The 144,179-nt window shown below is 37.5% G+C and overlaps 2 protein-coding genes and 1 non-coding gene across 8 annotated transcripts in view; 2 read left to right on the top strand and 1 right to left on the bottom strand.

Moving 5' to 3' along the window:
- LOC123599015 (sodium channel protein type 1 subunit alpha) overlaps positions 1-7,659 on the top strand; it is a 157,042-nt gene extending 149,383 nt beyond the window's left edge. For all 6 annotated transcript variants that reach the window (XM_045480070.1, XM_045480068.1, XM_045480074.1 and 3 more), the window contains exons 26-27: positions 1,772-2,042; positions 4,379-7,659. In XM_045480070.1, coding sequence (XP_045336026.1) covers positions 1,772-2,042; positions 4,379-5,556 — 1,449 coding nt within the window. In that variant the 3' untranslated portion in view covers positions 5,557-7,659. The remainder of the gene's footprint in view (positions 1-1,771; positions 2,043-4,378) is intronic.
- Positions 7,660-25,001: 17,342 nt separating this feature from the next.
- TTC21B (tetratricopeptide repeat domain 21B) lies at positions 25,002-108,308 on the top strand. Its single transcript, XM_045480067.1, has 29 exons — positions 25,002-25,150; positions 29,175-29,304; positions 29,393-29,503; positions 32,991-33,157; positions 35,527-35,649; positions 39,169-39,326; positions 43,487-43,571; positions 45,117-45,215; positions 48,060-48,252; positions 49,319-49,416; positions 50,215-50,415; positions 54,813-54,942; positions 58,448-58,605; positions 60,351-60,575; positions 62,098-62,336; positions 63,646-63,718; positions 64,176-64,286; positions 64,981-65,119; positions 70,825-70,931; positions 77,786-77,974; positions 79,614-79,724; positions 80,953-81,034; positions 88,817-88,967; positions 89,439-89,600; positions 91,472-91,667; positions 95,715-95,939; positions 101,709-101,829; positions 105,790-105,857; positions 107,284-108,308. Exons 1-29 carry the CDS (start codon positions 25,130-25,132, stop codon positions 107,359-107,361), a joined length of 3,951 nt encoding a protein of 1,316 aa, XP_045336023.1. The 5' UTR covers positions 25,002-25,129; the 3' UTR covers positions 107,362-108,308.
- Positions 108,309-127,538: 19,230 nt separating this feature from the next.
- LOC123600185 lies at positions 127,539-127,640 on the bottom strand. The gene has a single exon (XR_006713558.1). It is a non-coding gene; the product is annotated as a U6 spliceosomal RNA (small nuclear RNA).
- Between the last annotated feature and the right edge of the window lie 16,539 nt (positions 127,641-144,179).

The raw sequence follows: 144,179 nt of genomic DNA, 5'->3' as shown, positions 1-144,179 counted from the left end.
AATTGCATGTGTTTTCTTACAGAAGAGATAGCAGCTAACATTTCCAGCAGCAAAGATTTCTTCCATTTTTAGAATATCATTAATTCATACCTTTTATGGTAATGGTAAAAATTACTTAAAAAAAAAAAAAAAGACCTTGGGGCGCCTGGGTGGCGCAGTCGGTTAAGCGTCCGACTTCAGCCAGGTCACGATCTCGCGGTCCGGGAGTTCGAGCCCCGCGTCGGGCTCTGGGCTGATGGCTCAGAGCCTGGAGCCTGTTTCCGATTCTGTGTCTCCCTCTCTCTCTGCCCCTCCCCCGTTCATGCTCTGTCTCTCTCTGTCCCAAAAATAAATAAACGTTCAAAAAAAAAATTAAAAAAAAAAAAAAAAAAAAAAAAAAAAAAAAAGACCAGAAAGAAAAAGAAGAAGCAGAAAAATGCATCCTTGTTTTCAGGGGACTTCTAATTACACAACTAGAATCCAACCTAAATGGCGAAGGCACATAAACAATGTGTTACGCACAAGAAAAAGCTGTTCAGAACTCAAAAGTAGTTGCTGAGTCATCTTAAGAAGAGGGATAAAATTTGGATGGGATTAAAAAGCATGCAATTTTCTGCTAGGTTAACAAAGTGATGAAGTGCTGAGTGAAATAACATCTTACTTCCCTTGTATTGTCCGTTAGATGTACTGAGTGGAGAAAAAAAGAATTCTAGTATCTGCTGTTTGTATAGATGGCTATATAGTTAGAAGTTACTAATGTCTTCAGCCATCGGGGGCAATAAATACAATTCATGATGATAACTAACAATCCTCATGCTTCCATGATAAACCAACCAAACAACTCCTGTGAAATGGAGAAGCCTTATCCTACACTGTATTGATTTTTGTGATGATGATTTGTGAAGTTAAAATAATTCCTGAGGCACATTAGGGAACAAAATACTAGTGAACATTCATACTGTGCCATCCAACAGTTGCCTTCTTGAAAATGATGAGAAATACATACTGTTCTCTACTAAACCTTAACCCTGGAAGTAGAAATGGGTCAACTGTGTGTAGAAAAAATGTAAGATAGAAGATATCCTCAGAATTCCTCAGCAGCCTAAGGAAATGAGCCAGACAATGGCCTGCAGTGACTAACAGTGGCAGAAATGAGGGGCAGAATGACAGATCAGTGATGGGGACATTAATTTTTGACATCAAAGTATAAAGAAGGTCATTATGGTCTGATTATTCCTGTGTAGGGTCAGCATTCTATGTCTGACAGTCAACAAAGACTTTTGGTGGAAGAACATCAATATCGCCATTCATAGGTTTTAAATGCATAATGTTATAGACGTGTCCTGGAAATCCCAAGTTCTCTTTAGCAATTCTTTGAGAATAAGACAAATGGAATGTTGCTAGATACTATATTTTGAGATGCCTGCATGGTCCAACTGATCATGGGATATTCTAGTAAAATAAAATTAGGCAGGTTTCTCTATTTCTCATAATCTTAATATGTTAATATACATTTGTGCCTCTGGGTGAAGAGTATAGTATGCAATGTTTCTTATCAGAAGTACCCTTTTGACAGGGATCATTATTCTGTGGAATACCCATTGGTAAATAGAAGTTTAGGTTATTAAATTTTTAAAATTAATGTGTTACAAGCCATCTTTTACACCATTCAGAGTCAGTGGTTACTATGTATAATATTAGAAAGTTAACCAATGCAGAAAGTACTTAGGCAGATGCTAATATGTACAGGAAAACTCCTCGGTTGCTAAAAAGCTTTCCTGTTTCCCTACAGAACAAATTTCAAGGAATGGTCTTTGACTTTGTAACGAGACAAGTCTTTGACATCAGCATCATGATTCTTATCTGTCTCAACATGGTCACAATGATGGTAGAAACAGATGACCAGAGTGAATATGTGACAAACATTCTGTCGCGCATCAACCTGGTGTTCATTGTGCTGTTCACTGGAGAGTGTGTGCTGAAGCTCATCTCCCTCCGCCATTATTATTTTACCATAGGCTGGAATATTTTTGATTTTGTGGTCGTCATTCTCTCCATTGTAGGTAAGAAGTATTTAATATCTCTTCAATTCTGTTCAATAAAAGTAAAAGTTGTAACATTTGCTTTACATTAGAGGTCATCCCACCACTCAGAAATCACTACTCTGAAATTTTCTATATGTTTCATCCAGGTGTGCTTGTTTTTCTTACAAAATGAGGCTCCTGCTATATGTACAACATTGTATCCTATGTTCACCATTTTAGATTAGGTATATTATTTGTGGATCTAGTATGTTCCCATTAATTTGAACTAGGAATATGCTATTAACTAAGATCAAAAATGTTTTCGACATGTTTAGATTAAGTAGCCTATATAATATCTAGATGATTCTGTTGAGAAGAGAACTAAAAATTTAGTCTGGTCCTAAGGAAAGACACTGCATTGGAGATATAGACACAGAGTCATCAGCATGTAGACAGGAGTGGAAGCTGGTGTGAAGATAAAGAAAGGCATAGAGTGAAAAAAAAATAAAGATAAGAACAGAATGTTAGCAAATACAGATGGAAGTTTCTTTCAGGGTATCAGGTAGAGATTTTCTAGATAACCTTGAAATGGAGTTATACTAATGATGCACAAGGGGATGCGAGGTGGTATGGGACATCATTTTATCATTATATACTTAAAAGTCTGGAATGTACAACACATCACATCAGTAACAGCTCATCTCATTAAAGATACAACTCTAGCTCCAGGGAAGTGGAGAAGTGTATCTGTGGGCCTAAAGTATTCATTCTTTCCTAAACCAGATAATATGATTGGGTCAACATTTTACCATTCAATATGGGGCACCTCTGATGGGTAGATTTTCATGCCATTACCTCCTCTTAAGGAGTTGGTTTTATATCCAACTCGTATATTGCAGGTATCCTCTGATTTCTAAAGTAATCTGTGGTGCAGTCAGTTGTGGATAGGGTACTAAGGTTATATTCACCTCTCTCTATCTCACTCTCTCTTTATCATCCTTTTTCTCTCCCTCTCTCACACACCCACACACACTTAGACTAACACTTTTCTAGAATGAGACAGTGTAACTTGAAAGACCTTGGTTTTCTGAACCAATCAGGAAATTAGTTCAATTGTTACTTCATTATCTAAAAAGCAAATAGAGAAAAAATCTTAAAAGAAGTGGCTGAGAGACCAACGTTAGACGCAGGAGACCAGAAAGGGCACCAGCTTGGATCCTTTTAGAAATGTAGCAGCACATATATATAATATGTAAAAACATTATAGTGGAAGCTCAGGCAAGTACCAAGTTGATGGAGAAATGAAAATAGTATTAAAAACGGTAGTTACTGGGGCGCCTGGGTGGCTCAGTCAGTTAAGCATCCGACTTCAGCTCAGGTCATGATCTCACGGTCCGTGAGTTCGAGCCCCGTGTCGGGCTCTGGGCTGATGGCTCAGAGCCTGGAGCCTGCTTCCGATTCTGTGTCTCCCTCTCTCTCTGCCCCTCCCCCATTCATGCTCTGTCTCTCACTGTCTCAAAAATAAAAACGTTAAAATAAATAAATAAATAAATAAATAAATAAATAAATAAAAACGGTAGTTACTTTTAGATGGGTAAGGACTGAATAGGCAATTTCAGAAAAAAAAATAATTGTATTCATATAAATATGTACTTATATCCTTGGCCACTGCTGTTCAGACAGACTTGGTAATTTTTAACTCATTTTTTTTTTATATTTAGTCTTGAGATTTTATGTAAGCTAAAGATAGTCTTTAGACATCCCTCAAAGACAAAAGTACCGTAAAATTATTTCTGAACATTGTCTTAACTTGGACTGCCATAACAACTTACCACACACTGAGTGGCTTAACCAACAGAAATTTATTTTCTCATAGTTCTAGAGGATAGAAGTCCAAGAACAAGCTGCCAGCATAGTGGGTTTCTGGTGAGGGCTCTCTTCCTGTCTGGTGGATGACTACCTTCTTGTATGTCCTCATATGGCAGAGAGAGAGGAGATAGTTCTCTAGTGTTTCTTCTTACAAGGGTACCCACCCTATGACCTCATCTAAACGTAATTATCCCCTCAAAACTTTCTCCAAATACTATGCATTGGAGAGTTAGAGTTTTAAAACGTGAATGGGGGGTAGTGAGGAGGAAGGACACAATTGAGTCTATAACAAATATTGAGTTGAATTTAATACTGAATGTCAAAATTAAAGTTCATTAATAATATATATAATATATACAGTTATATGTATATTATATGTATGTCAAATTTAAGATTTTGCAACTGAATTTCAGGATTCTGAACTTTACCTTAGAGCCTTAACAAAATTTTGATTATTATCTTAGTGGATAACTTCAATGGTTGGTATTCTCATTTTTTATCCACAGGCATGTTTCTGGCTGAGCTGATAGAAAAATATTTCGTGTCCCCTACCCTGTTCCGAGTGATCCGTCTCGCCAGGATTGGTCGAATCTTGCGTCTGATCAAAGGGGCGAAGGGGATCCGCACGCTGCTGTTTGCTCTGATGATGTCCCTTCCCGCCTTGTTTAACATCGGCCTCCTGCTCTTCCTGGTCATGTTCATCTACGCCATCTTTGGAATGTCCAACTTTGCGTATGTTAAGAGGGAAGTTGGAATTGATGACATGTTCAACTTTGAGACCTTTGGCAACAGCATGATCTGCCTGTTCCAAATTACCACCTCTGCTGGCTGGGATGGATTGCTAGCACCTATTCTCAACAGTAAACCACCTGACTGTGATCCTAATAAAGTTAACCCTGGAAGCTCTGTTAAGGGAGACTGTGGGAACCCATCTGTGGGGATCTTCTTTTTTGTCAGTTACATCATCATATCGTTTCTAGTTGTGGTGAACATGTACATCGCTGTCATCCTGGAGAACTTCAGTGTCGCTACTGAGGAAAGTGCAGAGCCCCTGAGTGAGGATGACTTTGAGATGTTCTATGAGGTTTGGGAGAAGTTTGATCCTGATGCCACCCAGTTCATGGAATTTGAAAAACTATCTCAGTTTGCAGCTGCTCTTGAACCCCCTCTCAATTTGCCACAACCGAACAAACTCCAGCTCATTGCCATGGACCTGCCCATGGTCAGTGGGGACCGGATCCACTGTCTTGACATCTTATTTGCTTTTACAAAGCGGGTTCTGGGAGAGAGTGGAGAGATGGATGCCCTTCGAATACAGATGGAGGAGCGATTCATGGCTTCTAATCCATCAAAGGTCTCTTATCAGCCAATAACTACGACTTTAAAAAGGAAACAAGAGGAGGTGTCTGCTGTAATTATTCAGCGTGCTTACAGGCGCCACCTTTTAAAGCGAACTGTAAAACAAGCTTCATTTACCTATAATAAAAATAAAATCAAAGGTGGGGCTAACCTTCTTGTAAAAGAAGACATGATAATTGACAGAATAAATGAAAACTCTATTACAGAGAAAACTGATCTGACCATGTCCACAGCAGCTTGTCCACCTTCCTACGATCGGGTAACAAAGCCAATCGTGGAAAAGCATGAGCAAGAAGGCAAAGATGAAAAAGCCAAAGGGAAGTAAATGAAAATAAATAAGAATAATTGGGTGACAATTGTTTACAGCCTGTGAAGGTGATGTATTTTTGTCAACAGGACTCCTTTAGGAGGTCAATGCCAAACTGACTGTTTTTACACAAATCTACTTAAGGTCAGTGCCTACTATAAGACAGTGACCCCTTGTCAGAAAACTGTGACTCTGTGTAAAGGGGAGACGACCTTGACAGGAGGTTACTGCTCTCACTACCAGCTGACACTGCTGAAGACAAGAGACAAAATGGCTACTCAGACTGTAGGGACCAGTTCAAAGGGGTGCAAACCTATAATTTGGGGGTTGTTTAACATGAAACACTTTAGTGTAGTAATTGTATCCACTCTTTGCATTTCAACTGCCACATTTGTCACATTTTTACAAACTCTGTTAGGGGATTCATCTTTTTTTTAATCCATATGTTGTTTATTATATGTGACTATTTTTGTAAATGGGGTTTCTGTTGTGAAATAGACAAAGGGTCTCTTCAACAGGTATGCCACCGGGGGTTATCACAATCACACGGCCTCCCATCTGCACAAAGGTGTGGTTTGCATGAGGGCATGCTGCACTTAGAGATCATGCATGAAAAAAAAAAAAAGTCACAAGGAAAACAATGAGTTCTTAAATTCCATCCATCTTCCTGGGAGGGGTAATTGGGTGATAACTGGAGGTGCTTTGCTGATCTTGTTTCATCAAATCCAGCCACCAGACCAAGTGGATCATTTTGGGCAGGGGGAGGGGGTAGGCCATTAAATCTTAGCAGGTGCAAACTTCATTCAAATGTCTGGAGTCATAAATGTTGTGTTTCTGTTTATCGTATTTAAAAAAAAAAAACTGAAAAATGAGCATTGCTTCTCCCCGAAGACTGAATTGACCAAAAGAACCCTTTATAAATTTCTGCTTAATCCTGCACTTCGTTTAGCCATCTTCAGCTCAGCAGGTTGACAACTGTATATGTTAATGAAATGCTATTTATTATGTAAATAGTCATTTTACCCTGTGGTGCACGTTTGGGCAAACAAATAATGACCTAAGCACAGTATTTATTGCATCAAATATGTACCACAAGAAATGTAGAGTGCAAGCTTTACACAGGTAATATAATGTATTCTGTACCATTATAGATAGTTTGGATGCTATCAATGCATGTTTATATTACCATGCTGCTGTATCTGGTTTCTCCCACTGCTCAGAATCTCATTTATGAGAAACCATATGTCAGTAGTAAAGTCAAGGAAATTGTTCAACAGATCTCATTTCTTTAAGTCATTAAGCAATAGTTTGCAGCACTTTAACAGCTCTTTGGTTATTTTTAAATTTTAAGTGGATAACATATGATGTATAGCCAGACTGTACAGACATGTTTAAAAAACAAACAAACACTGCTTAACCTGTTAAAAATGTGTTTAGAATTTTATAAGCAAATATAAATACTGTAAAAAGTCATTTTATTTTATTTTTCAGCATTATGTACATAAATATGAAGAGGAAATTATCTTCGGGTTGATATCACAATCACTTTTCTTACTTTCTGTCCATAGTACTTTTTCATGGAAGACATTTGCTAAACAAGAAATGAAAACAAGACTGGGTAGTTGTAGACTTCTGCTTTTTTATTAAATTTGCTAATTTTAGATTATTTCATAATTTTAAGGGGCAAAATAGGTTCACAAGCCACGTCCAAATTATGCTCTGCAATTGGAAAAGGGTATAACATTTTAGTTATATTTTTGGTAGTGCCTGCACAAACTGATTGAAGGTAGTGCTTATTTTTCATTTTTGTCCTTTTTTTTTCTAATTTCTGTTTATGTTTTCATTTCTTTGGAGTCATCCTGCTCTAGATTGCTCTAAATATAATGCAGGTTTCACATATTTTTTTCCACAAGAACAGAGAGTAGTGAACTTATGTAGTCAATTACATCAGGATATTTTGTGTTTCTTACAGAAGCAAACCATAGGCTCCTCTTTTTCTTAAAATTACTTAGATAAACTGTATTCGTGAACTGCATGCTGGAAAATGCTACTATTACCCTAAATGATGCTAACCAACATTAAAAATGTGCAAAACTAATAAAGGTTACATTTTTTATTTTATTGTTTGCCTAGTTACTTTTTGTTAACAGCATTTTATAAGAAAACGAAGATATTTTATTCTACAAATTGGGGGAGAAAGGGAAAGACACAAACACATAGTGAGTCTACCTGAGCTAACAGAAACCCTGGGGTAGAAATGGGACTGGGAGGAATGATCTCCCAAGGGCTACAAGCAGTAGGAAGTGACTTCCGCTAGAAGGAACTCATGTCAGAGCATAAGCTGGTAGCTTTCACTGGAAAAAAAGTATGGGAGCCAGAGCCATGGTAGATGGCCTCTTGAGATACGAAAAGAAGCCCTCAAATCTGTATTTAAAAAATTAAAAGTTGCTATGTGTGAGTAGGATATTTTGTTTGCTCCTCTAGAACCACTCTCCAGGCTTCTCCTCCTGCTCTGTGGAAGGGTGATTTTCTACATTGCTCTCTTACCCTTTGGCTCCCAACTGGTCTGGCTAATGGAAAGTCCCAGCAGGAAAGTACCATCAAGGAAAGCACCAGTGGGAGAGAGCTAACTTGGGTATTTATTCCCCAGTTCCTTCTTTGCTGAGTTGCTCTGGGTTGGCAGTGGTGCATTTATCAACATAAAGTTATACTTTTGGTCAGACAATCCCATCCTACAACAAAAGCTACTTGGGGTTCTGGTCTTCACTCCCCTACTTGTTCTCTTAGACCTGTGGCTGGACTTCTCTATTCCTTGTAGCTCTCCCCTAATCTTGCTGATGCCTTTTCAAATGGCCCCTTCATGACAACATTCTCTGTTTCACCTATCTCCTGTCCTGTCGACACAGTAATTAAATAGCTTGTGAAATGGGTCAAAAGGCAAAAATCTGCTTTAGGTCAGCTTGGAGACTCAATCTAACTGGCTATACATAAAAGACCAGGAACTGGAGAAACTCCACTGAAGTCAACCAAAGAATTCAATTCATAGAGATCATAGAAAGGTTACTACAGTGGTCTGGACAGTAAGATTGACAGTCTAAAAACCTTAGCTAAATTTATGAGGAAAGAGAAGCCCTCACCTGTCATCAGGTAGTACAATCTCAGTTATGAAGCTAGAAGGGGGAACATGGCCTTGATGGGAAAAGGAGCAGTCATGCACTACTTTTCTTATCCTTCTACACTCATAACATCACTTTAAAACAACACGACAATAAATACCGATTTATTAGTGACTGAAAAGTACTTCCCATTTCCAACCAACATAAATAAGGATTATGGGAAAATCTCTACAGATTTTTTTATACTCCACATCCACACCAGTAGTTACTGGTACTTTTCCAAATACAAAAAGAACTAGTGAAACAGAATCATAAATTACCATAGTCATGTTGGTATTATTTTACATAATACTTGTGATGCCAAAAAGTAATATAATGCTCAAGGAATGTTGAATCACATCAGTGGGACAAAGACAGTGGCTTGAAAGAGGTTCCCATTGGTCAAAACTGGGGGAATTTGAGAATCAGAAGAGATAACGATAGTAGTAGATTACAACCTATTTAATAAAATAAGAATTCATAAGTATATACTGATATAAATAAATGGACAAAAGCAAAAACCTCTTCCTTATTGTGAATTTTAACTAACAAGTGTAGAAGAAATACTACAGTTAGAAAATGACCATTTGGCAACCTTGAGAATGACAATTGATTCATGCAAAAATAATGAATGCTAAACTCATGAATGAAAGTTTGATGAGGAATAAGAAATTTACATTGTCTCAAAGAATCTCTTTCGCATTAATTAAAGATTTTTTAAGGAGAGTTTATAGTGGAAAAATCTAGCAGGTACTACCTTCAAAGATATCATCAATTATACTGCCAACTACACTGAAAAAGACACATGATTTCTTGGTATCCAGTCAAAGCTGCATTACACGAACTTAACCATAAGGAAAATCAGATTGAGGACATTCTATAAAATAATGTTAATTTCATGAAAAACAAAGGAAGTTCAGAAACTGCCTGAGGTTGAAGAGCTATGAAAACTAATGATTCTGGATTGGATACTAGACTGGCAAAATAACATCAATTACAGATATTGTTGAGAAAACTAAGTTTGAATATGGACTGTTGATTAATTATTAGTATTATGAAAATTGATTTTTCTAACTGTATTAAGTCTAATGCAGCTATTATAACTATAGGTAATATATTCCTTCTTGGAAAATGCATACTTTTTAGGGGTGAATGGGATGATGTCTGCAATTCACTCTCAAAAGAAAATGTGTTCAAAGAAAAATGTATTATGTGTATGTGTGTATACTTAAAAGATAGATATAGTAATAGATGTGGTATATCTTTGGGGAAGGGAAGAGTTTTTTTGTTCCTGTTGTGTTATGTGTTATTTAAGTGTGTATGTATGTGTGTTAACCCTATTTTCTACCCTCAAAATTAGATATACTATCTCCAATTATTTCAAAGAATGCTTTATTTTAACTACAATTCTTTTTTTCCTGGAAGTCATATTTCTAAAATTACTTAAATGATTACATTCTTTGACTTTTATGATAATCCTTACATTGCTAAAAAAAAAAAAAAGACAACTTTAAAATAAAGATGTGACATAGTGGTTAAGACATCTGTTTGAAACTAGACAGACATAATTGAAGCTTTGTAATCTAAATGCTGGTAATTCTATCCATATCATACAAGAAGGTAGTTTATTGGCTTTCTGAGCTGGAGCCCAGATATTCTAAGTATAAACCAATAACCCAAACACAGTTCCACAGACCAGCACCCCCATGACAAGGTTTTCATATGCCTACACTTAAGCCAGAAAATTAACAATAATGTTATAAATATTTACAAAATTTAATGTATTCAATTTAAAAATTTAATTGTAAAATTGTGTCTCATACTTTTTTTGAAGACTAAAATCATCTTTATGTTAAAATGCTTTTTATTTAGAAATTATGGTGAGAATAAATGATAGTAGGTTATTTGTTTTAGTATTTTATTTGGTCAGATTAAAAATTGGCAACTTTGTGTTGGTCCTCTCATTTTTACTTTACTGGTACATGAATTCAAAAATCTAGGAACGATTGGGGTAGACAAATATTACCTGACCCCATAAATTTGTGTGTTTGTACGTGGATACCAGAAAGTTCAGATTAGAACTAAATAAACTGTATTAAAGACAGCAAATACGTCTTGTAATTGCATATTCTATCATGTGTACACTCGAATTTCATATTGTTATAAGAAAATAAATGTTTCTCAGTCACTAAGAATTTATTAAAATGTTTTTAGTCAAAAATATTGCTTCAATCAGATGCAGCTGATAATACTGTTCTTCCTGGCGCATGGGAATATTCTTCGAGGTTATCAATTTACATTGATTCAATCAATATGGCAGCAAAGGCATGGGAGGAAGAAAATATTCCAGGCAACCAAGAGTTGCTGGAGAGGTTGCATCACCAAGAAATGCTTAAGATCGCAGGTGAATAATCCTCAGTGTCAACTGAGTACTCAGTGTTGCTCAAGTCCTTTATCATCCCCTCAGAACACTCATATTTTCAGGTAGCTCTACCTCTTACCAAGAAACATGAGGACATTGCCATGAAGTTCCTCAAATTCTTTCCTCTCCAGTGAAAAATATGTCTTCCTTCCCTCCCCTTTCCATCCCTTTTCTTCCATTCCCTTCTTTGCTCCTTGTCTTTGCTTTCCATCCTTTCTCCTTCCTTCTCTCTCCCTCTCTATTCCATCCTCCTCCTTCCTTCATCTGTCCAGAGATCATTTTTCCCCATTCATTTTTACATATGTTGATACCTTGCGCTATAAGCTGTTTGCCTTCTCTTGATCTTTACTCTCTCTTCTTTATTGATCCATTCGGTCCGGATTTGCATTTTCAAAATTTGTTCTTCTAATCTTGAGAACTAATTTTGCTCAACTCTGATGCATCTTTATGCACTGTCCCATTATCTCATTCCTTTAAAAAATTACCTTCTGAAATCAGGGTTCTATGCTGACCACCTTCACTCTTAGTTATCAATGATATCAATGAGAAAACTTGTCTGTGAATAATCTTGTTGACCTTAGTACACTGAGTTTTCAAAATGCTATGCTGGCTACTATCAGTAACATTATAAGGAAAAGATGAAAATACTTACAAAAGGTAGATATAGGAACAAAGAATATTACCTACTTGGAGCAAAGCTGTATATACTCTGTTTCTGGTTATCATGAATTACATCTTCTCTATTTAATGTTTGCTAAGAAGGGAAAATTATTCACAGAGCTATTCAACTGTACACTGTAGCATTTTGTTTGTTCTGTTGTTTTCTAAAAATGTAGGCTTTGTTTATAAGGGATAGAGACCAAAAAGTTCTCCCCCCCCCCCAGGTTTTTATTTAAATTCCATTAGTTAACATACGGTGTAATATTAGTTTCAGGTGTAGAATTTAGTGATTCAAAACTTACAGACAACTCCTGGTGCTCATCCCAATAAGTGCCTTCCTTAATCCCCATCACCTGTTTAACCTATCTCTCTGCCCACCTCCCCTCTGGTAACTATCGGTTTGTTCTCTGAGAGTCTGTTTCTTGGTTTGCCTCTCTCTTTCCCCCATGTTCATTTGTTTTGGTTCCTTTTTTTTTTTTTTTTAATTTTTTTTTTTCAACGTTTATTTATTTTTGGGACAGAGAGAGACAGAGCATGAACGGGGGAGGAGCAGAGAGAGAGGGAAACACAGAATCGGAAACAGGCTCCAGGCTCTGAGCCATCAGCCCAGAGCCTGACGCGGGGCTCGAACTCACGGACCGCGAGATCGTGACCTGGCTGAAGTCAGACGCTTAACCGACTGCGCCACCCAGGCGCCCCTGTTTTGGTTCTTAAATTCCACATATGAGTGAAATCACATGGCACTCGTCTTTCTCTGACTTATTTCCCTTAGCGTATACTCTTTTGCTCCATTGATGTATTGCAAATGGCAAGATTTCATTCATTTTTATGGGTGAGTAATAATCCATTTTGTGTGTTTATATATTATCCTTTGAGTAAATACTTAGCAGTGCAATTGCTGGATTGTAGGGTAGTTGTATTTTTAACTTTTTGAGGAAGCTCCATACTGTTTTCCAGAGTGGCTGTACCAGTTTGCATTCCTACCAACAGTGGAAGAGGGTTCCCCTTTCTCTGCATCCCCACCAAAACCTGTAGTTTCTGGAGTTGTTAATTTTAGCCATTCTGACCGGTGTGAGATGACATCTCATTGTAGTTTTGATTTGTATCATGAGGAGTGATGTTGAGCATCTTTTCATGTGTCTGTTGACCATCTGTCTGTCTTCTTTAGAAAAATGTCTATCCATGTCTTTTGACCATTTCTTAACTGGATTGTGTGTTTTTTGGGTGTTGAGTTTTAGAAGTTCTTTACATATTTGGATACTGACCTTTTATCAGATATGCCACTTGCAAATATCTTCTTAAAGTAAACTTATAGGAAGTTATATTTTAAGTGTAAATTTTTCACGAAAAAATATATTGTTATAGAAAATTTTAATTTGCTCATTAGGTTATTAATGAATTCACTATTATGTGTTAAAGTTGCCATAATATATGTGCATGTGTTTTTGGAAAGCATTAAGTTACAGATTTTATCCTTCCTCATCAAGCTGTCTGATATAAAATGTGACTCTTATAGATTCAAACACCAAATCGATGCTGATACATATTCTTCCAAAGCACCTTCTTTCTCTCTTTAGTGCTCTCAAATCTGGGGCCTATCCCTGCCAGACTACAATTAGCCAAATTCAACAATCTTAATCCATCTTTATTATATTTGGTAGATAATTAGAATTCGATGGTGATCATCAACACCTTTATTAAACCACATCTTCCTTTGCCTTCCATAAAACTATACTATTCTAGGTCTCCTCCTATATTTTAGATTCTTTGCCTTTACCATTTGTTCACCTTTTTTCCTCCTTTTGGAGTTATACAGCACCATCAGCTTCTTTGCTGAGCTGGTACTACAATTTCAACTTTCTATCAATCTTTTATACTTGCATATTTTCTATTACCTTTAACTTAATACGTCCAAACTTATTAGACTACATTCCATTCCTCTCAGCCACCGACAAAACTACCCAGAAGCCAACCTGTTTTCCCAATATCTGTTATTGTGTCAGCTATCACTCCAGTTCAGCAAAAGAAGTACGTGCACATTACAGAGTATATACAGGAATTGATGAGTAACTCTACAGGAGGATACAGGCACAATTACAACAGTAAATTCTGGCCTGAGTTTGAAGAATGAGAAGGGCAGGACAGGCTGAACAGCAGAAATATTATGGAATAGTGGTCAAAAGCATAGATGCTGGAGCCAGATGCCTGGATTCAAATATCAGCTATACTTCTTATTAGCTGAACAACCTTGAAAAGTTTCTTAACCCTTTGTTGCCCCAATTTTGTCATCTGTAAAACAGTAATGATAATTCTTGTGAGGATTAAATGAATTAATACAAATAAAGCTCTTATATCAACACCTCCAAGTATATAGTAATTGCTATATACAGGTCTATCCTGCTGAGAGATGACCAAACACACATGTGGAAATGGGAAACAGGATGGCATGTTCAGAGCATTCACAATGAAGTGATAACTGAGTGACTGAGTGATAGTGACTGAGGGGCAAGCAGGGGTCAGATAACAAAGGGCCCTAAGTGCATGTCGGGGCTTTGGCTTTAATGCATAGTGATGAAAATCATTTAGACATTTGTAAAAGAAGTAAAGCTAGAAGTGAAGATACTAGGGAATATTTTGACTTAAAGGAAAGGAAACAGAACGCAGCGACATAATTTAAGAAGCCGCTGGAGAATCCAGGCGAGCAATGATGAGACACCATTAGCCTTGAGTACCTTCCTCATCTCATTTTCTCCCCACTGAAACCAAACGCAGACTTCAGAATTCAGTGACAGCTCCCTTGTTTCTTATTGCTGCAAGAGAAATTTCTTTCCAATGAACTTCCATGGGATTTGGATGTATACGTCCAAACCGAAACACTTTTGGGAGTGAAGGAGGATACTATTGATAATCATGCAAAAGCAAGAGGCATAAACACAGACTCTCCCAGGCAAGCCAGGACATAGGATCACCTCATATATGCCATTGGTGTGACATTTAAACTGCCAGGATGCAGTGTTTTGGAATGTGGGTTGCTTCCTTTGACCAGCCTCCCTCTCTACTTCTGCCACAAGAACACAAACACCACATAGTGTCTGATAGGCAGAGATTGGCCTTAAATACCTTTTAGTCTTTACACTGCTTTGCATACAGAAGGTTTTCCGTGGATATTTAGCAAATAAACAAATTAATTAATTTTAGCATTGCTCAAAATTATTCCATTTTCAAGTTATTTACCCCTCTAAGATATTTTCCCCTTTACTTATATACTATGTCAGAGGGCTGTCATTATACATAAGACATATGAAGTAATAAAACATCATAAGAGTTATAAATGAATATCAACCTTGGTATATTATAGAAATATTGGATGTATATAATAAATATTTAAATGGATGAGCATTATATCCCTCCATAAGAGTACATACACTACCTCTCTATTACCTGTAAAGAAAAGGACATAGATAGGTAGATAGATAGATAGATAGATATAGGTATAGATATGTATATACATAAATATTTCCAAGGTATAAAAGTTCATAAATTGATTTTTAACTCTTCAGAACTTAAGGATTATATAATACTCACCCCGTTCTTTGCTATGGTGGAACTATTGAGCTTGCCATTTTAAATTTATTCCTCTAAAAGGAATTAGGGCTTTGGACCTTGGTTTTCAACATCACTTGGCCTGATTCTTAACTGCATTATTAATGCTCTTCTTTTATCAAAGATGGTGAAGAAATGTCCCGTTCAGCAGTATTTCTTGCAGGCATAGAAAACACAAATTTCTAAAGGCAAACAGATTGTGCCTTTGATCAACCTCAATTGTAAGTGCAGCCATTTGCCCAACCTTAGGGAAAAGTCTGTTGAGTTATACTGACTGCTAACCTAAAATAGGTGCAAAGCTAGAGCAAAATATAGTAACTATAAGGTTATGATCATATAAATACGTAAAGAGATGGATAATAGGATTTATGGAGAATGGAGAAAGTACCTGGAAATATTTTTTACAGAGACAAGGAAACTGAATGAATGCATTCATTCAAACACAGCAGAGTTTGTCCTATTTGTCATATGTTAGATTTGTTAAAATAAAACTCAGTACACAGTTAATTGCATGAAATTTAGTACCATCCAGGTATGTCTCCCAACGTTATGACACTGCCTCTTTGCCACACTAAAGTCTAGGTATTGCCATGGCAAATCAATGCAAGGATAACTTCACGGTGGTGGGCGCCAAGTTACTGAGTCTATCATAAACTCTCTTACCTTTCAATAATCTTAGAGCAATTTTCTTTCTTTCTTTCTTTTTTAAACATCTAATTCTAGAAACTTACCAGGGAAATAGCTAAAAATACAATTGAATCAGAATCTCTAGAAAAGGACTTGAAAATTTCTATTGAGTTATGCTGTTAGAATGTTCTGGGAGAAAGTTATAATAAGCCCCCCCGGAGAGTCTCATCAGCAGAAAGTCTGTGAAATCCTGACTTATGGGTAGGTAGTCTGGTAAGGTTCAAGGACCTCAGGAGCTCATCATTAGTTGATGATAGTACTTAATTAATAAAATACTTAAAGGTCAGAATGTGCTGGCATCACCAAGTAGCACCCCTGAGTTAGAGTTTGATTCAGTATGATACTGTGAAGTGCCCAAATACTTTCCAGAAATCTGGGCTGAATGAACAGAACAAAATACCTTAATCTTCAGCACATATGATAAGTTCTAACATCAGAGACACAATCGGCTCATACAGACCTTTATAAAAATTAGGAAAGATCCCCTTTTCTCCTCTAGGGAAAACAACTCTGCACTGGGATAAAGGATTTGGCAATCGGGACATGGGCTGGATTTCAACTGGTATCATTGTCCAGGACAATCTGAGCCACTGGTGGTCATTTATTGATATAAACTACCAATCCCAAGAGAGACCACATACGAATGATTAACTTTTAGGCCAATGACGATTCTAATATTGCAAGGCTATGGAACCCTTTTTTCTCCCAAATAACATCTTATGATAAATGTGAAATCAAAAAGTGATGGTAAGGAATGGGACCAGTACCTATGGGTCTCTGCAACGTTCCCTGAAGTGTGATGTTGTTGCTATTGTTTTTTGACTGAGCTATAAAAACAACACATACCTTTTATTTAAGAAAAAGAGCTAATGGGGCGCCTGGGTGCTCAGTTGGTTGAGCATCTGACTCTTGATTTCAGCTCAGGTCATGATCTCATGACTGGTGGAATCGAGACCCATTTCAGGCTCCATGCTAACAGCACAGAGCCTGCTTGGGATTCTCTCTCTTTGATCTTTCACTCCTTGTGTGTGTGCGTGTACACACACACTCTCTCTCTCAAAATAAATCAATAAAGATTTTAAAAAAGAAAAGAAAAAGAACTAAAACAGCACAGAAAAATATAAAATCTTATTTTCCCACTCTCCTCTTTGAACAGTTTCTTGAGTAACACTCCAGGAATTGTTTTATACATATGTAAACATATTCTTTATTTGTTATTATAAATAACATAATATTTTTCATGTTGTTCTGCAATTTGACCTTTCAATTAATATATCTTGCGTATATTTCCAAGTGGCGTATATAAATCTACCTCATTCTTTTTAAATGGTGCACAATGTTCCATTCTATAGATTAATTAATGGGTACTTCTTTTTTTTTAATTTTTTTAATGTTTATTTATTTTTGAGAGAGACAGAATGCAAGTGGGTTAGGGGAAGAGAGAGAGGGAGACACAGAATTGGAAGCAGGCTCCAGGCTCTGAGCTGTCAGCACAGAGCCCGACACGGGGCTTGAACTCACAAGCCGTGAGATCATGACCTGACCCGAAGTCGGATGCTCAACCGACTGAGCCACCCAGGCGCCCCAAATTAATGGGCCACTTCTTGATGGACATTTAAATTTTTCCAGTTTTGCTTTGTAGTTACAAGGTTGTAATGAATATCTTTGTTCCTGGATTTTTGTGAAATCTATAGGTCTCTCTGTTGGATATGTTTCTAAATTGGATTTTGTAGGTCACACATATTCACATTTTCTATGTTTCTATTAGACAGCTGGGTTAGGTAGAGGTGCGTCTCCTTGAAGAAGGGGCCATCAAAGGACATTCTTTAATTTTTCATCTCTCAACATCTCTTACAGGAAAAACAGTTCTACAACCTAAAGGCAGAAACCATGCCCATCTTACATGGTATAGGCCAGTGCCAGCACTGTACTTTTTAAAAGTTGAGTAAGTTAATAACCTACCAACATGGATAAATATTGCAAACTGAAAACTCTTCTCACAATATCTTCAAATTTAGGATCAAAAACATAATGCCAATAACACATTTTTTTTTTTTTTTGCAGTGAACCCAACACAAAGCAGCATACATAACAATGTCATATTTCAAATGATGGGAACCACATATCATCACATTATTATTCAAAGAAAATGCCTACTTGACAATGAAAATGAGGAGTTATGGCAAATACTATTAGCCCATATGATGCTATTCAATTCCTGTGTATCCTATGAATGATAAATAATGTAATTTAAATTAATTATCTATGAACATTTATACTTACGTTATCTCATTTAACAATACAGTTTTTCTTTTAAAATATTCAAAAGTATTGCAATATTTATTTCTGAAATAGAAATTATCTCTATTTTTCATGACAATACCAAAACATGATTATGGTAACAAAATCAAGACTATAAAATTTACACAGTAGAAAATAAGAAGCCCAAAGACAAATACTGCTAAAACTTGGTTTATATTTTTTCATAAAATATTACTACATGTATCATTAGATCCAAACATTTACTTAACCTTTCAAACTTCCAAAACTACTATTTGTCAATCATTTTTCCAGAAGACAGAAATACTGTTCCAATAAAATCTGTAACACCTTGAACTCATTTATCTGTCCTGAACATTAGATTCTCATTTACAAAATGAAGGGCTTGAAAAGATATGGATTTTCAATGTCCATTCTGGTTTCAAAACATTATTTTTCGGAGAATAAAACCAATTTCTGGCAGCATAAAACAATAAACTACCATAATTAACATGGTAAATCAAGTAAACCTTACATTAGTTTTCTAGGCTTTTAAGACAATATACAAAGGTTTCTTCATGAGAAGGGATAGGTGCTATCACACATTAATTTTGGTACAATAACTGTTAGGGATAGAAAAAAATACAAACATTACAGAAGGTCACGACCAGTTCTTAGGAACCCATAAAAAATGTTTTTCTTTCTGCTGTGGGAGGCTGTATTTCATGAGGGAGTTCACGTCCCCGTCTCTAATGCAACTCTGAAACAGAATCTAACTCTGGATTAACCTGCCAAATCTAGTCTCCTTGATATTGTCTGAATTACAGTTTGGAAATAAATTATTGGGTTTTAGGGTCTGTTATATTCAGGTACACATCTTGAGAGCATCTTCTACACCAATAATTGGGGACCAAGTTCTGTCTAGACTTCAGCTAATTTAGTCTCAGAAGCCATGAAGGTTTTTGGTCTTAAAGTTCTCTCCATCCACTGCACTATACAGAACTATGAACTTCAACTATGTGGAAACTGACTTTCTAAAGTGCTCTTACTAACTATTGAAATACCACATGACTTTCCTATGCTAGACTAAGGCCAGTTATTACTTTAGCATCTAGATTGTTCTCTGTATCCATTGTAATACCCTAATGATGAAGCAAGTTTGGTCAATAAATAATCTTAATATCATATTTTATAATTTTTACTTAAAGCAATGGTTTTGAAAGCATGGTCCCCAGACCAGTAGCATCAGCATCACTTGAGAATGTGTTGGAAATTCATATTTTTGGGTCCTCAGCCATGAACTAGAACCTTTGCAGGTGACACCCTAGCAATCTGTGTGTTAATAAGCCCTCCAGGTAATCCTGATGTATGCTCAAATTTAAGAACCACTGCTTGTCTTATGCATGGGGCAATGATGTCCCCCAGTGGCCAAAAACCCATACACTATTTAAATACGTGTGTATATTTAAAATAATTACCAAAGACAATGTTCATATTTTTCTTTTTTCTTTTTTTTAATGTTTGTTTATTCTTTAGGGAGAGAGAGAGTGTGAGTGGGGGGAGGGGCAGAGAGAGAGGAAGACACAGAATCTGAATCTGGCTCCAGGCTCTGAGCTGTCAGCACAGAGCCTGACATGGGGCTTGAACTCAGGAGCTGTGAGATTATGACCCGAGCTGAAGTCGGATGCTTAACCAACTGAGCCACCCAGGTGCCCCTCACTATTTTCTAATGGGTTTGAAATTTAGTCTGAAAATTCATGTGTGTGTGCAAAAAACTTCCATTCCTTTTTCTTCTTTTAAATCTAATAAAATCCAAAGCTTAGTATCAGTCTCATTAGATTGCCAGGAAATTAATTCTCACTCAGTATTAACATTCATCTCTCCCAGGACTTAACCAGAATCCAAGAGGCTCATATGGTGTTCAGAAAATGGGAGAAACTTCTTGATCCTCTGGTCCGTGACAGCTTCTGATGACATCCTTATTGTAGAAACTACAGTGGATGCCTGATGTCAGTATTACAGAATCAGTTCTACTGGGCACACCGTGTTGCCATTTATGTGAGGTCTCCCCTCCCTCTGGGTGCCCTGCCACAGATCAGGGGTGGATGCCTGAAATTACAGGACCCTATTGACTTTTGTCCCTGTCTCTGTCTCTGGAAAGTGTTTCTCCCCCTCTTGCTTCAGGGGCACTTCTCTGGCCTCTTTCACCCACCAAGAAACCCCGATCTTTTATAAAAGAACTTTTACTTTACAAAAGTTCCAAAAGTCTTCTAAAGTGCTGTAAAAAAGAATTTCCTGAGATGATGAAATTGCCCTCTATGGATCCGAAATGTGTCTAGTGCAATTGATGATTTAATTTTTATTTTAACTAATCATATATGGTGAACTTAAACAGCCTCATGTGGCTAGTGGCTACTTTATTGGACAGTACAGTTCTAGAGACCTTTGCTTTCACCCTGCTACAAAATACTAATGGCCTAGTCATCCACGTAAATCAAAGAATGGAAACTACAGAGAGCGATACAAAATAGCATCTCAAAAAAAGTTCTCTGGTGATGAGTATGGGAGTGTTCATTCCATCGTTCAACTTTTTACCCGTTTGAAAATTCTCAAAATAAAAACATGATAAAAAATATACTGCCACCAATTAAAGCTCAGGTATAAATGGTTTTACGAGCAGGGATCCTGAGGTGTGAGCTCCAACTGTTTTAATTCAGCTAATTCAGATAAGAGGTAGGGCCGATGAGGAGGACCCTGTGAATGAGAAACAAGGAGTTGGGTGTGAAGAGAAAAACTGGATACTTTGGAGAGAGAAAAGAAGTCTCAGCTGTCAGAGGGAAATGTAAGCTGTGGTTCTGAACAGGAAAGGCATTCTTCCTGAGGGAGATAGAGTCAGCTGCCTTCTGGATGGAGGGAAAGCCATGTGTCTCAGGCTTAAGATGACACTCTTATGAGCTTCTGGTCTAATTTCTTGTAGATAAAAAAGTCAAGCTGGAGGGATAAGAGGTATTTAGGGCAAACACATTTGAATGACAAGCTGGGGGAAGCAATTCAGTGGAGCAGAGTTAGCCACCGTGTGGTAACGGTGCTGAAACGGACGCACAGGGAAGAGAGAGACTGGTGGGAAAGGCAGGGAAAGGAAGGTCTGTGAGGAAAATTACATTGGACATACTTGAAGACAACCACATTACAGCAGAGCATCCTTTATGACCTCACGTGTACTGGGCATGAAGCCAGAGTTCCTCATTTATTTTTGCAGACTCAGCATTTTACATTAGCATGTATTGCCTCTAAGGAATGTGGGTGACTACTTGGAAACAAATACTGCCATAAACAAAGTTATCAAGAATCAGACACCTAGAAAGCTAAGGCCTGGTTTTTCTCAACCTTAGGGTAAAAATTAGAACAGACCTCTGGTTATCTCACATCCAGAAATAATAGAGCGTCTGGGAAGATGGCAGTGTGGACCTGATGTTAGGCAAGATTTTTTAAAATATGAACATGGATCCAAGGGAGTAAATTCTAGGCTGAAGGGAGAGTTATCATTATTCTTTGTTCTTATTTTATCAACCAGATACAGATTCTTGAAAGGAGTAGAAAGAGAGACAAATAGCATCTCGTGAAGATGTTCTGTATATGGTGGTTGTAAACATTTAAATAATTCATTAGTTCTATTTCAAAATACCAGACTCTTCTGAAAAATATTTTTCTGTATCTTCTGTCTCCTACTTTTGCATAGATGACATGTCAAAATACAATCAAGAAAACCAAGAAAAAAATAACTTCCTGGTAAGTCTCCATCATGAAATTTGAGTAGAAACAGCCCCTATATCTGATAGTGAGCAAAAGGCAAATTTTCTATTATCTGGCAGTTTTCAGCAGTCAGATATCTGAGCTGCATGGGTATTTTTAAAGAAAAACAAAGAATCAGTGGTCAAAAAGAAGGAATTGAGTAGGAGTTGTGTCTGGAATGTAACAAGTGATGTTAATTTCCCTTCATTCTTAATACATTAATTCCTAAAACTGGGAAGAGACCACTCAATTTAGTGCCTTGCTTAACTGCATTTCCTGAAAGAGCTATCAAAGCTGTCACTATCTATAATTTATTCATTTCCTTTTGTGAATATCTATTCAATATCTACCTTTACTAGACCTTAAAGTACAGGAAGACAGGAACAAGAATTTTGCTGTTGTAGGCATTCATTAAGCATTTGGTGCATGAATGAATGAATGACTAAATAATACATTTTTAGAAATTAGATCACTTCTTCAACTTTCTCCATTGTGTTATTAAGCAAAAGAAATGTAAAAGGCATGTGTCTGACCATTATTGTCTTCTCCCTAACTTAAATGAATCAAATCGTAGAATTTTAAATGTAGAATTTTAAATGAGTTATGGCAATCGTATCTTTTATGTCCTCATTATAGACTTTGATGTGGACCATGGCTTGTGGTATTTTCTGCTGCACACCAAGTGCAGATTATGCCACGTGCTTTGAAAATCAGACCAGCCGTTACAAGTTGTCCATTATCACAACCGTTTAGCCTGACTATGAATGTTGGAACCAAAAGAAAATAATCCTCGTGAAACCAATCTTTAAAAGGAAACTAATGAAAAATATTACCTAGCCTTGAAGTCTTGGCAAGTAACCACTTTTTTCCTTCTAGATTGTCATTACCTAACCTCTAGGCATGGATAAAAAGCAAACGGTCATTGCCTACTCAACACATTTAAAATCTGATTAGGACAATTTCCAAGCAAATCAACTAAAGTAAAATAGTTAACAATGGGATGGAAATTTGGAATCCATGTAAAAATATTTTGCAAAGAACATTTAAACCTCAGATCTTTACCACTATTTTTGAAATATCTTTAAGCAGAAATAGGAAATCTCTTAATCCATTACATTTCAATTTAATTCTATGTCCTGAAGAAATCTATGAGCAACTGACAGAGTTGGCTGATGGGTTCAAACATTAAAAAATGCATAGGCGGGGTGCCTGGGTGGCGCAGTCGGTTAAGCGTCCGACTTCAGCCAGGTCACGATCTCGCGGTCCGTGAGTTCGAGCCCCGCGTCGGGCTCTGGGCTGATGGCTCAGAGCCTGGAGCCTGTTTCCGATTCTGTGTCTCCCTCTCTCTCTGCCCCTCCCCCGTTCATGCTCTGTCTCTCTCTGTCCCAAAAATAAATAAACGTTGAAAAAAAAATTAAAAAAAAAAATGCATAGGCTGGGAATGCAAGCTGATGCAGCCACTCTGGAAAACAGTATGGAGGTTCCTCAAAAAGGTAAAAATAGAACTACCCTACCACCCAGCAACTGCACTACTAGGTATTTATCCAAGGGATACAGGTGTGCTGTTTTGAAGGGACACATGCACCCCAATGTTTATAGCAGCACTCTCAACAATAGCCAAAGTACAATCTGTGAAGGCAGGGTCTGTTCAGGCCTGCTCATCACTCTCTCCAGCTGCCAATGTACACACAGCGAGCCCTCCATCGACATGTGCTGAAAGAGTATACACACACACACACACACAGACACACACACTGGAGTATCACTTGGCAATCAAAAAGAATGAAATCTTGCCATTTGCAACTAGGTGGATGGAACTGGAGGGTATTATGCTAAGTGAAATTAGTCAGAGAAAGACAAATATCATATGACTTCACTCATATGAGGACTTTAAGAGACAAAACAGATGAACATAAGGGAAGGGAAACAAAAATAATATAAAAACAGGAAGGGGGACAAAACCTAAGAGACTGAAAAATATGGAGAAGGAACAGAGGTTACTGGAGGCAGCGTGGGAGGGGGGATGGGCTAAATGGGTAAGGGGCACTAAGGAATCTACTCCTGAAATCATTGATGCACTATATGCTAACTAATTTGGATGTAAATTAAAAAAAATTAATTAATTAAAAAGATGCATAGGAATTAATTTTTTTTTAAATAAGCTGTATATCCAACGTGTGGCCCCGAACGCAGGACACCAAGACCAAGAATCACAGCCGGGTGCCCCATGCATAGGAGTTAATCTTATCAGGTTAAAATCAGCAGTATCATTAAAGTAAAATATTTTTAAAAACTTGCTATCATTATCAGAAAGGTTAAAATAAAGGATTAATTTAATGCGCATTCTAACAACAAAGGGGATCGCTGCAATGCCTGTAAAGGTGAGCTTTCTGTAAAGAACCCTGATTTTTCTGCGCCACCTTGCGGTGATAATGGATTACTGCAAGTGAAAGTGATAAAAGTTTTTCTTTGCGTTGTTCCGGCCTTCAAAGAGCCGCATTGCGGGAACCGGCCCCTACACAAACGTGCAAAAAATGGTGTCTTTCTTTGTAGCCAGTGATCGGAAGGAGACTGCTCTTTTTCCTACTACCTCCTCCATTTCCTTTATTCCGTCATTCCAAATCCACCTCCCTCCTAATGCCGCTCCGCACTCTGACCCTTTCGCCAACCGCAACCACCGCACCACTCGGTTCCGCCCCCTTCCCCTTCCGCAGCCCTTCCTCCGGGTCTTCGCAGCACCTCCTCCCCGCGGCACCTCCTCCCCGCGGCACCTCCTCCCCGCGGCACCTCCTCCCCGCGGCACCTCCTCCTCGCAAATCCCTGCGTTGAGAGCCCGCCCCCTGCTACCGGCAGCCAATGGCAGCCAGGCCCCGCCCCGCCCCGCCCCTCCCGCCGCTTCCAGAAGCTCTGGTGGGGTTTGGGCCTGGGCTGCGGGACTCTGAGCCCTGGGCTCCTCCGCTGGGGCGCGGCGGGCGCAACTGCCGGAGGCTCGCACCCCCTCCCGGTGAGAGCCATGGATTCGCAGGGGTTGAAGGTGAGCGGACGGGGCCTGGACGCAAGTTGCCTCTGCCGGCGGCGTGGGCCCGGAGGGCGTGGGGAGGAGAGGACTTCGCGAGGGCGTCGTTATACTGCTGTGCCTTTGCTGCCCGGGTTCGCCAGGCGTCCCAGTCGGGCGGTGCTGGCCTGTAGCTGTATCACCAGGGCCACCTCCATGGGCCCTGCCTTGGAATCCTGAAGTCCGGGGCAGTCACGCTGCTAACGAATTGCCGTTAGTGTGCGTGTCCCACCCCGTTTGGGTTGTTTACTTTTACTTTGTATCCCGTTTGTTCCGGATGCTTGGTCAACGAATAACACCTATTGCGCCTCCCGGTGCGATTTTTAAGGATTTAATTAAGCAAACTAGTGTCAATAAACCGATTGCACAGAACAGGAACACGAAAGATTGTATGAAAACAAAGTGCTAGGCTTGAAAATGGAGGAGTCTTTATTTTGGGGTGATGGGGTTCTTTATCACCGATTCATCTATTAAGCAAATATTTTGTGACGGTCTACTGAAGAAATGATCTAAAAACAGGGACATGAGGCTTGAGAATTAAGTTTCTTTGTAGGATGATGATCTCCCATTTGTTCACTGATTCCCTCTTTCAGCACATGTTGATGGAGGGCTCGCTGTGTGTACATTGGCAGCTGGAGAGTGATGAGCAGACCTAAACAGCCCCTGCCTTCACAGATTGTACAATCTAATGCTGGACAAAAACCTTAAATTAATTCAACAAGTATTTACTGAGTGCCCACTATGTTGCTGGCACTATTCTAAGCCCTGAAAATAATAAGTCCTGCAATATTAAAGCTAAGAAAAACACTCCCAGTCTTCACTTACATTTGAGTGGGGGGAGTCAGACAGTATGTAGTGTGTTAGATGGTGAAAAGTGGATAAAGGACAACTTGGCAGTGACAAAGAGTCCTGGAGAGTCTTCTGATTTTTTGCTTGAGTTACATTATTTTCCAAAGCCCTCCCCATCTCCTTAATTTTTTTCATAACTTTAATTTGTCCTTTGCACTATGAACTAAGTGAACTTTTCAATAAAAACACTTTCATGCCTAATGCTGTTAATGTGGCTCTTCATCACTTAGACTAGAGGAGTAAATCCAAGTCCTTAACATGAGGCCCTGCTAGACCCTACCTTTCTCTCCAACCTCCTCATCCTAGAATCTGCGTCTTAACATAAGACTCTAAAACAGGGAATGGCAAACTTTCTCTGTAAAGGGTCAAATAGTACGTATCTTGGGCTTCACAGGCCATAGGGCTCCTGGCATCTAACCTGCCATTGCAGCTTGATAGCGACCATAGGCAATACTTAAACAAATGAGCGAGCATGGCCCTGTTCCAGTAAAACTTTATTTATGGACACTATAATTTGAATTTCTTAGAATTTTCACATGTTATGAGTATTTGTTTTGTTTTGTTCCCCCCCCCCCCGCCAGCTGTTTGAAAATGTACAAGCCATTCTTAGTTTGCTGACCATACCAAAAAAAAAAAAAAAAAGAGCAGCTGGCTATAGTTTGTCAATCCCTGCTCTACAGTACAGAATGACTTTAAGTCCTCTCCATCACCTCTCCATCCTTGTGTTTCACTGCTGATTTCTTATCTCTGTTGCTGTTCCTCTGCCTGGTAACTCCTCTACCCTCCTCAAGGATCATGAAGGGGAAATATGTGTACGTGTGGACGGAGTGAGGAGTTCATGATTCAAGAGGGAATTCTGAAGTCCACCCAGAGAATCTTTTTATTCTTCTGTCATCCCACACCCCAACCTCATTCTTTACATCCCTACAACACTTTGTAAGCTCTTTTCTTGCTTGTATTTATGGCATGGTATTAGTCTTTAGATTCTAGTCTCAGGTTAAAATTTTAAGCCTTTCTGGGTCAGGAACCATGTCTTATTCATCTTCACATAAACAGTATCTAGCCCAGTGCCTGGGACTGGTAGGCAGTCAGTAAACATTTGTTGGTCTGAACAAACCAAGGAGTGGTAATAGATGTGAGAGTAGGAAGTAGACTAGAGAAACAGAAGAGCCTACTGACTGGTTAGAATTAGTGAGACTGGGCAAACTGGAAGGGAGGATGCCATGACTTGATTTCTGGCTTGGGTAGAGGGGGCAAATGGAAAGATAAATCTGGAGCTTTGATGAGAGGTCTTGACTGGACACTACATTTTTTTATTTCATCAATGTATAGGGCTCAGAGGAACTTACTTTTCTCAGAACAGGAGTTTTACAGTATGATACTGTTAATTAATCCTCACAATGGTCTATAAATGATTAGTGGCATTTTACAAATGACCAAACTAAGGTGTGTAAGATGGACCAGAAATTTAAAACCAGGTCTTTTCACCTTAAATCCATGTCCTTTTTATGATACCTTTCAGGAAAATTATAGATGCTTGGTGATAGTAAATGTTGAATAGAAGTCAAGTAAGATGATATTAACATTGTCCTTAGTTGTGGCAAACAAAGAGTTCATCTGCAATCTTAGGGAAGGGCACAGGAGGAAAAGTGCGCTTTACTGAAGCGTGCTGTGTGGGTAACTGGGAACAAGAGAGCAGTAACCACAAGGAGGGAAGCAGAGTAAAAGTTAAAAGGGAATGTTTGCCTAAGTGTTCAAGAGAAGCATGTGGACTGTAGCCCTTCAGAAACAACACACTGTAAAAAAGAGCAGTCTAGGGACACCTGGGTGGCTCAGTCAAACGTTTGACTTTGACTTGGGTCATGATCTCACGGTTCACGGGTTCGAGCCCGGTGTTGGGCTGTGTGCTGACAGCTCAGAGCCTGGAGCCTGTTTCAGATTCTCTCTCTCTCTCTCTCTCTCTCTCTCTCTGTCTCTCTCTCTCCCTCTCTCCCCTTTCCCCCACTCATGCTCTGTCTCTCAAAAATAAAAAAATTAAAAAAAATTTTTTTAAACAGTCTAGACATTCACTTTTCAATCTTTTCAATCACTGCTTCATCTATATTTCTCCCTCCTGCTATATGGGCTGCAGAATCAGAGTAGGTGAGTATGAGATGGTCCAAATTGGTTTATGGAGGTGAATCAGGTCCATTACAGAAATAGTGAATATGGCTTCCTTCTTTGATTAGGTTAGCAACTAAGCCTTAGGTATGATCCTGAGAGAAAGGTGTAAAGCATAGACTCAATTAATCAGAACTTAGTATCTCCTGATAGTAGTTTTCTGCCAAGTAAATCTAAATAATATAATTTTGAAAAAAGCTTAAAAGTAATAATTTCCATTAAAAAAGTTCAGATCATTTGTTCTTACTGACAGTTCTTTGTTGTAGACTCAGAAAAAAAGACATTTGACAGTGAATTGCTGAATTCAATTTGTCGTTACTTTGTAATGCTCTAAAAACAAAATGGAAGCAAGATTTTTTTTTTTTTAAAGAATCCTGTGGTCTGGCAATGGAAGGCTCTTACTAGTCCTGTTTTTGTCAATTTTCCCATTTTCTTTTCTTTTATGTTTTATTAAGTTTATTTTGAGAGAGAGACAGAATCCCCCCCCCCCCACACACACACAAGTGTACATGCAAGTGGGGGAGGGGCAGAGAGAGAGAGGGAGAGAGCGAGAATCCTAAGCAGGCTACCCACTGTCAGCATTGTGGGACTCGAACTCACAAACTGTGAGATCATGACCCCCAGCCTAAATCAAGAGTTTGATGCTAAACCAACTGAGCCCAGGCATCCCTGTTTTCCCATTTTCTAAAACCTTTAAGAAAATGTGGGCAAAGGAAAGAGGCAATAGTAGCCTAATTTCAGTATTGTTAAATAATTTAGAAAAAAAAGATTGAAATTATTAGAAAACATTGAGTTTTTTCAAAAATTTTGTGTTCATTGTGTTTTGCATTTGTTACTGTTAAGTGCTAGCCTTTAACAATATTTTCAGGAACTTGGAAGGAAAAAAACCACATTATCTAATTTTAGATTATTTAAAATTTTAGATTAATATCTGCTTCTTAAGGTATTTGAACACCAAAATCTCTTTTAACATTTAGTCCCTGTTTCCTTTTAGACTTTGATTAATTACTATTGTCAGGAGAAATATTTCCATCATGTATTACTTACTGCCAGTGAAGGAGTTAAGAGGTATGGCAGTGACCCAGTCTTCAGGTTTTATCATGCCTATGGTACATTAATGGAAGGTATGTGCTAATTATTAAACATGTTCCATAAGTTTTAAATTCTTGTTTTGTACTATGAAGTTTTTCACATTATAATTTTGATTTTCAGGTAGAACTCAAGAAGCTCTTCGGGAATTTGAGGCTATTAAAAATAAACAAGATGTATCACTTTGTTCTCTAATTGCACTGATATATGCCCATAAAATGAGTCCTAATCCAGGTATAGTATTTAAGTATAATGCTTAGGACAGTATTTTCTACTCAATTCATTTTGATTTTTCTCAATTACCATAACATTTAGTCTGATAATCTATATTACAATATTCTATAGTTACCATTTTATATATTTGTTTTATCTTCCTGACAAGGTTACTGATTTATCAAGCACAAGAAATACGTGTCTTTTATCACTTTCATATTCCTTATATCTTAGGGCAAAAGTTTCATTAATATATAGGGATCATTTGAAATAATATAAAGTTGTATATTAGCAATTATTAAACAAAGGACAGCCCAAAATAGGTTTACACATAAATTGCAGCCAACTTTAATTTTTTTTTTTAATGTTTATTTTTGAGACAGAGGGAGACAGAGTGCGGGTGAAAGTGAAAAGATGAGCTACATACTAGAAAAAATATTTGCAATTCATTAACTGACAAGAAAATAGTATTTGAATATAAAAAGAACTCTTACAAAAATAAAGAGCCAATGTAATAAAGTTATAGAATATGAACAGATAATACACAGAAAAGGCTGATACAAATATGAAGAGATGTTCAACTCTGTTAGTAAGTAGGGAAATTAAAATTGCAAAAAGACACCATTTTACATGTATCCTATCAGATTGGCAAAATTTAAATTTTTTTTTTAATGTTTATTTATTTTTGAGACAGAGACAGAGTGTGAACAGGGGAGGGGTAGAGAGAGAGGGAGACACAGAATCTGAAACAGGCTCCAGGCTCTGAGCTGTCAGCACAGAGCCCAATGCGGGGCTTGAACCCACGAACCGTGAGATCATGACCTGAGCCGAAGTCGGACGCTTAACCGACTGAGCCACCCAGGTGCCCCATTTTTCAGCCAACTTTATAGCTTATGTGCAAATCTATAGCTACATTCAGTTTCTCCCTTCCACTGTATCTTAAGCTTCTCAAAGGCCCATGTACATCCCTGCAGGGCAGGGAGGGGTGCTAGCTCTTAGAAGACATTTAGTAAATTTTTATCCAGTAGTAGGTTGGGAAATATAACTAGATTATAGAAAGAACCTTATGCATAAGCCAATAATTAAAATTGTGCGAACTGTCAATGAACAGTGATCTAAATGGCTGAAGCACAATATCATAATTATAGGCAATGAAGAATAGTATTGTATTCTTTCATACATATCCAGTAACAGCTAATAGCATTACAAATGTACATCATGTTTCAAATAATTAGACTATAACCAGATGTCACAGAATGTCTTTTTTTAATATTAGAAAATTTTTTTCCGAAGCAAAAGTATCACATATCTCCTTTATCCTACATGTACTTGCACAGATCAACAAAAAGTTACTTAAAACATTAATGTGTTTAACAAGTAAACAAATCTAATGACTAGATGCTTACCTTCTGCAAGAGACTATGCCAAACACAGAGAATACAAAAGAATTGTAAGAAGTGACCCATGACATCAAGTTTATAGTCTAGTTAAGAAAAGAAAATGTAAAACCCATAAAGGTTAAATTCTAATGTTACTATTAAATAAAATTATGAGAAATAAAACAAATGAGTTCATAATTAACTGAAAATGATATGTACTATTAATCCATAGAAGAACAAAGCAAACGCTTTGTGTAAAATGGGGCCTTAATCTGGTTTTAGAAGCACAAGTAGGATTTGACTATAAAACGTGTGTCGTACAGGATAAATCAATGGGCAAATATGTGGAAGTGGTTCAGGATTAGGCTCTTGTATGGATCTCCTTTCTCTGTGCTCCAGCAGGAGTGTATTTAGGTGGAACACAGAACTTGCATAGAGAGATGTAATCAGTAAATCTAAAAAAAAAGAGAGATTCGTACAAACTATTTTCCTCTTAGAATCAAGTTTTCATTTAATTGGTTATTCCCAAGAGTGTTGGTTCTGTTGGGAAATGTGATTTCCAGGACACTAAAAGGATGGAGGCAGAAATATTGTTTAGAAACCCCTGAGTACAGACTTTACTTTCTACCATAGATGATTTTGAGTGGGCTTAAACTCAGGAGGGGCCCAGATGTCCATTACTATTGCCTAGGAAGGGCTTAGATTATTCATGTCCATTCTTCCTGAATACAGATGTAAGCCCTGATTATAAAAGGTCCATTAAGAACTCGAGCTGATATCTGGTAAGAGCCAGCTTTGTGCAGATGGTGTCACAGCTAACAGGTGGCCTACTTGAGACTTGATAGATACCTGGGCAGGAAAGTACAAATCGTGCCCCTGCCCTGATGAGTTCTGTTTCTACAGAGTTCTGTCTCTGTATCCTGGCTACTTAATGAAAACTTCTATAGGTGTTCAAGTGGGTGCGTTGGAGGGTCTTCTTGCCAGGCAATCTGTGTAGCCTTCCAGAAACAATTTCATTTCATGAACTCAAAGTCGTACCTTGGTGGTTCCACATTTAAGTTTACATTGGTATCATTAGAGATAAAAGAGAGTCGTAATACCTTTTTTGAGTAGCCATTTCCAGAAAGGTAGTCAGAATCACAGCCTTCAGCTTTGACATTTCTTCTTCCTTATTGCATAGTTGATCCACATTCAGATTCAATTCAGGATTTGGATCGAATTGATAGTTGTGTCCTAAGCACACGTGTAATAGATTTAAAAGTTAGAGTTATGAGAGGTGGGCCATCTTTTTAAGGGAGCTGCTATGCAGTCAGTATTAAACCATGTAAATAATGGTAATTATACTACCTTTCATTGACCAATGAGAGCAGCCAGGAATGTTTACATATTTTAGAATTGGATTAGGGAGTTGGGTAATTTGAGTACTAGTCCTGGATTTGCCCCTAATAATTTCAGAATCATTGCTAATTTTTTCAAGTCCTGTTGCTAAAAAATTTGTATATTTAGCCTTTATATCTTGAGAATGACATAAACTATAGAACTGTAGTATGCATTACAGTGGTCATTAACCACATGTGGCTGTTTGAGTGCTGGAATGTATCTAGTTTGAGAACCCAAGTTTTAAATTAACTTTAATTCTAATTAATTTTAAATTTAAAACTGATACTTGATTCAGTTACTAGAAAAGTAATGTTTGGAATAATGAATATACGAATCTGTTGTTTTCATCTATAAATTTTAAGGAAGCTAAGTACAAATCACATAATTTTGAAGAGAATTTAGCATTATAACTGAGATGTACCTTGTAAAAAATACATATCAGATTTTTAAAATTTAATAAGAAAAAAAGTATCTCAATAATTTTCATGTCAATTGTGTGTTGGAATGATAATTTGGATAAGTTAAGTTAAATAAAATATGTTAGTAAAATCAATTTTACTTGTTTCTTTTTACTTTTTTGATGTGGCTACTAAGAAATTTTAAATTACATATGTGACTTAATATTTTATTTCTGTTAGACAGTGGTGTTCTAGAGAGAACTATATTCTGTGCTCTGTTAATCATCTGACCTATTATGAACACTTGATCTAGAATTTAATTTTTATTTAATGTCTTTTTTCCCCTCCTAGATAAAGAAGCTATTCTGGAATCAGATGCCAGAGTAAAAGAGCAGCGTAAAGGAGCTGGGCCAAAAGCTCTGTACCACGCAGGCTTATTTTTATGGCACATTGGTCGTCATGATAAGGCGAGAGAATATATTGACAGAATGATCAAAATGTCAAATGGCAGTAAAGAGGTAGCTGGTCTTCTTATTTTGAAATAGATACAATAAAGGAAGCTTACATATTAAGTAGTATTTGTTCTATTCTCAATTTATAAATAACAGCTTTATTTTAATATTATTTTGTAAAATTGTGGTTGTCTAAAGTTGTCTATTTTTATGCTGTTAATTAACTCTTCAAAAATTCCCTCCCTGGTTCTTTCCCTACCTTCCTTCCTTATCTCTATCTTTCTGTCTCACTCTCCTTATTGAACTGTTCTAGGTACAAGATACCATTGTTTGCACTGTTAATAATACAAAGATCAGGAATACATAAACTTTACTTACATGGATGGGTCAATCTAGTAGTGTCCTAGAGCACCTATCCAGCTAATACTGTTAGAATATTTATAAATGGTGTGAGAGACATGTGATTGAAGTATTCAGGAAAAGAGTAATTAACAGTTCTTGTTCACTTTGTGCTAGGCACTATTTTGGTACTTAAGGAGAGATCACATCTATAAATGTTAGGAGAATGAGGAAGAATTTCTTGAAGGAAGTAGCATTTGAGGTAAAACCTGAAACATGGATACAGCTTCCACACGCAAAGATGATGGAAAAGGGAAACAAATACTCCCAATGTGGGAAATAATAAACGGAAATGAGAAAAACAGAGAGATGTGTTGGTTCTGTGTACAGTAAGAAGCTCACTTTTGACGGGAACACTGTAGAAAAAGAGGGTGGAAGAAAAGCTTAGAGAGGTGGGTTGGGACAAATTGAAGGGCCTTGACAGCTAGCTACAAGTATTTCTATGAAGTTTAGTGGTCATGGAGAGGTCATTGAGACTTTTAATTGTGGCAGTGGTATTATTAGAGTACAAATTCTGAAGACTGTTTTAAGTATGGTTTATAGGATGAACTGGCCTAAGGAGAAACTAGAGTGCTGCCCCCAAATGGTAGTACATACTTTTGTACTACCAAATGGTAGTACTACCATTTGTACTAACCATTTGTACTAACCATTTGTACCATTTGTACTAACAAATGGTAGGTTTTTAAGGGCCTACACTAAAATATTGTACATATATGACCACTGTAATGCATACGAAAGCTTTATAGTTTATATCATTCTTGAGATATACGGGCTAAATTAGATGCAAATGTTTTAACAACAGGACTTGAAAAAATTAGCAATGACTCTAAAATTATTAGGGGCAAGATTTTGAGGTGTCAGATATCAAGGATGTCTCTCTGAGGTCTTAAGTCTGGAGAGTTCAGATCCCAGTTAACATAAACAGAGAATATGTTAGGACGAGAAGGTAGTCTTGGAGAGGGCAATGTATTTGGTTCCAGACATACTATGTTTCCACCTCTGGTGGAACAGTGAGATGGAGATAGTAGATGAGCTCTTAGGAAAAGAAAAGTTTGGAAAGAGGTATTGGACTAGAAATAAAGGTTGAGAATCATCCACACAGAAATAATAGTTGAAACGATTCAAATACAGACATTGATCTAGTGAGTAGAAATAGCATTTAGGATTTATTTCTGTCTTTTCAGGTGAAATATAGGAGGTAAATATAATCTTAAAGATTTATAAGTTTATGAATTAACCTAGAAAAAAAATTTTTAAGACTTTATTTTTAAGTAATCTCTACACCCAATGTGGGGCTCAAACTCACAACCCCAAGATCAAGAGTTGCATGCTTTTCAACTGAGCCTGCCAGGTGCCCCTAGAAATTTTTTGATAGAAAAACAGATTTCACAACTTTTTATTTGACATTAAAAAGAAAAGCAACCTGTAGACATCTTCTTTCTCACTCTATAAACCTTATAATCCATTGGCTCCCTAACATTTCTGAAAGTAAGCATCTGTGACTTCTTCAGTCTTTAATTTCTGAGGCCATTTATCCTTTCATTTGAAATGCACTGGACTAGTCACAAGGATTAAGATAGTTGCCAGGTTATCTTAACATTTACTATATATAAAGCAAGACACTTCTGTTTTTCCATCTCAGTTCACTTGGTCTGTTTGCCCAAAAAAAGAAGTAACAAATTCTTGTTTATGTATTGAATTACATGTTTAACAACTTTCAATAATAATTTACTAGCAAAGTCCCAGATGAGACTACTGGTTATTTAGTATTAATGGAATATTTGACAAGTTTCTCAATATTGGACACATCATAATCTTAAGGGCTAAAATACATAACAGTTTCCAAAACTCTAGGCTGGAAAAGGTTTGAACCAGTTTTATTGAACACTGTTTTATTGTTCATAACATTTTTTGACAGAGTGATTGTTGTTACTAATTACAGAAAAGGACATTAGTTTTTACCTCTTTCATCAACATTTATTTCTTTTGTTTCCAATAAAATGGGAGTATGATTAGAATTTTTCATTCTACAGGGACAGGTTTTGAGAGCATGGCTTGATATCACAAGAGGAAAAGAACCTTATACTAAAAAAGCACTAAGATATTTTGAAGAGGGATTACAAGATGGAAATGATATTTTTGCTCTGCTGGGTAAGGTGAGTTGAAGTTAGGGTAAATAAATCATATTTTAAAATTTATTCATAATATATATTTGAAACCCAACAAAACTGAGTAGTTCAAAAAAGATAGTAATTGTTATGTTACTTTTATCAGCTCTCAACTATAAGAGGAACTTGCATTTTATTTGTATAGGACAGTGAACTACAAACTAGAGAAAGGTATTTCCTTACCAAATTCCTGAATCCTGATTGGTTTTAATTGTTTTTGTGGTGGTGGTGGTGGTGGTGGTGGTTCCGCTGGTTCCTATATTGCTTATTTACCAAACATTTATAGTTTGTCTAATATGTGCAAGGCATCACTGTAGATACCAGGGAGACCCTGAGCAAAATAAAACCTCTTGCTTTTATGGAGCTTATACTCTATTGTTGGAGACAGACAATAAACAAAATAAGTAATTAAATTACATAGTATATTGGAAGGTAATAAGTGCAATGGAAAAATAAGTAAATCAGATAAAGGGAGAGAAGGAGAGCTGGGAGTATGAACCTATAGCTTTAAATCATGTGGTCAGAGAAAGTGCCATTTGAGCAAAGACCTATAGGAAGTGAGAGTTACTGCTCTGTTGGCACCTGGGGGAAAGCATTTACAAATAGAGGAGATAACAAGTTGAACTACCTTAAGGCACGTTCAGGGCATTGCTGGGAGGCCAGGAGACGAAAAGTGGAATGAGCTAAGCAGAGGGTAAAAGTGGAGGCTTGAGGAAAAGAAGGTGAGTATGAGGATGGGGGGTGTGTGAGAGAGATGAGGAGAGCCATGGCTGATTGTGTAAAGCCTTTGGCTTTTACTTTGAACCAGATGGATGGGCAGCCAATGATAAGAGAAACAACATGACCTGACTTACATTGTGAAGGATGAGTCATTAGAAATCGTTGGTGGGTAGAAATGTATAATTTGGGTCCTTTCTTCAGTTCCGTTGATGCCTTCTGAATGTCTTAAAATATTTAAGGTTTTTGATTCAGCAAAAGGAAATTAAATTTATTTGTTAGGAAAACAGACTGTTAGATAAGCAGTAATTTGCAGGTGTAAAAAAGAAGAGAGGATTATTAGTGTCTTGACTCTTGTTAATATCCTCTCATGGCTTTTGCCAGTTTCTGTAGCTAGTGAACTTGTTTGGATATTCGCCTCTGGTACAAACAGTATTCACTCTGACTGCACTCAAGTTTTACCTGATGGCACTGCTAGACGAATTGAGCATTTATCAAGCTTTTAAAAAGCTTTTCTTGATCATTTCAACTCCACCCTCTTCTTAAAGAAAAGCTGATTGAGGAGCACCTGGGTGGCTCAGTGGGTTAAGCATCCAACTCTTGATTTCAGTTCAGGTCATGATCTCACCGTCCTGAGATGGAGCCCCTGGTTGTGCTCTGTGCTGGGCATGGAGCCTGCTCAAGATTCTCTTCCTCTGCCCCTCCCCTGCTTGCACTCATGCTCTCTCTCACTCTCTCTCAAAAGAAAAAAAAAAGCTAGTTGATAATCTACTAAGGTCTAGGGCTATTTCAGGTGTCAGTATAAGCAGCTTAGGAGAGATTTACCTTTTGCCTCCAATACTTAAGATTTGTTTAAATTCTTTTTCTGATACAATCCATTCCAGTTATGTATTTATTTTTCAGTTAATTCAATAGAGGATTTTGCATTAGCCTAATTCCAACTAGGAATGATAGGAACCAACTACACAGCAAATTTAGTTTCGTTTAATGTGTTATGTGGCATCATATGGGAGGTGATGGTCTAAGGAAGTAATAGATGTGGTCCTTTAGTATGATTTTCTTTTTTTTATATTATCAGCTATTTAGGCAGATTCCAAGGGTATATATAATTTGAAAACATTCTCAGCATTAATCTTTATGCATTATTGTCAACTATTTAGAAATTTTAATAATTTATTTTGGCATAGTAGCAGGGTCGGGTGGTTCTCAGACTTTAATTATATGGGAGTTATATGGGACTATAGATGAGAATATAATCTCAAACCTATTTCAGGATTATATTGTAATTCCGTTGTACATGTATTGAGACTGGACACTCATTTTGAACTGAGATATTCCAGGACTAAATTTATTCCTAAAGGAGATCCAGAAGCAAATTTCTAAAAATCTGATATATGATAAATATGCCTAATGTCTGCTCTTAAAGTGCTAACTCTATAGCTTTATTTTTTCTGACTATGAAAGTAATACATGGATACTGTATAGAATGCAGTAATATCAGAATTAAGAATAGATATCACCATTGAAGATAACCAGTTAAACTATTATATTATAAATGACATATCTTTATGTCATTAGGCATAGATCTATAAATCTATATAATGATTTTTAATGGCTACCTAAAATTTGATTAAATAGGTATGCTATAGTTTGATCCTGAACGGACATTTTGGGTTATTTTTTTTTCTACTATATGTAATATAAATCTGCCATAAATATAATCTTTTTTTTTCCTATGGTCTTATTCAATTATTTCATTAAGATACATCCTAGAAGTGAAAATATTAAGGTAGAGGGAGTTGTTTGAACTTTATTTTGCTTATTTCTTAAATCTTACCTTCTTTAAAGTTACTTATTTTTTATTTCTTTTTGTTTTTAAGCTTATTTATTTATTTTGAGAGAGTGCATGCAAGTGAGGGAAAGGCAGAGACAGAGAGGGAGAGAGAATCCCAAGCAGCTTCTGTGCTGTCAGCACAGAGCCTGATGCGGGGCTCAATGTCACAACCATGATATGGCCTGAGCTGATACCAAGTCAGATGCCTAACCAGTAAGCCACCCAGGGGCCCTATTTTATTTTTTTAAAGATTTTATTTTTAAGTAATCTCCACCTAACGTGGGACTTGAACTTAAACCCTGAGATCAAGAGTTGCATGTTCTATGGACTGAGCCAGCCAGGTGTCCCAGCCTGAAAGTAGTTTTTTTTTTTTTTTTTTAAGATACAAAATCTCTTCATTTTATTTTATTTTACTTTTAATTTTTTTAACATTTATTCATTTTTGAGAGACAGAGAGAGCGTGAGCAGGGGAGGGGCAGAGAGAGGGAGACACAGAATCTGAAGCAGGCTCCAGGCTCTGAGCCATCAGCACAGAGCCAGTCACAGGGCTCAAATCCACAAACCATGAGATCATGACCTGAACCAAAGTCAGACACCCAACGGACTGAGCCACCCAGGTGCCTCTGAAATGTCTTCATTTTAGATGCTATTTGCAAATATCTTGGAAATACTTTATTCTAAAAGATAATTTTTCTGTTCTAGTTATTTAAAAGTAGATTTTATAACACAGCCACTTACATACAATATTTTTATTGTTTTGTGATGTTTTAAAATTTTCGTTTTGTTAAAAACTTATTTTATATTTCTCATTATAAAAGTGGTAACTATTCCTTACAGAAAGAAAACAAAAACATAGAAAATGTTAAACGTTAGTATCCTACCTCTCAAGGGTAACTGTTATGAGAACCTCGGTATATATGATTGGAGTTTTGATGTCACTTTTTTCCTCCTATTAGGCACAATGCCTTGAGATGCGCCAGAATTATTCAGGTGCTCTGGACACTGTGAACCAGATAATAGTGAACTTTCCGAGTTTCCTTCCTGCTTTTGTAAAGAAAATGAAACTACAGCTCGCCTTACAGGATTGGGACCAGACTGTTGAAACAGCGCAGAGGTTAAGTAAAAAAAGATAATACAAGTACCTTTGGATCTGGTTATAATTTCAGGGGAAAAAAAAAAATCTGTATTCTTTTATCATAAGATTTTTTATTTTTATTTAAGTTTATTTACTTACTTTGAGAAACAGAGAGCATGAGCAGGGGAGGGGCAGAGAGAGAGGAAGAGAGGATCCACGCTGTCAGCACGGAGCCTGACATGGGGCTCGATCCCACGAACTGCGAGATCATAACCTGAGCCAGAATCAAGAGTCAGAGTCTTAACCAACTGAGCCACCCAGGCACCCCTATTATAAGATTTTTTTAATTTGATTTTTTTTCAAGCAATATAGAATCAAAAGAGAACTTAACATTGCACTGTTTTTAGCAACTGAATGTTTTGATTTATATAAATATCTGAATAGTTGTTCTAAGACAGATAATCTTTTATGCAAATATCCCTGCCCTAGTGAAGCTTATATTCAAATGAGAGGAACCATATAATAAGCAGAACAAGTAAAAGATTACATAGTATGTTAGAAAGTTTTAAGTGCTATGGAAAAAAGATAAAGCTGGAAAGTGAAATAGGGAGTGGGAGGAGGGATTCCATTTTATGGGATGGTCAGGGAAGGCATCACTGAATAGGTGACATTTGAACACAGGGAGCAAGCTATGCAGATATCTGGGAGAAGACTGCAGAAGGTCGGAAAAGCAAGTGTGAAGACCTGAGGCAAGGGTGTGTGTCGTGTTTTTAAGGAGTATGAAGGGGGGGTAAGATGACTAGACAGTGAAGTCAGAGCAGAAGGGTAGGAGGGAGCAGGGGAGCCAGGATATAAATGGTCTTGTTGGTCATCTTGAGGATTTGGATTTTTCTTCTGAAGTATAAAATGGAGGATCCCCTCTCTCCCTCGTCTCCTTCCTCATTTTCCTACTTTCTCTCTCCACTGGCCTCCCACTTCTCCCACATCTTTTTCTTGATATTTACGATAAAGAAACCAGTCTTGTATCCAGTAGGTTTTCCATAAGAATTTTATTGATTGCATGCCATGTACTGCTGCTTATCCTCTGAATTTCCTGTAAATTGGTACTGGATATAGAGGCTTGGTTAGATACATGTTCAATTTTTTTTTTCTTTTTGCAGTTACTTCATAAGTGGTGATGTGTTCTTTTATCGAAGGGACATAATCCCCTGCTGTCTTTTTGTGGTAATATCAGAAATCTGTGCTCAGTATCTGGGTGCTTTAGGATTACAATATGGTTATATCATTCTGCATTTCTTAGCTGGAGTACTATTAAAAAAAATTTCGCATCAACTGGTCGGTTATCCAGTGGTATAGTTCATATAAGAAAAGTTGGATAAGTGCTTGAATCTTTTATTTCTGGGTTTCAAAAAACCAAAAAAATTAGAAAGTTCCCTAGCATCCCCGAATTGTGATTGATTAGCAGTTTGGGTTTGTTTATATAACATGGATTAAACTTGTGTGCTTCTAACCGTTTTGGTTGTTATAATTGCTCATATTGTCTCACTATTGGCTGTTAGTAGCCTCTTCAAGTTAGTTCTTAGGTCCTTTTGATGGGATCCTAGTAGTCTTCAGTAATTTCCTTGCTATTTGGTGTATAGCAAGACTCACTAGGGTCATTTTGTGTATTTTTTGCCCTAAACAGGAATTAGCTGTTGTGGAGTGCAATATAATCCCTTTTAGTGGGAAGTGATACTTGGAGGCCACAATTTGGGCATTAGTAACTCTTTGATGTTTATATTTTTCTAGATTTCTTTTCTAGGCACTCTGTATGAGTGGGAGGTGGTGGAGTATCGATATAGTATATTAAATATATATATGTATATATATATACACACATATATATTTGGGGATGTTTGTAAAAGAAAAAATAGACTATATAGTTTTTAAGCTTGATTTTTATTTACTTGGTATTTTGTGGATATTCTTTTATATCCATTCAGCCAGATATACGTAATTATTTTTTAACAAAGTACACATCCATAAAGTAAACATATAAGTAGTTGATCTTTCCCCGTTGATAGCCATTTAGGGGTACACACACACACACCCCTTTTTACACATATAGGTATATTTCTGGAGGATCATTTCTTAAATGAGGGATTACTGAATTAAAGGGAATCATATTTGTTAGGGTAGGCCGAGCTCCTATAAAATAGATCTAAACACATAATAGAATATTTTTTCTGCCATATGTAATTGTTTTGAGTGGGTGTAACTTTTGATCAGTCAGCCTTCCTCCACACTGTCATTCAGGGACCTAGGTTCTTTCCATATTGCAACTCTGCGATGTCCTAAAACCTCATGACATTGGTATCCAGCTGGTAGAAAGGGTAAGAGTGTGGCAGAATCATTTCACTTTCCTTTAAAGCCCAGGCCTAGAAGTGGGCTGTCTCCCGTGGGCCACATCTAATTGCAAAGGTAGCAGGAACATGTCAGCTAGCTATGTGCCCAAGCAAATGAGGAAAGAATGATTTGAGGAGACAGATGGCAGTCTCTATCTCGGGTATGCATGTTTGAAATTTGCAAAGACACTACCAAATTGTTCTTCTAAGAAATTGTACTAATTTATACTCCCATGTGTACTCTCCAGAATGCCCCTCCCCCATCCTTGTCAACTCTGGCTATTATCAGTGTGGTGGTTTTGTTTTTAACGATCTGGTAGAATAAAAGTGGTAGTATCTGGTAGAATAAAACCGTATTTTTATTTTCATTTCTTTGATTATGTTGAAATTGAGCACCTTCATATTGCTAAGGCTATTTTTTCCCCTGTAAAATGACTGGTCATTTTTTCCCCATTATTCCCTGTATTTCAAATACATTTTTATATTTTGGGGGGCATGTTCTCCATCACATTTCTTTTTTGATAGTTTTTTTGGCTCTTTTTCAATCGACTGTCAGAATTAACTTACCAAGTTAAAAAAAAAAAAAAAACCTTCTAAGATTTTGGTTTGAAATGCATTGAATCTATAGATTATTTGGGGGGGGGGACCTTTTTAACCAAAAATGGGTGTTATCATGTGGCAACTATTGGGGCATAGCAAACAGCTACAAATCTCAGGGCTTAACGATAGTAAGCACTCATTCCTCACTTTGGTAGGGATCATCTGGGGTCTGCTGGCCTCCACCAGCCCCGCCTGGTGTTCTGCTTCAGATTTTAGGTCCATCTGGGTGGTGTGGCACTTTATTGCAGTTTGGTCTCTGGTCAGCTCTACGGGTGTTCTTCTTTGGGCTCAAGCTAGAGAGCAGCAGCTACCCAGAGGTGAGCTCATCTCCGTGGTTATAGCAGAGATGGCAAAGGGACAGGCAGAAGAATCCAGTGCCTCTGAAACTTTGGTGTGGCACACTGCCAGTCCTGTTCACATTCCATTGGCCAACATTAGGAAGATGTCCAAGTCCACAGCCAAGGAACAACAAAGTACCTGTCAGCATTTATAGGAAGAACTCACTTTCGTGGCAGAAGGTATATATTCTTGGAAGGTGGAAAATTGAAGCCAATAATTCATTGTACCACATCATCCATAATAAGAAACCTGGTGTATTATTACCCCATTTGTTCATTTCTTTTTTAAATGTCCTTGAGCAGAGTTCATAGGAATTTATATAGCTTTTACATATTTTTTACTAAGTTTATATATTTTTTGGGGTAAGGGGAGTTGTTCCTATTACTAATCAGATATTTTTCCATAATATTTTCAAATTTTTTTTGTCACATAGGAATCTGTTTTAATGTTGTGAATTACATTAAGAGACTTTTAAATATTTAACCAATCTTCTCATTCCTGAAATTCTTGTAATAAATCTTCCTGTCAAGGTGAATTATTCTTTTAATATACTGTTATGCATGGTTAAGTAATACTTTATTTAGGATTGCCAAAGAATTTAATGAGACTGGTACAATCTATTCATATCTTTTTAAAACATATTAAAGATTAAGAATCAGTACTCACTTCAGCAGTGCATAAAGACTAAGAATCAGAGATTTTTTTTTAGCTTAAATAATGAGGTTGATAATTTTCATAAAGGAGATTTTATTTTACTACTTAAAATTCTTACTTAGATAATGGAGTAGTCAGACCAGCAAAATGACTTTTTCAACCTTCAAATAAAAGAAAGCACATTAAGTTTATTTCAACATTAAGTGAAATGTTTTTCTGCAGGTTAATGCTTCAAGATAATCAAAATGTGGAAGCTCTAAGAATCCTGGCTCTTTACTATTTGTGTAGGGAGGGGGACATAGAGAAGGTAAGTTGTATTGTACTATTTAAGTTTCCTGTATTAAAAAATCTATAGTTACACACACACATATGCACATATATAAGAGCCTTCAAGAGCTCTTTTAGAATGTATTACATGGTACTTTTTACTTGATTCCTAGAAATACACCTTAACAAAGAGATGAGCTTCTTAAATCAACTAGTAAAGCAAAAATATTATATAGTTAAAACTACCTTAAAATTCCTTAAATCATTAATTATAATATATGTGGTTTTCCACATAAAACCCCAATACAGTATTATATACATGATTAATGTAACTGGTGGTGCTAGGTATGGAAGAATATATATATAAAATATGATTTGTAGTATTTTTACAATTTAACTGTGTTTGCATTATTTAAATGGGCTTAGGATGAAATCCCATTGGACCTTATAATAAGGTACATGTTTCTCTAGTAATGAGCACATTGATTATATACTGAATTATGGAATGCCAAAATCCAGTTTGAAGCAAATAGTATTATAACAGGTAATAGATTTGAATTGTGTTTAGTCTGGTTAAATCGGTTAATATGATAGCAACTAATAAATTTTTCAGTAAATACCATAAGAATTTTAGTAGGGGTGCCTCTTCAGTAAATTTTCCTGGCATTGAAGTTACTTACCATAAGTGTCTTAGTGATTTTTCTAATCTAGAGAATATTTTAAATATAAACCAGACTATATAAGTAATTTGAAGTCCGATCTCATACAATAGTAACGTTTATACTTATGTTATTATTCATATCTCATGTGTGTCATGAATTAATTATTGGAGAGGGAGCTTGGCATATATAGTTAATTGAATATTATGGGTATCTTTACCTACCCAAAGAATTCCATTCAATAACAGATATTTTAAAAACACATTTTAAAACTCAATTCTTTATTCATAATTCTTGAGCCTTTTAAAAGAATTTTTGGGGCGTCTGCATGGCTCAGTCGGTTAAGCATCTGACTTTGGCTACTCATGATCTCACAGTTGGTGAGTTCGAGCCCCAGATCAGGTTCTGTGCTGACAGCTCGGAGCCTGGAGCCTGCTTTGGAATGTGTGTCCCTCTCTCTCATTCTGCCCCTCCCCTGCTCATGCTCTCTCTCAAGAATAAATAAACATTAAAGAAATTTTTTTTAATTAAAACAAAGAACTTTTTTTTTTTTTTTCAACGTTTATTTATTTTTGGGACAGAGAGAGACAGAACATGAACGGGGGAGGGGCAGAGAGAGAGGGAGACACAGAATCGGAAACAGGCTCCAGGCTCTGAGCCATCAGCCCAGAGCCCGACGCGGGGCTCGAACTCCCGGACCGCGAGATCGTGACCTGGCTGAAGTCGGACGCTTAACCGACTGCGCCACCCAGGCGCCCCAAAAAAAAGAACTTTTAATACATTTTGCAACATAGATGATTTCACTGGAGTCAAGAGGGAATTTGCAAAAGTAAACATTTTTTAAATGATAATATTTATTCATGTATATGTCATGTATTCTTTTTTTCTTTGTTATTTTAAAATTATACTGGATACTTTTGTTTTAGGCTGCCACCAAGCTGGAAAACTTAGAAAATGCATTGGATGCCACGGAACCACAAAATGCTCAACTTTTTTATAAGATCACAGTAGCCTTCAGCAGAACTGTAAGAGTGCCTGCAATGTACCAGAGTTCTGTATCTGTAGCTGGGAATATAAAATAAGTCACGAAGGTTGAGGCACCAAAGGGCATATGGCCTAGAGTGAAAATACCCTGCATATATAAATATGTGATAACATTCCTAAGAAAATCCGTTTGGAGGAGATAACATAATTTCTCACCAACCATAAGAAGACATCATAAAGGCTTCATGGAAGGCTTTGTTGAGCCTTTAAGGATAGGAAAGTGGTAAATTCCAAAGGAAATGGGAAATCATGTATTTTAATCAGAGCGTAGGATTTATGATTAGAGTTATTCTTTGTTTTGTTTTTTAAAACTACAGTTGACCCTTGACTGACACGGGTTTGAACTGCATGAGTCCACTTAAAGCAGATCTTTTCAGTCAATACAGTACTGTACTGTAAATGTAGTTTCCTTATTATTGTGATTTTTTTAATAAAATTTTCTTTTCTTTAGCTTACTTTATTACAAGAATACAGTATATAATACATATAATGCACAAAATATGTGTTAATAGACTATGTTATCAATTAGGTGTGCTCAGTAGTAGGATATTTTAATAGTTAAATATTTGGGGAATCAAAAATTATATGCAGCTTTTGAACTGTGCAGTGAAGGGTGGAGGCCAGCACCCTACCCCCATGTTATTCAAGGGTCAGTTGTATTTGAAAAAAAGTTTTAACATAGGTAAGAGACAATTTTGGTGGGGGAAATGATTGGGATCTTTTTTTTTTAATACTAATAAAGAAATGTTTTTATTACAACATCCAATAAGAAGAAGATAATCAGGAATGGAGTAGAAAAATACAGCAGAATCTCAAAATCAATACAAGGAATGGAGGATTGAAAAGTTAATTAAACTAATTCCTTATTTAAAAAATAAGGAAAAGGTACACATAAGTAGATGAAATAATAGATAAACTGAAAGAAAAAATCAAGGATATCAATTGTTAAATGCCATGAAGAAACTGATTCTTTTGTTAAAAAGCAGATTGTCAGATTGTGTGAGATTTAGAGGGGAAAAAAATCCCTGCTATTACAAAAGTTTGAGTTAAGGAAGATATTTACCTTTTTTTATTTATTTCATTGCCAGATCATTTATTTTGATTAGTTTTTAATTAAGCTTAAAAAATTCAAGCAGCTTAGAATTTTACTCTTAAAAGTTACTGTGGTAGGGGCACCTGGGTGGCTCAGTCAGTTGAGTGTCCCGGCTCTTGATTTCAGCTTAGGTCATGATCTCCGGGTTGTGAGTTGGAGCCCCACATCTGGCTCTGTGCTGGCAGCACAGAGCCTGCTTAGGATTGTCTCTCTCCCTCTCTCTCTCTGTGCATCCCCTGCTTGTGATCTCACTCTTTCTCTAACATAAATAAATAAATAAACTTTTTTTAAGTTATTATGTTAGAACATTATGTACTTATTTTAGTAGAGTAGCCATTTCTTGAACTATTTTTGAAACTTTTATAACAAAGATTCTAATGCATGATCTTTTTTTTTTTTTAAGTTTATTTATTTTTGAGAGAGAGAGTGTGTGTGTGTGTGGGCATGATCAGGGGTTGGGCAGAGAGAGAGGGAAAGAGATTCCCAAGCAGGTTCTGTCCTGTCAGTGTGAAGCCCAGTGCGGAGCTCGGTTCCACGAACTGGGAGATCCTGACTTGAGCCAAAATCAAGAGTCAGACACTTAACTGAGTTACCCAGCTGAGCCCAAATGCATGATCTTTAAAAATATTTGCCCTGAAACCATAAGAGACTCTTAAATATAGAAAACAAACTGAGGGTTAATGGGGAGGGGAGGAAACAGAGGGGAGGGGAAAATGGGTGATGAGCATTGAGGAGGGCACCTGTTGGGAGGAGCTCTGGGTGTTTTAGGTGAGCAATGAAGCTTGGGAATCTACTCCCGAAGCCAAGAGCACACTCTATACACCATATGTTAGCTAACTTGACAATAAGTTATATTTAAAAATATTTATAGGGCGCCTGGGTGGCGCAGTCGGTTAAGCGTTCGACTTCAGCCAGGTCACAATCTCGCAGTTCGTGAGTTCGAGCCCCGCGTCAGGCTCTGGGCTGATGGCTCAGAGCCTGGAGCCTGTTTCCGATTCTGTGTCTCCCTCTCTCTCTGCCCCTCCCCCGTTCATGCTCTGTCTCTCTCTATCCCAAAAAAAATAAATAAACATTGAAAAAAAAATTAAAAATATTTATATACTACCTTTTTCCCATTAAAAAAATAAATTAGGAGAAAATACAAAGAAGAAAGTAAAAATACTAATTATCTCACCACGGAAAACTTAACATGTTTAACATTAAAGTGTTTATCCTTTCTCTGCACATATACACAATTTTTAATAAAACGAGATGATATTATAAAATAAAATAATAAAAAAATGAAATATTTGCCCTGGTGGTATACCTTCTCCTTAGGGGGAAAACAAATCCTTGTCCTAGGTTTTGATTTGATAAACTACATATATATGTACATATACATATCTGTAACCTTAAAGTAATGATTTCCTCGTCTAATTCATAAAACAATCATAAGACAGTTTGAAAACAGTCCTAAAAAATACACTTGTGTAGTATCTTTAGAGTATACTTTCCAGGAAGCTGTTGTTTAAAAGCAGTGTTCATTAGGATTTTAAGTTCTGATTAGATGTAAACTCTTTCTTGCTGCACTGTCCAGGTAGTAAATGGAGAAGTTTTATTTTCCTTTGGTTATTAAATCCTTTTTTTTTTCATTCTATTTCTATGAAGTACAAATAATTTGTATGTTTAGAAAAAAAATAATCCTCCCACCTGAGTAGAAGTGTTTGACTTCTAAATTTTTTTTTCTTTTTAGTGTGGACGAAGTCAACTCATTCTTAGAAAAATTCAGACATTACTACAACGAGCTCTTGCTTTAAACCCTGAGCAATCAGAATTTGCTACAGAACTTGGATACCAAATGATTTTACAAGGAGACATGAAAGAAGCATTGAAGTGGTATAATACCGCCATGAAACTGGATGAAACTAGTGTCCCCGCACTAATTGGTATGACAACTGTTTCTATAAGTGTTCCTCAGACATATATACATAATAATTCCTTTTAATACCTGGTATTAAAGAAGAAAATATGGGGCGCCTGGGTGGCTCAGTCGGTTAAGCGTCCGACTTCAGCTCAGGTCACGATCTCACGGCCCGTGGGTTCGAGCCCCGCGTCGGGCTCTGGGCTGATGGCTGAGAGCCTGGAGCCTGCTTCAGATTCTGTGTCTCCCTCTCTCTCTGCCCCTCCCCCGTTCATGCTCTGTCTCTCTCTCTCTCTCAAAAATAAATAAACATTAAAAAAAAAATTTTTTTTTAAAAAAAAAAGAAAATATGTTGTAGTTTTCTAAAATCAAACTGTCCTCCACTATCCACAATAGAAAAAAACATAAATCTTTAAAAGTAAAGTTTTCATTTTTAAAAAATTTTTTTATTTATTTTGGAGGTGGGGAAGAGAGAAAGAAATCCCAAGACGTGGGGCTTGAACTCACAAACTGAGATCATGACCTGAGCCAAAACTAGTCGCATGCTTAACCAATTGAGCCACCCAGGTGCCCCTTTTTAATTTTACTTGGTTTTAGAGAGAGCATGAACTGGGGAGAGGGGGAGAGGGAGAGGGGGAGAGAGAGAGAGAGAGAGAGAGAATCGGAAGCAGGCTCCATGCTCAGCACAGAGGCCAACCCAGGGCCCAACTGACTCGAGTCGGATGCCCAACCGACTCAAGTCGGATGCTCAACTGACTGAGCCATCCAGGTGCCCCTAAAGTTTTCATTTCTTATGTAGTATCTTGCGATAATAAACTTTTATGGGGGTAGTTCCCATAAATTCTGAAGTCCTTAGTAACTGATTTTATATAGGGACAAAGCTGGCAATTTTATTTCCTTTTATTCTCTTTTTCTTCTTTTTTAAATCTGATGTAGTATTTATGACTTTATTGTATTTTATTATAATGTATCAATACTTTAATATATTATGGGGGGGAAAACCTATTTTATTAATCCTTGTGTTGTTAGCTTGAAGTGTACATACCTTAATGGATGTGGACTTTGACTATTTTTGTCCTGTTTGGCTTTAGGAGTTATCCGATGTCAATTAATAGAAGAGCAGTTACAGGATGCAGATCAGCAGCTCGAATTCCTTAGTGAAATTCAGCAGTCTATTGGAAAATCTGCGGTACAGTATTTTATTTTATCAGATCGTATAGATCCTAGCTACTGTTTATAAAATATAAATTTTTTTTTAGTAATAGTAATGGCTTTAAAAGACTAATATATGAGGCGCCTGGGTGGCGCAGTCGGTTAAGCATCTGACTTCAGCCAGGTCACGATCTCGCGGTCCGTGAGTTCGAGTCCCGCGTCAGGCTCTGGGCTGATGGCTCAGAGCCTGGAGCCTGTTTCCGATTCTGTGTCTCCCTCTCTCTCTGCCCCTCCCCCGTTCATGCTCTGTCTCTCTCTGTCCCAAAAAAAAATAAATAAACGTTGAAAAAAAAAAATAAAAAAAAAAAAGACTAATATATGATAATTTTAATGTATGATTGCATTTACTAACTTACCTCCTTGCAGAATTAGACTTTAAGTAATCTTGTATAAGAGTCTAAAAGTTTGGCTCACCTGGGTGGCTCAGTCGGTTGAGCGTCCGACTTCGACTCAGGTCATGATCTCACAATCTGTGAGTTCGAGCTCTGCATCAGGCTCTGTGCTGACAGTTTGGAGCCTGTAGCCTGCTTCAGAGTCTGTGTCTCCCTCTCTCTGACCCTCCCCTGTTCGTGCTCTGTCTCTCTCTGTCTCAAAAATATATAAGCATTAAAAAAAATTTTGTTTTTAAAAAGAGTCTAAAAGTTTGTCCAAGCTAATACTTAAATTTGAATAAATATTGCACATAAATAGCACTTCATATGTGTTTGAAATCTAAGTAGAAATAAATGGCTTTAAAACTGAATGGGATAATTAATGGCAACTGCTTAATTTGTAGGAATTAATTTATTTACATGCAATTCTTGCTATGAAGAAAAATAAGCGACAAGAAGAAGTTATTAATATGTTAAATGATGTTCTGGACACTCATTTCTCACATTTAGAAGATTTACCACTTGGCATACAATATTTTGAGAACTTAAATCCTGATTTCTTACTAGAAATTATTACAGAATATCTGAATTTCTGCCCAATGCAGGTAAGTAATTCTGGGACTTTTTTTCAATGAAAATATTTATAATATCATTTACACAGTGTTTTATGAATGTGCTAATAAATCGTCTTTCACATATTAGTTTATATCTGCATCTTACAATGGTAGTATTCGTATCTATATTAGTTGAAATAGTTTTTAAGTCAGAATATTTATGCCAATGACTGCTATCAAGTAATAAATGTATTGGTTAATAAATATTCACTTGTAGTTCATAGAATGTTAATATCTTCACTTCAGGAGAAATATTAGAAGTTGTTTAAGTCAGACATTCATGTAATACTTGAATCTACTCCATAGCATCTTTTTTTTTAATTTTTCATTTTTTTTTTTTTAACATTTATTTGTTTTTGAGAAGAGAGAGACAGAGCATGAGTGGGGGAGGAGAGAGAAAGAGGGAGACCCGGAATCCAAAACAGGCTTCAGGCTCTGAGCTGTCAGCACAGAGCCCGATGCGGGGCTCGAACTCACGGACCACGAGATCATGACCTGAGCCGAAGTCAGACGCTCAACCGACTGAGCCACCCAGGCACCCCTGAATCCACTCCATAGCATCTTAAGGGCCCGTCCAACCTTTGGGTACACTCAAAAGTGCAGTTCTTACTGTATAACTATAACTGTTAGACTGCATTTCCTGTGTTAAATCAGACTTAACTTCATGTTAAAAAAAATTCACCTGTGTCCTAGTCATCCTCCTGCTCTCTGAAGTGGCACGGGCAAGTCCAGTTACTTAGCCAAAGCAAGGGTTATTCCTCATTCATAAAACAGACCTTCAGATTTTAGAAATTAGTTTTCATGTTCTCCCTAAACAAGTCCAGGTTTTTAGCCATTTATTTTTATATGACATAGCTAGAACCCTGCTCGTGGGCCTGAGGATAGCCTTTCTCCTGTTAGTAAGCTCTCCTTAAGGTCACTAGTCCAAATGTGGGTTTGGCTCTGGCAGATCCTCTTCTCCCTAATTCTAGATGTTCTTCTAGCTTCTTTTGTGAATCATACGATATTATCGACCCCTATTGAATTAATAACTAAAGTCTTTTGATCTATTATTCACTGTAACTTAGGACCAAACTGTAGACTCTACATTTATCCCTGTGAAACCTTATCTCCTCAGACTCCTCTCATAATTCCAGATTACCGTATTATTTTAGATCCTGATTGTCATCTATTTTATACAGATCTTTAGTGTCATCCATTATCTGCCTTATGTAGCACTGAGTAGAACTGAAAATGGAGCCTTTTATTGAACTACCAGAGAGTTGTTTCCAAATTGATGTGGATCCGTTAGTCAGCACTTTCTTATTACGACAGTAAGCAGATGACTTTACGTTATATTCAGCTCATGCTTCAACACAGGAATATCATAACAGGAAGTGTCAGATGTTTCATTGCTAAAAGCGTAATTCTTAGCATTCTCCCTGATTTACAGCTTCCACAATTGTGTTAATAAGGAAATGAGGATAATGGCCTTTCTTTAGGGAAGCTATGCGACTTTTGTTGATCACTATGTCATTTTCCAAACTTGTATAAATCTGTTTTTTTTTTTTTAATTAGCCCTTTGGGGGGCACTTGGGTGGCTCAGTCGGTTAAGCATCTGGCTCTTGGTTTCAGCTCAGGTCATGATCTCACAGTTCGTGGGATCGAGCCCCACGTTGGGCTCTGTGCTGATAGTGCAGAGCCTGCTTGTGATTCTGTCTCTCCCGCTCTCTGCCCCACTTCCCCCCCCCACCCCAGCTTTCCTCTCATGCTGTATCTCAAAATAAATAAATAAACTTAAAAAATAATAATAAATTAACCCTTCTGGAATAGGGTTGATCCAAGTCTTACCTGTCATGATGTGCTTTCAGTTGCGTAGAATTAGAATTCATTTTTCAGTACTTGTGCAATAATCAGAATTCACTCAATGAATGCTTGTAGAGTACCCAGGACTTTGCTTGGAGCTGGGGAAGTAGTTGTGAAAGGATAAAGTACAGCCTTTGTCCTCTATGAAGCATATATATAACTAGCAGGAGGAGACAGATAATATAACCAATTATATGGTGTATTAGAAAATCTCAGAAGAAATAGGTGTTAATTTTTTTAAATTTTTTTTAATGTTTGTTTATTTTTGAGAGAGAGAGGGAGAGCACAAGCAGGGGAGGAGCAGAGAGAGAAGGAGACACAGAATCTGAAACAGGCTCTAGGCTCTGAACTGTCAGCACAGAGCCCGACGCGGGGCTCGAACCCATGAACTGTGAGATCATGACCTGAGCTGAAGCTGGACGCTCAACCAACTGAGCCACCCAGGCGCCCCTAGGTGATAATTTTAGATAAGATGATCTGGTTAGGCCTCATTAAGTGGTAAAAGTTGAACAAAAACGTGGTGTTCATGTGGAGATATGGTATAGATTGTCTCAGGCACAGAGAACAGTTGTGCAATGGCCCAAAGGCCACAAGGAGACTAATGTGACAGGGATGGAGTGAGGAGAAGGTCACAACAGAGAAACCAGACCACGTAGGTCCTTAGAGGTGTTGTCCCTCCCCTGGCATCGATTCTGAGTACAGTGGGGAGCCGCCAGAGGGTTTACAGCGTCATCTGACTCAGTAATTTAAAAAGGATTTCTGTGGCAGCTGTGCTAAGAATTAACTGTAGGTGGAGCAAGAAATAATGTGTTAAGTGGCAATTGTGTCCCTAGTCCACAACATTTTGTGTTCCCACCCACCCCCCCCATATAACCTTTGTCAGCATGGCAGCACCTAATTAACATTCATAATGGTGTTTTCATGGGGAAATATCAGAAAGGCAGACTTGCCTCTCCAGTTCTGTTCCTTGCCCCTTTTATATTTTGTTTTTAATCGGACAGATGTTATCTTAGAGATTGTCCACGTACAATTCACTCTGAAAGTGTTTACAGCAAAAATGATGGTTGTTCTCAATAAATAACTCTTAGCAGGTGGTAAAGAACCTTTGCCACCTATATCACCTACACTTTCACTGTTTTCAGTTACACTGAAAAAATAAATACTTTTGAAGAATTTACTCTGTATTCATACTATGTGAAAGAGTGTAAAATTCTGATCTTCAAGGCACATAAAGACCCTAACCCTATAAAAGAAGCAAAACAAAACATGAAACTACTTTGGAATTGTATAAGATAATGTAGGATGCTAAATTTTATTACATAACTTATAAGTGCTGTAGAAATTTAAAGAAGTTGATGGATTGTAGGCATCAGTGGTCATATTTTGAAATAATTTTTGAGTGCACATTTTTTTGTGACTCAACATAGTGAAGAGATGTGGTAGTTTCTTTTCAGTAGTAACGTCTCATTGTAGGAGTGATTGTAAGACACTATACTCTAGTTAAAAATATATATGTGTGGACGGGCGCCTGGGTGGCTCTGTCAGTTAAGCGTCAGACTCTTGACTTTGGCTCAGGTCACGATCTCACTGTTTGTTAGTTTGAGCCCTGCATGGTGCTCTGCACTGAGAGTGGAGAGCCTGCTTGGAATTCTGTCTCTCCCTCTCTGCCCCTTCCCCACTTGGTCTCTATCTCTCTCTTGAAATAAATAAAAATAAACTTAAAATAAAAAAGAATATATATGTACGGAGTGTAGGGGGACGATGGGGAAGATTATTTTTCAAATTAAGGACACAGCATCAGTAGGTCAAATCAGGGAGAATAAACGTTTGATATTTAAACTAATATCACATTTGTAACTTATTGAGCGGATAACCCTTGGATAAAGATTGGTTGGGTAGACAGCCATTAAAACAATAAACAAATGTTCTAGTACTGTTTTAGTTATCATATTCACTATGTATTAATAAAAAGAGAAAAAAAAATCCTTTGAAAGCCTTTGACATGCCAGCCAGAAAAGCAGAGAATGTGAACGTGTGAGACATTTGGTATAATACACATGAGTGTGTTCTACCCTCTGACTTCTAGGAAAAATAATTTTCTAGAAACTGAACTTACAGTACTCTAGGGGGTAATGCAAGTTACTGAACTGTGTAAATCATAGGCAGGTCTAGAATTAGAACTACATTGCTTGACTCTCATTTCCAGCAAGAAGTTCTGTCTCTCAGTTATCTTTCCTTTGAGTATGTTTCCTTCACAGTTTTTGAACAAATATGCTCCTTTCATGTTATCAAATCAGTAACTGTGTAATAATCTCATAACTGTTTTGCTGAATAAAAGCCATTACATGGTCTGCTCACAGATCCCAAGGGGATAAATTAGTATTAGTCATGTTATAGGAAAGATATTATTGCAAAAATAGAATAAGAGAAATTTTGGGAAAATAGGTAGTTTTGCTAGTTAACACTAAAATTTAGTATGTTTGTTTACTTGTAGCTAAATACTAATATAATTATAAAATGATGTGCTAATTTGTTTTGTTTAGCCTGCAAGTCTTGGGCAACCTCTTTCTCCACTTCTCAGACGTTGTACCTCAATCCTGGAGACTGTAGTAAGAACTGTACCAGGTCTACTGCAAGCTGTCTTCCTTATAGCAAAAGTGAAATATTTATCAGGTAGAATATAACTTAAAAACTTAAATTAACCTTTTAATTCTGATGTTGATAAAAACAAAGGTATGTTTAAGTACTCCACATACTTGGAGAATAGTCACATAAGATGCATTTTACTTGTGCACAAACAAATAATTTTAGTCCAAAATAAGATTGTGTAAAATGGCATTAAATTATTTTGTGTTTAATTCTTTATAAATCAGCATAAATTTTCATTGTTCAGGTGAATTGCCAGGAAAAAGCAGTTGTACCATTTACAAAAAAGTCCATCAGATGGTACTTAGATGGCAATAAGAATTCATAGCCATTAATCCATAGTTGACTCATTGGTATAGCCAGATTCAAAGTTTACCAGGTTTCAGGCCTTTATGAAATGTGTTGATTAATTCCTGCTTAGTTTCTGTGATTATGTATAGCTAAAAAAAATAACCCCAGGTTTATAACCTTAGTTTTTTAGGACACAAACAGGTGTGTGACTATACACATAATAGATCATTCTTTGTGCTTATATTTATGTACCTTTGGTAGATGAATTGCCACACAAAGTAAATTAAGTTTGTAAAATCATAAAGAGTAGAAACCAGCTGAAAGATATTACCATAAACAATTGTTTCTTGTATATAATGGAGAGAGAAGATTGACTTTATAATTTATCTGACCTCAGTTTTAACTGTTAAAAAAAGAACTAGGTGATTTCAAAAGTTTGTATCTCTAAAATACTCTATATGTAAGAAGTGGCTTTATAATACCTTCTTCTGATTAAGTTCTACTGTTGAGCCACATGGTATTTCTACTTTTCCTCTCAGTTGAAACAGTATTATCTACTAGGTGATTAAACAGACTTTGAGTTCTGTGATTAATTTATTAAACACTTACTATTTATTTTGAAAATTGGTATAAATCAGTCTCAATATAGTATTACTTACTTGCCAAAGTGTCATAGATGGACACTTTTTAAAAAGAGCAGCCTTGGGGCGCCTGGGTGGCTCAGTCGGTTAAGTGTCCGACTTCGGCTCAGGTCATGATGTCACGATCCGTGAGTTCGAGCCATGCGTCAGGCTCTGTGCTGACGGCTCAGAGCCCGGAGCCCGTTTCAGATTCTGTGTCTCCCTCTCTCTCTGCCCCTCCCCTGTTCATGCTCTGTCTCTCTCTGTCTCAAAAATAAATAAACGTTAAAAAAAATAATAAAAATTTAAAAAAATAAAATAAAAAGAGCATTTGAAGTAACGCTGGCGTGTGTCCAAATAATGGTATCCTGATAAATTGCCAAATGCAATGACTTCTGACCTGAGAACTACCTGGAGTTGGACCAGTCTTCACAGGTTAAGGGCACAGACACGAGCCACAAGTTCAGGGGTTGCCAAGGCCATCTGAACTTCTGATTAGCTGACTACAGATTCAGGGTTTCTATGACTCCTCAGCTTCAAATTCGCTAGAATGACTCATAGAACTGAGGAAACCACTTAATTAGAGTTTTAGTTTAGAAAAAAGATACTAATCCAAACCAGCAAAAGAGAGAGATGTACGGGGTGGGGTATGGGAGGGTCCCAAATGTGAAGCTGCCATTGTTCATTATAGAGCGCACATAAAGTTTCCAACACATGTGTATATGACAATACATAAAGAACATTAGTAGCCAGGGAAACTCAACTCAGGTTTAGAGTTTTTATTAGAGTTTCATTATATAGGCACAGATCGAATCATTGGGTGTGTGATTGAACTCAGTCTCCAGGATCCTGCTCCCCAGTCCAAGTAGAAAACATAGTTCAAAGCTGCAACCCTCTAAGTACTTGGTTGGTCTTTCTGGCGGGGATAGTCCCCGTGGAGTCATCTCCTTAACATAAGGTATCTAGGGCATCACCATGAGTCTTCTCACTTAGGTAAATGATCAGAGCTGACCTCAAACAACAAAGATTTCCCTCTCACTTGGGAAATTCTACGATTTCAAGACTCCTTCCCAGGAAATGGGACAAAGGCCAGCCAAATTCTGTGTTACACCAGACCCTAACAAAGAGATACATGTAGGACAGAAATATCTTTCATTTTCTCCTTAAGGGAAATTGGGCCATTCTTCGATAAAAATGTGATGTTGATGTGTTCTTTGTTTATATGGCTATTTTCCCCAACACTGATTACCCATTTCTCATTTTTAAATATTTAGTGACCTTCTAAATACTAACTCCACACATCTTTCCCCCTTACCACCATTAAACAAAACAATAAAAATTCTGATCTCTATTATTCATACAGTCCTCATATTCTTCAGTCTCTTTTTTATAAATCCTGATTCTTTTCCTATGTACTTTCCCCCTTAGCAGTAACCTCCAGGTTATCTCCTTAATTCTTCTACATGGAGGTGCTAATTTGCACACCAGGTTATTATCCTTAACCTTTCCATTTCCTTTTCTGCCTGTTCGATTCTTGAGCGTTAGATGTTATCACAACAAAAAATAATCCAATATTATTTATTATGTTTGATGATTGATTGACAAATTTTGATACTATATTTATTAAGTTATTGTGCAGCCTCAGCCAGTTACTCTGTCTCTAAGAAAACTGTTTTCTGTTTATGTGGGTTTTGTCATTGGTAGATTAGGCCTTTGGGAACGGGAAGCCCTAAGTGTAAGTCTTATTTGGTCTATTGAGGTATCATGTAAGGTTAAGGAGAGTAATGGAACAGAGAATAATTTAGGGCTTGCCCTTCCCCTATGCTCCTAACAAGGTTGAATGGGGAGTTGGGCTCCTATACCTACTACTTAAAGCCAGTCTATGAGATGGCTTTGGGCAGATCACTGTAGGTTACATCATTAGAAAGTTCTTCTGGGACCTAGAGTTCATGTCCTTCCTTCTCTGAAGAGCCTCTTTTGACCCCGAGTACCAGCCGAGCCTAACAGATTCCACCCATTCTTGTCACTTTAATTTTGATCATTTCTTCCAAGACCCCCAGATGTACCCCCAAAACACTGACTATTTCAGTTGGTATTTAAAAGCATATTAAATCAGTAGTTCATATTTCTGAACGTCTAGAATATATCCTTATGCTTTTTTTGTTATTCTATATACAGTGATAAAATTTCTAGCCAAGAATGATTCCAAGACTAGATCTTCTTTGTTAATGTAAGAGACGCTACAGAATTCTACCTATTTAAATGTCTATGTTTTGCAAAACTTACTGTAATAAAATTGTAAGCAAAATTTTTTTGATCAGGAAAATAAAGGTACATTTATGGTCCTCTCGGTAACAACAGTAATGGACTCTGATCCATCCATTCACAGCTTTTCCCTGCCTTGCTCCTTATGGAGCTCCTTATGGACTTACAGGTATATCCTTTCATGAAGTCTAGAAGGAGGCTAGCTACCTGGTGCAGGTAGAGAGGTTATACTGCCTTATGAATAGAGAACTTTAGTTTAAATACTGGAACTCTCCATAAACTCCTCATGACCCTCTTCTCTCTCACATCTCTGTCTCTTAACCATTTGAATTACAATGCTTTGTTTCTGTCATTAGGTGACATTGAAGCAGCTTATAATTACCTGCAGCATTGCCTAGAACACAATCCTTCTTATGCAGATGCGCATCTCCTGATAGCTCAGGTTTATTTGTCTCAGGAAAAATTCAAATTGTGTTCTCAGTCACTTGAACTTTGCCTGAGCTATAATTTTAAGGTAAGTATTCCAAATTCACGTGGGAAGGGACATATCACCCTCCTTGAACCTTTAGCAGATACTTACATATTCAGCTATCTTGCATTTTTGCTTATATGTTTTGCTAATAAATGTATTTTTAGTGGAAACAAGTTTGGATTCACAAGCAGTGGGAGAAAACATGGAGGCAACTGTGGTATAATTAAAAAACTGTAAGGAGTTGGACACAGAATACCTGGGGGTCAGTGTCTAGTCACTTATCTCTCTCTGAACCTGTTTTCTTTTCTATAAAACTCATATAATAACACCCTACAGTTATAATGAACATTAAGTGCAATAATGGATGTATATAAAAATAATTGTAAGCTATAGAACATTATGCCAAATATTTTTATGTTTAAGAACTTTATTTTACTGCTATTTTCTTTCTTGGATTGTGGCTTTAATAACATCTTTTTAGAGTCATCATCAAAGAACACCTAGTCATTTTGAAAGTTCATATATGGTTTGAGGATATAAACACACTAGGTTTCTATCCAAGATATTCTGTGTTACATCCCATATCTCTAAGCATTGGGTAAAATCATAGGTTCAGGTGCTTCCTAACTACCTAGAATCATGGAGGAGCTCCTCAAACTTTGGCTTTGGTTCACAGGGTCTTGAACTTTATTATGTGAGGACCCTTCAGTGGACTGGATAATTCAAGATTTACAGAAGGCAGTGCCTGCTTCTTATGTTACTAGTTCTCAAGACGGGTGGTACATTATGACCCCAATGCCAGTACCCTATCCCAAGAAATTGAAATCTCAGAGAGAAGAATAGAAGCATGAGTAAATGTACACAAAACCCATCAGCAAATGTGATGCCTAGTTAAGGCTTAGAGCTGCAGCCTCCAGGGCAATTGTAGCCATCCTAGACATTAGACGACTGCCACACTGCCTCATTCTGGATCTTCTCCTTCCTTTGACTCCTTCTTCATTCATTTTGTCATTCTCTTATTTTTTTCTGTAAACACTTTGGAAAGCCAAAATAAAGATAGAAGCGTCATTGCTACAGGTTTCAGAGTAGTATCAGTGGGTAACACCAAGTTTGACTAAAATGTTCTGAAATTTTTAATCCTAAAATTAAAAAAAAGAAGAAAAGGGAAAAACTGTGTTTCTAGAAATCTAATGACTTTATATCAGTACTAGAAGTCCCAGATAAATGCCTTGCCTGAAAACTAAATTTCTTAGAATATACTTGCTAGCCTTGGGGCACCTGGGGGGCTCACTCAGTTAAGCGTCTGACTTCAGTTCAGGTCATGATCGCATGATTCGTGGGTTCCAGTCACATGTCGGGCTCTGGCTTGACACAGAGCCTGGAGCCTGCTTCAGATTCTCTGTCTCCCTCTCTCTCTGTCCCTCCCCCACTCATTCTCTCTCTCTCTCTCTCTCTCTCTCTCAAAAATAAGATAAACATTAAAAAATTTTTTTAAAAAGAATATATTGGCTAGTCTTTTTTTAAAGTATTTTCTCTTCTATCATGGTAAAAGCCCATCACCTGGTTTGTCATCTAGAAGGATGCTAGAGAATGGCAGTTTCCTTGAATCTGGTATCACACAGTAAATGATCAGAAAATTAATAAGAGGGCAGAAATAGACCTCAGGTACATAATACAGGCTGAGCGTCCTCAGAGATTCTGTTATTTTAATGTTTGGTGGATTGTAAATTATGTGTTGATGTTGTATGTATATTCTAAGGAAGTATTTCTGAATATTATTTTTTCAGGTGAGAGAATGCCCTTTGTATCATTTGATAAAAGCTCAGTCACAAAAGAAAATGGGAGAAATAGCAGAAGCAATTAAAACCCTGCATATGGCAATGAGTTTACCAGGAATGAGGAGAATTGGAGCTTCCTCAAAATCAAAACACAGAAAAACTGAAGTTGATGCAAACCATCGTTTATCAATCTTTCTTGAGTTGGTAGAGGCTCACCGCTTAAATGGAGAACAGGTAAGTCAAGTTTTAATTCAGTAGTTCAGCTCTGAACTTTGTTATACAAGTGTACATATTCGTAGGAAATGGAAAAGCTATAATTGTTTTCTTGGCCAAATGATAAAGTTTAGAAAATTTCTCATTACTTTGAACCAAATCATGTCCTTTCTTCAAGTCCTGAAGTTAAACATAATTTGTACCTGGATGGCCTTAGGTATCAGTGTACTTACATTAGCTACCAGGCAATAGAATAATATATGTGTAATATAATATGAGTAATAATATAATTTAATACGTACCATGAAATGTATGAATGTAGTATAACGTATATAGCAATATAATGTGTGATGATCTCAGCTACCATGAAAGGTAATAATATAATTGTCATTCTGTGAATTCCTGAAAGGACTCACATACATGCACATACACGTATGTACATGTGCACACAAGTACTACTGGAATCAAATGAAAGTACCAATCTGAAATTCTAATAGTTGAGAAAACAAAAGGAACACTTAATGAATATACCTTTGATAAATTTATAGGGTGATCATAAAATCAAATACTTAAAATAATATATACAATAATACAATGCAGTATAATACAACATAATATAATATAATATAATATAATATAATATAATAATAAATAGACAGGAAGCAGGAAAGGATGCAATTCTGAGAGAGGAGTTAGAGCCTTATAGAAAATGAAGAACTTAACATCATTTAGGTCTGTTTTTTTAGATTGCAACAGTTGCTAGTCAGTTATTTTCATATTTTAGCGGAAATGAAGAAGGCTGTGTCTAGATACTTGCCAAATCGCAAAATAATTTCTATTTCACTAATACATTAACATAAATACATAACAAGAGCCAGTTCTACCACAGATAGTTGATTCTAAAATGCACTGTTTTTTTTCATGTTAATGTTTCTGAAATCGGAACGTCTTATATTCTCTAAAATTGATATTGATCTTAAAAGACATTTTAGTTTCATTGAGGTACAGACTTGAAAATGAGGTAATGTATTCAGCTGAGGCATAACAGAACTGCTCCTGGTATAGGGAATAAAGTAATCTGCTACTTGGTGAAGAGCCATTTGGTTCAGTGGATGATTGTGGACTGGATCCCATCAAGGGGGCAATAATGAACATGGCTTCTTAACTCTCCAAATTTCATTTTCCTTGCTGCAAGATGGGGGTTTTTGTGAGAGGGTTTAGAGGGGTTTTGTGAGAATTAAATGGGTTGATATAATGCTGGATACAAAGTAAATGCTTATTAAATTACAGTAGCAGGAGCTCTTTCATAGCAATTGCCATTGTCCTAGTCATGAAAACACTTTTCACCTAAAAAATATTCATACTGTCATCTGAATTTGGTCTCTGAGTTTAGTTTTAAATTTTTGTACTGCTCAGAAATCTGTCAATTTTCATCATACCTGTGCTATAATTATTGTTCATTCTGGATTAGTAGAAAATCTTCATTTCTAATGTAATTTGTTGAATAATTTGAAAGAATGTTATTTTAACTTCATCTTTATAGCATGAGGCAGCGAAAGTTATACAAGATGCCATCCATGAATTTTCTGGGACATCTGAAGAATTGCGTGTAACTATTGCTAATGCAGACCTAGCTCTGGCCCAGGGAGATGTTGAGCGAGCTTTAAGTATGCTTCGGAATGTTACCGCTGAACAGCCTTATTTCATAGAGGCCAAAGAAAAAATGGCAGATATTTATCTGAAGCACAGAAAAGAGAAAATGTTATATATTACTTGTTACAGGTAAATGATTATTTCAACCCATTGTATTTTGACACATTTACTTCTTAAAATTAGTTCCCAGATTTCTTTCTTCTTTCTTTAACTGCTTTACAGAGATATTTCATAGACCCTTTCCTTAATATGTTCTACTACCAACCACAGTCACACTAACCAAGCAACTCACTCTCCTAAGACATAAATCATTAATGATGATGATTATTTTGTGGCTTACTCTAGATTCTTAACTCTCCTCCTTCATTAGATGTTATTTCTAGACCTTAAACCTTTCTGTTTGGGAAGGGGAAAAGCAACAGTTACATATATTCTAATAGCTTAAGAAAACTATAATATAACAACAATTCAGGGGCTAAATGGCCATATTTAATGCTCAGCATAATAGTTATAGCAATAGAAAATTATGACTTAGTATACACCACGCCAAGGTATGGATTTCAAATTTTCCTTGGTGAAAGGGCAGGTGCATTATGTCATACACTGGTGCTCTTATTGGGATCGACAACACACACAGGTTGTTCTTACTCTTATAAACATACAAGCACACACTTCATGTAAGAAGAGATCAACATTCTTATCTGTTGAGAACATAGCACAGTGTTGATGAATTATTTCATTGGCTCATCTATATCATGTAAATATCAAAACTTAGAAAGCTGTTCAGGTTCTTTGTAGGTGCTGAGTGATTCGAAGAAACTGAGCAGCACCTGTGTGTGGGTGGATGAACTGGAGGTCCTAGATCTTATTCCCTGTGATGTTTCCAAAAGATCAGCACCGTCATCTCTCATGATCAGAAGATATTTAAAAATAAGATTGATTTGTTTTGGATGCCCTATAATATAATAGTTAAAAGCATAGGTCTTGTTTCAGGCAGATCTGACACATTAGTTACAGACTTCAATTCTTAGTGTCATGTATAAAGTTATACCTCGCATATAGTTTTTGTACCAATTAGTGAGATGCTGTACATTACTGATAGCGTCACATCCTGTTTTGGTGCCTTCGCTCCCACATCATTTCAAAATTAAAGGTAAAAAAATGTATTTTCATATAATGAGAGCTCATATGTTTACTGTCTACCAGTACTCTTGTTACCTGCATATCAAAAAATGGAAAGATTTAATGGAAAAAAAAAAGTTGATCTAGCATAAATAATCTGGGTATGAATGGGTTGTTTTTTTTTTTTCTTTTACAATGTAGAAGATACTCTGAAAGCTATGGCTTAATTGAAATAAGTAAACTTACTTTTTATTTAATTCTTTTAGAAGAAGATATTTATATTCAGGATACTAACTAGAATTGGTCTGATTTCTAGAGAAATATCTGAGAGAATGCCCAGCCCTCGTTCTTTTCTTCTCCTTGGTGATGCATACATGAATATACAAGAGGTAAAGTTTCTGATGCTACTGAACTTAGATTTAAAAAACAAACAAACAAAAAACTCCTTTTTGTGATTAACATAATATTCTATTTAAAGGAATGTTTTAAGTGTTATTTAAAGATCCAGTCATTACAGTAAAAAGGAAATAACCATTACAGTAAAAAAGTTGTTTTCAAACTGAGATCCAGTAATTCAGCATTATCATTATTTGAAATAGGATACCAGAAACAAGGTAAGAGTCTCTTTTAAACAGTAAAATGAAGAGAGCCAGTAATGAGTTACACCTACACTAGTGACTGTCACCTCTCTGACAGTGGTAATGTTTCTAGACTTAACTATGTACTTTATTTGTCTCACTGAGTGAGTACTACAGATACAGAGCTTAATTACAGAAATGTTGCCCTTTAAAAGGATCCAGCTAAGCTGTTTATTCATTGCTTATTTTTTGAATCTGCCAACATTAGCCAGAAGAAGCCATAATAGCGTATGAGCAAGCATTAAATCAGAATCCCAAAGATGGAACACTGGCGAGCAAAATTGGGAAAGCACTTGTCAAAACTCACAACTACTCAAAGGTAAGTACTTTGTGTACTTGAGATATGCCTATTGGATTAAATGTTTCAAACCCTGCTCTCTGAGAAGTCTACAGCAAGCACTGTTTGTATCTTGATGGTTATAAACTCCAAATTTATATTCACAAACTGGAATTTATGTTAAAGATTTTGTCAGTGTCTCAGATTCTTGACCACTGCATTTTGCAAAGACTGGAGCCTAAAGTTTACTTCTGGCTTCATCTTGCACCTAAACCCTGCAACCAGTCAATTGTGATAACATTATATCTCTTTCATTATAGGACAAAGCATAATAGCTGTCCTTTCTAATGAACCAGTTTTGGTAAGCCATGTGCTTTTATTTCCCTCTAGTAGGGATAATGGATTTCCCTTTAGTTGTTATATTCTTGTTCTATTCCTGGTAACTACTGAACATATATATTTGCATTCAATGCATTCAATGGCCTCTGGAATAAAACTGGTAAAAGAAAAAAAAAATTCACCAAGCAGTTTTCATTAACTGCTTTTCATAAGAAATGCCAGTTGCCTTATGTGATGTTTGTCTAAAAAATGGCATATTAACTGATAGGTACATGCCTGAGTTTCTGCTAGGTTATTTCCAATTTTCCTATGCTTTAAATCTATAATGTATAAAATATCTATGCTTGAACACCATTCTCACTGCCTTATTTTCCTAACTGAAACGGATTTTGTTTAGGCAATCACTTACTATGAAGCCGCTCTGAAAAGTGGACAACAAAATTATCTTTGCTATGACCTGGCTGAGCTTTTATTAAAATTGAAATGGTATGACAAAGCAGAAAAAGTTCTTCAACATGCTCTAGCTCATGAGCCTGGTATGAAAGTCTTTCTGATTTGAAAAAAAAGTATACCATATCTGATATGTCTGATCTATTTTATTTTTATATTATATAAATGTCCATCTGTATTCTCGGTATTATATATGTGAGGTTGGTTAATTCATTATCAGAATGTCACTCTACTAAAATAGGATATTTGAATGATCTAATAACAGGTTTATGAAATAGTTAATTGTGCCATAGAAAGATACTTTACTTCCCAGAATAATGTGAAACTACATCTGATGCTTAGACAAGTAGACATTTTTATAATCTTTCCTCTTAAGTTTTTTTTTTTTTTTAAATTCAACACAATCCAAGAATATAATGTGTAAGTCTCCAGTTTCTCATGTGAATTCTACTTGCCCTGTTCTCAAACTACCTTCCTAGAGGTAATACCATTTTTGTGTTTCAGTGTATATGTAAGTACATAAGTATAATATGCATAATTTTTCTTTTTGAATGTATTGTTCTTCCTATTCTGGAATTTTTTCCACAGATAGCATATCCCAGATACAGTTTGTTAGTACATTCATATCATTCTAATGGCATCATAATATTCTATAACTCAACAGTTGTTTTTTTTTTTTTTATTATGACTCCATGTTTTTCTTTTTTAACTTTCTTTCAATTATTGGACTTTTTTTAAGTTTATTTATTTATTTTTGAGAGAGAGTACAAGCAGGGGAGGGACAGAGAGAGAGAGAGAGAGAGAGAGAGAATCCCATGCAGCCTCTACACTCTGCACTGAGCATGTCATGTGGCTTGATCCCATGAACTGTGAGATCATGATCTGAGCTGAAAGCAAGAGTGGGATGCTTAACCAACTGCGCCACACAGATGCCCCCAATTATTAGATATTTAGCTGATTTTCCATTATTTTAATATTTATAAACTATGTTACAGTGAGTATCCTTGTATTTCATTCTTTGGTATATAGTTGCTTATATCCTTTTTTTTTGGTACTCTTTTTTAAAAATTTTTATTTAATTTATTTTTTAATTTACATCTAAGTTAGTTAGCATATAGTGCAACAATGATTTGAGAAGTAGATTCCTTAATGTCCCTTACCCATTTAGCCCATCCCCTTCCCATAACCCCTCTAGTAACCCTCTGTTTGTTCTCCATATTTATGAGTCTCTTATGGTTTGTCTCCTTCCCTGTTTTTATATGATTTTTGCTTCCCTTATGTTCATCTGTTTTGTATCTTAAAGTCCTTATGTGAGTGAATCATATGATATTTGTCTTTCTGTGACTAATTTCGCTTCGCATAGTACCTCTAGTTCCATCCACGTAGTTTCAATGGCAAGATTTCATTCCTTTTGATTGCCGAGTAATGCTCCACTATATGTATACACGACATCTTCTTTACCCATTCACCCATTGATAGATATATGGACTCTTTCCATACTTTGGCTATTGTTGATAGTGCTGCTGTAAACATTGGGGCGTGCATGTGCCCCTTCGAAACAGCATACCTGTATCCCTTGGATAAATACCTAGTAGTGCAATTGCTGGGCCGTAGGGTAGCTCTGTTTTTAATGTTTTGAGGAACCTCCATACTGTTTTCCAGAGTGGCTGCACCAGTTTGCATTCCCACCAGCAGTGCAAAAGAGATCCTTTTTCTCTGCATCCTCACCAACATCTGTTGTTGCCTGAGTTGTTAATGTTAGCCATTCTGACAGGTGTGAGGTGGTATCTCATTGTGGTTTTGATTTGTATTTCCCTGATGATGAGTGATGTGGAGCATTTTTTCATGTGTCGGTTGGCCATCTGGATGTCTTCTTTGGAGAAGTGTCTATTCATGTCTTTTGCCCGCTTCTTCACTGGATTATTTGTTTTTTGGGTGTTGAGTTTGATAAGTTCTTTATAGATTTTGGATAGTAATCTTTTATCTGATAGGTCGTTTGCAACTATCTTCTCCCATTCCGTTGGTTGCCGTTTAGTTTTGCTGATTGTTTCCTTTGCTGTGCAGAAGCTTTTTATTTTGATGAGGTCCCAATAGTTCATTTTTCCTTTTGTTTCCCTTGCCTCCAGAGACGTGTTGAGTAAGAAGTTGCCATGGCCAAGATCAAAGAGGTTTTTGCCTGCTTACATTTAGGTCTTTCATCCATTTAGAGTTTATTTTTGTGTGTGGTGTAAGCAAGTGGTCCAGGTTCATTTTTCGGCATGTCACTATCCAGTTTTCCTGGCACCACTTGCTGAATATCAATTCCATTGGGTATTCTTTCCTGCTTTGTGAAAGATTAGTTAGCCATACATTTGTGGGTCCATTTCTGGGTTGTCTATTCTGTTCCATTGATCTGAGTGTCTGTTCTTATGCCAGTACCATACTGTCTTGATGATTACAGCTTTGTAATATAGCTTGAAGTCCGTACTTGCTTATATTTCTTAAGAGTAAGATGCTAAGTCAAAAAAGTATGTGCATTTAAAATTTAACTGGAGGGCAGTTGTTGGGTCTTGTATGTAAGCCAATTTGACAGTAAATTGTATTCATTAAAAAAAATAATAAAAATAAGATAAATTTAACTGGATACTATCTAAATTGCCTTCTTATAAGTTGGTACAAATTTGCCTTTTTTTTTTTTTCTTTTTGGAGAGAGAGAGGAAACAAGCAGGGGAGGGGCAGAGGGAAAAAGAGAGAGAGAATCCCAAGCAGGCTCCACTCCCAGTGCAGAGCCTGATGGCAGGCTCACTATCACGACTGAAAGATCATGACCTGAGCTGAAATCAAGAGTTGGAGACTTAACCAACTGAGCCACCCAGGCACCCCTATACAAATTTGCTTTTTAAAGATTTTTATTTTAAAATAAAATCTAGTGCTTACTCATTGTCAAAATTTAAAGATTACAGAAGTGAGTGAAAGTTGTGTTGTCCCAGCTTTCCAGAAAAAAAAAAAAAAAAAAACACATTTACTTTGTGTATCATCCTAATTAGTGTCTCTGCCATGCCTCTCTTTGTCTCTCTCACACAGAATTACATACCACATTTTTCCTGCCAAAATGGGATCATATTATACTGTACATCTACAGTAGACATTTTTCACTTAATAGCTTCTCTTCATGTTGGCAAATATAGCTTTTCTTTATTTTCTTTAGTATAGGTATTCTATATCTTGATATAATAATTTATTTGATGAGTTCCTTATTGATAGACATTTAGACGGAAGAAAAGTTGAAGACAATATGAGATAAGCTTCTTGTTTATATACCTCTGAGTTGAGTTGTGCTGCATCATTCTTTCTTAAGGTCAAAAATGTCCCATCATTGTGTTGTACTAATTAATAGGGGAGAAAACCACTTCAATTTGAATTTCTTTGATAATCGATAAGGTTAGGCATCATTCCATGTCTGTAGATCACATTTCCTTCTAGGATGTTTTCATTTATATCCCTTGCTTTGACCTTGAACCTCTGATTAATTATCTGTCACCTGTTAGTCATTTGCAGACATTTTCTCCTGAGCCTATCCCTTTTTTTTGTTTTTTTAATTGAATTTGTCATTTCCTTAGTCAAATAGAATAGTCAATTATTATATATACCAGCCTTTCCTTTTTTTGAGTCCTGAATTTCCTCTCATACTCAGAAACTATCTTCCTTCATCTTAACATCATAAAAATACTCTTTTATATTTTCTGTAATTTTTGTAGAACTTTAGTCCATGTACAGTTTTTACTCTATAGTTTCCCAAATGGAGACCCAATTTTATTTCTGTGCCATTTATTGAGATGCCATTAATAAACTTATTTGTATGTATGACTAATTCTGAGAATCTTCATTTTGTTGCCCTGCGTTATTTTTCTTTTGCCAGTATCCTATCCACTGTAGCTTTAAAATGTCTTCAGAGGTGCTGGGTGTCTTAGTCAGTTAAATGTCTGACTCTTGATTTTGGCTCAGGTCACGAGCTCATGGTTTGTGAGTTTGAGCCCTGCATTGGTCTCTGTGCTGACAGCACCACAGAGCCTGCTTGGAATTCTCTCTCTCCCTCTGTCTTTGCCCATCCCCTGCTTGTGCACACACTCTCTCTCTCTCTCTCTCTCTCTCTCTCTTTCTGGTCTCTCCCTCAAAATAAATAAATAAATATTTAAAAAAAAATAAAATGTGTTTGGGTATATGATAAGGCCAGCCCACTCGCAGTTTTCTAGGATTTTCAAAAATAGTATTTTCATTTAGCTTTGATGAGGTTGGTGCTTAAATTTGCCTAATTTTGGATTTATTCACCATATAAAGTATTAGTCCATAAAAATATTTGCATGGGTCTGTCAGACCTTGCTTGAAACACTACAGATAGCCTTAAATGTGCATATGCATTTTTGAAAAGGTTGTAGAGGAAGAGTGATTCAAGTAGCATATTTTACTTATATGGGTATAAATTTATTACACTTACGTAATATAAATGCTTTCGTGTAATAAATATTTGTTGCGCACAGCCCATTGTGCACTTAGATGCCTTCATGTGCATTTCATTATATACTGTTTCATTAATGTCCACATTCATTTTTGAGGCAATTATAATTATTCCCATATTTAAATTAAAACCTAAGACTCTGTTTCCTTGACATATCTAACTTAATCTAGCTGAAGTAGCCAGCACCTGGATTCTAATAAACATCTTAAACTTAGCATGTCTGAAACAGAATTCCCGATCTGCCTCCCCACATCTGTCCTGCATGCAACCTTCATTGTCTCAATAAGAGCTTTATCCCTCTAGTCATTGCTGAGAGCCCGGATCCTAGCCATCACCCTGTCCCTGCCTGTAGGAAATCCTGTTGATTCCCCTTACGCTGGGGTTTTAAAGAAATAATATATATAAACCACTTTGATGTATATGTGGCACAAAATCAAGAGTCAGACACTTAACTGACTGAGGCACCCCAGGTGCCCCTCAGACTGATCATTTTTAGATTTCTTAAGTGAGGTTGAATGGCTATGTTTTTAAGTAATTTGTTCATTTCATGAACTTGATAAATAGTAGAAGAAACATTTTCTTATTTATGTACGGTTCTATTATTGCTCTTAAATCACAAAATAATAATACCAAATATTTAAATAGCACTTACCATGTACTAGACTATTTTAATTGCTTTGTATATGCACACTTGTTTCATAACTTACTTTTTAAGTTTTACAACAACCCTATGAGATGGGTACTATTCTTTCCCTTATTTTACAGATGAAAGGGAAACACAAAATGTATAAGTATCTTGTTCAAAGTTAAATAGCTAGTAAGTGATAAGGACTAGATTTGAAACCAGACAGATTGCCATCAAAGTCAGTGCTCTTAGTGACTGTACTTCATTGCTTATCAAGTGTCTATTATTTTAAAAACAGCCATTATCTTCCTAATTGCATGTAGCAACTACTCTATCTCGTTTTTTAATGATTTCAATCAGCATAAGTGTTTATACAGTTAAAAATGAAAATTGAAATTCTTACATGTATCGTTACATTGTTATCTCTTAATATAAGTCTAAGAAAAACCTTGTTGTTATCCAGTTCCTTAGCTTTTCTTCCAGCTAGTTTTTATCCTAAATCTTTTTTCTTTGTTTAATTTGGCCATCCCTCAGTTAACTGACTGAAAGTTTTTCAACTTTATTCACTATTTCTCAAAATCATTCTTTGTAAAGACCTGTTTCAAAACTTGTAGAAAAATGTAAACGTTTATTTAAAAATGACTATTTGTTCCCAATACCTTCTTTCATAGTAAATGAACTGTCAGCTCTCATGGAGGATGGACGTTCTCATGTTCTCCTAGCAAAAGTTTACAGTGAAGTAGAAAGACCTGGTGATGCCATAGCTTCATTACAACAGGTAAATGTACTTGTGAGTGCTTGTGGGGTGTCGGAGGGGAGGGGAGAAGGGAATACATCACAGGTAGGAGAAAGACCAGTTATTTTGGCCCAACTACCACAGAAAATAAGTCAAAATAGAAATAATGATCAAATGCCAATGGATTGTACTGTTTAAATGTGTTATTGATAATCATTGTAACAATGACAGCAAGTTAATATTTTTAATCCACTTTTGTAGCTGAGGAAGCTTGGTTTAATAATTTGTGTAAAATCACATGACCAGGGTCATAGGCAGGATTTGAATGCAGTTTTTTCTACTTTTATTTATTTATATCTTCCTTAGTTCCCCTTAATATTTTGGGGGTTTTCAGAGGAGAGGTTTTATACACATTTCCTTAGATATATTCCTAGGCAGCTGATGGTTTTTGATGATTTTTCAACTTCTAGTTTGCTATTAGTTTTTTTTATAAATGACTTAAGTTTTATCTACTGCACTTTCTGCATTAATCAAGATGGTCGCATGAATCTTCCTTTTTTTCTTGTTAACGTGGTGTATTAAGTTGGTTTTCAAATGTTAAACCACCCTTATATTCCTTAAATAAATGTCACTTTGTTGTGATTTTTTTTTTAAAGATATTGCTGGGATTTAAAGATACTCACTAATACTTTGTCTAAAATTTGTATATCTATGTTCATAAGGGAGATTGGATCTCTAAGACTGTTGCTGTTTCTTTAATATTTGGAGTAATTCAAAATTAAAACCATTTCTACCTCAAGGCTTCGTTGATGGCAAGTTTTTATTAAAGGATTCCACTGAGGGTTTCAGACTGATCGTTTTTTTTAAGTTTATTTATTTTAAAAGAGAGAGCACACGGGTAAAGGGCAGAGAGGGAGACTGCCAGTGCAGAGTCTTACACGGCGCTCGAACCCACAAACCGTGAGATCATGACCTGAGCCAAAATCAAGAGTCAGACATTTAACCGACTGGCACCCCAGGTGTCCCTCAGACTGATCATTCTTAGATTTCTTATGTGAGGTTGAATGGCTATGTTTTTAAGTAATTTTTTCATTTCATTAATTGTCAAATTTATTGACTAAGATTTGTTCATTGTATCTTATTTTTTGAATGTCTGCAAGTGCTATAAAAATATCTTCTTTTATGGCCCCGATACTGATCATTTTATTTTCCTTCTACTATTAATGATCAGTTACACGAGGAGTTTATTAATATTTTCAGAGAACCAATTTTCCCCTTTTCTGGCTTCATTAAATGTTTTCCCTTTATCTCATTAATTAGTTTCCTCTACTTTCTTTGGATCTGGTTTGCTGATCTTTGCCTAGCTTATTGATGAATTATTGTTAGATAATGGATTAGTTAGCCTTAGTTCTGTTCTTACTAATTTAAGGTGAAAATTTTTCTCAAAGCATTGCTTTAGCTACCTCTCACAAGTTTATTATTATTCAGTTCATAATATTCCTCATTTCCCCTTTGATTACTTCTTTAACCATGGGTTATTTAGAAGTGTAGTATTCAGTTTCCAAACAGTTCTGATTTTCTTGTTACCTTTTTTTTTTTTAATACCTCTTAATCCCTTTCACCTATTTTGCCCATTCCACTACTCCCTCCCTTCCGGCAACCACTAGTTCTCTGTATTTGAGTATTATCTTTTGGATATTGATTTCTAGTTAAATTCCACCATGGTCAAAGACATACTTTGAATGATTCAATCCTTTGATATTTGTTAAAGCTTGTTCTGTGTCCTACATTATAATCAGGTTTGGTATAGGTTCCGTGTGGATTTGAAATAATGTGTTTCTGGCATTACTGAGCACTTAGTTCAACATATGTCATTTGGGTAAGATTTGTTAATTGATTTATCCTACATCTTTGCTGAGCTTGAAGTGGAACATAGAGTACTTCATTACTAATCCTATATGCTTTCTAGAATCCCACACTGCTTGACACCTTTTGACCTAATTTTCATGTACTCAGAAGAATTCTCCATTCTCCAAATAATTTATCAAATGTTTTGATTTTGAGCTTTAGCTAACAGTGGTGTGTGTGTGTGTGTGTGTGTGTGTGTGTGTGTGTAAAATAACCTATATTTCAGTAATTTGCCCAATATGTCCAATAATTTTTTTTATTCTAGTTATGAATGAATTGATCTTGGACTATTAGATTTCTATGATACTCATTAAATTTCTGTGATACCCATCTAAGTTTATGATTTCATTAAAATATGTAATCTTTAAAGTGTTAATATCTTATCCTTAATTGGTATGGTTTTATCCCTATTTTTCTATCACATGATAAGAGAATTTCACCTAACCCTAGGTTAGCTATCATTAGCTATAAGAAAAGTGTAATTTTGGTAAATTTAGACTTTTAAAATATTTTAGAAGTGAATTTGGCTTATTTTACTTTTTTTATGAGTATTATTAGTCACAGCTGCCTTGGTTATATGAGTTTTTGTGTTGTATGAGCAGATAAATCAAGCAACACTGAGAACAGTGTACTCAGTATACTGAGAAACAGTATACATGGCTAGACAATGCCAGTGGGCCAAATTTAAATAATTTTAAGTTTATATGTTATAGCACTGAGATTATTCATCTTTAATAAAATTTAAAGAGCCCTAAATTTCTTCCCAATTGTTAACATTCTATGCTTTCTGATCTCCAAAAAGATAAATCCTGAGTTATAATTCAAACAGAAACTTATAAATATAATCAAAGTTTTTGATATTTTAAGTTCATTTATTCAGGACCCATTACTGAGCCTAATCTCCACCTTATGGAACGTTAGGAGTCCCATCATAGTATTTTTGCATAATGCTAAACATTGTAGGCCATGGCAGAACTGCTACATTTAGGGAAACCCCAAGTCTTATTAATTGTACTATCTAAAGACTTCAGATTTCTGAAGTAACTCCACATTTTTTCATCTCATCATCTTTCTGTTACCTTTTAGCCCTGTCCAGCATTATCTTTTGCCCAGACTCCAGAAGCCTCTTAACTAATCCCCATCCCCTTCCAATCTTGTTTCATTCCAGTTCTCTACAACACCAGAGTAATTGCTCTAAAGGGCAGACCTGATGTTGTCACCCTGTTGCTTATAAACATGTAGTAGTAACTACCCTGTGTTAAAACCCTGCCCTCTAGAATAAAAAGCAAATTATTTAACAAGCTTACCTGATGTAAATTATCTCTGTATTTCTAGCCATTTTTCCTTCTAATTCTTTGGTCAAACAATAGTATCCCGCACCTTCTTCCTTCACCTGTCATTCCTAATGCCTGTAATCCATCCCATCTCCTTTCCTTCTCTCAACATCACATGGGAGTACTACGAGTAATTCTTCAAGTCTCACTTGATCTCCAAGATTAGGTTAGGTCTCCTATTATGTAATCCCAATGCAACTGGTATTTCCCAGCCATAAAACAGGACCCTCATAATTTGCCGTAATTATTTTATTATCTGTCTTCATGCTAAAATTAAAATTTCCATGAGTGTAGGTGTAGTTCCATGTTTTGTGACCCTAGCAAATGCTTGCTTCATTAGTTTACTATGCTGTGTAACAAATCGCCACAAATTGTAGTCAATGAAAACAATACACACATTTATTTTTTCATAGTTTCTGTGGGTGTGTATTCTGGGCATGGTTTAGCTGGGTCCTCTAAAAGGTGTCAGGACAGTCAAGGTGTGGCCAGGGCTGGGTTCTCATGTGGAGACTTGTCAGGTGGAGGGTCTACTTCTAAGCTTAAATGGGTTGTTAGCAGAATTCATTTCCTCAAGGCTGTGAGACTTAGGGCTCCAAGTTCCTGTTTGCTTCTTCTTGCAGATCCTAGAGGTTCATCAGCTCCTTGCCTGGTACGCCAGCTAATAGGGTCACTTAGTTCTTCAAAGCCAGCATGGAATAAGTCTACTAACAGAGTCTTATGAAATGTAATCATGGGGGTGACATTCCATCATATTTGCCATATTCTATTGGCTACAAGTAAGTTATAGGCCACACCTCACACAAAGAGGGGTGATTAATACAAGGAAGTGAACATCAAGAGGTGGGGATCATGGGAGTCATCATAAAAATCTGTCCACCATGACAGGTGCTTGAAATTTTAGTTGAATGACTAAAAGGAAACCATACATTTTTTTAAATTTTTTTAAATGTTTATTTTTGAGAGAGAGAGAGAGAGAGAGAGAGCACAAGCAGGGTAGGGGTAGAAAGGGAGGGAGACACAATCTGAAACAGGCTCTAGGCTCTGAGCTGTCAGCACAGAACTCGACATAGGGCTCAAACTCAAGAATTGTGAAATCATGACCTGAGCCAAAGTCAGACATTTAACCAACTGAGCCACCCAGGCGCCCCGTGAAAACCATACATTATTTTAATTCTTTAATTGCAGAAACAATTACAGGGGAAAAAAATCACTTTTTATCATCTTAACCATTTTTTCTGTGAAAATAAAATCTAAATAAATTAAATACAAACAACCTATATGTCATAAAACACTAACAATTTTGTGACTTTTAACTTAGTGTAGCTTTAATTACTACGAACAGATTATATTTATTTTTGCTTGTTTTCGCTTAACATTCGTGTGGCTTTTTCCCTGATGTCTATGTAGCTCCATCTTCCTCGTATAAAATATAATGTGACATTCTGACTTTATTGATAGGTTTTATTTTGATATGGCTTTCAGTAAGATACATATACAACAAGGCTATTGAAATATAAAAGGAAAATTAAGAAGTCTATGAAATAAGATGTTTATATGTCATACTACCCAAGGGTTTTATGGAATTTACAAGAATATTATAAAATAAGGAGAGAAAGTAAATGCATTGACAATCAAAGTTAATATAGTTATTTTAACAGACAGTTAAATTTAGCTTTAATCTTTCTGGAACCCAAGGAAAAAACATAGGAAATGGTATCAATTCTTCAAGAAAATTTTATTCTGTATGAAAATATTTTCTAATCATTATATACTCACAATCATCGACTGTTCTTTTATGAAATGACTTTAATCGGAAATGCAAAAACTTTTGCTCAAAAAATCTGCCCTGATTATTTGCCTTCAGGAAAATGCAAAGCAGGGCACTGAGCAGGGTGGCTCAGTTGGTTAAGCGTCCTACTTTTGATTTCAGCTCAAATCATGATCTCATGGTTGTGAGATCAAGCCTCACCTCAGGCTCCATGTAATGGAGCCACCTTAAGATTCCCTCTCTCCCTCTCCCTCCTAAATAAATAAGTAGATAAATAAAGTGTTTCTCTAGAATTTAAGCTAATGAGGTCCACTCATCTGACTTTGTAGCAATTTAATTGATGCAGAAATAAAACTTAGGCTATCTCGAGAATGAATTGTATACTGTTTAGACCTAGGGTGACCAAAGAATTTATCATTCTAGCCAAAATACTTTTGAGAGAGAAAGAAGGTAGAATTAATAATAACCTGGCACAACAGATATAAAAGGTACTGCCAGATGGAACGATACATTCACTCTATTTAGACAGTTGTTTCAGAGTTTTTTGTCTATGAGTGTTTGTGAATATGTGTGCAAAACTATGCACACCAATATATGTATGTATAAAAAACATCAAATATACAAATGGACACATACCTCTGCACTTAAGCATACATTCATATAAGCAAAATAAAAATTTCATGAAACAATAGTAACCTTTACCACATGCTATATATACCCATGTTTTCTAATCTTTCCTCTTTCATTTCCAAAAGAATGCTTATTATGACACCTTAAATTAATGTTACGACCTACGGTTCTAAAAATACTCTGCTTTAGACCATCTTCGTCAAATACCAGTTGTCAACCAACATTCTGACAGGAGTCCCCAGAAGGGCTCCCTGTGTGTAGCATAATGTGTGGCAGATGGTGGGCATTTTACTCTTTTGTTAAATGAATGCATGAATGCCTTAGTGGATGGTTATCTATAGCTCAAAGTTAAATTTTATTGTGAAGGCCTAAAACGTAGGACTTCTCTGTCATTTACAAAAGGAAGGTCTCAATGTTTCTCAAATCAAACATGTAGGTAGGTGATAAGGCTGATATTCTAGTTTACATTCTTACCTTGACGGAGGCCCCTACCTCCTTTCTGGGTATGTGTGTATAGTGTTGGACCTTATAAATATACACCATCAGTTCGTTGGTCATTTCCCCATCATTAGACATTTGAGTTGCTTTCAGATTTCTTATTTTTTGTTCTTTTTTTGTTTTACAACAAATAACATTGTTTTTTTTTTTCTTTTTAACAGATAACATGTTTCCTTTTTTTCTTCTAAGTAACATCCATAATACCTTCCCAAAAGTGGAACAACTAAGTTCAGTAGTTTGATTCGTTTTATCAAGTTTTAGCATGTTTTGCTAGGATGCTCTCCAAGAATGTTTGGACTCACTCGTTTGTCATCACCGATATATGGATGTACTTACTGCCTGAAACCTTCCAATATTTGATTTAATAATTTTTAGATACTACTTTATTAATTTAATAAACATTTTATATTTCCACGTATTTAATTCCAGCATCTAGATTATTTTCCATATATTTGTTTCATGCCTGCATTTCCTCCTTAGTGAGCCTTCTGTACATATCCTTATAACAGTGGGAAAAGACTCAGTAATTTTATTATACTTTGTTTGGAAAGATATGTGCATGCTGGCTCATTTGCAAACAAGCACATGTTTAAGACCTCAATTAAGACATTTTCTTTGGATCAGGCTTTGTTAGATTTAAGGCCAATAATGCTTAAATATATCTTCTGTAAATGTATGCCGTGTGTGAGTTATTGATAATTGTTTAACTTATTTTCCATTTCTTTTTTAAATTCCTTTTTATCCTTATTTTCTTCTAGGCTCGAGAATTACAATCTCGGATACTAAAACGTGTTCAGATGGAACAGCCAGACGCAGCTTCTGCACAGAAGCATTTAGCAGCTGAAATTTGTGCAGGGATTGCCAAACATTCTGTTGCTCAGCGAGACTATGAAAAAGCAATTAAGTTTTATAGAGAGGCTCTTGTTCATTGTGAAACAGATAATAAGGTCAGAACCTTTATAAAATTTTCACCGCCTTTTATTCCAGATGTCATCTAATTGCCCCAGATGTAAAATTCTTACCAGCTTGTTTGCAAAAAAATAAATGTAATAAAAATACAAGCTAAAAAATTAATATTGTTTCTAGAAATTCTTCAAAATGCCTTATGTAATAATGTCAGAGTCTAAAACTTATCGTGGAAGAAGTGACATAAAATAAATCAGTAAGCTCTTTGGTTTTTTTGATATTAATCTATGTTTTAATAATCACTCTAAAACAATTTCTCAGTCTCGAATATCTGGATCTTCATGATTCAGTTCAGTTTACTAAACTATTGAACACCTCTGTATTTCAATTGCTGTTTGGTGCTGGATATACAGAAAAGTGACTAGATTGAATCTCTTACCTAAAGTGGCACAGCATGAGAATACCTGTAAGGATAATACTGGTAAAGAAAACTTCTATACGTGTCTGGTTATGTAAATTAAAATGCTGTTACTCTCTCAAATCTAGATAGATGATTAATTTAAAAAAATTAATACATGGCTAAATACTTCTTTTTTTCTTTTTCGTTTTTTAACTTAAATCCCAGTTAGTTAACATACAGCATAATAATAGTTTCAGGTGTACAATATAGTGATTCAGCAATTCCATACAACACCTAGTGTTCATCACAAGTACCCTCCTTCATCCCCATCCATACCCCCACCCACCTCCCCTCTGGTCACCATCAGTGTGTTTTCTACAGTGAAGAGTCTGTTTCTTGGTTTGCCTCTATCTCTCTTCTTTTTTTTTCCCCTTTGCTTATTTGTTTTGTTTCTTAAATTTCACACATGAGTGAAATCATATAGTATTTGTCTTTTTCTGATGAATTTATTTCATGATGCAGGGGAAAAGACAACTATATTTTAGAATTTAAGGTTTTATTTATTTTTTCAATGTTTAGTTTTTTTTTAGAGAGAGAGACAGAGTGTGAGTTGGGAAGGGGCAGAGAGAGGGAGACACAGAACCTGAAGCAGGCTTCAGGCTCTGAGCTGTCAGCACAGAGCCCGATACAGGGATCGAACACTTGAGCTGCGAGATCATGACCTGAGCTGCTTAAGCAACTGAGCCACCCAGATGCCCCAAAATTTATGGTTTTGAATTGAACATTGTAAAATGAATACAACTCTTTCAGATGTAAGGCAAAAATAACCCTTAAGGCATAGCCAAATAGGTACCTTGTATAGTGGTGGTTAAAGGAGTTAGAATCATGTTTTCAAATCTGAAGCATACTTTGGAAGTTATCTGCTAAAAGCTTTTTATTTTTCAAATGAGAAAACAGGTTTAGAGGGATAACAGGGACCTGGCCCCATCATGGGGAAGCCTGGACTAGATTCTAATCTCTCTCTGATTTAAGACCAGTGTTCTTTTCACAGTGCTTTGTGTCTGTATACCTTTCAAGTGAGTTACTACCTGTTTTCCCCCTTTCTTCCAGTATAAGAGAAAATAGAGGGGGGTATGTGTATAGTTTTCCTGCCGATCATGCTTGGCATTTTTATTGCAATCGCTTTTGGTCAACTGAAGTGTAATCTGTGTCCAGACATTTTCCATATGCACTTTTTTATCCAAACAGTTTCTGACTAATCTTGCGCTTTTTCTCTACAGATCCTGTTGGAGCTGGCTCGATTGTACCTGGCACAGGACGACCCTGATGCCTGCCTGCGGCACTGTGCGCTGCTTCTCCAGAGTGACCAGGACAATGAAGCTGCCACCATGGTCAGTGCAAAGGACTTCAGTGCTGGAGAGGCAGTTGTGTTTTATATTCCATGTGGAAGTTTCAAATTTTACCCCGTAAAACTAATACTAGATGAGAGGCCTGGCTCATGTTGACTTTTGGAAGAAACAGTATTTTTAACATTATTAGCATATTTTACCAATAAAGACCAAGAATCTTTTTGTTTTATAAGAATGGCAAACCTAGGTCAGGCCTTTACTTTCCCTTTGGGGTCTAGTTAATTTGTCTTTATGCCGAAGAGGATACATGATCAGGAAGAGTTGATGTGACAAAGCTATCATTTGCTAACGACTGACTTTTAAGTACTTACCCAGACATGCAGGACTAATGAAAAAGTTTCCATGGGACTTTTGTAGTTACAGAGAGAAGCCTTGATGTATTGTTCTAAGATGGTGTGCTTTGCTTTCTCATTTTTACCCGGGTTGAGATACGAGTTCATTTCCCAACGGCTAGGTAGATGACAGTATGTGAGGTTCACTGAAAATTATTATTACAACAAAAAAGAAGTATAAAAAGCATCCCTTTTAAAACACAATAAGAAAAGCTCAGTAGATCTTGTGTATTTTAAATTGCTTTGGAATATTTAGGGTTTAAGAGTATTTGGGTTTTTTTAAATCTTCTCATCCTTTTAGCCAAATCCAGGGAGGCATCTTTTCTATCACGGCACATAGAGTGTGCAGTTCCCTTCAAATTTCTGTTTTTAAAATAGCCACTTGAAACATATTTTCTGCTAAAAATAAAGTTTTGTGAACAGAGTGATCTGTTTCACATCCTTAATTATCTTCTGTTACAGTGATATGAATTAGTGTAATTCATATCTTGAGTCTCGAATTTTATTTTATTTATTTTTTTAATGTTTATTTAATTTGAGAGAGAGAGAGAGAAAGACAAGAACGTGAATGGGGGAGGGGCAGAGAGAGGGAGACACCGAATCAAAGCAGGCTCCAGGCTTTGAGCTGTCAGCACAGAGCCTGGCGTGGGGCTCAAACTCACTAACGGTGAAATCATGACCTGGGCGGAAGTCAGATGCTCAACCAACTGAGCTACCCAGGCTCCTCGATATACTTGAATTTTAAATGGCTCCTTTTTGTAAAACTTTGCCCTCTTCATGTTTTTCATAGGTGTTTTCATAGCCCTAAATCTTGACAGGAAAGGTATGCTTTGTAAAATATATGGCAATATTTTTAGAACCAACTTTTACCTTTATAGATGACGGCAGATCTCATGTTCAGGAAACAGGACTATGAACAAGCAGTGTTTCATTTACAGCAGCTTTTAGAACGCAAACCAGGTAAATATCCATTAATTATGTTTTTACTAATGCAGTCAACTTCCTTTCTCTTCTTTTTGACTGTTATGAAAACCTCAGTCAAATCCAACTCTCTATTCCACACCTGCCTTTGAGTAGCAGAAATGGCTGTAAGGAAAATGCAGCACCTTTGACTGGCCTCACTTTAAATTATGACCACAGACCCCCACTGGGCCCTCAGATGCTGCCTGGCAATCCTGCTGTATTTCTCTAATGAATTCACTCGTTCCAGCTGCTTTTTATACCTTCCCCTCCCCCCCTCAAACCTCTAGCCCCCTCATCCCCCTTCCTTGTCCTCAACTAAAAATGTTGCCGCCCACTTGAGTAGGAAAATACGAGCAACTGGAAGAACTCCATTCGCCTTTCATCAGGTCTGCCTTCTCGCAGCCGTTGTCCTCCCCGGATCTGCCATCCTTCCCACAGCCAGTGTCTCCCTGTGGGCCCGGGATGCCACCCCTGTCCTCCCGGAGGGCTTTCTTCAGGCACATCTGTATCTCCTGCACCACCATTTTTTCCCAAGTCCACGCACAAGTATGGCGTGATAGCCCCTTGCTAAATATATTAACTAAAAACCAATTCTTAACTGTCCAGTTACTCTTCCTGCCAATTAATGCTCCATTCTTCGCTTTTCCCGGATAGAACATCTCCTCTAAACGGTTTCCATCTGTGCTGTCTCCACATCATCTGCTCCGCTCCTGCAGTCCAGGGAGGCTGTTTCTGCAGGACAGGCGGCCACCTCCAAGCTGCCAGAGCCTGCGTTCATATCTCAGCTCTCTGCTTCCGTGGTCTGTCCTTACGCTCAGCACAGCTCCTTCCCTCCCTCGTGAAGGACTTTCTTCACTTGCCTGCTGGGGCGCTGGGCTTCCCTGGTTTTTCTTTTTTTGTTGTCTACATCTTTGTTAGATCTCTTTTCTCTTTATGACCTGTAAATATCAGAATGTTCTAGACCTGGGCTCTCAAACTTTTTTTTTTTTTTTTTTTAATATAGTCAGCCCACTGGGTGACTTCATCCAGGCCCATGGCTTTATGTCCTACGTGTATGCTGGTGTCTTGCAAGCATGTTCCTCCAGTCCTGACCCATTCCCACTCTGCTGTCCTGGGGGGTCTCCAGCTTGACATGTTTCTGTAGAACAATGGATCTCTCCCTCTGTCCCTCCAAATCTACTCCTCCATTTCTCACCTCAGTAAATAGCATCACCATTTACCCACTTAGGCCCCAAACCTTACAGTTACCTTCGGCTCATCTTTCTCTCTACCACATCCCGTCTGTCAGCATATCCCCGTGTGCTCTACCTTCAGGGCATACCTGGAATCCCATCACCTTTTACTTCCTGTGCTGCTGCCACCTGGTCTCAGGCATCAGTGTCTCTCACGTAGATAGTTAATGCTCTGTTCTCAAACTCACCCCTGTTTCTGTTCCTTGCCTCCAGACAGTTGAGAAATGCTGTCAGCTGAAAGTAGCAGAGACTGTGCCTCTCAAAGTTCCAGTGGCCTGAATGATTATGGCTCTTTATTTTCCTCTTATGTAAAAGAAATGTAGAAGTCAGTTATGCGGAGAGTGCCATGGAGGACCCACAGTATCATCAGGACACCTGAGTCCTCTGCCTTTTTCTCCTGCCCTCATCAGCCTGACTTCTACTCTGAGTATCACCTCATGGTCCAGGATGACTGCAGCTCTAGCATCAACGTTCCAGGGCCCAGATGGGAAAGGTTGGGGTGGAGGTGGCTAAAAGGGATTACCTCCCTAGTGAACCATCTTTTTTTTTTTTCTGTAAAAAATTTCCCTTCTGGAAGCACCTGCATGGCTGCAAAAGATGGTGGGAAAGATCATCTTTTAGTTGAACCCAGTGCCATGTAAGATAAAATCAGAATTCTGATAGTAAGGAAGAAAGTGATGGTAGATGTTAGGTAGGCAGCAGTCCTCGCAGCTTAGTGCCCTGACACTTTTAAACTGCTCTTCCCTCTTCCTGGAATATTCTGGTGGCGGCTACTTCACACCTTCAGGACTTGGCTCCAGCATGGCCACATCCTGAGAGCACCCTTCTGCAGCCATCCTGTATCAATGACACCTCTTACTGCTCTCTTTCTATCTTGTGTTTGGTTTTTTTATATCACCCTAAATAATAGAATGTAAGCATCAAGTGGCCAGGAACTTTGTCTTTGTTGCTGTGTTTCCAGGGTTTAGAACCGTATCTGGCCAACTTGGTGCTCAGTAAATATTGGATAGAAAAAGAGTGGGAGGAGCAAAGGGAACAAGGGAGAGGGAAGGGGGGAGGAAAAGGAAAACAGGAAAGGAAGGTGGAAACAGTAATGTGCGTTACTTACGTTTTTACCAAAAAGAGTTTGAAATCGGAGAGGACTCCTAGAGGTGTCACTCAGTTCTTGTAAACCCTAATGCCTTCATGGCGGGATGCCACCACGGGCAACCAGAACTGCCTGGTTTGGGCAGCTGTCTCTTTCAAGTAGGGCAACTCAAAGAACCTTATATACTCTACCATTGTAGTTACTAATGCTTCTACTTTTAAAAAGTTTGAATTTGAGAACAACACTTTCTACTTACAAACAAAATACCCCTCGTTAGAGTAAAGGTTGAAAGAAAATAAGTTCTTTCTGTCTTTATAGTGATAACATTTTATTTTATTTCTACTATTTTTATTATCTTTTTAAATGTTCTCCCACCTTTGGATTGCCTCATGCTCTGTTGTTGTTTCTTTCCCCAGTCTGTCCCAGCTTCTACCCAGGTGTTATTTAAAAGAGTGCAGTTAATCCAGGTGCCTGGGTGGCTCAGTCGGTTAAGCTCAGGTCATGATCTCTCTCACAGTTCGGGAATTTAAACCCCGCATCAGGCTCTCTGGCAACAGCACAGAGCCCCCTACAGATCTTCTGTCTTCGTCTCTCTCTTCCTCCCACCCCACTCTCTATCTCTCTCTCAAAAATAATAAATAAACATTAAAAAAATAAAAGAGTGCAGTTAATTATATTAACATCTTACCTCTTCTACTCACTCTGAGTACATCTTCCCACCTCAGTTGCCCAAAGCTTACTCTTACTTTCTTCAAGCCTAAGTTATTTTTGTCATGCCATTTCTGTCCGGGGTTCTAGACTCTGCTTGTCCTTTTCTCCTTCTATGAACTGCCAGTTTAAGGGACACACATACTATTTTCATTCTGTCTCAAGCTGTTCTCATATTGTAGCACTTCCCTCTGAGTGAATAATCAAACCTGGCTTCTTTAAAAAAACAAACCTCTGCCCTTGGAATATTTTTAAGCCATTGATGACGCTAGTGCCCTCACATAGAAGATTTGAAGAAGCCCTCATCTGTCGTGTGAATGTGGTCTCAGCCAGGTAACTTGGCATCAGCATTTTGTTGAAAGAGATAATAGTCAAATTGGCTTAGTAGACTGGCAGCTTTGGACTGTCTGTTTATAAACAAATATAAAATAAATTATTTGTAAATTCAGTGTACAGACTTTGTACATTGGAAATACCAAATCACATACGTCCATATGTCCAAATCTTTGCATGTTTCTTTTTCCTTTTGCCTATAATGCACATTGCCTTCCTTATTCTTTTTCTCGTTCCCAACACATGATCCAAAATATACTCACCCTTTACCAAAAACAAAAGCCTGTACCTTACTGCCACCACCTATGTTTTAAGATGCCTTACATGATGCTGAGTAGGGGGACCATCTACCTCGGTTTGCCAGAGACGAGAGGATCTCCTGGAATGCAGTACTTCCAATGCTAAAAGAAAGTCTCAACAAAGTGGGATGAATTGGTCACCCAAATCCTGGATGACTTCACCCATACCTCTTTGTCTCATCTCTTCTAGTATCTTTCTGAAAATATTTATGCATCCATTTGTCTTCTCCATGGGACTACAGTCTCCTCAAGTTTGCAGAGATCACGTCATATTCATCTTACGTCCCCAGCATCAGACGAATCACCAAGCACATAGATGGTGCAAAATAAATATTTATTGGTTGAATGGATCAATGCATGACTAAAATACCCAGTCATTTAAAAATACAAAATGTTAAAATTTTTATGGTCTCTGTCATATTTTAGGTTTTTAATCTTGCATTCTTTATTCCTAATAGGACTCTATTCACAGATCTGTTCTATCAGAATCATTCTAACACCTGAGTATCTTTACTTACTCTCTGCATGAATTATAGGTCATCCTAAGTAACACATGTTATACCTTAAATTAATGCTGTATTTTAGCTGACTTCAGAAATGCACTGTCTAATTTGAGTTAACCTAACTAGTAGACAATCCTTCCTATAGAGGTAATTACTGTTCTCTTGACAGATTACACCTCTTAACTCTTAAAATCTCCACATCATCTTGGGTTGTCCCTTCCCTCACACTAACTTCTTAACAGGGTTCATCAGTTCTGTCTGCTAAAGAGCCAGCTGTCACATCCAGGCTGCCGTCTGCTAAGCCTACTGCTCGAATTAGCGCCTTTATCCCCTCTCACCCAGACCAGTGCAGCCCCCGCACTCATCCTCCAGTCTCTAGGCTCCTGCCATTTGACACCTTCATAGCACTTCTGTAAATCAAAAACTGTTGCTTGGCGTACAATGTAGGATGGCTCTCCAGGGGAAAGTCTAAAATCATAGCATTATTTTGGTAATAAGGCAGCCCTAAATTACTGGTCCATTTGTATTTCTTACCCCTCTTCCTCCACTTTAATATCAGGTAACCTTGGACTTAGCAGCACTCCCCACGCTGCTCTGCTCTGACTTTGCACATGCCATATGCCTCTTGGAATGTCTTGGTATGTCTAGCAAGATCCTCCTCGTAGCCTTCAGGCTGCCCAAAGGTCTGATTCCATGTGAAACCTCCCGCCTCCCTCAGGCAGTTAGGAATTCTGTGCATTGTAATTCCAAAGCACTTTTATTCATGCTGCATCGCATCACACTATAATCATTTGGTATCTTCTCCCTATCCCTCAATAGGTATGAGCTAAGTTTTTTCAGAATATATAATACATTTCAGTTTTCAATGGATTCCCTAAGTACAGAAATTTGCCTGTTTGTCAGATTTCATGGTTAACCAAAAGACAAGTCAGTATCAGTGGTAATTATAATTTGAACTAATAATACATTTCAGTAGTATTGGAAAGCGATAATTATTTAAGAAACTGTCCTCCCAATGTTGACTTTAGATAATATTAGCAATATCATGCATCGCACATATTAGCAACATCATACAAAAAAACTTTGGCCAGAAATTTTCACCTTCACATCCTGCCTAATCCAAGACAGCTTCTAGGTCCTGTGACTTTATTGTGGGTAGTTATCCCTAGTTTCTATCCACACTTTTGGAGTTGTAAATATTACTAATGACCATTGTAATTTTTTTTTTAATTTTTTAAGTTTATTTATTTTTGAGAAAGAAACAGTGCAAGCTGGGGAGGGGCAGAGAGAGAGGGAGACAGAGAGTCCCAAGCCGAGTCCGTCCTGTCAGCATAGAGCCCGATGTGGAGATTGGACCCACGAAACCATGAGATCATGACCTGAGCCAAAACCAAGAGCCAGACGCTTAACTGACTGAGCCACCCAGGCTCCCCACTAATGACCATTGTATTTTTAAAGCTCTTTCATGACCTTTTTCTATTTGGTCTCTGTGACATGTTGAGGGTCAATATTATATTCCTATTTGAAGAAAATAGGTAATCCTTGACTCAGAGAATTTGAGTAATTTGTTTGAATTTCCATAGCTAAAAGACAAGACCACTAGTTGAATCCTCTTTCTCTGAAACCATGCTCTGTATTTTAGTGATGCCAAAAAACAGGAAGAACAAAATCTCAAGATACTAGGTAAAGGAAGGCAAATGATGATGTTGTCAACCTGGATTACGTTAACATCATGTAATAGAGTAGAAACCAAGCCTACAGAATTTTTTTTTTTAAGTATTTTTTATTGTGGTAACATAACAAAAAGTACATAACATAAAATTTGCCATTTTAGCCATTTTTGAGTGTACAGTTCGCTGACATTTAGTACATTCAAATTATTTTGTACCCATCGCCATTTTTCATCTTCAGAACTTTTCCATCATTCTAAACTAAAATTCTGTACCCACTAAACGCTAACGCCCCATGCTCCCCTCCCCCATCTCTTGGCAACTCCCATTCTACCTCTCTATGAATTTGACTACTGTAGGTAGATACCTTATATAAGTGGAATCATATGATATTTGCCCTTTTGTGCCTGGCTTATTTCATTTAGTATAATGCTTTCAATGTTCATCCATGCTGTAGCATATGTCAGGATTTCCTTCCTTTTTAAGGCTGAGTAATACTCCATTGTGTGTATATGCCACACTTTATTTGTCCATTCATCTGATGATGAACATTAGGTTGTTTTCACTTTTGGCTATTGTGAGTAATGCTGCTGTAAACACAGGTGCACACATATTTACTTGATTCCCTGCTTTCCATTCTTTTGAATATATACCCAGAAGTGGACTTGCTGGATCATATATTTTCTCTCCTTAGAACATAAAATCAAGGAAAAATTTCTTAAAAAGTTTTTGTTTGTGTGTTTTAATTCTAATTCACTCAACGGAAAAGATCAGCATAGCTTATACAATGATTTTCGCAAATCCCCTACTATGAGTCCTGTCCTCACTGAAACTTGAGAGTCCAAACATCTAAAAAGCACAACTATAGAGAAATAAAATATGAGCCATTGATATAATAGACTATTTTGCAGCCATTTAAATCATGTTTTTGAAGACTATTTAATGAGTTGGGAAATGTTTATTGTATAATGCTGAACCAAAATTAAAACCCCAAGTGTGACTTCAATTTTGTATATATTAATATTGTATATTAATATTGCATATTAATTTTATATATATTAAATATTGATAGAATAAAAGTAGATACATGGATACTGATAGAATGATTTCACTCACAAATATATGAAAGGAAAAGTACCAAAATGTGGTCATCTCTAGCTGGTGGGAATATGAGTGATTTCTTTTTCTTCTTTATACTTTTCCAAATTTTCTAAAATGTCCATGCGTTATTTTTACAATCTGAAAAATATTTATTAAATTTTTCTCAAAACAGTATTTTAATGATATAAAAGAACTAGATAGAATTGGGAAAAGGCTTTCTAAGAACCTGCCAGTAAATTATACCTGATACCAAAGAACTAAATTAATTCTTTTTTCTTAGGAGAAGGCAAATTAGGATTAAAATACTAGGACTGATTTGTTACAGTTGTATTATGCTAAGCTAGTGTCTAGTACATTAGTCACATATACATATTAAGAAAAGTCTGGAGTAAAATTTCTAATTGCCCACCCCAAACATTATCATCAAAAAGTACTGTTCTCACCCTGTTCCTAGCTAAGGGTGGAGGAGAAAGGAGGTCAGAGATAGTCTTAACCCTGTGTAATCACATCAACCCTCCTGAATTCTACAGTTTCAGTTTAGATGATCAATGCAGAGACTGTTTCTAGGTTTTGGTCCCAGGAACAGTTGAAAATCAAGTTATAACAAATGTACATTTTTATATATTGGCTTGTATAGAACCTTCTCCCACTGCCCAGACCAGCCAAACCTTTATCCAGTTACTCATACAGTCTTTTTAAGGGTTTATAATACCTAAAGCATTCCTTTTGCTTGTATTTAAATTCTACATCACTTAAAGTAAACTGTACTTTAATGAAGCAGGATTATAACCACAAAAACAAGAGATATAAAATGTTGTCTATATTTGAAATATTCTTTGTTTCTAGATAATTACATGACATTATCTCGTTTAATTGATTTCCTGAGAAGATGTGGAAAACTTGAGGATGTTCCAAGATTTTTCTTAATGGCTGAAAAACGTAACTCCAGAGCAAAATTGGAGCCGGGATTTCAATACTGTAAAGGACTATATCTTTGGTAAATCTGTTGGTGAATAAATCCTACATAATAGTTTTTTTCTTTCTCATTGTGAATAAAGTGGAATAAACTTTCCTTTGTCTTAAGATAGATCTACATTTTATGGAGCGCTTGGGTGGCTCAGTGGGTCGAGCATCCAATTCTTGGTTTCGGCTCAGGTCATGATCCCAGGGTCATGGGATCCAGCCCCAAGTCGGACTCTGGGCTGAGCACGGAGCCTGCTTAGGATTCATTCTCTCTCTCTCTCTCTCTCTCTCTCCCTCCCCCTCCCTCCCTGCATCTCTCCCTCCCTCCTTCCCTTCTTCTGCCCCTCTCCCCCATTTGTGCTCTCTCTCTCTCTCAAATTAAAAACTTTAAAAAAACATGTTAATAATTTTAACCAAATCTTTACCAAAGATATTATAAATGACTTAAAGTTTGTAGTTGGCAATTGAAATAAGTGATTTTTTTTTTTTTTTAATATCTAACAAGGTATACTGGAGAACCAAATGATGCCCTTCGACACTTTAATAAAGCTCGGAAAGACAGTGACTGGGGCCAAAATGCCCTTTATAATATGATAGAAATCTGTCTGAATCCAGATAATGAAACTGTTGGAGGTGAAGTATTTGAAAATCTGGATGGAGACCTAGGGTGAGTTATCATTTGACAAATTATCCCTTTTCTGGAAACACTTACTAGGGATAACAAGCAAGGATACCTTCTAAAAGAGGGCTAAACTCTAGGAGAGCACTAATGAAAAGGCAGGTGAAAAAAAATCATAGCTAGAATAGCCATTCTCTGAAACAAGCATGAAATGCTTTTAAGAGGCTTCCTAAATCAGAATAAGCATGCTACAAAGACGTTTCCCTAATTACTTGTTGAAACAGCATAAATTGTAGAATTTGATTACTTTAGCAAAAGCTGTCCACACAGTAACAGTAACTCCTTAGCATATGGTAGTTCTCTGCTATACCCTGTGCTATACTATATACTTTATGTGCATTGTCTTATTTACTCCCTGCAACAGTGTTGTGAACTAAGCTCAGAGTTAACCTATCTAATGTGATAGTAAATGGTGGGGGCAAGATGTGGACTGAGTTCTACGTGACCTCAAAGTTCCTGCTAATAGCCACCGTGGTGCACTGCTGATAAATAGTGCTATTGCTATCAACCTGTGTTAGTTGCTTGTTCTCAGAAATGGGCAAGGCATTGTAGGGGATATATAAGGATGTAAATGCGTAAGGTACATAAGGTAGTTTCTGCCTTCAGGAGCATGTAATTTACTTAGGAGGCAAGACAATATCTGAAACCATTGGATCTTTGACAAAACAGAAATGGGTGAAATGGATAGTAAGTGTTACAAGAATTTATAGAAATCCTAGCAGTGCAAAGCAGTCAGGGGAAGATGCACAGGGGTGTGAGAGAAAATGAGAACAGACTGCTGAGAGGTTTTAATGACAGATTTGAAGGCTTGGGTTATAGAGACCATTGAAAGTTTTAGACCAAAGGAGAGGCATGTTTCTGTTTGTTTATAAAGGTTTAGGTAACATACTGTTATGCAACTATAGGCTGTCCTCATGGAAATATTTAGCAAATAGTTGAAAATATAAAACTAGAACTCAGAAGGGAGGTCCCAGCTTGAGATACAGGTGTGGGGGATGTGTGATCAGAGTAGACAGTTGGAGCTCAATGAATGGCCTCTTTGCAAATAGAATGCAGTAACATAAGTTTGAAAACTAAACTTCGGGCTAACGTTTAAGGGGATTGGAGGAGGAAGGGAAGTCAGAAAAGGACAGTCAGCATGGTAGCAAGAGACCCAAAACCATAATGTTACAGAAGGCAAAGGAGGGAAACTTTGAAGAAGGTATTCAACAATGTGAAATGTTTTAGAGAAGGTAAAGCCTGAAGCCTGAGGTAAAAAAAACAATGGTTTAGTGAATGGGCTTTGAGAATTTAATTTCCTTTTATTAATGGATTTATATATTTTTTTAAAAATAAGAAAATTGATGTCACATATCCACATTGTTTTTACACTTGACATTTACAGCCTTTGACAGATACATAGTTTCTTTTCTGAGAGACTGATAGGTAAAAATATTGCAGTACTTGGCACATAGTAGGTGCTTCAGCAAAGTTAGTTACTTTTTACTCCCTCCTTTCTTTCCTTTCATTTTCTGAGTGTATGTACCACTTGATAATTGTATGATTCTACTTCTCCTGAATTCTAGTTTTATATTAGTGGAAATGAACACACTCACCACATACAGATATTGTCCAATTTTTGTCTTCAGTCTAAAGTGAATAAATGTTTAATGGTGTTTCATTAAAGCTGTATTAATTGTTTAAATCTAATGCATTGTAACCGTGGTTCACCTTGTATTAGAAGAGAATGAGTGACATTCTACAAAAGGGTTACATTAAATAAGTGACAGCAAAGAAGCCAGTGTACCCTAGGGCTCATTCCAAAATCAGTGAATTTTACTTCATGAGTAACAGACAGATTTATTTTTAATTGTATATAGGAATTCAACTGAGAAGCAAGAGTCTGTGCAATTAGCAGTGAGAACAGCAGAAAAACTCCTTAAAGAACTAAAACCTCAGACCATTCAGGGTCATGTACAGCTTCGCATAATGGAAAACTATTGCCTAGTCGCTACCAAACAGAAGTCTAATGTTGAACAAGCATTGAATACCTTCACCGAAATAGCAACATCTGAGGTTAGATTTTCTTTTTCAGCTTTATATTATCTTTCCTTGGTGGTATAGAAATAGTTGTTTACTTTCTGAAGATTGACTTAATGACAAGTACAAATTGCCTCTGTAGTTCGGCATAATTCTACGTAATATATATATACCTCTGTTTCCAGAAGAAACAGTTTTGTTACTATTTTGATATGTTGTTTATATTTATTTATTCATATTTGTATTTATTTGTATTTCTTTATATATGTATTTATATTTATTTCTATTAGAATGGTAAATTCTAAGAAAAGGAAATTCTTCTTCAAAAGGGCATAAATTAACTCAAAGGAATGGCTTTATCTTCTGGAAAGTTGCTGTGTTGTTTCACTTAACTTGCTAAGTGAAAATAAATACCTGTCTGCCTTGATAGCTCACCTTTTCACTTATGCAAACTTGAAATGTTTCCAAATCTAAGGCTAAATGAGGTCAGTACTGACCACTTATAATTCAGTCGTGAGAATAATGGTGTTGTTTCCCCCTGCAAAAATAATAATAGTAACAACAATAATAATAATTAGAGCAAATAATAATTAGATCAGAGATTTTCTTCTCTTTTCACCTCACTCAGATCCACCTTCTCACTCTGGGTGCTTGGTTTTGCCTTCTCTCACACAGTGCTGTATTTCTTCAATTGCTTGATACTAAGGAAGGAATTCTAGGGACCCCACTCATCAGCAGTGGGTGATCGCTAGTTCTAAGCATACTCATTGGATTTCATGTTCTTCCATTCAACAGTGTTGTAGGCCACCAAAAATTCATAATTTATGTCTCTCAGAGGACATACAGAACTTTGCTGTGTTTTCTTGCGGTTCAGAGATCACAGTGGTAGCAGTAAGCCACCAAAACCCTCCTGCAGTGGCCCCTTCCTCTTGCCTCCCATGACCCAAGAGAGCTTTGGGGAACCTATAGCTCCTGTTGCCATTTGTGCACAAGCATCCTAGATGGCACTTTATCACCCCTGTAAGCCACCCTTGGAACTTAACAGCAAGGTAGTATCAGCAGCAGTGACATTCTAGAGCAGCACCCTTCTGCTGACCATGAAGTGACCCTCTCAGGGGTGGGCCATGTGGCAGCAGATGGACGGCAGCGGCTGATGAATGGAGAGCAGAAGTAGGGGAGAGAGTTTAAGTCATGAGGTTTGAGAGAACACCAAAATCAGTGAGCGACATCACGGCTGTTTCTTAGCAGTGCTGTGCCAGTTTTTTGTGTTGGTGAGACTGCATTGTTTTTACCATTCATATATGTGTGATTAGTAATATACTACCCTCAAATCTGTTCACTGACCATTCCAGCCTAAGACTGATGCATGAACTGAAGTTTCAGCAGTTATCTGGCATTTTTTTCTTTTAACTCATAAGCTGCATGTATTAATAAAATGAATATTCACTAAGCAGCCAGTGGGTGCTAGGCAAAATGGGAATCACAAAAGTGTATAGTCTCTTTTATCGAGTTTGTCATAATCTAGGGATGATAAGGCAAAGCATACTGCCTGTGTACAAACCAAAATCTATTACATTCTGTCCTAGAGTTACAGGTAAAAGTGGTGTAGGAAACAGTATAAGGAAAGTGGGGAGGCCCTTTTGTGGAGAGGTGTGATTTAAGAAGAACCATGATAAATTGCATTTTCACAGGCAGAGACAGACAATACATACATTCTAGGGGAAGGGGAAAGTATGAACAAAGGCAAGGAGGCAGACAAGCATAGGGTATATTTATGGCACTCTGTAGCATTCAGATTGATTGAAAAAGAGGTAGGTAACAGGAAGTCACCTGAGGAAAAGGTAGGAGACACATTAAACCCAAGCAAACTGTTTCCACCTGCTTTCATCCTGTCGTCTTGAAGCATAAGGGTGCATTGGTTACAACATGGCTATATTGTCTTCTGTGATCTAAAGTTGCTGCAGCTCAGAGTGACTGAGAGAGACATTGACAAGCCAGCTGAACACCTTAGGATGTCTGCACCAGAAAAGACATATGGGTCTAATGCAGGGGTTGTAACTCAGGTTTGCACTTTTAGAAACCATTCTTGAGTTCATTCAGGAGTGATCAAGCGGTGAGAAGTTGATTAATTCCAATCAAACTCAAGGTGTGTGATTCAGAGAGCTTATTTTTAAATGTATAGTGTGGGATATTTTTAGCATGTGACTAGATCTGGACTTTTTTTAAATTTTTTTTATTTTGAAAGAGAGATAGAGCATGAGCAGGGGAGGGGCAGAGATAGAGGGAGACACAGAATGCAAAGCAGGCTACAGGCTCTGAGGTGTCAGCACAGAGCCCGATGCAGGGCTCAAACTCACAAACTGAGATCATGACCTGAGCTGAAATTGGATGTTTAACCGACTGAGCCACCCAGGCACCCCTAGATCTGGACATTTTTATAGAACCTTTCTTGTCTTGGGCTGTCCTAGGACCAGGCTGACAAATTCAGAGCAGACGTCTATTTTCTTTCCTTTCTACAGAAGAGGGGAGGGGCTCAATAATTGATAATATGCCCCTTATGTCTCCAAAATCTACCACCAATTGGCTGAATTTGGCACTCAAACCTTTTTGCCATGCCTTAATTACAACAGCAAATTACATATTGGAAGTTTGTTGCTAGGCATAGAATTACAACCAAAGAAATTTTATCTTCCAAAAAATTGTTTTCATCAAGCTCTAAGGAACTGTCCTTCTCTATTCCAGGGTTATTTCTTTCTTTTTTTTTTTTAATTTTTTTTTAATGTTTTATTTATTTTTGACAGAGAGACAGACAGAGCATGAGCAGGGGAGGGGCAGAGAGAGAGGGAGGCACAGAATCCAAAGCAGGCTCCAGGCTCTGAGCTGTCAGCACAGAGCCCAACGCAGGGCTCAAACTCACAGACCGCGAGATCATGACCTAAGCCGAAGTTGGACGCTCAACCGACTGAGCCACCCAGGCACCCCATATTCCAGGGTTATTTCTGACTTCCAACCATGATCAGGGTTGGACATTGAACATGCCCCTCTAGTCTCCTTTTGGCAGTATTCCTTATTGGTTACCCAAACTTGCTATCTTCCAGTGTACTTTTATTATAGTCATGATATTGTAATTTCTAAAGCACAGTCTCTCATCTTTTATTTGTATTTTAACCTGAAGCCTTCTCTTTATTAAAACATCATGATCCCACTGCTGAAATGTAAGAAGCCCCCCTAGCTTTATCAAGGATATACACATATTGCTTAGGTAAGTTGGTTTTCTGGGTAGATCACTAATGGCTTCCATTTCATACCAATTCTTTTTAGTCTGTAGGTTTCACAGAATGGCATTTTCTGACTCTGAACTCTTCTCTAAAAGAACATTGCGTTTTATAGACACTATCAAGCAGCAGACTGTAAGTCTAAAAGAGTGTTTTAAGGCATGAGTTTATTTCATATAATTTCTAAGTGATTAATCGCATGCCTTGTTTATAAGATGTCATTGGTCAAACTTAATTGGATAAAGAGGCTTTCAAATAAAACAAGAAGGAAGGGAAAACAAGCAATAAAAGTCCATATCGATAAAAAGTCAATATAGATAAGTCAGTAGAAGTTCACATAGAGAAGGAATATCATTTGCAGGTAAATCATTCTCATTCTTGTTTTACAAGTGAAAGAACTAAGGAATCTGAATGCAGAATCTGAAACATTGCTGAAAAAAGCAAATGTTTAATGAGTATTATACTGAAATAGAATTTTGTTTTTTCCTGTTTCTGTATAAAACCATAAAAACTAATTAGCCCCCAAAAGATCAAGTCGCCTTAATGGTCTGAATCATGTGGTTCTGGCATCTGTGTATTTATTGAATTATTTTGACCGCATGGTGCCTGACCAGGTTTCTCCATGATAGCTTGAGTTTACTCTATGTATTAAATAATGACTATGTCACAGTTATATCTGTGGAGCCAGTTACAGAATTCACAGGCCAGTTCTCACATTGTGTAGCACTTGCTACTTTCCCTGTTTCCTTTTAAACATACAACATGTATATTTGTGTATATGGGCATCTGAAGTTTTGCTTTCTTACAGAGGGATCATATTCCAGCACTTTTGGGAATGGCAACAGCTTATATGATCTTGAAACAGACTCCAAGGGCCAGAAACCAGCTGAAGCGGATTGCGAAAATGAACTGGAATCCTATTGATGCTGAGGACTTTGAGAAGAGTTGGCTGCTGCTTGCTGATATTTATATTCAATCAGCAAAATACGACATGGCAGAAGAGCTATTAAAACGGTGCCTGCGTCATAATAGGGTAGGTGATTGAAGAATAAAACATCATTGTTAACCTTTCACTTACAAGCTTCCCGTAATAGGTTATTATAGAATGTTGGTCCATTTCTAAGGATTCTTGTGTATTTTTTGAAAATTAAATGTTTATTCTTAACACAATCAGGAAATAAACAGTCATGAGAAGAAAGAAGCCATTTGCTTTTGAAAATAAAGAAAAATAGAGATTTATGCAGTTTCAGGGTTCAGCTGTGGTTTACGCCCCACTTACAGAAAGTGTTTATGGAATGTCAAGCATTTGTGATTATCCAGCTCATCCCAGAACTAATGAAAATTGCAGAAGAACGTTAATTGCGGACGTCTGTCCCTCCTATTAAGAAATACTCTAGATAAATTTACTGCAGCTGCATGTTGTTTTCACATTATTAAAATCCACTATGCATAATATATTTTGTGGGGAAAAGTCTTTCCAGCATTTAATTTGCTTATTAAAAAGTTCTTACCTTTAGGTATAAAGCTGAAAATCTTTAAGTCTATACAATTCCACCATATTTCAGTACTAGCGCATTTTGGTTTTTAGGCACACAAAAAAGAATGTCTTATAACATTTTTAAAGAATTTGTTACTATTTGTTGAGAAATAATTGCAATCAACTTAGAAACTTAAGGATATTTATCTTCACAGATTCATGTCAATTACCTCAAAATCGTAATCATAGTAAATCTGTCTTATTCTCTTTGAGCAAATTAAGTTATAAAACAGATCATCTAATGCTATTAAGTTACTTTAATAACTTTAAAAACCCAAAATATCAAGCCATTTATCAATTTATAGTCTGTACATCTAATTTGAAGTTAAGTTGGACTTGAAAAACAGGTAATACTAATTAATAGGTTTTGAAAAATCTGCCTCCAGACCCCTCAGGCAAAGGAAATAAGACAAAAATAAACACTGGGACTACACCAAAATAAAAAGCTTATACACAGAGAAGGAAACCATCAACAAAGCAAAAGGGCAGAAGTGGGAGAAGATATTTGCAATGATATATTTGATAAGAGGTTAATATCCAAAGTATATAGGGGTGCCTGGGTGGCTTAGTCAGTTAAACCTCTGACTTCGGCTCAGGTCATGATCTCACAGTTCGTTGGTTGGAACCTAGCATTGGGTCTGTGCTGACAGCTTGGAGTCTGGAGCCTTCTTCGGGTTCTGTGTCTCCCTCTCTCTCTGCCCCTCCCCAACTAGCATGTACGCTCTCTCTCTATCTCTCTCTCTCTCTCAAAAATAAATAAACATTAAAAATTTTTTTAAAAAAGTGAAAAAATATCCAAAGTATATGAAAAATTTGTAGAATTCAATACCAAAAACAAACAAAAATCCAATTTAAAAATGGGCAGAGGACCTGAATAGACATTTTTCCAAAGAAGATGTACAAATGGCCAATAGACATGAAAAGTTGCTCAATATCACTAACCATCTGGGAAATGCAAATCAAACCCACAGTGAAATATCACTTTACACCTGTCACAATGACTAGGATCAAAAAGACAAAAAATAACAAGTGTTGGCAAGGATGTAGAGAAAAGGAAACTCTTGTGCACTATTGGTGGGAATGTAAATTTGTACAGCCACTATGGAAAACAGTATGGACGTTCCCCAAAAAATTAGAAATAGACTATATGATCCAAAAACTTCACTGCTCAGTATATACCCAAATGAAATGAAAACACTAATTCAAAAAGTTACATACGCTCCCATGTTTAAAAAGCAGCATCATTTACAATAGCTGAGATAAGAAGCAACCCAAGTGTACATTGATAGAATGGATAAAGATGATGTGGCAGATATATTCAGTGGACTATGACTCAGCCATAAAAAGAGAATGAGTCCTTGCCATTTGTGCAACATGGATAGACCTAGAGGGTATTACGCTAAGTGAAATAAGTCAGAGAAAGATAACTACCATATGATTTCACTTATATGTGGAATCTAAACAAACAAAGGGCAGAAACAGACTCAAAGAACAAACTAATAGCTGCCAGAGGGTGGGTCGTAGGGGTATGGGCAAAGTGGGTTAAGAGGAATGGGAGATACAGACTTCCAGTTATGGAGTGAAAAAGTCGTGGGGATGAGAGGTACAGCATGGAGTGGGCGGGTCCCTGGGAGGCTTAGTCGGTTAAGTGTCCAGCTCTTGATTTTGGCTCAGGTCATGATCTTACGGTTCATGAGTTTGAGCCCCCGGTTGGGCTCTATGCTGACAGGGCACAGTCTGCTTAGGATTCTCTCTTTCTGTCTCTCTCTGCGCCTCCCCCTCAAAATAAATAAATAAACATTTAAAAAAAGAAAAGAGGTACAGCATAGGGAATATAGTTAGTGATATTGTAATAACGTTGTATGGTGACACATGGGAACTATGCTTGTAGTGAGCATGGAATAAGGTATAGACTTGGTAAGTCACTATGTTGTACACCCAAAACTAATGTAACATTGTGTGTCAATTATACTTCAATTAAAAAGAAAAAGAAAAATGTAAACAGCCAAATGGCTGACCCTTACACGCCTCGTCTAGGATTAAGTGAGATTACATGGAAATTAAGGTTTCAGTGCAGATAGAATTTCAGTTTCCTGGAACACTGACAGCAATATATTGCATGGCTGAACACAATGGCTACTTTAGAGGCGCCATTTGGCTGATTAGGCATGTCAATATTGGAAGCATGAGATTCAGGAACTAGAGCTTAGAAACCTTGAATTGTATAATTAAAAGATGGAGATCATCCAGATCTGGGACAGAAATGTACAGGATGACACTAGACCATCTTGTCATACCAGATGGCAAGGAAGCTATCGAAGATGATTAGAGTCATGTCAAGGACTCAGGAGCCAACTTGAAGACACTCACAGTAGCCAGAGTTGGAACACATTAACTCTCAGTAAGAATAGTAACTGCAGTGGATTGAAACACACCAAAAAAGTTTAAATCCATGGGTTTACAAAGATCCAAAAAAGAAAAAAAAAAAGAAAAACCTAATTAGTCACCATTGGCATATACTGATGAACTATTATTTCTGAAGCTGGGAAATAAAGGGAAGGCATTAAGCACTTAGCCTACCTTTTCTGTATGAACTACACTACTGGGAAACAATATAGTATAAAAGACATCTCTTATTATAGATGTTTTCCAGATAATAAATCAAGAGTGATAGACTATCATCATTTTCCAGCCCTCATAAATTGATGAACGGATATAACATCATAAAAAGAGAATCTGATGTTATGTGCCTCCTCAGGGAAGATCACGCCATCTATGACAGGGCTGAACTGGGGTGAGGCGAGTGAAACCCTCACTTGGGGCCCAGAATTTCCAAGGGCACTTTACGTCTCAGTGATGATCTTAGACAGCTGGTGCTACTATAACAAAGTGCTATAGACCGGGTGGCATATAAATGGTAGAAGTTGATTTGTCACAGTTCTGGAGGCTGGACGTCTGGAGTAAGGGTGCCAGCATGGCTGGGTTCTGGTGAGGGCACCTTTCTGGGTTGCAGACCACTGACTTTTTGTTGTGACCTCACATGGTGGGAGGAGAGGATAAGAGAACTGTCTGGGGTCTCTTTTATAAGGACACCAATCCCACTCATGAGAGCTCCACCCTCATGACCTAATTAGCTCTGAAAGATCCCATCTCCTAGTAGCATCACACTAGAGGTTAGGCTTTCCATGTACGGATTTGGGGGGAATAGAAACAGTCCATTGTAGATAAATTATCATTTAATCAAGAGACCTATTATAAATTATAATAAAATATTATTACAATAAATAATGCAGGGGCATCTGGGTGGCTCAGCCGGTTGAGCATCTGACTTCGGCTCGGGTCATGATCTCACAGTTTGTGAGTTCAGGCCCCACATTGGGCTCTGTGCTGACAGCTCAGAGCCTGGAGCCTGCTTCGGATTCTGTGTCTCCCTTTCTGTCTGCCCTTCCCCTGTTCACATTCTGTCTGTCTCACTCTCAAAATAAATACATAAACATTGGGGGAAAATTTTTTTAATGAATAATTTAATGCAGTATTTTTTAACCAAAATGCCAAAATGTTAAATAGCATCTGACAGAGCTGTGCTGAGTGGTATTGAAGCCTGAAACAAAAGGGGAAAATTTATGCCTCCATATCCATGTTTTTACGTATTTTTCCTTTTTAAAATGTTTACTTATTTATTTTGAGAAAGAAAGCACGAGCAGGGGAGGAGCAGAGAGAGGGAGAGAGAGAATCCCAGGCAGGCTTCACACTTCCACACAGAGCCCCACACAGGGCTCAAACTCATGAACCATGAGATCGTGACCTGAGCCAAAATCAAGAGTCAGACGCTTAACCGACTGTACCACTCATGTGCCCCTATATATTTTTCAGTGGGTAATGATTTTAATGAAAATGTTAATATATTTACTCCCATTAAAGTCAGGAAAATAAAATTATAATAAATTTAGTTTGGGTAGAAAGAAATATTTAAATTTTAAATGTTGTGAGTTTTAATATCTCAACTTGTCAATTTGATTTGTAAAATGTTAACATCTGGGTGGGAAATTATCAATTAAATCACAAAAACATGTATACAGAGCTGTGCATTTTTCCTTTTGCCTCAGGCTCCAATGTGGCTCACCAGGGCACTGACCTAGAAGTACTTTTACCTCTGTCCTCAAAGATTGAAATCAAATTCAAACCTCTAGATCTAATTACAATTTCCAGGAAATATTGGTGATATAGGAATATATTACATAAGCACTGCAAGGATGCATTCAACTAAATCTGGGCTGTGAGGAACTCTAGGATAAAAATTCTTTTTTGCTACGTTTAATTGCAAAAAAAGAGACACAGAGAGAGATGGAGAGGAAACCTCTAGATCAAAAGAAAGTTGAGAGACATTTCCACCAGTTACAATGTGTGGGCCTTGTTTGGATCATCTTCCTAACAAACTAAAAACAAGACAAAACAAAATGATATTGAGACCATTTGAAATTTGAATAATGAATGGATATTTGGTAATATCAGTGAGTTGTTACGTTTAGGTATGATAAATTGTGGTTATGTTTAAAGAAAGTCCTTGTATTTAGATTAATTTTTTTTTTTTCAACGTTTATTTATTTTTGGGACAGAGAGAGACAGAGCCTGAGCGGGGGAGGGGCAGAGAGAGAGGGAAACACAGAATCGGAAACAGGCTCCAGGCTCTGAGCCATCAGCCCAGAGCCTGACGCGGGGCTCAAACTCACGGACCGTGAGATCGTGACCTGGCTGAAGTCGGACGCTTAACCGACTGCGCCACCCAGGCGCCCCAAAAGTCCTTGTATTTAAAGAGGCATACTAAAGTAAAATATTTATGAATGAGATGATACAATATCTGAGGATTTTTTTTTCTTTCATAATACAGAAGGACAAGGGTGGGGGGTAGAGGTTAAAACAGTATTAGTCCTGATTTAATTGTTGAAGATAGAGGTTCATGGGGTTCATTACACTGTTAATTTTAACTTAAAACTATTTGTAATAAAAACTGTATGTGTATATGTGTAAAATACACAGTCCATTGCCTAGCATGTAAAACTCCTGACTCTGGGGGGAATAGAAGTGGGACTTGATCAGAATCTTTCATTAAGTCCCATAGATGACTTAATTGCATAGCCAAGGTTGAAAAACATTGTTTTATATGCCAATTAAATGAGTTAATATGGTCAACCTCTAGAGTCATAAGCACCCCCATAAAATCAAGTGATATCTGTTGATAACCTCTTCCATTTTTTTTTTTTTCAGTCTTGCTGCAAAGCTTATGAATACATGGGATACATTATGGAAAAAGAGCAAGCATATACAGACGCTGCCTTAAACTATGAGATGGCATGGAAACATGGCAATCAGACAAATCCAACAGTAGGTGAGTTTAACAAATTAGATACTAGGTTTTTCTGGAAACTTGGATTTTATTTGTAAATCTCCATTTAAATGCATTTAATATTTTTTAAGAACAAAATAAACAGCTTCCTAAATAAAAAGCCAACTTCCTTTATCAGTCCTTCTGAAAAATAAATTTTATGTTCATAATAGATTATTAGCTTAATAGTTACTAAGTATAATGTCCTGAGATTCAGACGGGTCCTCAGTTACATCTTTTTTTTTTTTTTTTTTTCAATTTTTTTTTAATGTTTATTTTTGAGAGAGGGAGAGACAAAGCATGAAAAGGGGAGGGGCAGAAAGAGAGAGAGACACAGACTCTGAAGCAGGCTCCAGGCTCCTAGCTGTCAGCACAGAACTCGACACGGGGCTCAAACCCACGAACCGCAAGATTGTGACCTGAGCCAAAGTCAGACGTTTAACCAACTGAGCCACCCAGGCGCCCCTGCATCTAATCTAACTCTGCCCCTTTCTCTCCCTTTAACCCTCTGCTATTTCTAAAATGATAATGCTGTGGGAAAAAGTATTCCAATGTCACATCAGTTAGGAAAACATTTCATTAAATCAAGATCAAGTTCAGTGGCAAGGGATGTGGGAGAAGCAGAGAGAGAGAATGCAGGGCATGGAGCCTTTATCAGTCCTTCTGAAAAATAAATTTCAGGGGTGTGGGGCTCAATCCCACGACTGTAGGATCATAACCTGAGCTGAATTCAAGAGTCAGATGCGTAACCAACTGAGCCACCCAGACGCCCCTGCAGGTCTCTACTGCAGAACTTCTTATGCCTTTAAACACTAATGTACATTGTGATGGATATCACAGAGGGACGTGTTTCCCACAATAATATGACCCTAGAACTTTTTTTTTATTTTTACTGAGCATCCAGAAACATCAATTTGTTCCAGTGATAGACTCAAGGAATGCAGTCTCCAACATCCCTACCAGATGGACAGCATCTAGAATATACTTAGTGACTAGCCTCCCTCCACATTGCGAGGAGCTCATACCTGTGCTCTTCCCTTTCTTTGTACTGAGCTGAAATATGCTGCATTGAAACTGGTCAGGTCTCTTCTCTGGAGCAGCCCACAGAGTCTCTTCCCTCTTACCGATGGTGGCATTCTAATTCAACCTCTGTCCTGTCTCTCCCAAGACATCTCTTCAAACTATCTCAATTACTTGTCCATTCTTCCTGAGACTTGCTTCCAAATCTTTCAGCCTTCTTGTTCCTGTCTCCTGTAAACTCCAAAATAATGCTTCCTACTCTGTCCTTTGGAATAGTTGGTGAGGTATTAATAGTTACTTCTTTAAAAAAAGAAAAAAAATGAAGAGAATTGAGTATAAAGAGATTAGATTTCATGGCCAGATAACTTTGGAAAAGGCTCTTTTGTTTGTCCATGTCCCTCCCAAAATGTTGTACCAGAAATTAACATGTTCTTAAGTATAATTTAAGAATCTAATTATATGCATAATCAAGCTATTTTTTTATTAAGCATTTTAGCAGTTGTTAACTTAGCCTTAAAGTGGCATCAGTCTTTTGAGCAGCTATGTCATGGTATGGACTCAGATTTCATTTGCAATCAGATAGGTCATCTTTACATTAACTGCTGTCAGTTCAGGACTTCCCCCACCTTGTATTTTTCTTGAGTTTGTTATTTTACTAGACTGGTATACGGCACAGGAACTAATACCATACCATTTGTTGATAGTATTTTTCCTTCTTAAGATCATGTATCCTACACAATAAAGTCAGCTTGTAAAATAAAAATTCCTTAAATATATTTTATTCCACAGAAGGAATACATTTACAAGTTAAATTGTTTAAACATTCTGTTCTTTGGAAGACGTCAGCAAATATTCCAACTCATTCATTCTTTCATTGTGTCATCTATGTATTTTATAGATGATTTTGTCAATTTCCCTGACTTCTCATTAGTGAGTTTTCTCTGAGGCTCCCAGTTCATTCTTTAGTTTCTTCCTTCAGATTGTCATTGTATCCAACACCTGCAATTGCCTTTCACTTTTAGAGTTGTCAGGAAATCCTTAAAATCACGGTCGTGTTCTTTCCAAAGGATTGAGGCTTGAGTACTGTCACTATGAAAGGCACCAGGAACTGAGATCCAAAAAGAAAACACACTTCTGTTTCCCCCTTTACATCCATTCTCTGGTTATATGACACTCACTAGACTGTGTACATTGTTCATGTTCCTCCTCCCCCCCCCTCCCCTGCCATGCTACCTTTTTTCCCCTCATTACACAGAGTTGAATTTTTGTAAGCTTGACAGGTATAATGCAGCCTCAGTGTACATATCCTTTGACATTTCTCTGGCCCTTTATTTCCTCCCTAAAATATTTTGAATAAGATGATCTATCAAGTTTCTTCCAACATTAAAACTTTGTTCTTCTATTTTACTATTAGTCTTATTTGTATGGTGCTTTAAAACTTTTAAAATCCTTTCACGGCAAGTATTTCCTTTGATCTTAAAAGTACACTAAGAGTTGGGGGGAGAAGGGGTTGATGAGGAAACTTGAAGTTGGCAGTTCACCTGAGGTCTCAAAGCCAGTCAGGAAGCCAGACCCCAAAACTGAAGTCCAACTTTTTTGGCTCTAGTTTTCATGTAAAGTATGTTTGACATGGCATGACATCTTAAATTGTTTTCCTTTTTAAATGTCACCAACTTTATTAGCCAATTTTATAATTCCTTTGTAATGATATCAAGTTTAACTCTCCTAAACTTACTGTTTTCATCTTTGATGGTTTTATAGGCATGTGTGTTCATGTGTGTTTTTAGCAAACACTATGAATTTCAGATAAGTCCTGTTTCTTACTTTTTACTACCTTATGATTACATTAGCCAGTAATTCCTTTCAAATATTTGTTTGAAATAAAAAAAAAAAAAAATTTGGTACTTTTATTAGACCCCAAGAGCAGCATTTAAATTTCCCTGATTTATATTTGCAAGAGGTAAAGTGAAATATTGAATGTATTAATTACATATTATTTTACATCATGGTATATACATCATATCTTATTTGTCTTATCTCCTGTTTGCTAACTCTTACAGTGTTCTTACAGAAAAGCAGCAATCATTTAAGAATGTCTTAAAACTTTGTTTTAAATTGTCAGTATTTGAAACATGACATTTTGGTATCAGTAATTGTGATAATTGTTACTAATCATTGATGTGGCATATCTGGTGACTGCTCTGTCGTCTTCTGGGCCACCCTCCCGACTGCTCTGCCCTGTCATACTCCAAATCCATTTGGTTCCTGTGGGTCCCATGACTGCTGCTGCCTGGTCAGCTCCTTCTGCCATCTTGCTTCCGATTCCCTTGGCCTGTCCCCTCATCCTTCAGATTCCAGGCATTGCCTGATACCCACCCCCTCCCCACCCAGGTTGCTTATGAAAGCTCTCTTGGCCTGTACCTTTCTTTCATAGCATTTATCTCACTTTGGAAATTGGTGACATACTTACATAATTACTTAAATAATATACATTCCTTCCCTAATAAAATGTAAACCTCCTGACTGCACCTGACATGTTAAGTGCTAAATAAACCTATGTGGTATAAATGAATAGCTGTGTTATCATTTACTGCCCTGTGATGAGTTATTACTATAATCTGAAATAAATGGGATTTTTTTAGTAAGTTACAAAAGCCACTCCTGTAGGATGGCAGTCTTCTAACCCAACAGGATATTCACTGCAGTCCTTTTTCTAACTCCATTTTTTTCGCTACCTGTTCTCCCTTTGAGCCACTCCACCTTCCATTATCCCATCCCTTCTCTCTTTACAGTATAGTCACCAGCCTTCGTTAAGACTTCTCAAATGAGTAAGCAAACAAAGGAGGGGGCAAAAAAGGTAATGCTAGCAGTGTGCTCTATAAATAGTGCTACATGATTATGTTGTTGTTGTTGTTGTTGTTGTTGTTGTTTTTGTCTTAACAGGATACAAATTGGCATTCAATTACTTAAAAGCAAAAAGATATGTGGATGCAATTGACGTATGTCACCAGGTAATACTTCAATATAGATTTCTTAAAATGTTTCAGATACACAATTTCCTACTTTTAGTTAATCTCAAGATGTACATGAATTCATCTTACTGCAATGGTAGAGGTAGACGATGTTGTATTTGGATTAAATGGCTTCATCAAATACATCTGGGAGAGATTTCTGCTTTTCAAAGTTTAGATAATAATAAATTTACTTGAATCAAACATGGTTTTAATTGAGGCTCAAATAATAAAATGTTTGTGTCACGTTAAAGACAGAGACAAGGGGAGAAGCATGTGACCTAAAACTATTGATTCTTCAAGCCATTCTTCTGAATAGAAGTTCTTGTGAATGTGTCTAAGTCTGGTTAGTGCAGAATCCAGATTTATAAATTAGAGATAAGAGGTATTTCTGTTACTTAGAAGTCATTCAATTACATTTCTGTAACCTATCCCTAACTAAATGATCCTTTAGCAAGTGACAAATATTTAAGTTGTAGGTTTAGAATTTGCAGTTTCCTTATACGTACATTGTCCCATTGATATATAAGGCACTGCACCATTGTTCCAGATAAGGCATTATATTGTTAGGAGCTCCAAGAAAAGCAGTTCCTTTCGAAAGGAATTATGTAATGTCTTCTATCCTAAATAGCTGTATCAGCATCATTATATCAAATACTTGGCTTCAGTGATTGCTATTGATTGCTGAGCCTCTCTGTAAGGCAGTGTTTCACATTAAGGTTAAGGTTGTGCATTAATGTAAGGTTATGCATTAGAACCATTTGTGGAATTCTTTTTTAAAAAATGAGTATCTCCCCACTACTAGACTCAGTAGGCCTAAGAATTTGTATGTTTCAAAATAACTCCAAGTATATCTGATATGTGCTACTGGTCAAAATTAACTTTGTGAGGGTTTATTAATATCATATTAATAGCTAAAATATCTTAAGTTTTTATTTATTCATTTCAAGAGAGAGCATGTGCTTGAGCCGGGGAAGCAGCAGAGAGAGAAGAGAGAGAATCCTAAGCAGGCTCTGCACTTTCAGTGCAGAGCCTGATGCAGAGCTCAATCTTGGGAACCACGAGATCATGACCTGAGTCAAAATCAAGAGTCGGACGCTTAACCGACTGAGCCACCCAGGCGCCCCAATTTAGCTAAACTTTCTAAATATTTAAAATCATTGATATATACTTGTTTTTTGCAACTGATCCATTAAGGAAGTAATTATATTTGTTGTATTTCTCACATGTATTCTATTGTTGTCTTCTAAGTACTATTACTAGGAGTTATGTCACATTTCAAATGTCACCTTTAAGAAGTGTTGTTATATTTGTAATATTAATACAATGAAATCTCAACTGTAATGCATATTTCCAGTAAGTTTTATAGCTCTAGTTCTCAGTAATCAATTACAAGTTCTTGTGCTTTTGTTTTTTGTTTTTGCAGGTTCTTGAAGGACATCCAACTTATCCAAAAATCAGAAAGGATATACTTGATAAGGCCCGCATGTCTTTGAGACCTTGAAGACTGTTAATATTTAGTTTGTTGATGCAGCAGGAAATGGAAGGAATCAGTTCTTCTGGGTCAAAATAGGTTTGAGCTAAAGCTCTATAACAGAAGCATCCTTTTCTTTCTCCAGCAGAGGCTGCTATTGTATATAAAGAGAAATGCTGTGTCACATGGATGGTTTCTAATGGAGCAGGTGACTTAGAGCTGGTTTATTTGATTGCCTGTCTTGATTAGGAATAGATTTGGTGTCTCTGTGGTAAAGATTATAACCCATTTCTATAAAGAACATTTTATTAAATACTAGGTCATTAAGTATCCTATACCTTTTCTTAGGAACATTAGTTGTTTATTTCAGGAAATATATTTAAAACGCTCTTGTTCTTTGTTAACATTCTTTGCTGTTTCAAAGGTTTGAAAAAATTTTCTTGTTAATAATGTATGAAAAATAAAAAGTCTATTTTAATAAAGACTTTACAAATTTATGGTTTGTATTGCTCTTGGAACTCAAGAGACATGGTAAGTTTTGCAAAATCAGGGTAAGCTCCCTGTACAATTCACGATGTTTAGTGAGTAGTAGCACAGAATATGTGACTTGCCTAGAAGAATCTTTTTAGAAAAATACAAAGAATGTGAGTTTCCCTTCCCTTCGTTGAACTCCTTCTTTCTGCTTTTGATGCTAATGTGATCTTAAGAAATAATCTATACCTGAAATCCATTTACATAGGTAAGCTCTTACAGCAATAATTAACCTTAGCCCAAAGACTCGGTCTTTTGAGATGACTTCAGACACTGTAACATCTGGCAGAGAAGGGTGACAATATTTCTGGTCAACAGGGACTCATCAAGCACACCCTGTGAAAGCAACTGCTTACCTTACTGTGCCTAACACCCTCTGGCCCAGCAGTTCTCAGTCTTTTAGGTTAAGTTTAACCTAATCTTAATAAACTCAATTTTTAGCATTATTTCTGATTTGTTGTCTACCTCTTTCTCACTTGTCTTTAAAAATATCATAGTCTTCTATGTCATTTGCATTTTCAATAAATAGAGTATCTTTTATTATCTTTTAAATGTCCTATGTTTATTTCTTTTTATATCTCTTTTCGATCACTTCTGCAATTTTCCAGAGTCCTTTTAATTCCAATTATATGTTATAAAATTCTAATCATTCTTCTTTTTTTTTTTGAGAGAGAGAGAGCGCATGAGCATGGGAGGGCCAGAGAGAGGGAGAGAGAAAGAGAATCCCAAGCAGGCTCCACACCATCAGCGCAGAGCCTGACATGGGGCTCGAACCCACGAACCACAAGATCACCACCTGAGCTGAGGTCAAGAGTTGGACGCTTAACCAACTGAGCCACCCAGGCGTCCCTAATCATTCTTCTTTTTCACCTACTTTATTGTGTTTCATGAAACTATTTAATAATAAGAGCATTTATGAAGCCTTTCGTATCTCTTGAAACACTTTCACGTGTCTTAGTACAGTTAATATCACCCCACAACCCTAGGACATAGGCTTCATTATCCCTGTTTACAACTCTGAAACTGTGGCAGATTATGTCTTTCTTTGTATTTCAGCCTGAACGGATACTGTTAAGGACATTATATAACAGAATACCTTTAGGAGTTCTAGTGAATTTGCATCATGGGATGCTAGAGTCCTGGAAATTGGATAGAGACAGCAGAACCTCTCTTCTCCCAGCAAGACATTTCCAAATCAGTCTTCCTTTCTGTAAAATCAGGAGTTTGTTTTTGTTTCCTCAGCAGCCGCTGAATATTTTGCACCTGCCATTTGCTAGGTACTATTCTAGGAACTTTACTTACATTATGTCTTTTAATTTTCATTCAACTCTCCAGAGGAAAAATACTCATTTTTCAGGCGAGGAAGATGGAGGTGCAGGTAAATGATTTGTGCAAAAGGTCACAGACAAAGCATCAGAATCTGGATTCCATACTGACCCAGACAACTTCGAAGTTCATACCCTATTTGCCATAGTGAGACATCTTATAGAGCTAGAGAGATTGTCTATAAGAGCAAATTATCTTGTCTACATCTGGCTAGCAGGCGAAACTAGATGTTCTGTCACAGAGATAGTCAAGTAATGAGGAACAAGATGAACTGAGTGGAATGCACAGTTCTTACAAACGTGGGAACTACCAAAGAGAAGTCTAATTGAGGAGCAGTGTGGTGTAGCAGTTAAGAACATGGATTTGAAGTCAGACCAGCCTAGGTTTACATTTGGCTCTACCCCTGACTAGATGTTTTGTCTTTCTCAAGTTACGTGGGCTCTCTGAGCCTTGAGTTTCCCATCCATAAAGAAGCATATAAGAATAAATCTGTCTCAGGTTGTTGTAAGATTTAATGAGAGAACATATATAAAACCTATAATGAATCTGACTCACTTAGGCTCTTAATAAATAGTGGCTGTACTTATTATAAGTGGAACAGGGCCAAGTAGTAATTGCAACTGAGAAAAACCTTCACCGAAGAGAAAAATGCAGTCCAAGGTATGATAAAGAGGACAAGTAAGCTCCCCAAGACAGCCTAATCAGACAGGATTCAGGGTTCTCATTCACGTTCTCCCTCCTCCCCACCCTGTCTCTTCTTTTTTCCCTCTGTCCCTCTCCCCTCCCCCCAGGAACACTGTGCTGTATTCTCTACATGCATAATCTCATTTCATCCAGCTCTGCTTTTGCCCTCACCTCCTGTACCCAGGATTCTCTCTCTATTCCCTACTCCTCTCCCTTACCCTGCTTACTGTCTCCAAGCTTCCTGCACTAGGCTTATTCTTTCTTTCTTTCAGGTATCCATTTCCTGTTCTTCCTCAGAGGCCATGTCCACGGCCAGGCCCATGATCTAAAGTAGCCGTCCTGTCATACTCTACCATATCACCCTTTTTAAACTCCACTTAGCATTTAACCAATCTCTGATGTTTTCTTGTTCACTATGGCATGATTTCTGCCCACGGCTTATGTGCCGTACCCAGGATCACACATCCGGGAAAGCGGGAGCTCAGACTGCTCTGAACTGCTGCTTGAAGGAATCAAGTTAGATGAGGGTTTGGGGGCTGCACTCAGGACAGAGGAGAGGAGCACAGCATGGAAGAATTTTCTGTCTACCTGGGATCAGAATACCATCCCGTCAAAGTTTAATGCACTTTGAGCTTAAATCAGCTAGTATGACGAACTGGGTCCCAAGAAGAAATCGCTTTCTTTCCAAAAGTCAAGAACCTAGAGCCATTCTGGAAGGGCTTTATGCACCCACAGCTGAGGAAGCTAGGTTGAACTTTGCATTAGGGTACGAGTAACTAACCATCATGGAAACCAAACGACCAGTTAAGACTGACAAACGATTTGAGTTTGGGACTAGAGACGACAAGTGAATAGCCTTATAACAGGATCCTAAAGCAGCACTAGTGCTGATAAAGTAACAAATGCCTTGTTTGAAATGAAAGATTGGCAAAGGTGCAAAGAAACCCACATTCACACTCTGCTGGCAGAGCGCAGTGCTGCCTTACTCAAGCGCATTTTGGCAACGTGGATTAAGAGTTTGTCCTTTGACTAATCCCACTTGGAGAAAATTTATCGGAAATATTCAGAAATTCCGGTTAAAAAAATGTGATAGCAAACAGCTTGAGTTTTTTTGTTGTTGTTGTTACCAAAAACACTCAACATAAATGAAGTGGTCAAATACATGAAAAGTGTACCCAATAATGGAGTACTACTATGTAGTCATCAAAAACTATTTTTGAAGATGTTTTTATGTGTTCTTTGAAACTTTTTTCAGATTTTTAACTACTAAATTCTCACAAAATAGTAAAAAAGAAACATCATATATTAACTTGCAAAAAATAGATGCATAGATATGAATACAAAACTAGATGAAGTTAACCCAATTTATAGCTAGTTATATCTGAGTGCTGAAATAATCAGCAATTTATTTCTTTGCTATTATTCAAGTTCACTGCAGTGAACATCTACACTAAAAAAGTTCGGGTTTGGTTTTGCTTTGTCTTGTTTTTTAGAGAATAACGTTCTCAAGCTTGCTTCTTGCTGCCTGTTTAAAGCTGTTTAGCTGAACAAAGATGAGTAGAAAAAACTACACAAAAGCTAGCATTCTTTCAACTCTTAACACCCACACTCTACTACTAATTGTTTATGCAAAATGTAATCTGGTTTATTTCAGTTGTCAGAGAAAAAGATTCAGGATGTAGAAGTTAGAACAAGACGCTGCTGGAAAATGTTAACCCGAGGGGTAATAGCCGGTAATAGAACATGGAATTACTAAGGAGGGTAGGAGCTGCTTTTGTCAAAATGGGTGAAGAGCACAGTCCCACAACTGCGGGAAAATGGAGAGCAAAACCAGTCCTCTGCACTTTTAGCCCATATTCTAGCAGCAGAGTTTTGCCAGTGGAAATAACTGAAATCACACAAGGTCACAAAGTGTGGTTGTGTAGCTCGTGTCCTGAATGGAAGGACCCCGCTACGGGGGTGGTGGGTGGAGGCTGAAATCCAGCATCCAGGTCTTAGGTCCTGCAACTGCCCCCCACTTGGAGGAAGAGGATCCCCTCTTCTAATTTGAACAAAAGGTCCTGGTGGGTTAGTGACAGCCCTGTGAATGGAAGGTAAGGAAATACAGTGCAAGAGAATGTTCAGATACAGGACTGAAGGTAAGGGTGACAGAGTGCTGGCTGCAGAGGGATATGACAAGTGTCTTGCTTTTTTTTTTTTTTTTTCCCCCAAGGGAGGAGTTGCTTGAACATCTTGGAATATTTAAAGCCAATAGATATTGAAGGTAGAAGAGAAGAGGGAAAAACGAGTAGGAAAAGGGTAGGTTTCTAGGGGTGTTTAGAAAAGTTAAGAGTTTGGAGGCATGCACGATTTTTATAAGAGTAAAGGAACAAAATAACTGTAGAAAGAGGTGTAACATATAAGGTGGCCTCAGGAGCCCTTACACTAATTTGCTCCAATAGTTTTGTAATCAAGAAAATGGACTTTGACCTAAATGCAGTACCTCTCCTTCATATGCATGGAATTTGGGGGCCTCTGTTTTCCTTGGGTTCTAAAATATTTTGCACTTACTTCCAGGTTCCTGGTTGTGGTTGCTGGAAGTCTGCCTGCCAGATTAGAGGGGGGTTACCGTAACATAATAAATCATAGTTATGAGCAAAAAAAAAAAGTGCTACACACCTTTTAATACTCTTCTTAAGAGCCAGATGTTTTCTAGAAAAATGCTTCACTCTACAATCTGCCTTACCGTGCACATAAATGAATCTGGCACAATGCCCGTAAAAGCAATTTGATCCCATAAATGAGGAAAGCTGAGTAATGAGCAGGTTCTAAATGTCTTCCTTCCGAGCGGTATAACCTTAGAATCTATGGCAATCTTTAAACCAAGCTGTTTTCAAATAGTGTGCATGTTATTTTTATCTTTCTTCAAACAAATTGTTTTGGCAATGTGAAAGAAACTCTGTTTTTAAAAAAAACAAGGGTATTTTAAGAAGGTAATTACTATTTCAGTTTCTGCCAAAGGCAGGCTACTTTTATTTTTAATGGGTAAATGATGTAAGAAGCTTAAAAAAAAAAAGTTTTTTGAATCACAAACAGCTGTGAAGTAGTCAGTAGTATCCTCACTTGTAATGGGTCAGGGTAACAGGTCCTGCCCCACAGTTATAGATTAAACTTTCTTTGAAAAACACACTACGTTTAAAAACTTGGAAGGGAAAAAATAAACTTTTTTGCTAAAATGCTAAACAGTCATATAAATGCTCTTTTCAAACAGTTTACGTGAAATGCTTGAAATTACTCTAGTTGATGAATAAAAACTTCTTGACATATAATTTCTTGAAAGCTGGTCAATTTTTCACATTGACCTAAGTCACAAATTGCAGAGAACAGTTTGAGGGGAATTTAGGAGTCGGGCAAGTCCAGGATTCTGAGAACACCCAAGAGCAAAGTTAAAGTGATTAAACATATGCCACACAAAGAGGCAAGAGAAAGAAATGGTACAACCAGGGTGTGTCTGTATCCCGCTATCACTTCTCTGTGCTAAACACACAACCCTGGGTTACAGTGTAACATTTTTTTGTATGTGTTGTTGTTTTCACAAATTAAGTATCAAAGAGTCCTTATTTTAGTTCCAGTACAAATTGTTTTTGTTTTCACAAAAAGAGAAAAAAAAATTTTTTTTGGTTGACTTTATTTGTAAATCATTTTAAACTTACAGAAGTTTCATGAATAAGAAAAGTACAGAGAGCGCCCACATGCCACTTACTCAGATACATATTAAAATATTGCCATTATTTTACCTCATTTGCGCTGTCATTTGTGCCTTCTCTGTGTGTTTACGTATGTTTATACATTTATATACACTACATATATACTCCTATCTATACATGAAATTTTTTTTTTTTACATTTATTTATTTTTGAGAGACAGAGTGAGACAAAGTGAGAGCGGGGGAGGGGCAGAAAGAGAGGGAGACACAGGATCGTAAGCAGGCTCCAGGCTCTGAGCTGTCCTCATAGAGCCCAACACGGGGCTCGAACCCACAGACCGTGAGATCATGACCTGAGCCAAAGTCGGACGCTCAACTGACTGAGCCACCCAGGCACCCCATGAAATGTTTTTTTCTAAGCATTTTTGAGAATAAGTTGCATACATGCCTCTGTCCTCCTACGTACTTTCTTGTGTATCTCCCAAGAATAGGGATATTCTCTAATATAATCACAGTACAGCTGTGAACTTCAGTAAATTGAACATAGACACGGTACTTTTCATCTTCCACTCTCTGTCTGTTGATCCCATAGTGTCCTTTATAGCATCCTTTTCCTCCAGACCCATTCCACTGTGGGATCAGATACAACTGTGTTGCTGATCATGTCTCTTTAGTCTTGTTTAACCTGGAGCAATTCCACAGCCTTTCTCTGTCCTTTATAACACAGCCATGTTTGAAGAATCCATCCACTCAGCCCCTCCTTTTCTTGAGTAGAGTTGTTCCTTGTTTGGGGATTGTCTGATATTTCTTAATGATTAGATCCACACTGAGTATACCTGGCCATACCAGATAATGCTGTGTCCTCCCGGTGTCCTCTGGAAGCACACAATGTCCATCTGTCCTCACTGGTGACACTAATTTTGATTGCCCAATCAAATTTTTCCACTATGTAGTTGTTATTGTTTTCCCTTGTAACGAGCAACCAATCTGTGAGGAGACACTTCTAGATCATACACATAGTCTACTCTTCTTCAAAAATACCCCCTAGATTAGCATGATTCTTGCCTGATCGCTTCTTTACCACGATGGTCATAAAAGATGACGGTCTAGGGGCACCTCGATGGCCCAGTTGGTTGAGTGTCTGACTTTGGCTCAGGTCATGAGCTCACATTCATGGGTTCAGCCCCATATAGGGCTTTGTGCTGACAGTGCAGAGCCTACTTAGGATTCTCTGTCTCCCTCTCCCTCCCTGCCCCTCCCCTGCACAATCTCTCACATGCAGGCGCTCTTGCTCTCAAAAATCAGCATTAAAAAAATTTTTTTTTTAAATTGTTTTTTTTTTTTTTCTCAACGTTTTTTTTTATTTATTTTTGGGACAGAGAGAGACAGAGCATGAACGGGGGAGGGGCAGAGAGAGAGGGAGACACAGAATCGGAAACAGGCTCCAGGCTCTGAGCCATCAGCCCAGAGCCCGATGTGGGGCTCGAACCCAGGGACCGCGAGATCGTGACCTGGCTGAAGTCGGACGCTTAACCGACTGCGCCACCCAGGCGCCCCTAAAAAAATTTTTAAACACAATCTATCATCAGCACTTTCTCCACATGTACCAACCAGTCAGTACTCAGCATTTTACTGTAAGCAAGACCCCTTCCTCTATTTTTTTACTTTTTATGTATTAATCTATAATTTAATATCATATGGGTTCATGAATTCCCTTCCCCCTCCCCCCACCAATGATTCATAAGTCATTAATGTTCTTTTTTTGGTGCTCAAATTGTTTCAGTTTTGGCCAGCAGAAACTGCTTTAAGCTGGCCCCTGTGGGCTTGTGACATCCCCCCATCACTTTTTTTTTTTTTTTTTTGAGCACTTCCCTGCTTTTCAGCATAACAATGTGTTAGGTTGAACTTCTAATTACCCTGCCTCAGCCCTGCAAGCTGCAGTTTCTACTAGCAGCCCAGGTTTTCTTTAGTGGGGGAATGGTATCAGAGATCAAGATCTTACTGCTAAGTGCTTATTGCTACCAGGGTGAGTTGCTTCTAAACACATTGAGCAAATAAAAAACATTTGCATGTATATATATGTGTACATACACATGTATACACATGCATACACACATATAAATACACATACTCATATACTGACACATATTTTAGGAATCACAAAATTACATCCATTTCTCAAATTCCAGTTTATCATCTTAAAGTTCATTCTTGCTTTTGCCCAGTCTTCATTTGTACATCCCTTCTTCCACAGGGAGACCCTGAGTCCCAAAAACCTCAACATATTTGTTCATTTCTTCAATCCTGTAATCCATCTAAAATAGCTTCAGAATTGCTTCACTTAACACTCATGATAAAAAAACAAATCTACTAAAAGACCTCAAGGTGTGTTTACTGTCCCCCACCTTCCACAGCACCACCAATTTTGATTGATTTTAATGTTGATAAATTTAACAGCCTATCTTAAAATGTTACCATAACCATTTTGCAGTGGTATGAAGTATTTTAAAAATCAAACTAAATAATTTATTGCTGACAAGAGTGTATGCTTTGCTCCACAAACCAGCTTTGCAATTTCCTTCCAAATATTCATCTACTTGCAAAATAAATGCCATCCCTTCCCACACCAACTAGTGTCATATTAATGATGTAGTGGCAGGAAGGAGAATAGGAGACTCTGGAGCTTAAGCAAAACATCACGTGCTGAGGATTGAGAGTTGAGCTTTTCATCAAAAATATGTAGTAGATCTTATTATCATAAACTGATTTATTTTTTGTTTGCCCTTTAAGTGTTTTCAGACTCTTTGCTATGATAGTTTACATGGCAGTTATAAACATCTCTAAAAACATAGCAAGGAAAATTTGCTTCCTGGATTATTCAAAATATAAGTTTCTAGTTTTATAGCGACTAATACCATTTTCCCCTCAACCTGCTTTTTTCATACTGTTGCCTTTTTTCACTGAGAGAATCCTGATCTTTGCTTGAAAAGGTTAGATGTGTTTCACCCTTTCTTTATTTTTGTATTTACGTTTTGTATCTATTTTCTTGAGTCCTAGGACCTCACCAAATGGTTTTGAATAGCAGAGCTGCAGAGATGACGGGGAGGTCAACTATGTTAATTTCAAAGCGCCCCAGTCTTCGGTGTGAGGTTGCCTAGCAACCCATCTCTCAGGCCTCCTTTGTGGATGTGAGAAGAGGAAGCAATTCTATACACTCTCAAACCGAGATGGTTTTATAAAGTGAAAAACCTTTCGCAAAGGGTCCAACACAACCCGTCTCTCCTTTTCTGCCCACTTTGTACACTTCACACATGATGAGAGAAATATTCCATCCTTTGATGCCTTAGATCTGACACAGATATAAAACAGAGCTGCACACGCTATGGTCAAACAGTGGAAGTGACCTGTATCCCTATGTTAAATTGAGACACATTAATTAAACCACTTGCCTTTCCCTTTCTCTTACATGAAAGCATGCTTCCCCTCAAGTTCTAAAAGCCAGTTATGTTAAATGAAACTGCAACTGCCTGCTGAGCATCAGTTACCATAGCGACGCAGGCAGGAGTGGTGGTTTTCTCCTGAGGCACAGGATGGCTGAAACGTGCTCAACCAGGGATTCATGCCGCATGCTGACTAGAAATCAGACATCTGGGAAGAACCTGTTCTATTCCCTTTTCTCCACACTAACTTGAAAAAAATAACTAACCCCTCTGCTATTTTGCCAAAGCTATTAGCTTTTTAGCACTGAACTTCAGTGGGTGGCAGAATTGCCCTACCTTAAGGCATATAGGAGAAGGAGAGAACAATAATGCATGCCAGTAAAAGCCACATGGACGGCTGAGACATGTAGAGAAGAGTATTATACAGGGTACGCTGCCCTTTCAGACATTCTGAAAACACAAAGCAAAAGTAACAGCTAGAAATGCGTATACACAATGTTTTGAACAAAATACTTATACACAACGTTTTGAACCATTTACAACCCCTAACTTTATTTTCTAGGCAGACAATGCTATTCAGGAGAACATTCTGGTTCTGATCTATATTACGTAATGGACAGTCTTTGTGCCTGTGCCATTCTCACTTGCCTCCAATTATGGCCGAGAGGAGGGAGGTAGGAGAGCACAGTGGGCCTGGGGTCAGACAACCTGGCTTCACCGCATTCGTGCTGCCACTTGTTAGCAGTGGAATTTGGGACGCGTTTCTTAAATTCTTGAAGTCTCTCTTTCCTAACATTTGAAATGCGACTAAGAAGAAGATGGTTGACAGTGTGAAATGAGAAAATACATGAAGGCGCACTTGGGTGCCTTAGTTAAATGTCCGACTCTTGATCTCAGCTCAGGTCCCAGTCTCAGGGTTGTGAGTTCAAGCCCTGAGTTGAGCACCACACTGGACGTGGAGCCTACTTAAAAAAAAAGAAGAAGAAGAAGAAGAAGAAGAAGAAGAAGAAGAAGAAGAAGAAAAGAAAATATATGCATATGTAAAGCACCTGGCACTAGTAAAAGTTCAACAACGATAGCTGTCATTATGAATTTGGCTTAGTCAATCACCCAGTGCTTATTGAATACCTGGTATAGCCCCAGCCTTATGCTTGATGTGAGAGGGATACTGAAGAACTATCCATCCAAAAAGAGGGCAACCAAGTGTGGGTGACTCCTACAAGTTATCTCCCATCCAGACATTTCAATTTGGTGTGTCTTTTTCACCAAACGTGGTGTATCAATATCCCATCCTTAGGGCCATGGCACTCCCTGGAGTCTGCCTCCGGGGCCAGTTCATGGGAAAATTGTCACTGCTATTTTACAGCCAAAATTTGCCTTCTGCCCAAACTGGTGTTACCAGCACTCTCAGTCACCATTTTATCAGACTGGAGATCTGCCTCCACGGAGGGAGTTAAAATAATGTGTGACCACCTCTGAATGCACTTCCAAAAGAGCTTCCCAATTGTTTTCAGCAATGACACAACATGGAAAGTATAAGAATTTCCAGAGGGCCTATCTTGGGCACTTGGGCAACATTATACCTTGTATACAAATCATTGACACAATTCCTGGAAAGCATAACCTCTTAAAAATTCAGATCATTTAGTTTAATCCTTTCATTTTATTTTATTTTTTTTTAATTTTTTTTAACGTTTATTTATTTTTGAGACAGAGAGAGACAGAGCATGAACGGGGGAGGGGCAAAGAGAGAGGGAGACACACAATTGGAAGCAGGCTCCAGGCTCTGAGCCATCAGCCCAGAGCCCGACGCGGGGCTCGAACTCACGGACCGCGAGATCGTGACCTGAGTTGAAGTCGGACGCCCAACCGACTGAGCCACCCAGGCGCCCCTAATCCTTTCATTTTAGATATAAGGAAGAGAGCTCAGGGACACTGATTGATTTGGAGTATATATATGTGCATGATACTATATATACATACACATGCACACACATACACTCATATAAATATACATATATACAAAGAGGATAAGTCCTATGTTTTTTTTTTTTTTCACATAAGTCTCAAAGTAGACTCCAAACTCCCCTTATTAGTGATTACAATCTCCAGTAACAGAAACCAACATAGAATGGCTTGTGCTACTAAAGTCAGCACTGGAGCTAAGAGGCAGGAAGGAACTAGAACCAGGGACTGGAATGTGGGCAGGACTCTACCCTTTTCCTCTGTTGTTTTCTGCATGGCTGTATTCATTCTTCCATCCATCCATTCACTAATTCAAGTCATTCAACAAATGCTCACTGAAGACAACTTCCAAGCAAGAGGAGAATCCTCAAACAGGGCAGAAACACTCTTCACTTCTCATGGACATTTCACTGCTCCCATGTCACAGTTTTAACCACAGGCAAAGACTGATGTGCAGCCCTTGGTCCCACTTCTCTCCCACTCTGGCCACAAGGGAGGCCACCCAGTGAAGCAGACTACCCAAGTCTCCTCTAGGGTTCAGAAAGTTCTAAGCAGACAGCCCAAAGGCTCCACTACAAGCATGTCCTCTGATCTTTTTGCACATCTCCCTCCAAAGTATTTAATGCAATATACTTTTTTTAAAGGCACTGAGGCACAAGCATAGCTGACCAACTACATAAAAAAAGCACAAACTTCAGTTAAATAATGGGAAAAATTACTCAACTTCATTGATGAAGTAATTTTTAACACAGTAAATTGTTCCAAATCATAATTCCTCCATTTGTTTTCTTTCCACCAGATGTCCAAAAAGCCCCACCTAGGATGTACCGAGGTCTACACCGCTTCAGTGTTAACTAGGAGTTCAGAGGGGCCTGTACTTCTGAGAGTCTCAGTGACTTCATAACTGCCCAGGCCTATGCTTTTCCAAATCAGCCGAAATGACCAGTGCCCCTCCATATTGGTTACTAAGCTATTTTAAAGAATATGTTGATCTGTAGTAAGACCTTTGACCTGGATATTCCTTCTGCGCAGGATGGCCTGCGTATTTACAGGGAATTTTATTATCATGTAAAAAGAAGCCATTAAACATTATCCCAGCTCATGCGAAAGACAGGTACCGGTAGGGGAGAAATTAAACTGGTTCTATTTAGCTTAGTTTTTGTTTGTTTGTTTGTTTGTTTATGCCATTCCATTAAGTTTCCAGGACTCCACCCCACTTTTCTTGGGCTCATATTATGCTTGAGACAGTGTGGGGTAAGAGTAAGTCAGGCAGAAACCAAGAAAAATTTAAGGAAATGGATAAGCATCATTTCTTCAGAGAGGCCTCAAACAAGATGCTAGCTGATGAAGGGACATCTTCAGGAGAAGCAGAAGGCAAGTACAGATAACTGAGCCTGCAGAGGTAGGAGATGCTTGTTTGGATAAAAGCTACCACTTCCCAAGCTTAAACTCTAAATTCTTCAAGTGCAGCAAGGAAAGAGAAGAAAAACAGAGTAGTTTGTCCCATTATAAAATATTAGTAATACAATGTTTACAATTTAAAGAGAATTAATGAAGAATCTGGAAAGTAAAAAACATGCTTTAAAGAGTTCTTGGATCTTGCTGGCCTTCTTAATCATTTCTCCCCTCCTTCCACGTAGATGAGCCTGCCTGTTCTGGACTTCCATCTGTCATTAGGAGAACATGACCATCTGGAGCCAGAACAAGATCATCAATCCTTCCACATATCCAAGTTATTTAAAAGAGATTTTTTTTTTAATATAACACAACTGAGAAGTCATCGTTAAATTCCTCTGCTGATTCTGTCTGATTTTTGTTAGGGATTCATTCTAATTCTGAATGATGTGAATGGTGCCATGATATCAGGGCAAAGATGCTACCTTTGGATTCTGTATTGCTTTCCTGTTGCTGCTGTAACAAATTACCACAAACTGAGTGGCTTCAAATAACACAAACTTATTTTCTTATACTTCTGGAGGTCCGAAGTTCAAATGGAGCTTACGGAGCTAAAATCAAGGTGGCAGTAGGACTGTTTCTTTTGGAGGCTCTCGGGGAGAATCTATTCCTTGACTTTTCCAGATTCTAGAGGATGCTTGCATTCTTTGGCTCATGGTGACACCCCTCTGACCTCTGCTTCCATCATCACATCTCCCTCTTTCCCTAAAAAGGACCCTTGTGATTATATTGTGCCCACCTGGAAAAGCAGTGTATATAATTTTCCCATCTCAAGGTCCTTAACTTAATCACATCTGAAAAATCCATTTTTTAATGTCAGTTAACATATTCATAGGTCCTGGGGATTAGGATGTAGATATCTTTGTTGGGGAGGCGGGGTGGACATTATTCTGTCTGCTGTAGGGTCTAACATAATCAGAGGCTTACCTCCTGGAAACCAGAGAACCTGATTTCCAGTCTACTATTAGGTACATGCATGGGGATTATTGATATCTGGGTTTAACCTTTGGATTATTTGACTATCAACCCAAATTCCGGTGTTACAAAGAAGAACACTGGCTTCAAGTTAGACCTACCTGGGTTCTCATCTCTACCACTTAGGAATGCTGAGAACCTGGGCAAGTCCCACAGCTTCTCTGAGTTTCATTTTTCACCTCTTCTATGGGGATGTCTTAGGGGAAACACACAGAGACAGAGACTTGCCTGCTGGTGTTCTTGGGAGTAAAACTAAAAGGGAGTGTAGGAAGCAGGACTGGGATGTGATGAAGTCACAAGAAAGGAAGTCACAACCAATCCTGCAGGTACTTTGTTGTTGGGATGGCCTTTCAACATTGTCCCTCTGGAGGGCAAATGAGCCAAGCAATAGTACCACCTTCCAGAGTTGGGACTTGGGTGAGGTAAGGGAGGCACTCCACTCAAGGACAAAATTTAGGGATGCCAAAACCCTCAGTTACCATGATAAATATTTTGATGCACTATTTTAATAAAATCTAAATTAATACAACATCCACAATGAACAAAATATTGAACATAATAAATTAAGATAGGATCAGTAAGAGTGCTGTGTGGAGCCATATTGAAGCCTCAGGCAAAAAAGAAAAATTGGTTATTATTGATGCTGTCTTTATTTATAATTGTGATATTTGATCATCATGGATTCTTTACATTTTTTATTTTATTTTTTTTACATTTATTTATTTTTGAGAGGGAGACAGAGACAGAGCACAAGCGGGGGAGGGGCGGAGGGAGAGGGGGACACAGAATCCAAAGCAGGCTCCAGGCTCTGAGCTGTCAGCACAGAGCCCGACGCGAGGCTCAAACTCACAAACCGTGAGCCTGAGCCAAAGTCAGACACCCAACCGACTGAGCCACCCAGGCGTCCCTACATTTTTTATTTTAAAAAAACTAGTGCATTGAAATATTTATCTTGGTTCCTGGCTTTTGGCCCCCCTTAAAATTGAGCACCAAGGCCAGTTCCTCACTTCCTCCACCCACCTCTTGGCCCTGCATTGTGTGCAGGCTGTCCTTCCCCCACTCCAGTAGGGGATATAATCTTGGGCCAAGGATAATTCCTAAAAAAAGGGGCTTAGCTGTAAACCATCTGCAGTCACAACCTGGCAGCTGGGGGAAGGAATGCTTTGATCTTGAAGAGGGAGATGGTTCCACTGGCGATGCAATGCCCATCTATAAGGAGATCACTTTTTTATACAGTTGTTTTCAATCATTGGGATAGAAAAATAGTTACAAAGCACTTAAAGACGTATGTGGCTACGAAAGCTAATTGTTTCAGGTGCTAGTGAATGTTGTCACAGCCAAGACTTGCCTGACCTCTTCCTTCATCTTCCTAAGATCCAAACATCTGAGTGAAAGGACCAGATAATTTACTTAGACGTGAGGTTGCCATTAATATTACTGTAAACATGTGACTTTGATCTATGGTTTCTTAGTGTTGGTTTGAATGGCTGAGCAGATAAGCCAAAGTGAAACTTCATCTATCCCATGGCCTGTCTATACCCTTAACCCCAGACAACTTTCTTCTGGTGGCGATCACAACAAAGTGACGGATAGGCATAAATCTTTCATTGCTACAAGAAAAAATAAAAGTTCAAGCCCTACCAAATGTGGGTTAGTGAATGCCCTTGCTGAATCCAACATATACAGACCATGTTCTAGAAGCTTGTTAACCTGGCATGGAGAAAATATATAAATTCCTTATCTTCATTCCAAAGATCAGTTATTCTCAAAGGGGGAAGAGGTTTATATCCTTTGAGAAGATTAGTGATTCTCAAAAAGGGAAGCACTTTACAACCCGTGGGTATCCTATAAGAATCTCCTGAGCAAGGTGTTTAAAGCTGGAGTCCCTTCTCATCTCCCCACTGGAGAAAAATTCTACTACTTAGCATCATCTCCTACGAAAGCATTCATGATTAGTCGAGTGATCCCTATTACTGATAGGAGACTAATATTTACATCAGGTGCATTGGGACATAAAAGGACAAGAACTGCCGTCACACACCGTTGACAAAAGTATACATGAAACAAAACAGTGGCAAAATATTGCATAAGTAGTTGATGTGCCTAGTGTCATTTGCCTGATGAAAGATGTAACTGCAGCTTTTTGGTTTTGTTTTTACCTGAAAAATAGTTGGCCATGTTACATTAGCTTCAGGTGTGCAACATAGTGATTGGACAAGTCTACACTATGCTCACCACAAGTGTAGCTGCCATCTGTCACCCTACAACACTGTTACAATGTCATTGACTGTATTCCCTACGCTGTAACTTTTATCACCATGAGTTCTTCATTCCATAATTGGAAGCCTGCCCCTCCTGCTCCCCTTCGCCCACTTTGCCCATCCCCCGCCCCCCATGTCCATCCCCTCTGGCAACCTTTTCATGAGCCAAATTTCAACAACAGCTGTTGAATGGTATTTAAAGGGTGCATTATTTATAGAAATCTCTTTTCAGGAGTACTGGAAATTTTTAACTTTTATACATTAGCTGAAAGAAAAAGAAGGCACTTTATTATATTCCAATAAGCCCTCTCCACCCCTTTTGTTTCTTGACTTGATACTGGTTCTCTAGCTTTCCTCCCCTCCTTCCCTTCCTCCTCCTCTTCCTCCCCTTCCTCCTCCTCCTCCTCTTATAAAATAACTTCACCGTCTTTACTAGTGCAAGCCTCACATTGATTCTGATGAAAGAAGCAATAGAATTTCTGGACACTGTGTACTTTTAGATAATGCACCTCTACAATGAATCAGTTTCTTTTTCTAATTTTGCAGATCATTTAGCAAAGTGTACATCCTACAATGGATTGTGTAAGTGCTTTTTCACGTGTGAGCTTATTATAATTCCTTTGGAAAATTTTTCTTTGTGATTTTAACATCCTCTGGGGTAGGGTGCTAATGTTCTGTATTTGCTTTTGTTTTTATTTTGCTCTGGTTGCCTTTTAAATCCAACAGTCACTTCTCTTTCCTCGTGATAATCACTTCTGTTATGATCTGAGAGCATTTTGTTTTTCTTCACTGTAATCCTAGCTGATTGTACAATATCTTCATTGTTGCTCAGTAAGTCTGGAGGTTTCAGCTGCGGTGTTCAAACATGATGAGCTTCAGTCATGGCTACTGACGGGGTCTCAGGCTTTCAGCTGGTCTTTGGAACAACCTTATGTACTGCCTTTAATATCATGTCATTGGACATTTGTTCTTCTAGATGATCTGATGGAGATTACACTTCAGAATCACTTCCTTGGAATGCCAAAGATGCATTTTCCTCTCATTCATTAAGGAGGAAAAAAGAAAGAAAATATAAAATGAATGAATTGAAGAGTCTGCTTGACAGGTATCTTTTCGTGAGTATTTTCCACTGCCATCCCCTCCCATTTTAAACTAAAATAGTGTGTAACTGAATGCCCATTCACATTCACCTGTATTTTTTTAAAGCAACTCCTCCACACCAAAAAATAATAGTAGCTCCACTTACACAGAGGAAAAAATACTAATACTTTCAGAAACCTAGAAAGAATTTTGAATCCCAGAATTTTAAAGACAAGTTGCAGATAATTTAATCTTGTAAGTATTAAATTGAGGAAAATTACAAAATAAATTATAATAACATGGGTTAATTGTTGACCTTTAAGGTGGAAAGTAAAAGAATATTCTTAAATTTAGTGAACTGTAAATGTTTTAATTATTGTCATATTATTTTAAAAGGGGCTTTCCATTAGACATTCTTAAATCAGACTTAAAAATTGCATAAAACTTTTTTATTTTTTTTAACATTTTTATTCATTTTTTGAGAGACAGAGAGAAACAGAGTATGAGGGAGGGAGGGACAGAGAGAGAGGGAGACACAGAATCTGAAGCAGGCTCTGAGCTGTCAGCACAGAGCTCCATGCGGGGCTGGAACCCACCAACTGCAAGATCATAACCTGAGCTGAAGTCGGCCACTTAACTGACTGAGCCACCCAGGGGCCCCAAAAATTACACAAAATTTTTGATTGCTGTGATAGTTCTTATAATTTATATGTATACGTATATGAGAAGAAAAAAATAGATACATACACATTTATTTTTTTCATTTGTCAGTATTGAGAAGTTTTTAAAGTATCACAGAATACATCTAATATGGATTATCTTTTCTGCTACAAATAGTAAACTGATTCAATTATCTTCTACAGCTTTCTTCATTGAAAATTGTCACCTATCACTTGTTGGTAATCTTGATTTGAATGTTACTGCTCAGAAATATGCCTAAATGCTTTGTCACTTTTTAAGGAATGGAGTTCTTTCTTTGGGGACAATGCATTACTTGTAAATTTGTGATGTATCATATCTGTGACTTGAGGATGTACTGAAAATGTTATATTTACACAGAAGTATTGTCTCAGTAGGGCATTAGAGTTGACTGTATGTGATTATTTAATAGTATTACAGAAACAAAGATGGGAATTAGAAGATGATCTTCTAGCACGTTTCATTCCCTTCAGGAAAATAACCTGTAAACCCCTGAAAAAGCACCTTTCGTTAATACTGATTGAAGACATTACTGAATTGGAGTGTGACTGTGGCAGTCTAGCATATTGCAGTTTATGCTTTTAGACCTTTTAAGTGTTGCTGTCCTGTGTGCACTCTGACTGTGCTTGCACACTGAGAATTATTCACGTGGGCATTCAGTTGTCCTCATGCTGTTCTGATGGCCATTGCATGACATGATGCACAGCCCAGATCACCCAACCCTTCTTCAACTCTAGCCATGATAGTCCTGCAGGGAGGAGTGGTGGCTCATGGTTAAGGAAGCCTCTAGTTTGGAAGAATGTAGACCAACTCGGAAATTGTTTTACTGCTGAGCTTCTGTAACCAGTCGGGGTGGTCAAGACCCAGTAGGGCCAAGTGGTTATTGTTATTTTTTGTTTGCATTCTGAGAAATGAGATTGAAGTGTTTCCTAGTTAAGGTTACTTTAAGGAGTAAACAAAGAGAAATGGCGCTCTACTATTTTTAAAGTACCTACTATGAACAGGGCATGGTATTAGTGTCTGAAAGGCTTACGTTTGTAGGTCGTAGTTTATGTACTGTCCGCCAGTGTTAAAAGCTCAGCCTCAAAGGACCTCCAGTGAAAAATTGCTAACTGAAATTTTGTTACAGTTCTACTACTAAGTATATAGATGTAGTTTCATTCATGAGTTTTACTCTATGTGTCTGAAGAGTAGCATTTTAATGAGAAAAAAGCCTGGGAAATTGTATTCATATCTCTTCAGCTATGCTAAATTTTGCTGTTACTGTAGCTAAGACCTTATTAAGATTCAGATTTTATTAGCCTCTGGAAATTTTTGGAGTAAGCAGAAGAGAGCAAAGAAAAAAAACTTACTTTGAACTTCACTAGTAAAATGCAGGAGCAGCACAATAAAATAGGTACTGATAAAATTTTATCTGGTGTCTTGGTTGATCGCCTTGTGGAAAAAAAATGAACTATAAACTCCAAATGGGACACATTTATCTATTAGTAAACAGGAAAATCCTAATAAAAATCATGACTGTTTCATTTAAAATAATTTCAATCAGAAAAGATTTTCTAATCTAGATCCACTACACGTTTAGAATGTCTCTTAGGTGTTTGAGTTGGATATACACACCAGGCAATAAGGAGAAAACAACTACTCCCCATGGTTGTCACAAAGTCCAGGGATCCTTTTCCAGTGGGAGAGGATGTGAATGTGGTAGGCATGGGGATAGCCAACAAAGGGTGGAACAGCTGAAACAATCATGGCGGAAAGAAATGACAGGAAATTGAGAAGGAAGACACTAATAAAAGGCAGACTGGATTTGTAAACACGTGGAAGTTCAGGGCTAGTTGTATAATGCTAAGCCATTACACCCCAACGGCCTCTGTACACATTACTGCGTTTTGTCATAATAAAATAGTTGATCTAGTGATCCTATGCTTAAAGGTATATCGATTTCTATTCACTGTACAAACTAGAAAATTCTACAGAAAGTGTTTAGATTTAAGAAAAAGAGGTGGGTGAACTAAAAAGAAGTAGTCATAGGGTTAAGTGATGGATCACTTACATAAAACACAATTCCCCAAAGGTATAGATAAATGGAGTAAATCCCCCCCTTTTTTTAGTATGGAACATGTCACGAATTTGCATGTCATCCTTGCACAAGGGCCATGATAATCTTCTCTGTATCATTAAATGGAATAATTTCTTACTCACCTTAGTTTTTTCTTTTTCCTCCATCTATCTGCTACCTTTCAAAATAGGCAAAAATTGGGGCGCCTGGGTGGCGCAGTCGGTTAAGCGTCCGACTTCAGCCAGGTCATGATCTCGCGGTCCGTGAGTTCGAGCCCCGCGTCGGGCTCTGGGCTGATGGCTCAGAGCCTGGAGCCTGTTTCCGATTCTGTGTCTCCCTCTCTCTCTGCCCCTCCCCCGTTCATGCTCTGTCTCTCTCTGTCTCAAAAATAAATAAACGTTGAAAAAAAAATTAAAAAAAAAACAACAAAATAGGCAAAAATCATTTTCAACCAAGTGATAACATTTACTGTAGGACATACTCCCTCAAATTTGTAGCCAAGTGATAATTGTATTTACAGCAGAGGTATGTGCCTTGTATTTTCTGTTTTGTTCGCCTTGCTTCCATTTGTTTATTTCTTGCTTCGTTCATTTATAATTTCTAACTTCCTGTGTGAGTTCTAAAACACTAGATGGTAAATGTATTCTTTCTTTTTAATATATGAAATTTATTGTCAAATTGGTTTCCATACAACACCCAGTGCTCATCCCAAAAGGTGCCCTCCTCAATACCCATCACCCACCCTCCCCTCCCTCCCACCCCCCATCAACCCTCAGTTTGTTCTCAGTTTTTAACAGTCTCTTATGTTTTGGCTCTCTCCCACTCTAACCTCTCTTTTTTTTTTTTTTTTTTTTGTAAATGTATTCTTAACCACATGTCTAAACAATGTCAAATATGTGTAATGGTTTGGAAAAGGCATACATCAAAAAAAAAAAAAAAGAAACAAAAACTAAAACAAAAAAACAACAACAACAACAAAAAGAAAAGGCACACAGCAGCTATTCCTTGTAATTTCTTCCTTGTGAAATCAGATTGACTGGAATAATATGTGTATGCACCCCCCCCCACACACACACACACATATATACACACACACCATTGGTATGCCCTGCCTTGTTGAGCTGGGTGTTAACAAGGACCTGAGGATGGAGATCCCACAGTCCTTGACTAGAGAGTATATAAGTGGAATGCACCATGAAACCCAGGCTTAAAGTCTCTTTTGGCTGTTTATACATAGATAAAACATTATCTACTACAAGATTGCTCTGCTCAAATGTAATGATTTCAACAGATTCTCTTCCATTAAGACAAGACTAATGCACAAGTTCTAACACCTTGCCAAAACATTTGTCATTGTATTTTCTCCAGGTACAAATCTAAGAAATTACCCACTTTATTTTTAGAAAAAAAAAAATCTCTCTATTCTCTTCAGCATTTGAGAGTGTGTTATCCTTATGTGGCTCTTCTCCCCAGTAAAACGTTGGGTATCCATTTTTAAATTCAAATATCTCAGGTCAGTGTAAGGTCTTCAGCCTATAAGAATAAACTTTCATTCCACAGCATTTTTAGTTGTCTTTTGGGGGACCTCAAATGCTGAAGGATGTGTTAATCATACCCTTTAGTCCATAATGAACAATTATTAGTCCGGTCAAGACCCCACCTTTTTTTCTTTCATATGTTTTTTCTTTTAATCTATTCCCTATCCATCTACCCCCTGCCCCCACGTCATCTATCTTTCCCTCGCCTACACACAGCCATTTTTAATGAGTTTGATGTAGGTTATTGTAAATGTTCTTTAAAAATACATAAACTGGGCTCAGTCGGTTGGGCATCCAGCTTCAGCTCAGCTCATGATGTCACAGTTTATGAGTTTGAGCCCTGTGTCAGGCTCTGTGCTGACAGCTCAGAGCCTGGAGCCTGCTTCAGATTCTGTGTCTCCCCCTCTCTCTGCCCCTCCCCTGCTCATGCTCTGTCTGTCTCTCTCAAAATACGAACATTAAAAAAAAATTAAAAATACATAAACTGATTATATGTATGGATGTTTTTTTTTTTCTTTTAGAGAGAGAGAGAGAGAGAGAGAATGAGCAGGGGTAAGGGCAGAGAGAGAGGTGGGGAGAGAATCTTAAGCAGGCTCCATGCCCAGAGCAGAGCACAACACAGAGCTCAATCTCACAACTGTAAGATCATGACTTGAGCCAAAATCAAGAATCAGATGCTTAACCAAATGTGTCATCCAGGCACCCCTGTATGCACATCTTAATATTCAGAAGTGTTCCTATACAGTAGATTTAATTCTTTACTCTCTCCTGTACTTTTTATTCATTCAATGCCTTATCTTTAAGATGATGTTATACATACTAATTCATAGCTTCTAACCACTACATGTTATTTCATAGGAGGCATCCAACACTTTTAATTATCCAGTCCTTCAATAACAGATCTAGGTTGACACCTGCATCCAGCTTCCATAAAATAGGGAGTTGACACGTTGTTAGGTTTTCAAAATATACATGGTGAATCTCTCCAAATATTGCAAATTGATCTCGTCAGTTCTAGTTAGCCAATAGCCTTGTACAAAGGTTCCCAAGACTTACCAACACTTGGTATTATTGAAGGTTTTAGTTTTTACCAACGTGATGAATATAAAGGGACTTCTCATTTTGATTTGTTTCTCTGACTGCTAGTGAGGGTGACCATTTTACTGTGTACTTATGAGCCATTTGCAGTTCTTTTCTGTGAATTGTCTTTTTCACATCTTTTCCCAGTTTTTAAACTTGTTTCACTCTGTAGCAGATTCATTGTTTTTTGAATATCAGATGATAGGACTAAATCAGGATGGTTGCCTATGTAACATCCTTGGGCTTAAAATATGGCATGAAAATTGGAAATCTGATTGTTTGTGGAAATTTCCAGCAGTGGGAACTGTTAATTATGTATTTGAATCAGTTTCACAAGTTAATTGCTGATTGACTTGGAGCAAAGCACTTTTTCTCTGTGTGTCTCTTTTTGCGTGCATACCAAGCATGTGAGTGCACAGATGTGTGTAAAATGGGGGAAAGCAATACTTGTGTCTTATTGTGAAAGGATTATTGTTATTTAATATAGGGTTATTTACCTAAAGTTCATCATACAGTACATGGGCAATTGTAAGTGCTCCATAAAGTCAGTGCTTCCTATTCTGTGTGAGGTATATGAGGAACTCGGTGAGTAGAAGATGGTAATATTCACATCGTCATCATCATTGTCATTGTACGTTTGGGAAGGTTTCGGGAAAACTTTACCTGAAGTAAAAACAGATCACCTATCTTCTTAAGATCTTTTTTGGTCCCATATGTTCATAGAATTCACCCAAATCTAAACCTTGCAGGTCACATAAATATTTTTTGTATGCTGTCTTCTTAAAATCTTTTAAGATAATTCCTTTAAATGTTTTCGAACTGATTTTAAAATGACCAAATAAGTCCTTTAAAAAATCTGGAAACTTTAACTGAAGCTGTGTTCCTTTCTCCCTTCCTTCCTTTCTTCCTTCTAATGGAGGGCTAGTTACTTATGTAGCATCTTTATAACCTAACACCTTATATTAGTTCTCTCTTGCTGTGTGATGAATTACCACAAATTTAGTGGCTTAAGACAGCACCCATTTATTATCTCACAAGTTCTGTCTGGAGTCTGTGCCTGACCTAGTTGGGTCTTTTGCTTAAGGTCTTACACAGCTGCAAGCAAGGTACCAGCTGGGTCGTATTCTAATCTGGAGGCTTAACTAGGGAGGAATCTGCTTCCTAGTTCGTTCAGGTCGTTGGCAGAACTCATTTCCTTGCAGTGGACTGAAGACCCTAGCTTCTTGTTGAGTGTCAGCTAGAGGTTGCCTTCAATTCCTAGCCGCCACCCCCTTTCCCAGAGGCTGCCTACTGCTCCTCGCCACGTGGGCTTTCCCATGGCTTGCTTCTCCTGGCCAGCAAGGACAGCCTCTAGAGTAGTCTGCCTGCAAGACAGTCTTCTAGAAGGTAAGATAATCTCAAGAGTGACACCTCATTACTGCTACCATATTCATTGGTTAGAAGATGGTCAAAGGTCTTGGCCACGTGCAAGGGGAGAGAATTGCAGAAAGGTGTGAACCTTTATGTAGTTATTTGTTCATAGTCCCATTTTTACTAATGTATCATACTAATGATACACACATAGGCCCAGTTTTACTAATGCTATACAAATAACTAGCCCTCCATTAGGGGGAAGGAAGAAAGAAAGGAAGGGAGACAGGAGGCGGGAATCATGGGGGTTCCCTTGTATGGTGTCTGCCACAAACCTCCAACGCCCCACTTGTAAACAGACACATAAAGGCAAAGACAGAGAACTCTGCTAAGGCATGTTATGTTCTGTCCTCCTTACTTGGAGATCTTAAAAATTTGTAAATTAATTTTTGTAATTATAAATTCTAAACTGTAATTGTAAATTTTATAAACTTTTTAACTATTTAATTCTTTACATTTATTTGTACTTCTAATGCCTATTTAGATCCTACATCTCACAGAGCTTACAGGTTTGGGGGAATCAAAATATAAATTGCAACTGTAATATAATGTCACAAATGTTATCAGAGACAAATTAAAGTGATGCGCAGTCATATGGAAGGGATACCCAACCTATGCTGGAGAGGAAGGGAAAGATTTATCAGAGGAAATGACCACACATTTTAACTGAAAACCTAGAAGAGTAGTAAAGTAGTCAAATATGGAAGTCTATACTGAGAACCAACATTTTTTATGACCTAAACAGCAAGCAGAATTGCCCTTAATTTAATCTGTCTGCTTGAAATTACAGCTTAAGCCTCAAAAAATTCGCAGTAAAGTTTTAGTGATACACTAGTAAAAATGGGACTATGAACGAACTCATAAAAGATTATATTATGTTGTTGAATAAGATTATTAGCTATCTAACCTTGGGTAAAACTCTTTACTTCTTGATGGTTCAGTTATCTCATCTATAAAATGAGTTCAAGTTTTTCATTTCTAGGATATTTAACAGGTTCTAAATTCCATGATTCTATGAGCTTATAGGTTTGAGAATGGCTTTATGTAAACAGGAACGATGGTTCTGGAAAGCACTTCCGCTGAGATCCAAACCTAGGTCTCTCAGCCAGTCAAGGCAAGACCTCCACCAGCCAAGACTTTGTGGGGATTATCATAAGGCTCCCACTCCTGGTGGATGCACTATAGAAAGGCATTCCTTTAAGACTCAGAGTTTTTTCGAGAGCAGTGAGGGATGGATTTCAGGGCCTCAAATGCTCTTGTACAGAGCAAAAAAGTATATGATGGTACTGAATCCAGTGTCACTTCTGATCCACTTATAACCACTCAAGCCTCCAGTTTCACAAGAAATCAGAATGTTCTGGAAAAGGATACTACCAACCTCAGATACATGTAAAACTCCTGAACATTCCAGTTTTTGAGGTGCTCTTAGATTTATTTTTAATATTATTTACCTGGCTACATAACATTATTAAAGGCAGAATAGTGTGTTTTTATAAAATAAGTTGATTTCATTTTCTCCCTTATTCAGTCTTTTTTTTTTTTTTTTTTTTTTTTTTTTTTTTCAGCCTCTGGAATAATTACACTTCAGGCATTTGGGGAATGGCAAAATTATTAGATTTACAAGGTGAAGGCTACCATCTATCAAGTTGAATTTGCCATTTGCCCCTTCTGAGTGATAGCTCCTGTCATAGCCCTCTCCCTCTGCCCCAGAGCCATTAGTCCACATCAGCCAGTCCCCTTCCTGGGAGCGGATACCCCCAGCTGGCTCCTCCAAGGGACTTGCTATACCCACTGCACCCTGTGATTCATCTCCTCATGGCAGGTTGGTTGCTTGGTAGCTATTCAGGAGTCATTAGGCCCATTTAATCCCCCTGGTCCCAAAGGCTCAACCCAGCAGGCATCTCTTGTTCAGACAAGGGATCATTTAGGTTCCCCAATGCCCTAGAAACTAAATGCCTTCTTTGCTGCCTCAACAGATGGCTGTTGGGTGGACCATATTTTTTTGTTCAGATTTGGCACTGATCTGGATAGTCAAGGGCTGATCAGATCCTGGAGAGAACCAACCTGAGTCTGACAGTCCTCCAGAACATGACACCCACTTCCACCATATGACAAAGCCCAAGTAGGGTCCAGAATGAAAGTATGAGGAATATTATATATATTGAGTAATGTTTTATAGATATAGGGGATAAGAAACCACTACTTTGACCATAGCAATTTATTGAGATTGAGCTCAGAGAAATGGTCAACTTTAATTATTATTACTATCATTATCAAAATGGCTAATATTTATACCTATTAATCGTTCACTATGTGCAGACTTTTTACTAAGCACTCTACTGAATTATCTAATGAAATCCTCACAATGTTCAGAATTGCTACCTACTATTATTTTCTTTCAAGGGCATTCTCCTTTGTTTCATAAATAATTTTACAATAACTAGTTAGTAAAATGAAATTTAAATGACTCCCTAGAAGGTGTTTAAAAATGAGAAAGATGGATATGTACTGACAGGAAAAGATGTTCAAGGGATATTTTAAAACAGAAAACAAAATGACACAAAACCCAAAAGCTGTTGCAAAAGTTTCTTTTCTGTAATTTTAAACTTCCTGCAAGAAGGATTGCATTTATTTTGTAAAGAGAAAATGTGTATATCACCATACAAAAAAAATTTATTCACAAGGAATTTTGAATTAAGCTGTTAATATAGTTAATTCTAAAGAATGGGGTGGGGAAGAGAAGGAAGAGGATGGACTTTACTCAAGTCTTTGTAATTGTAATTGATTTTAACTACAAGTATTAATTGATTCTTGTAATGGAGAACTTTCTAAAGGTTAAATTAAGTGAATAAAAGATACTTTAGTTTTGTTGGGTTCTATATATTTTCTTTATATTACTCAAATGAGTATTGCATCAAAGTTTTAAAGCATCAATAAAATGCAAGCCTCTAAACATTCACAATTGGCTAAAACTAAGTAAACCTAACAAAAGGAAAGAAGTCAGTGTCTGTTTGTTTGTTTTTATTGGCCTAGATAGATTGATCCAAGTAGAGTGTGCTGGCAGTTAGCTAATTCCTTATCATAATTTAATGATGATAATTATGACCAACATTTATACAGTGATTTTTAGATTTACAGATTAAAAAGTATATGTCCTTATATTTTTCATTTGACCCTTAGAATGACTCTTATGGAGCTATTTTATCCTAATAACTCTCCTGTGTCAGGAACTCTGTAAAGTTCTTGACATATACTATCCCATTTAATCTTTAAAAACAGCCCTAGGAATCAAGCATGTCTTCGGTTCAGCAGCACGTTACAGAAAATAAATAACAATACCTTAAACAAAATAGAAATATGTGTTTTTTTCTTCTCAAAGAGCCTGGGCAAATGATCTAGGGCATTTGTGGCGATTTCATAATCGTAAGTGACCCAGGTTCCTGCTCTTGCTCTGCTCTGCTTCACAAGCCGCTTACATCTCATTTTTCAAGACAACTGATTCAGTTCCACCTGCTGTGTCTGAATCCCAGCCTGCAGAAGGGGGGGGGGGGGGGGGTGGAGAAAGAAAACAAAAGGATGATCTCCCTCTTCTCTTAGGGAAACTTCCTGGAAGTTGTAGATACCACCTCCATTTTTATCTCTTGGGGCAGAAATTTATCACATAAACATATCTAACTGCAAGAGAGACTGGAAATGTGGACTTCATTTTGGGTATCCTGGTGTCTAGCTAACGTTCGAGGAGTCTTGGCTGATAAAGAAAGAATGGATATTGATACAAAATTAACTGTGTCTGTCATAGCGTGCTATGGAGCATAGCATGCTCTTTCTGTAAGTGAAGAAACTGAGGGTAAGAGAAGTTAACAAATATGCCCAATGTTGCACAGCTAGGAAGCAATAGACCCAAGTGGTATGTCTGATGGGCATGCTCTTTTCACTGTGATACACTGTCTCTTGGACACTCAGTTAATCTATTGCCCAAGGTAGAATGCAACTAATCAGATAAAAACACTTTTTCATCAAAAGGCCAACAGAGCAAAGTTTTGCTTTTGGTGTGAGTATCTGTTTGCTGCATTAGTTACTCTGTTTACCATGAATAAACAGATACTTTCTACATATTTACTTTTGGTCAATTCATAGTTTAAAAGTAGAGTTCCTAGGATGAATTACAATGCATCCATGTAATAGCTGTAAACTAACATTCAGTCACTTTTTAAAATAGAGAATATATTCTCTCTACACACATATATTATATATATAATTATGTATAATCTATTATATATATTATATATGTATAATCTATTATATATAATCTATATATATTATATATATTAATCTATTATATATTATCTATTATATTAATATATATAATAGATAATATATAATCTATTATATATATAATCTTATCTATTATATAATAAGGAAATCCTTGGGTAAAGAGAAATGGCCTCCCTTAGACCTATCAGGAAGACTGTCTTGTTAAGTTAATATCAGAAACTATGATGCACATGAGATTGAATTCAATCAGATAAAAGGATAGAATGACATTAGTTTGATGATGATTGCAATAACAAGGGAAAGCAGTTACCTATCAGATGTTATGTGTCTATGGGTCTTGGGCTGTAACAGAAGTAGAGATTTGTGTCCAGCTACAACTGCACGGCTGGGCACTTGAAACATGACTAGCCCAAATTGAGCAGTGCTAGAAACATAGAATAACAAAGATTTTTGAAGACTTAGTACAAATATAAGAATGAAAATAACATTAATAGTTTTATATTAAAAATGATTTTATACTGACTACATGTTGAAATTATATTTTAGATATATTGGATTAAAAATATGTCATTTAATTTAATTTCACCTGTTTCTCTTTACTTTTTAAAATATGGCTACTAGAAAATTCCCTGCTTGCATTTGAGGCTCGTGTTATATTTCTTTTCAACCCTGATGGTTTACATAAACAGCAGTAAAGAAGAAGATAAGGATAGAGGGTCTCTATCATTGTCCAGGAGGAAATAAAAGTCTTGCTCTGGAGTGCATGCAATTTCCCAGCCACTAGAGAGATGCTTTCTGTGTCTAAGTAGCAATATTTCAACAGGATTTCTAAAGACTGAGTTAACATCCTCTGGAAAACAATCCCATAACTATGAACTATCCCATTCCCTTTTGGGGCGCCTGAGTGGCTCAGTCAGTCAAGTGTCCGACTACGGCTCAGGTCATGATCTCGTAGTCTGGGAGTTCAAGCCCCACTTTGGGCTCTGTGCTGACATCTTGGAGTCTGGAGCCTGCTTCGGATTCTGTGTCTCCCTCTCTCTCTGCCCCTCCCTACTCACACTCTGTCTCTCTCTCTCTCAAAAAATAAATAAATAATAAATAAATAAATAAATAAACATTAAAAAAAATAAAAAAAGATTCTACCCTCAGAGATGAGGAAAAGAAGAAAAAAAATAAAGAAAAGTGGAGATGGGGGTGGCGGGGGAGAACCATCTGATGACTAATATGGACTTCGCAGATTTTCCAACATAACAAGGAGTGTCTGGAATAGGAGACAAATGCATTTCTGGTTATAAAAAGACTGAAGTAAATACATTGATGTTGAACCAGTTATGATGCTTTTAACCACAAATAATAGATAACTGATGTGAGCAATAAGGAAACACGTGGTTTTAACACTAAGGCCAGAGATAAGGCAGAATCTGGGTGATAAGTTTCCATTCCCCTACAGATTTCTCAGGCTCTGCCTTCTAGGCATATTTGCTTTATCTTCAAATTATGTCAAATAACATAATAAATTAATGGCTTCATTTCTTCTTTTTATTCCATTTCATTCTTGCCACATTCCTCGTCCTTAAAAATTGTAAAAATATAATTTTATCAATCTTTTCATAGGTTTTTGCTGGCATTTATTTACTTGCTTACGTATTTAGAACCTATGCCAGGGAAACACAATTCTTGCTCTTTAGGAGCTTGTTGTCTCTTTCTTATTACATGAAATAGACAAATGCGTGACAAATGCGTGACCTAAACACCCGTCTAGAAGTTTACATCTTTGAGAACCGGTGGCCACATTGAGTGGAACAGCCAGATTGGTCAGTCGAAATTATTCCTGACAGGAAACTTGTATCAGCAGGCTTTTCTGTTCTTCAGTGATTTAGATCCCTCAGTGACCAATGCTTGTGGAACTATTGACGATTCTTGCTAAATGTCTTTATCAAAAGACAAGAGTGAGGTTTTAATTCTCCATGAACTTCTTTTTCTCTTTCCTCCCAGGAAAAAAATCATGAAGGGGTCTCTCTAGGGCACGCCTCCAGGAAAAAGGCCAGGTTTGTCTTTTGATTTTTACTGCCATGGCACAATTTCTCCAAACACATCCAACAGGGGGCTCCAGGGAGAAACAAATCATCCCCTGCTTTGAACTGGTGAAGCATTTTGTCTGACATTCTTAAGTGGCATTTTAGATCCCTTGCAGTTTGAACCAGACCATCCTGATTTAAAGTTCCTATTTTAGAGGTTTTAGATGTGTTATTTCACATTCTATGATCAGGTTCCCTGTGGAAGTTCTGTCTTTAATTCTTTGAGAAGTAGATTTTTTTTTTTATGTTTATTTATTTATCCTGAGAGAGACAGAGACAGTGTGAGTAAGGGAGGGGCAGAGAGAGAGGGAGATAGTACCTCAAGCAGTCTCTGCACTGTCAATGCAGAGCCCTATGAGGGGCTCAAACATCTCGAAACCGAGAGATCATAACCTGAGCCGAAACCAAGAGTCCCATGCTTAACCAACTAACTGAGCCACCTGGGTGCCCCAGTTTTGTTTTGTTTTAATGCCTATTTAAAACCTAGGAAACTAAAGCCCAGAGACTGAATGGCTCCCTAACCTTCCAGCTCTTTACCAAGAACATTTGGAAGCCACAGTGAACTATGATACTGATCTCCTCTTCAAGATGTGCAAGGATCCAGGAATTCCCTGGTCATTGCACAATAAATCTCATACCTTCATCAGGGAGTTCAGTTGGCAGGAGGGCAGGGGGTTCTAAAAACATTAGGAGGAGGAGCCGCTGGGTGGCTCAGTCAGTTGAGCATCCACCTCTTGATTTCTACTCTGGATTTTGGCTCAGGTCATGATCCCAGGATCCTGGGATAAAGCCCAGTTTCAGGCTCTGGAATGAACATGGAGAACACTGGAGCCTGCTTAAGATTCTCTGTTTCTCCCTCTGATCCCCTCCCCCACTCACCCTCTCCCTTTCTCTAAAATTTAAAAAAAAAAAAAAATTTTTTTTTTTAATTCAAAAACTTAGGAGGAAACCAAAACCAAGCTCTATCTCCACTTCAGTGTTCCAATTTTTCATTGTCAGGCATTGGATTGTGAGAGTTAGGCTGCTATACTCTTTTTCTGCTTTCACGTTCAACAAGAAAACATGGCAATGCTGTGCCACCTACAAGTCAGCCAGTAAATATTTGTTGAAAGAATAAATGAACGAGGGGTGCCTGGGTGGCTCAGTCGGTTGAGCGGCTGACTTCAGCTCAGGTCCTGATCTCACAGCTCGTGAGTTCAAGCCCCATGTCTGGCTCTGTGCTGACAGCTCGGAGCCTGGAGCCTGCTTCGGATTCTGTGTCTCCCTCTCTCTCTACCCCTAACCCACTCGCATTCTGTCTCTGTCTCTCTCAGATATAAATAAACATTAAAAAAATTTAAAAAAAAAGAAAGAAAGAATAAATGAATGAATAAGCCTAGACTTCCCCATTCTGGAGATTGCTATGGAGTTCTGTCTTCAAAGATGGGTTTAATTGCAGACCAATCTCAGAAAGAATAACAAACCAGGGTGATACAGGGGCACTAACAAGGTTTCAAATTTGGGGTTTTATCTTGAAGCCCTTATTAAGTTTCATTACCATTTCTCCATAGCAAGTGCTTCTACAACTCAATTGAATGTGCTTGTGTTATGGGAAGTGACTCAGCTTTGAACCCGTCATCAATCATGAGAGTTCTCTCCTTCTGGTAGGCTATGAGACTCTCCTGTTCCATTTCCTGCCACTCTACGCCCTTTGCCTGACAGATAGATCTTACCTGGTGATACAAATAACTGTCCCCAGTGATACTTAATATTTTTTCTGGGTTTTATTCTTTTTATTTATTTTTGAGAGAGAGAGAGAGTAAGCAGGGGGATGGGGGGTCAGAGGGAGAGGGAGAGAGAGAATCTTTAAGCAGGCTTCACCCCCATTACAGAGCCACACATGGGGCTTGATCTCATGACTCTGAGATCATGACTTGAGCCAAATTGAGAGTTGGACACTTAACCGACTAAGCCACCCAGGTGTCCCCATGCTTAATGTTTTTAGCAGCAAATTTATAACATACACACAATGTTTAGAGCAGTAAACTTATAACACATACACGTACATATATGCTGGTAGATACACAAAGACTAATAACTTTCTATTTTTTCACTTATAACATTCCATGCTTATTAATAATTTTTCCACAGTACTCTTGATCCAGGGGTGAAGTCATTAACAAGTGATGTGACGGCCTTACAGAGGATTTCCTTTCATCCAAACCACTCTCTACAACACATCCTGCCATTCTATCCCTGTCTTTTTCCCTGCTCTAAAAAGGAGAAACACACAAAAGCTGTTTTAGGGATACTTGTCAACAATTAAAATACCACCTTTTGAAGCATTTATTCCTTTGATACAATGTGTTCTCTCATGATGACGTATAGAGAGAAGTTACAGGTTTGGCCTGGTCATCTTAGCTTTTTATAGGATTGGGAAGAACGCAAAGACTGTGAAGATGCTAAATGAATCTTCCTGGTGCTAGCAGAGGTAAATAAGGCTGTGATGGGCAACTTGGAGTATCAAGGAAAACCTTTGCCTACTGAACATTACAGGCAGTGTTGGCCTAATGCATATGGCTAGTGAGGAATATACAAGTATTGTATAATCACGGAAAGCTCTTGGAATAACACCTGGTCCTATCAAACTTAGTTCAATTTTTTACTAATTTGAAGTTATGTCAACAAAAGTTTAATTGTTAAAGTATCCACTGTCAGAATGTATCTCACAGTAAGTGAGCAGTCAGAAACACTTCGCCACTTGTTAGCTGTGTAAATGTCAACTCTTAGAGCCTTGTTTTCAGTTAAAGTGGATTTAAGGGGCACTTGGGTGGCTTAGTCGGTTAAGAGTCTGACTCTTGATTTTGGTTCAGGTCATGATCTCATGGATCTGAGGTCGATCCCCATGTTGGGCTCTGCCCTGACAGCGAGGCACCTGCTTGGGACTCTCTCTCTCTCTTCCTCTCTCTCTCTCTCTCTCTCTCTCTCTCTCCTCTTCTGCTTACCTCTCTATCTCTCTCAAAAAAATAAATAAATAAACATTTTTAAAAATGGATTAGTAAGACAATGTATGTTAATTACTTAGCCCGAAGCAAATTCATTTAAATAATAAAGATAGTGATGATAATGACTACAGTGATAACCCTTTCTATTTGAGAAATACTAGACAAAATTATACTCTTCTTGGTTACTCTATTTGTGTTAAGACAAAACCCCTTAGGGGCACCTGGGTTACTCACTTGGTTAAGCGCCAGACTCTGTTTTGGCTCAGGTCATGATCTCGCGGTTTTGTGGGTTCAAGCCCCACATCGGGCTCTGCTCTGACAATACAGAGTCTGCTTGGGATTCTCTCTCTCTCTCTCTCTCTCTCTCTCTCTCTTCCCCTCCCCTACTCACACTGTCTCTGTCTTTCACAAAATAAATAAATAAACTGAAAAAAATTGTTTAAACAAAACCCCTTAGAACCCACAGTAAAGATATGATGATGTCATGGTAATAAACTGAACATTAATTTCTTTTGATTTGATTTGGTAAGTTCAAGTCTATACACATATTCCCAAGGCCCAATCTGGATCTAGTATTACTGGTGACCTTCATGCATCCTTTGAGCTCTTTTCAATGTAAGCAGGTCAAAGGTTACACATTGTCCTATTTCCTCAACAGTCTATAAGCCCTTTGAGTTCTACAGTGAATACTTGTCTGGTCTATGCTTTCTTCTTAACATTGACCATTTCCATAGAATCAGCTAAGAGGGATTCCTTGCCCAGGGTCTAAATACCCTAAAATTTGATAATACACCCACACCCACACCCACACCCACACCCACACGCCCCCACATCCCCTTTCCCACACACACACCATTTATGGGTCCTTATAACGATTTTGATTGGTCTATTTCAGTGGTTTTCAAAGTGTGGTCCCTGGACCAACAGTAGTGGCATCACCTGGGAACTCGCTGAAATGTAAATTCTCACACTCCCCTCCCGATTTACCGAATCAAAAGCCATGGAAGTGAGACCCAGAAATCTGTGTCTTATCCAGCTCTCCACGTGATATTAATGCATGTACAAGTTAGAAAATACTGCTCTATTCCATAGTTTACAACTGCTTAGACAACCCATAGCCAACACCCTCTTCAAAAGGAAGTGTAAGTGGCTGGATTATTTTTGGGGCAGTGTTAAGATTTTGAAAGGCATAAATCTGGTTTTCTTTGAATCTAAATCACTTATAGGATAGATATTCATTCTCTGCATATTCTTACACATAGCACTTAAATGTGAGGATTAAAGTTCAACCAGGGAATGGTGACAGTTTTAGTAAATATCTTCCAGGAAACTTATACTTAGCTCCCCATAGTTCACTATAATGGAATAAGATTAGAATAGAGAAAATTTCCTCTGCTAACCTGATATGCTAGCCATCTTAAACTCAAGAGTTTTGAAATATGTCAAATAAACATGACGTAAACTTTTCAGTAAGTGTGGTTGGATTTGACCGTTACCTTCCGAGTGGCTGATTTCATGGCTTGCAACTGTTTTAAGTGTTTGAATTTGGGTGCTTAGTTACCTTCTCCCCTGTGAGATCTCCTTGACTACTCTCTGCTTTTACCCATCCTTGTAGCAGTGACTTCTTTAGGGAAAGACTAATATCATTCTCAGTGGGGGAAATAAAATCAAGAATGAAATGTAAGCAAAGTCTATTGACTTGGAATAAATATGTTTCAGACACAAGGTCTCTCTCAAGATGTTCAAAGTCCAAAACTCCCTCTCACAGGGTAATAACTGCAGCAGTGTTTAAACAAATATACTCCTAGCAATTATGTTGCACATCATTTAATGCTGAATTATCTGCTTCTAAAAGTCAAGCCTTAATGTTTGTGGTCATCTCTTTTCAAAGAATTGATTTAGATTCTGAGAAGCTTTCTCTGGCACTCTCACCACATTTTCTTTTCCCTTAATTTGAAGTACTCTTTTGAGTTTGCAAAGGAATCTCTTTCCTGAAATCCTGCTTCTGGCATAGGAGTGAATTTAGATGAGAGAATGAACTGATAAGATGCGAAGAGAAAAAAGAGTGTTATTAATCTAGGTAACAATGATGCTGTGTTTTTTGTAAGTGGTTTATTATTTTTTTTTAATTTTTTTTAACATTTATTCATTATTGAGAGACAGACACAGGATGTGAGCAGGGGAGGTGCAGAGAGAGAGAGGGAGACACAGAATCTGAAGCAGGCTTCAGGCTCCGAGCTGTCAGCACAGAGCCCAACACAGGGCTCGAACTCACGAACCGTGAGATCATGACCTGAGCCAAAGTCGGTAACCCAACCGACGGAGCCACCCAGGCGCCCCGTAAGTGGTTTATTATATGCACTATCTTAATACTTAGAAAACAAGTGATTACAATGCCTTAGAGGCACATCTCTTCTTACACCTCCCAGCCAGGGTTCTACAACTGACCTTGAACTGAAAAGAGAGAGAAAAGTTTTTAATGTCTATGGAGAATCAAACAAGGATGTTCTCTAAGTAGACTAGGAATAGAGATCAGGAGGCTGTTTCTGGACAACTAATTGAAACTTACAAGTCACAAGATCTGATACTAGGTGGCACCTGTGCTCATTCTGTAGCCTATTCCCCTCCTATTATTTCTTTGCTGTTGAATAACTTAGTGACATAAATCAACAGCACTCATTTATTATGATTATTACTCCTCATGGTTTTGGGGTAGACTGGATTTGGCGAAATGGGTGTTTGGTGGTTGCAGGTAGTGATTACAACATCTGGCATTCCTCAAGCCCCTCTCTGTACCATCATGCCCTCTCTCCAGCATCATAGCCTCAGGGGATTGGGTTTCTAATCTGCAAACTTGGGGATCCAAAGGCACATAGAGCTTCCAATCAGCTTTCTAGTTCCTCATCCTCAAATGTGAACACACAGCCAAGGATCATCAGGCATTGGAGGAAAGTGTCTCATACAAAACATGAAAACTTAATTGAACAAAACAGGAGAAAAAGAAAAAAAAAAAAAAAAAGGAACTCAGAGGAAATGCATACAATAACATATTATATAAGGTTACTATTTTCCAGGGATTCTTCTAAGTACATGGTATCTATTAATGTCATTTGTACTTCCCAACAATCCTATCCAATTGGTACCCTTATTATCTATATTTTACTAAGAAAACTGATAATCAGAGGTCAGGTAACTTGCCTAAGGTCATTGGCCATAATCAATGACACTATTAGCATTTGAATTGCTGCAGAGTCTAAGCTCCCTATGCTACAAGACATTCCATGGAGGAGTAGGAAAACATCTATATAAAACATCTTCAGAGA

The sequence above is a fragment of the Leopardus geoffroyi genome, chromosome C1 (genome assembly GCF_018350155.1).
Source record: "Leopardus geoffroyi isolate Oge1 chromosome C1, O.geoffroyi_Oge1_pat1.0, whole genome shotgun sequence".
Classification (NCBI taxonomy): Eukaryota; Metazoa; Chordata; class Mammalia; order Carnivora; family Felidae; genus Leopardus; species Leopardus geoffroyi.
Note: the sequence above shows the minus strand (reverse complement) of the source record. Positions and strands in the feature narration are given on the sequence as shown.

Excerpts from the sequence above, each read along its gene's own strand:
- TTC21B (XM_045480067.1), top strand. The coding sequence starts at position 25,130 with ATGGATTCGCAGGGGTTGAAG. Across the intron at positions 29,504-32,990 it reads TAAAATGAGTCCTAATCCAG|ATAAAGAAGCTATTCTGGAA; the intron begins GTATAGTATTTA and ends TTCCCCTCCTAG. Across the intron at positions 45,216-48,059 it reads CAGTAGCCTTCAGCAGAACT|TGTGGACGAAGTCAACTCAT; the intron begins GTAAGAGTGCCT and ends TTTTCTTTTTAG.